General features: G+C 48.8%; 6 protein-coding genes across 11 annotated transcripts in view; 3 read left to right on the plus strand and 3 right to left on the minus strand.

Moving 5' to 3' along the window:
* Positions 1–5,980, minus strand: part of WIPI2 (WD repeat domain, phosphoinositide interacting 2) — a 19,705-nt gene extending 13,725 nt beyond the window's left edge. For both annotated transcript variants that reach the window (XM_065732920.1, XM_065732919.1), the window contains exon 1: positions 5,747–5,980. In XM_065732920.1, coding sequence (XP_065588992.1) covers positions 5,747–5,820 — 74 coding nt within the window. In that variant the 5' untranslated portion in view covers positions 5,821–5,980. The remainder of the gene's footprint in view (positions 1–5,746) is intronic.
* A 2,265-nt stretch (positions 5,981–8,245) lies between these two features.
* Positions 8,246–18,493, plus strand: MMD2 (monocyte to macrophage differentiation associated 2). Its single transcript, XM_065732923.1, has 7 exons — positions 8,246–8,642; positions 15,121–15,202; positions 15,699–15,859; positions 16,058–16,132; positions 16,375–16,476; positions 16,873–16,942; positions 17,265–18,493. The coding sequence occupies exons 1-7, from the start codon at positions 8,596–8,598 to the stop codon at positions 17,466–17,468; spliced, it is 741 nt and encodes a 246-aa protein (XP_065588995.1). The 5' UTR covers positions 8,246–8,595; the 3' UTR covers positions 17,469–18,493.
* A 4,853-nt stretch (positions 18,494–23,346) lies between these two features.
* On the plus strand, positions 23,347–37,373 carry RADIL (Rap associating with DIL domain). 2 transcript variants are annotated; one of them, XM_065732892.1, is made up of 15 exons: positions 23,347–23,488; positions 25,199–25,751; positions 28,891–29,165; positions 30,213–30,872; positions 30,992–31,029; positions 31,691–31,851; positions 32,154–32,266; positions 32,688–32,925; positions 33,746–33,918; positions 33,992–34,142; positions 34,378–34,568; positions 34,832–35,213; positions 35,486–35,625; positions 35,939–36,081; positions 36,321–37,373. In XM_065732892.1, the coding sequence occupies exons 1-15, from the start codon at positions 23,453–23,455 to the stop codon at positions 36,424–36,426; spliced, it is 3,360 nt and encodes a 1,119-aa protein (XP_065588964.1). In that variant the 5' UTR covers positions 23,347–23,452; the 3' UTR covers positions 36,427–37,373. The 2 variants fall into 2 exon arrangements, with proteins under 2 accessions (XP_065588964.1, XP_065588965.1); XM_065732893.1 differs by having other exon boundaries at positions 35,942–36,081.
* Positions 37,374–38,444: 1,071 nt separating this feature from the next.
* Positions 38,445–48,434, minus strand: AP5Z1 (adaptor related protein complex 5 subunit zeta 1). Of its 3 annotated transcripts, XM_065732897.1 has the most exons (18): positions 48,382–48,434; positions 48,172–48,309; positions 47,589–47,775; positions 45,690–45,834; positions 45,156–45,268; positions 44,497–44,665; positions 43,935–44,075; positions 43,530–43,567; positions 43,287–43,449; positions 42,860–43,038; positions 42,208–42,350; positions 41,247–41,396; positions 40,898–41,009; positions 40,410–40,507; positions 40,074–40,206; positions 39,676–39,890; positions 39,179–39,371; positions 38,445–38,639 (listed from the first exon to the last, which is right to left on the minus strand). In XM_065732897.1, the coding sequence occupies exons 1-18, from the start codon at positions 48,420–48,422 to the stop codon at positions 38,445–38,447; spliced, it is 2,553 nt and encodes an 850-aa protein (XP_065588969.1). In that variant the 5' UTR covers positions 48,423–48,434. The 3 variants fall into 3 exon arrangements, with proteins under 3 accessions (XP_065588969.1, XP_065588971.1, XP_065588970.1); XM_065732898.1 differs by lacking the exon at positions 38,445–38,639 and having other exon boundaries at positions 38,665–39,371; XM_065732899.1 differs by lacking the exons at positions 47,589–47,775; positions 48,172–48,309; positions 48,382–48,434 and adding an exon at positions 46,507–46,612.
* Positions 48,435–57,350: 8,916 nt separating this feature from the next.
* On the minus strand, positions 57,351–100,804 carry FOXK1 (forkhead box K1). Of its 2 annotated transcripts, none has more exons than XM_065732909.1 (9): positions 100,428–100,804; positions 78,062–78,259; positions 68,328–68,484; positions 66,948–67,094; positions 65,011–65,204; positions 63,736–63,902; positions 62,731–63,015; positions 60,646–60,870; positions 57,351–58,379 (listed from the first exon to the last, which is right to left on the minus strand). In XM_065732909.1, exons 1-9 carry the CDS (start codon positions 100,802–100,804, stop codon positions 58,159–58,161), a joined length of 1,971 nt encoding a protein of 656 aa, XP_065588981.1. In that variant the 3' UTR covers positions 57,351–58,158. The 2 variants fall into 2 exon arrangements, with proteins under 2 accessions (XP_065588981.1, XP_065588980.1); XM_065732908.1 differs by having other exon boundaries at positions 60,646–60,873.
* Positions 100,805–121,911: 21,107 nt separating this feature from the next.
* Positions 121,912–131,884, plus strand: LOC136046327 (cytochrome P450 3A9-like). Its single transcript, XM_065732861.1, has 13 exons — positions 121,912–122,036; positions 124,575–124,668; positions 124,973–125,025; positions 126,090–126,189; positions 126,688–126,801; positions 127,051–127,139; positions 127,872–128,020; positions 128,508–128,635; positions 129,308–129,392; positions 129,715–129,875; positions 130,285–130,511; positions 130,966–131,128; positions 131,276–131,884. The coding sequence occupies exons 1-13, from the start codon at positions 121,966–121,968 to the stop codon at positions 131,366–131,368; spliced, it is 1,527 nt and encodes a 508-aa protein (XP_065588933.1). The 5' UTR covers positions 121,912–121,965; the 3' UTR covers positions 131,369–131,884.
* The last annotated feature ends 8,864 nt before the right edge of the window (positions 131,885–140,748 follow it).

A 140,748-nucleotide genomic window follows, 5' to 3' on the forward strand; every position in this document is an offset into this window, starting at 1 on the left:
ATAAAGGAGCCACAGGACTCCTTGCAATACAGAAGTAATCCATGTAAGACACAGGTTGAGCTCCTCATTAAAAACTCCATTTTGCCAAAGAGCACGCCAATACTGCTGTATCACTATTTTAATGACAGCATCACTGAAACCAAGGAAGCCCACTTCTCTTGTCCTGCTGACCACCTATACTTCATCTCAGTAAGCCTTAAGCAATGGCTGAAGCGAGTTGCATCCATGCTAGAATCATTCGACTGAGCAGAAGCCAAAAGGAAGCAGCACAGAACAGATCCTGCCATCCATCAGCAACTGCTTTTTGTTATTTCTTTCTGGACCAAGGCCATGATGAAGTCACAGAACATTTGCATACAAAGTCTCAGCTCACGTCAGTAAAATTAAACTCGTTTTGGTATACAATCATAGCTACAAAAACCATCCATTTTGGTTCTGGAAGAGCATTACTGGCTTTGCAGGGCTCTCTTTTAAGTTACCCTTGAATTACCTGCTATGAAACTACTGGAAAAAGGCTTTTTAAATGTAATAAGAGAATCTAGGAGGCTAATTTATACTGTTATCATCATGACTTGAATTCCTCATCTTCCATCACATCAGCATTACGTTTAAGCCCTGAAGACACTCGATAGCTATCGAAATGACCAAATCCCACAAAGCAAAATTACCTCACCTCCTGAAAGAGGGCTGCCACGTGGGAAGAAATATGATCAATAAGCCATTCAACTAGAGCTCAAATGGGCAGCGACCAACACAGCAGTATATCATCAGAAGCTCCTTTTACATTGTGGGTGTTATGCTTTATTACCACCAATTTTCAAAAGCTGATGAGAGACTGGAACTGAAAAAAGATCAATATCCAAAAAGCCACATTTTTTTTCCTCCTTGCATCATGCCACACACAGACATGCTCTTTCAGCCCACTGTGTGCAGCCTCCATCACGAGCCTTATATTGCACACTGAGCTATCTCATCAGCAAGGTTTCTACTCAGTACAAAACTACCTGCATAGCTGTGAATTATGAAACTGTGCTTAGCCACATTTTTTTCCCCCTCCCCAAAGATAATACTGTAGTTTGATCCAAGTCAATGTGAATCTTGAAAGCATTTTCAAGAGCAGCTGTCCTACATAATTAAAACTAAGTTCATCAAGCAACCCAGTGCTTTGAAATACTTCACACACTCCTTTCGAGACACTGATGGTCCCTGTAAGGGCACTCACCTGTGTGGGAAATCAGCTGGGTCAATCTCTGGATATTTTAAAACAAGTTTTTTCAGATGGGTTAGGAATAGGTACAGGTTTTCTTTTGCTCCCTTAATACAGAAGAAAGAAAACCAGTTTTGCCCTTTCCATCATCATAGATGACTTGGGAGTACAAACACGACTTCAGAAGTCATTACTATTTAGAATAACTGGTTAATTAAACCTACTTTCATTATGATACTCGTTATACTAATGTTCCAATTCATTTCAAATCCAAATTTCTAAGGAGAAAAACATTTTGCAAACAAAGGCTTACGATGAAGGGAGGGGAGATCATAAACAATGAAATGGCATACTGACAGAATTACTGGAAAAGCTTACTTGGCTCTGCTCTCACCTCTCTGCTGTCTGCCAAAATCCAGGCTGTAATGCCTTCTAGACACATCCTAATAGAAAGGTCAGCAATGTTGGTATTTTGGTAAATGTTTAATGCAATACACTCAAACAGTTATCAGCAGTACTAAAAACCTATAGATTTTCCCATTGCTCTTGTATTAGAAAAGGTATTACCTCAAAATTAAACTTGCTACAGCCAAAGGAGACCTCCCTTGCCCATCATTTCACATGGGAATAGGCTGGGACAACAGAAGGTTCAGAATCTAAGCACACACTGCTGCTCTCAGGCTGAACTCCTGTGCAAACTCATCACTGCACAACAGCTGCTCTCATCCAGAATCAAGCCCACCTCAGCTTCTGTCTCCTCTGCAGTAACAGCAAGTAGCACAAGTAACTGCTTCTCTCAGCTCTCTCCTCAATGAGAGCTACCTGATCTCCCTCTCCCTCCTTCTTTCCTTTTCCATTTAGCTTTAAAGCCTCCTTAGCATAAATATCTCTCCTGCCCTCAAGAACCACAAGTGACACCTGAACCCAGGAGAAAGAGAGGCAGAGAAGTGAATGCTCAGTGCCCAACCCTCTGTTCTCTTACCACAAGCAGTTCAGGAACAGAATCAAGTGAAAACAGCTTTAATAATACAGAGATTTAATACAGAGATTCCAGCATCACAAGGTAAGGGAATTACAACACAACTTCTTTGAAAAGAAGCAAATTCAGAACTATAAATATTTACTCAGAACATCAAATCAAGGCCATATATTCAGGGAAAAGAGAGAACTTTATCAGCAAGAACATGGACTGATACCTGCCACATGCAACTCCACACATACTGAAGGCAGAGACCTTGCAAATAAGGCTTCCTGATTTTGTCCTTTCTTTAGCACAGTTTTCAAAACAACTGTGACTGTTTTGTTGGCAAGTGTTGTCACTTATCTTTAAAATGCAATTAAAGCTTTTCTGAAGTTTGCTGACTTCTGTTATTTCCTAAGTTACCAATATATAATTTGTAAATAGAACCTGAAGATCATTTAAGTTAAATACAATGTTCTTTCAAAGGCATTTCTCTAGGAACATTTGTGTAGTGATTCACAGCCCGAGAGCATTACCTATCTTATAGGTGCACAAAAACTTTGAGATGCCCACCTGTGCTCTAGGGAGCTGCTTTGGCAGGGAGGTTGGATAAGATGAACTCTAGAGGTCCCTTCCAACCCCTACAATTCTGTGATCTTCAAGTTTTGCTTTAAAAGCTACTCACTTCCACCAAAAGTAGGAATGGATACTGTAAAAATTAAGCTTGTCTCACAAACTCTCACAAGCTTTCAACTTCATAAAGCAAGCATGCCATACAGCAGCTTTCCCAGAGAGAACACAGTGCTCAAGAGCACTTAAATGGGACACTTACTGAGCATGTGTCATTAAAGATTTGCAGCTAATAAAACACAACCCAAGCACCATGACCACTGACAGCCTTCTCCAGCTGAGTTCTAACTTCAGGTCAGTCAGCTTGCTTATCTGCAAGCTGGAGCTGCTGCCTCTTGGTCAAAGAATGCCAGTCAGGCTGAGTTGTGCAATGATTGATTCACAGAGGAAAAGGGCCAGGGCCAAACAAGCATGCTAACATCACCTGCAAATGACCGTCTCTGTGTTTTTATTTAATGAAAACATAATATCAAAGAGAAGCCACAAACCATCTGCTTCTGCTGCTTCATAGGCTGTGTTCCCAGGCAGTTCCAGTCCCTGCCAATAACCCCAAACCCTGATGTAAATAAAGCTTAGGGAAATAAGGAATAAATAAGCAAGACAACCCACGTAACAAAGTAAATGCTATCTCAAGAGACAAGACAGCGACACTACACACAGCATCCAGGAATTAACACTAAAAAACATTAAGACTGAAAAAAACCCAACTAAAATCAAGTTAGAGAAAACACCTCAGGTGCCAGGAACTGGGACAAAGGGAAGGAAGCTGCAGCAACATTTATACTGACAACGTTCCTGTAAGTACCAGCAATCCAGAGTAAAAACCATCTCTAAGCACATCTCTTTCCTACCAGAGGCAGTCATTAATTACCAAACCTTCCACAGAGACTAGAAAAGCACCTGTTCTTACCATCGAGACCTAAGTATCTTTTTCTGATGTGCAGCAATTAGCTCTGCTGCCTCAGTAAGCCAGACAAATGTGAGCATACGTGGAACTGGCACTCTGCTGAAGGCAAAAGCTTTAATGTAAAGACAGTACACTCATGTAATTTATTTCCTGGTTTTATCTGCTGGCAGTTTTTCTAATTATGAAGCACACCTTAAAACATGATGTGAGCTTTGCTGAATGCAAGGATATAAACAAAGCTTTCACATGCTGGCTGAAAAAACTGGGAAACAATAATCTTCTAGATGTCTAGGGGAGCACACCAATAAACCCAGACAGCTGACTTCTTGCTTCTTATTTAAATAAGAAAGTAACAGATATCATAAGGAGAAAAAAATATCTATACAAAAAAAGCAATTAAAACTTTTTAAGAAACTCACAATCACTGACTTGTACTCAGTTGAAGAACTGATAAGAAAGCAACTTGGTTATCTGGGCCACACAGCAAGTCAAATATTTTAGCTAGAAAAAACTCCCAAAGACACTGTTAAGGTTTACTGTTTTATACTTTTACTTAAGTAGATTTCTTCACAGATACTATCAGCATTTTTTTTTTTGCTCACAGCTCAGTGATCTGTAAATATATACAGCTACGATGCAACTGAAAACAGGCAGCTGCTTTAAGGGAGAAGAAATAGTAAAGCTTTTAGATCATCAATCTGGTCAGCACGGCCTACCTCCAAGAACTTATATAATGACCTTCATAAATTAAAACAGAAGCAGGTGACAGATTTTTCCCACTTACAATGACTTGTTTTATCTGGTAACGGGTAAAAAATGGATGGTATCTGAGCACAACACAGCCATGCTTTATATGCACAATGACAGAGCAAACTCTGTACTGTACTTGATGAAAAACAGAAGCCTTTGGTGTGAAACAAGACACTGAATGGATAACAATTTACTTGCAGATGTGTAGGAGACTCTCCCACCACCCAGCCACTTGTAAGTTCTCCTGCCTCAGGTCTGTCCAGCTCTGCTTTCCCCATCTCCACCCCAGAATCCCCAACATAACCTACAAAACCAAAGAGAGAATTTCCTTCATGGATGAGACCCTTCTCCTCAGTCCCGGCAGCCACCATGAGCAATCTTCTCCCCTTCAAAATTTCCACATGCTATAATACACGAGGAAAAGTGTTAAAAGTTACTGTAAGAGAGTCAAGCAAGTTGTTAAAAAAAAAACAACCAACCAACAAACACAACCTCACAACACACACGGCTTACATCCAGTGATGCCAACCTGAAATCATTTCCTCTTACTCACTTCCTAAAATAAAACTCCTCCTTTCACATGCTCTTTTAGCTATTTCCCACCAGTTTCATTTCCTAAGTATTTAAGGCAGTCCTATCCTTCATTAGTGCTCCAACCATCAGCATTTCTTGAAAGATACTGCTCTTCCACGCTCCACATAACATTAATGTCCCCTAATAATCTAACAACACCGCAGCTGTGAGATGCGTAGCATGATCTACCTGACCCTTTCCAGAATCTCAGTCAACTACAGAAGACAAAAGAAAGTTCAAGGACCACAGGAGAGAAGTCATTCTTTCAAGACCAGAAGGCTCATAAGACACCTCACCTAAGGGCATGTCCCTTCACACAGACAGCACGGGAAAATAGGAGCTGGATGGGAAGAAATGCAGCAAACATTTGGGCTACAATCTCCTGGAAGATTTGTGCCATCAAGGAGCACACAGCCCCCTCCTCCCTATCCCCCCTATCCCAAAGGAGGGCTGAAGACCGAGCTGCTCAGAGATAGAGGAAGCAACAAGACCTGGGGGGGGGGGGGGGGGGGGGCAGACTGAAGGTCCCCACGAGAGCTGGGAATGCGACCCTTTCCACCCCCATGAGAGGAACCCAGGCCCCACATCGCGGTGGAGAGGGGAGAGGCTGCGATGAGAGTGCCTGCAGCGGCGGGGGTGGAAGGAGAATCCCCTAAAACACAGGGATCAGGGTCCCATTTCACAGCCTTCTCCCCCCCAGGCCTCCCAGCCCCCTTACGTGTTATCCTGGTTGAAGTTAGCGAAGAGCAGATGGCCGCTGCCGGCGTCTCCGCTCTGCCCGGCCAAGTTCATGGCGGGACAACCCTCAGCCACCCCCGTCCGGCGGGGGGACGCCTCCAGCAAGCAGAGCAACTCAAGCCCGGGGACCCCGGTCCGCTCCACACGCCCGCGGCCTCCTCATCTCCGCCAGCGCCTTGTTTACGCTGCGGGCGGCGGAGAGGCCCCGCGCAGGCGCCGTCCCGCCCCCGCCCCATGATTGCGCATGCTCCGCTCGGCACCGCCCCCCCTCGCGGCCACCGTCCTGCCACCGCGCATGCGCCCAACCCTCGGCGTGGGTGGAGCCGCGCAGGCGCTTGGGTGGTGGCGCCGAACTCGGTTGGGAAAAGCAGGGTTGGGCGGGGGGTGTTCTAAAGCTAAGCAGGGAGCTGGAGGATCGGCGAGTGGATGGGAGACGGCCGGTGGAGCTGGCGGTGTCCCCCCGCTGTCACGTGGTTGTCGCCGGGCTGCGGGGTGTGCCCGAGCTGTGCAGTTCTGCTCCGTGCCGCGGGAGGTCCTCGGGGCTCCGCAAAGGGACCGCGCGGGGAGCGGGGGATGGCAGCGGGGCAGAGTCACGGAGACCCTCATCATGAGCAATCGTCCAGTACAGGCCTTATGCGCTATGCAAAAATGTATTTTCAATAGCGTTTTTTTGTCTTTCTTCCCCCAATATTCTCTGGAAACCAGAAGCATTCGCTGTGTCGTTTATGCCCTTCCTCAGCCTGAGGGGGGTTTGCTTTCAGCTGCCTGTAGCCCTTTGATATTCCGTGCAAGATCTAAGTAGCCAGAAGCAATGCGTTACACAAGATAATTTGCTAATGGGTAGGAAACCTTGATTGAAACTATAGAGCAGCATGCAAAGATGTGTGGGCTCGGGGTACGGGGCTGGAGCCGTTCCCCGGCAGGATCTCATGAGGCTTTGGTTGCCATAACAACTGGAGCCAGGCTTCAAAAATAGTAGCTTATCTTTCATTCCACTTGCCTTTTGCCCTCTGAGACGGATCTATTTCGGGAGCAATGGTTCAATTTAGGTGCCCTCTAGCAGTGCCCACGACTGGGGGCTTCGGGTGGGACAATTTGGCTAAAGGGGATTTAGTGCTGTTATCTCTTCCATCCAAGTCCAGAGAAAGGTGAAGTGAGAAGCAGCATTTGCCAAAGCCTTGTCATCCTCAAGCTGGGAAATGAACTTGGATAAACAAATCCCAAAGCGTAGGAGAAGGCCTGGGAGTGATCTCATTGCATGGCAGCATGAGCCTGTCACCCTCAGCCAGGCTGCCCCACATACACTGGGAAGGTCCCTCTGGAGCTGGGACATATTTATTGCCCTGTCCCCTGCCTGGTCACAGCACTGAGCCCGATGTGTCCCATTGCATGGAACATCCCTGTCCCATGTGTCCCGTGGTGGGGGGGTGAAGCTGCATTTGGAGGGGGTAGTGCAGGGTTAATTCATGCCTTGAATTAGGTAGCACGCAGATGCCCCTCTGCTGCAGGGATTCAGTGGTCGCTTGGATGCCAAAAGGAGCTTCAAGGCATGATTTGGAACTGATGGAAAATGATGTCCTCCAGGAAATTTTTAACTGCTTTGGCTCGGTGGAGCTGTGTGCGATTGATTTTTCCTGGAAACAACCTTACAAATATACCCTGCTCAAGGAGATGTCTGTGGCACGTGGAGATGGTCCCCCTTCCTCCCACCACCCTTGTCACAGCATCAGGAGGGACAGGCTGTGCTGGGGACATTTGTGCTCTCCTTCTCCAGGTACTGCTGTCCCTATGTCCCCTTCCTTGTCCCTCACCCTCTAGACTGAAGGCACCCTTGTTATAGAACCATTAAGGCTGGAGAAGACCTCCAAGATCACCAAGTCCAATCCAACCTGTCTCTGCCATGATACCAAACCGTGTCCCTCAGTGCCACATCTCCATGGTTCTTCATTGCCTCCAGGGATGGTGACCCCACTGCCTCTCTGGCACAGGGTGGGCACACTGCTGGCCAGCTGCTCACGGACCTCGGGTGTGTATCAGCACCTCACCAACCAACCATTGGGACTGGGGGGTGATGGAGGAGATGGGAAGGGATGGAGGTTTCGGATGGAGGCTCGTGGGTCCCCACCCCTGCACACCCCACTGTGACAGCTAGAGCAGACCCATCAGCCCTGTAGGGAGCCATGGGACAGAATGAACAAAATCATTCCAATAAAGTAAATAAAAGTAAAGCCAAAGCTGAGCAGACCCATGGGGAAGGGAGGGGGGGTGAGGTGGGGTGGTTGCTGGAGGGGCAGGCGGGGGCATCCCAAAAGCGACCCTCTGTCACCACCACGCTCGCTGCTCCCTCCATCCCCACCCCGCCCCCCGCTTTAATTACATTTTCAATTCAAATCTGCTGCTATTTGATCTGCCGGGGGTGTGTGTCTATGCGCGGGGGGTATTTTTAGCTGTGCTTAAAGCTGCCTGTGTGGATAAGAGAGATTGTGCAGGTTGCCGCGACCAGGCGGAGCGGGACGGGATTTGTTCCCCCCTCCTCTTCTCCTCCCCATCTTTGCCCATTTGCTGGCTGTGAGCGGGGCTGGCTGCCTCTCCAGCTGCCTCCCATTCGGTCCTTTGTTTTTCCTTGGATTCTTCTCTTGTGCAACAGGGGGGCGAGGCTGCCCTCTGCTTCTCCTCCTTCCCCGGCATTTCAGCCCCGACGGAACCCATGAAGTCGCTGCGGGTCCCCAGGGCATCGCCACCCTTGTGGGGTTCGGGGACTCCTGGGCTCCTCACCCCACACTGAACCGCCCGTGGCCGCGTGCTGGGACGCCCCATGGCACCGCCGCGATGTTGGCGTCCGGAGCCCTGGATTTCCAGAAGACGCGCTACGCCAGGTAAAGCCCTCGGTGCGGTGTCTGCTTTGCTTTGTGCCCCAGCTCCTCGGAACAAACCAGAGCCCACAACGAGAGACCTTCAAAAGGCGCTGAGTGCCTCAAAGCGCAGGGCAGATGCAGGCTGTTCCCCTCACCTGCAGGCACACGTTGTCTTTCGGGGTAAGGATGCCTGTTCCTTTTTGCATCCGTAAGGGATTCAAAGCATTGCTCCATGTAGCAGGGATGGGGTTTGCTGCCATTCAGACCTACCAACCCCATATGCCACCAGCCTAAGGCATGTGGACCAAATAGGTGCTCGAAGTGGTGCTGGGTCTAAGGACTGGTCCTGGATTTCCCCACTGGGTTTTACTCTGCTCTCCTCCTGCTGCTGGGGGACCGGGAGCCCAGCTCTTAGCTGCCACAGACCTACTGCTGGATGCTGACTCCCATGGGGGTTACTGGCTTATGGGGTACCTAAGGGCCATGTAATGCCTGGCCAGGATAGTGGGGATGTCCCAGGACAGACTTTGTCCTCAGCTCCCTGTCTGGACAGAGCCCCATGGGTACTGGAGTCCCTGGGGGTACCAAGGTCTGCTTCTGCCCTGACAAACTCGTGGTGGTGCTGCTAGGGACAGATATTCCTCCAAAAAAGAGACGGAAAAGAAGGATGATGGTGTTCTTGCTCCAAGCAGGAGCATCCCTGATCGCCTTCAATGGGTTGAGATGCAGAGGCTGGCAATGTTGTGCACCTGACCCAAAGCTCCTCCAGAGAACAGAATTTAAACATTTTTTTTTCCCAGCCAGCCTGCAATGGGCCACTGGAAAATGGAGCCAAACCAAGTTCATTGCACCCAGAACAGGGAGAAAACAGTGCATTTGTTCCATGGCAGCTGTGCTTTGGGGGTTGGAAGCAAAGCTGAGCTTCTCCAACACCCCCCAACCCCCCCACGCCCATCTGCTGTCTTGATCTCCCTCAAAATCAGCATCCTTAAAGCTTTCTGTGGTCCTTATGGAAACAGCTTGTTAAATGTGTGTGCTGGAGAGGACATTGCACAAGAATGGGGCTGCAGGGCATGGGAAGGATCAGACCCTTGGGGTATTTTCAATCCATCACTGGGTGCAAGAGTCTGGAAGGGGGGCGGGGTGAGATAAATGCTCCCCCAGCTCTCACCCCATGACATAGTGATGTGGTCACCAGCACGTGATGCTCACCCAGAGCTCCCTATGTCGCCACAAAGATCCTCTTACCCCAGTGCTTAAAAATAGCCAGTCGCTAATCCCTGTCCCCCTGGGCTCCATATAGCAGCTCTTCTCTCCTTATAAACACTCATCCCACATGTCAAAGATACCTGGAAGCTACTCCTTCTCTCATGCCAGGAGCTCCCCCAGCTCCACTGGGCTGTGGGTGATGGGACCAGTGAGAGTGGGAGTTGCAGCAGCGCTGTTCTTCAGGGCATCATCAGCATCTTGCCAGGTCTTCTCAGAGTGTGAAGAACTCTTGGTTCCTTAGAAAATATAGCAGAAAGTTTCCTTTGTGATGGAAAAGCCTGGAACAGCTCCATTTTTAATGTCTTTTATCTAATTTTGAGCGAGGACTGAGAAAGGAGGAACTTGGCCATCAATACACCTGCCAGCAGGAATAAATAAAACACAGCGACCTGTTGGGTGGGAGCTGCAGTGGTTTTAACAGAGATGAAAGCCTGTGGGATCAATGCAGGAGCAACCTGAAAACCACAAGGAGAAAACCCAGGGCTGGAGGGCACTGAGTGCTCTCAGGTGGGCTTTGGGGACAGAGCACTGCACTGGAAAGAAGAAAAGCAAAGGAGGGTGTCCCCATTTCCCATCAGAGCAATGGATCAGGGTGGTCACATCATCCCTGAAACTCATCGGGGCCAGGTCACAGGCCAGTAAGCGATCCCTCCCTCACCTCGTGCTGCTTTGGCTCACTTTTCACTGTGGGCTCTGATGGGTGCCTGTTTGCAACTGCAGTTCAGCTCTGGTCTCCCTGCAGGCACGTAAATGCTTCCCAGAGTTGGGCCATCAGGAACCGTAATTGAAAGGAAATATAATTACAGTGGCTGCATCTGGCCAGGTCCTGCAGCTCCAGAGCAGAGGAGGTGAGGGCACTGCTGGGGCTGCAGTCTGCACTGAATCACCATAATTAAATGGTAGAGGCTCAGGATTTGATTTGCCCACAGAAGAGGCCCCACGTCTCATTGTATATGCTTACCTTGCCCTGGACAGTGAAGCAGCAGCCAGGAGAGTCCTCATGACAAGAGTGTCCATAGGTGCCTGCTCCAGGCTTCCCCTTGTCTGCATGAGGTGCAGAAGGCGAGCATTGCCACAAACACCAGCACCAGGGAATGGAGCAAAAGGTCTGGGGAGAACTTCCTCACTGCACACTTACACACTGAGCAAGGAGACATGGACTGACCCCATCCTGTGCATCTCTGGGAGCCATCAGTGCAGGAGGCAGAGAAAGCACTGGGGTGTTCAGACCTCAAATGCACAAAGATTCAGCCTAGGCAGAGCTATTGCCCTGGGAGCATTTTCCCCGTTTGCTCTGTAAAGAAGCCACAAGCAGCCCTCATTTGCTCCCACACACACAGAGCTGTTTTTCAAGATCTCTGCTTCCTCCGCAGCTTGTATGACAGAGCAGTGAGAAGAGGAATGCTTTTGGCATTGGGATGGCAGCTCAAGACATTGGCTCAGTTTAGGAGCAGTTTGACTCAGATGCTCCCTGAAGTCAGTACTGATAGGACAGAGTGCAGTTGTTGCATCCAGGTGCTTGGAAGGCAGTGAGCACTCACATCATTCTCAGCCTAGCTGTCTGGAAATGGGGACATCCCCCCAAATCACCCATCTCCCTCCTTTGGGAGGGGTCAGGGAAGCAGGTAGGAATTGCTGCGTGGGCAGCAACAGGCCCCATAGGCAGCCAAGCCCCATGCTGTTGGAGAAGGGCAGTCTCTTTGCCAGCTGGGAAATGGATGCACAGTGTCCCTCCTCCAGCTGGTGTTGGATGTCAGCCTGATGTGATTCCTTGGCACAGCTCACCCTGACCCGTTCCGTGAGATAGCAGCCAGAGCAACACGTGGAGCACAAGGCACTGCCCAGCGTGGCTGACTGCTGTACAGGAGACGTGGGCTCTGCAGGACTCAGGAACCCTTTGGAACTTTCTAGGTGAAACCAAACCTTGAACCTCAACACTTTCACATAGTTTTCATAACCTTGAGTCAGGTGGGCTCTGTGTGATGTCTCCTGGTAAGGCCAAATACCATGAACATCAGAGTGCTTGCTTCAGACACCAATGAGCAGAGTGGTCCTGAGTTTCAGGAAAGCTGGGGTCCAAAGCTGTGCTCCTGCACTGTGCTTTGATGCAGATGGTACTGTGTGAAACCATTCCATGTGCTCTCTTGGCTGGTGAAATGGTTCAGCCAGGCAGGACATACGCAGAATCTGTCCCACCAACCTCTGTGCTCAGGCTGATGCAGGCAAGGCAACGAGAAGCATGCCCAATGCCTTTCCCAACAAGCCAGTAGTGAATAAAGGGGAGTTTTCAGCCCTGGAAGCAGTCCTGCCAACAGCCACTGAACACCTGGGAGATCAGAGTTATATTGTGACTAATCAGGGCTCGCCAATACCGAATGAAACGAGAAGTCCCAGCTCAGAAAGTAATTTGGGAAACACTCACCAATCCCATCTGCTATGAATAAACAGCATCTCTGCTGTGTCTGCAGGGTCATGAGTTGCCTCAGAAGAGCTGGAGATGCTGTCCGTATGGAGAGCAGAAAGCTGCCGGAGAGAAAAATAAGTATCCATACCTAGAGGAGCACCATATGTTCTGTAGGAGCACACATGGGAGCGGAGGATCCGAAGGGGCACATGCCTGCGTGGGCAGCTCCACAGATGGCAGTGCCAGGCAGCATCAGCTTCTGCATTTTTGCTTCTCTGTGGAGAATGTAAGCCCCTCTCTGCACCTTCACGTGCAGCACACTGAGCTAATTGTGAGCTGCAAAGGAGCTCAGGGGGATGGAGCCTCTTACAGGGACTGCAGCAGACTGGAGCCTTACCAGATTATGGGACAGAAGCAGAGTGCACACCAAGCCCCAGCTTATAGGGGTGCTGCAGCAGCACATGCGTGAGCACAAGCCCAGGGATCAAACCTGGCATCAGCACAGGGTGTGCTGCCTTCAGCCTCATTAGGACAATCACAGGCCATGCACAGAGAGGGTATGGGGTGGTCTGTCCTGCAGGGCCACATCTGCTCCATCGCTGTCACTGCATGCATCAAGACACACACATGCTCCTGAGCCTTGCTCTACCAAGGAGCACCCAGAAAGGTCTTACCACCGCATCAGCACCCAGCAAAGGCTGCTGCTTTCTCCATCCATCCTCTCTGCAGGATGCCACCATCAGGGTGCAATCCTTTCTCCTAGGGCAAGAGAGACAACAAAGCAGCTCCCACCTGCAAAGGCACTGAACCCTGAGCCAGCTCTGCCCTTTTATAAACCATTCACAGGTGAACCTCACAGCCATCATCAGCTGCTCAGGGTCATTCCCATGACCTGCCAGCACCCAGCACTGACTGTTGGTGGGCAGGGGATGTGCTGGTGGCTGTCACAGCCATGGCAATGTGCCCAGGTCCTTAACGCAGAGATGCCTGAGATGTGGACTGTATACAGTTTGACACAGAGCAGTGTTGGACACTCCTGTGCTCCTCTGTGAGCTGTCCCAAGGAATCATTTAACTGAACCCTGTCTTCACTTTCTTCTCCCCCAGCTCTGGCAAAGTGAGAGCCAGGAAGAGCTGTGTGATTTTTTGAGCTCAGAACTTTGTTTTTGGACAGAAGTCTTAAAAAAAAAATACAAACACAGAGCCCCACAACTACAAAACAAGCAAGAAAAAAAAACCCACAAAAAAACAGAGTGGGAGAAAGAGAAGGAGAAAGGAGCAAGCCTGGGAAGCCGGCTATGTGCTCTGACCCGGCTGCTGGGGACAAGGAGCTCTTTGTTCCTCGGGGCTGAGCCGGGTGCTTGGGCTCTTTTCAGTCTCCCTATCTGGGCAAGGGGCCCAGGGAGGGCAGGCACAGCCCTGGGGCTGCAGCAGTAACCCACATTTGGTCCCCACCAATTCTGGGAGAAAAAAGATTCTGGGTGCCCTGAGGGTCGTGCTAAGCCCCGGGGTCCTCTGCTTCTCATGCACTGTCCCTAGGAAGAGAACAGGCTCATGTTCCCGTCACAGAGGTTTTAAACTTCTCTGTGCCTTTTGGGCTTTGCTGTCACACAGTGCTTGCTGAAATGCTCTGTCCAAAGGGCTGGATGGGGGTGGGCAGGGGCTGTGGGAACTGACCTCCCCTCTCTGCCCCTCACAGCCATCGTTACGGGGTTGGGATGGAGCAGCAGCCAGTGCATGGCTCTGTTAGAAAAAAAAATAAATGCAAGGAAAGGCTGTGTGCATGTTACCCCAGCAACTGAGACGTCACGCGGGACGTCTGGGCCTGCAGCCCCACTGCTCCTGGTTATGAAAAGGGAAAAGAGAAAGAGAAGCAGAAAGCGAGGGGGACGTGGGGACAGTCTCCTGGCAACGTGGGGCAGCAGTGGCCTCCTGCAGTGGGGGATGTGCCTGGGGCATGGGGAGCATGGCCAGCCCTGGAGACCCTGGTGGGATGAGGGGAACTGGGGTCCCCAGGATGGAGGTGGCACCCCTGGGGTGGAGGTGGCAGTCCCAGGGATGTTCTCTTGCATCCTGGCTGTGGGCAGCATTGGTTTCCTTAGGGTATAATTTACATTGCAAGCAACATTCCCTCTATTTGCAGAGTGCACGGAGCTGAACCCCACTGTTTCTCTCCCTTAGGGTCACCCCCAGTCCTGCAGCAAGGTCCTGCTGCCCCAAAGCCCCTGGCTGGGCACAGCTGTGCTGTGAAATGCATTGCAGATGGTGCAGGGCCTGGAGCAAACAGGGTCAGGGAGCAATTGGATCAGCTCCTGCCCCTGCACTCAGCTGTCATGGTCTGCTCCACCACAGAAAGCATCTTTAAAGCACTGATTACTAGGGGCAGACAGGGAAAGATCACAGTTTGCCCATTTCTTATTCCCTTTCTTTTTCCCTTCATCTACGCCCACCCTGTTGGAGCAGGGTGCAGAGCACGGCTGCTTTCAGGGATGCACATTTAATTTGCTCCCAGTACAGCATCACCTATCTGGCAGTGGGCTGCTGGCACAGCTCCTTATTGCTCTGTGTGCATTGATCTGGCAGAGGAAATCAATATGATCCTCCACATGCCAGGAGCAATCTGATACTTCAGACAAAGAGAAACAGAAAGGAAAAAAAAAAGAGAAAAGTTTCCAAGGGAGCATAGCGGGGCTTCCCCAGCTGCAATCAGCACTGGGACGTGTGGTGGCTATGAGGTGGGTGAAGGTGGTACCCAGAGGCACTGCCCTCCAAAAGGACTTTCCCAATTCTCCTGACTCTTGGTGTTTCTCTCCCTGCTCCATTGCAGGTTTATGAATCACCGTGTCCCCTCCAACTGCAGGTATCAGCCTACAGAGTACGAGCATGCAGCCAACTGTGCCACACACGCGGTGAGTCCGTGTCCCCTCCTGGGGTGAGGGACAGTGCCCGGCCCTGGGGGTCACCTAAAAGCATCAGCGATCAACCCTGCAGCCCATGAAGGTCTTGGGATTGGGATGAGCAGCTGTGGCTGGTGCCCCAGGGATGCTCTCCTTCCTGCTCCAGCCCCAGCATGTGATGGCCCTTTAGGATGGCCCTCAGCAGAGCAGGAATATTTGGCAAAAACATGGCTCCCCTAAAAAGAGAATTTTCACACCAGGAGCAGTGGCATGGCTGACCCTATAATGGTGGGAGTGAGTTCCCTGGGGAGCTGTTGGCTCCTGCTCCAAGCCCATGGCATGGCCAAGAGGTGTTGGTCTTCCTCATGCCCTCCTCCTCCTCCCTGCCTCTGCCTGCTTGCCTTCTGAGATATGAAGTGAAAATACACCTGAAACCAAGGGTTGGGACCATAGATCAGCTGCTCAGTGGAAATGCAAGTTGTGACCAGTGGGCTTCTTCTCTTCCCAGTTCTGGATCCTGCCCAGCATCCTTGGCAGCTCCATCCTCTACATCCTCTCTGATGACCGGTGGGAGACCATCTCAGCCTGGATCTATGGCTTTGGGTTGTCCAGCCTCTTCATCGTCTCCACCATCTTCCACACCATCTCTTGGAAGAAGAGGCACCTCAGGTACCAGCTCTGCCTGCTGGGGGCTTGGTCCCATGTTTGTATTTGTAGCACAGCCCAAATCCTCTTGGTCAAAGCTTTTTTCCCGAGCTATGCCAATGGGAAAAAGCATTTTTTTTTCCTTTTATTTTTGCAAATGCATCCATTTTTGCAGAGCACAGTGCCACAGGCTCTGACCCCATCTGTCTGTCCGTCCTGCAGGACTGTGGAGCACTGCTTGCACATGTTCGATAGGATGGTGATCTACTTCTTCATCGCAGCATCGTATGCTCCATGGTGAGTGCCTGGCGTGCCCAGCCCTACCAGAGGGCAAAAACCAGCCCAGAAGTAATGGTCAGGGATCACACTTTTCACTAAAACTTCCCATTCTCTGCATCTCAACCACTTTCGGCTGTTTTGGGTTGGAAGGGCAGCATTTCTCTGGCACCTCCTGCCTGCAGGAGGGCTGTGGTACAGCAGGAGGTTGGGGTGCAGCAAAAGGATTGGGGTCCCCCTCACCACAGCTCTGGGTCTTGCAGGCTGAACCTACGGGAGCTGGGGCCCTGGGCCTCCCACATGCGCTGGATCATCTGGATCATGGCATCTGTCGGCACCGTCTACGTGTTCTTCTTCCATGAACGGTCAGTGCCTTTACCCAGCCCAGGTCTGCCTTCCTTCCCCGAGTGCCCCAATGCAACAGTCAAGCTGCAGGAGGGGCCAAAGGTGGAGACAGACGGACAGGCAGACAGACAGACAGACATGGGGTCCCTGGGCAGCCTCCTGGGCAGGAGGACCACATCCTCACCGCGTACGCTGTGTTTTTAGGAGGCTGCAGCTCTATGGCAGGGACGTGGGAGTGAGGATGCGCTGTCGTGAGAGGGTTCTTCCACAGGGTGGCACCAAATAGAAAGCATAAAGTCCCCAAAGCCTTCCCAGAGCACTCAGACACGAGAACTGCTGTGGTGGCACCTACAGGTGGATGAGATATAAATGTAAAATCCGACCCTGCCTCCAAGCAGCTTCTCCTTTGGCTGCAGGTACAAGCTGGTGGAGCTGGTGTGCTATGTGATCATGGGCTTCTTCCCTGCCTTGGTCATCCTCTCCATGGTAAGCTACACTGGGAAGCACATGGGCTCAGCACAAAGGACATGTCCAGTGGGGCTGGGATGCTCCAGATGGTTGGCATGGTCCACCCCAGAGGCGACTGGTGATGGATGAGGGTATCACCAAAGATGAGATGGTTTGGTTGTGATGCTGGTGCCCTGCAGTTATCATGTGTACTCACGGGCATCTTCAAAGGAGCTGCTCTCCACAATGTTGTGTTGAGAGCAGCCCAGTAAAGCTGCTGGCCATAAGGAAGGTGTGGTGTAGGACAAGGCTCTGACACGTTGCTGGTGGTGACCACGCTGTCCCCGTGCTTTTCTCGCAGCCCAACAGGGATGGCCTCCCGGAGCTGGTGGCCGGGGGGATGTCCTACTGCCTGGGCATGGTCTTCTTCAAAAGTGATGGCCGCATCCCCTTCGCCCACGCCATCTGGCACCTCTTCGTGGCCATTGGAGCTGGCATCCATTACTATGCCATTTGGAGGTACCTCTACACACCTGGTGCTCTGGAGGCCAAGAAGTCCCGATAGACGCCTTAAGGACACTTCACATCAACGGGGACACGGGGATGTGGGAAGGGAGCAGGATGGGGAGCCCGGGTCATGGGCTCACCCCAAAGCCACCCGCTGCTCCCTGCATGATTTTGATTTTACACAGATTTTTCTTATTTAACCTTGAGAACTGTATATTTTTTTAGACGTTTTCATAATAATGTGACTGCCTGAGGGGCTGCGGGCAATAGGGGAACTTCGCTCCCCCTGCTAACCCCAAGCATCCCATGGAGGCCCTGTCCCCACACCCCTTGGCTAGTGACACCCTGGGGACCTGCAGCAAGCACACAGCCATCCCAACCCGCAGGGGCAGAGTGGAGCCCCTTTAAAGAAAACCTGAGTGGAATGCTCATTGGCACCTCTGCTTGGCTCATAAATGGTCAGAAGCCATTTCAGCATCAGCCTTCCCCTCCCATGCTCCTGACAGGAAGGTCCTGAGTCAACAAAGCCTTACATGCCATTGAAACTTGAATCTCTTCCAGTGTTCCCCAGACTCCAGAGCACCAGAAAACCCTTTCTCCAAGCCAGTATTAAGCACACAACTCAGTGTGTTCCCCCTAGACAGGTGCTTGGAGCCCTCCCAGCTGTTTTCTCCTTGGGTCTCTTGGTTCCCTCACTGCTCTTGGTGCTGTCTGACTGCATTTGGGCTGCCCTGACACTGGAGCTTGAAGTGCTCAGGCTAAGCCTTGGTTTCATTGTGCCAGAGAGAGTCCTGGTAGTGGCTCCACACGGCTGTGCCATTTTGCTGCAAATTACCAAAGAGAAGGTGTCCAGATGCTCTTCCCCTCCTGGCATGGTGGCTGTGGTCTCCTTGTAGGCAAAAAAAACCCCTTTTCCATAGGCAGAGGGTTCCAAGAAGGGGCTGTGCCCTGTGTCCCAGCCTGGCACAGAGCTGCTGTGATGTCCCAGTGCAGCCTTCGGGCTGGGGGGGCTCTCGGGGTGATAGGAGGTCTTGGAGACAGGAGCTGATGGACCTGGTGAGGTTTCTGCCATCACATCCCCCAGTTTCCAGCCCTCACTCCTTTGCCCCAAACTTCTCAGCCATGTGGGAGAGTGAGGAAGGAAGAGCTGAGCAGTTTGCAGATGAGCAGTTTATGGAGCAAACTTGGGATCAGCATAGAAGGGCTGAGACTGTGAGCTAACATTTTTGCTGTCTGGCAAGTCACTACTCAATTCCGTGCCTCAGTTTCCCCACCTGTAAATTGAGGGTGCAGACAGAGACCAACCTCACAGGGCACGGTTTGGGTTCTGTGAAGCACGTGAAGGATGGCTGGTCATTCACAGACACTGTGCTCCATCTGTCACTGAGTTTGTCACCATTGGCACACGGTGACTCTGAGCTGAGTGCTCTCGTCCCATGGGGAAGCCACGCCAAGGACCAGCCCCATTGTAACATCCCCTGGCAAAAGCTGCCCATGGGGTTCTGCCCCCAGGCTTTGTCCCACACCTTTAATCTTGGAAGCATGCTGGGGATGTGCAGCCCAGAAGGACCTTTCTGAGGCCACCACAGAGTGCACCAAGGACAGCACCTGTCCCCATGCAACCTCCCCTACACGAGCCCTTTCCTTGTACAGAGAGGCAGGACGCACAACGTGCTATCTGATTGTCAGCCTATTTTGTACTAATTTTAAATGATTCATAATGTCTGTGAAGGCTCTGCCTTTTTAGCATCTTGTATTTTTCACCATCCGTTCTTGGTCAAGCAGTATTTTATATTTAACACAGTACTGGATCGACTTAAAAGCAAACCTAAGGAAGATAACACTAGCAAATGTTGTTTCCTGTGGAGTAGGGTTGAAATAAAAACTCAAGATACCTCACTATTGCCTGCGTGTTAAGTCAGAGTTTCCCAAAACATATGGAAATGAACCCATTTTTGGTCCAGCTTGCCACGAATAGCATCACTCAGCGGCGAGAGCAGTGAGAGCAGCGATGGAGCGCTGAGCACTGACACACCTCGGCGCACAGATGGACCCGGCATCCCCTGAGCTCGGCCCGCTTAGGAAGGGACAAAGTCGCTCAGCTGAGTCGGGACCCCAAAGGGAACATCCCCCCAACCCCCCCCGCGTCACCACCAGCTCCTGCGGGCACACTTCGGACGTTGCCCTCTCCCTCGCATCTCCCCGCTGTCCCCGCGCTCCCCCGGGGCTGTGACGCCGCCAAGCTTGTCCCCAAACCTGACCCCATCACCCACCCGCCCGGGGACGCTGCTCGGGGCGCTGTTGGGGCAGCGGGGGCCGCGGGGGGGCGCCGCGGGGCCGTTCCGTTCCGTTCCGTTCCGCTCCGCCCCGGCCCCGCACGCACCGCTCCGCACCGCACCGCACCGCCGGGGCTGCTCTGGGTGAGTACCTTCCTCGGGGGGTGGGGGGGGCAGCGGGACGGCACGGCGCCTTGCTTCTTTATGAGCATTATTTGTGTTTTATTTCATCAGTATTTTTTTTTTTGGGGGGTGGGGGGGGTCTGGCACCGGCGGGACACCCTACCCCCGTCCCTCCGCACAGACGCGGGCACCTCGCTGGTCTCCGCTGTTGTGACCGGGATGGAGACGCCGGGACCCCGCTGCGATGGGGCAGTTCGGATGCCGCCTTCGGGAGAGGAGGGCAGGCGAGAGTCGAGGCTTGCCTGGTTGCCACTGGAGACCAAACCTGCCCTGCGAGCCGCGCCGGGCACGGGAGGGCTGCACATAGGACGCGGCACCTTGGCACCCTCACCCTAACACACACCCTATGGGACCCCTCTCCCCTTTGAGCCCTCTGTCCCACTGCCTGCCCCCGCGGGATCCATCCCCTGCCTGCCCTTTGGGAACTTTCTCCCTTCACCATGACCTACGGGATCCTGCCCCTGTTGGGGTTGCCCTCGTTGGTGTTGCACACCCATTACTGTGCCTGCTCGCAGATGCTTGGCACCGTGGTGGCATCCCAAAGCCTCGGCAGAGAGTCTGGGGATGCTGCACGTCGTGGCAGGCTGGAGAGGTTTCTTGCTGAGTTATAACTTTAGCACAGAAAACTCAGGGGAGGTTGCTACTTGCTGGGGAAGTGCTTATTTTCTGAGCTCTCCAGGATCAGTTAATTATCACAAGGAAAAAGAATATATTGCTAAGGTCTCATAATTAGGCTGCCTGCTGCGGCTCGGCTGCTTGGAAAGGAATGGAAAGCAAAAGCTCTTTGTGAAATGTTTTTTGGGTGTGCGTGTGAATGGAGCTGCACAGGCAGAAGGCGGTCACTGGGACTTGGTGCACGTTGGTGGCTCGAAAGACCTTCAGAAAGAGGATAAAAATCAAAAGCAAGGAAAAAAAAAAAAAAAAAAAGCCTCCTCCTGCAGGTCCCAAATCACTGTGATCTGGTTGTGAAGGTGTCGTTGCCTTTAGGAACAGGACGGCTGTTAGCTGTCCCGGTGGGGCAGCCCTGGGTTGGGGTCTGAGTGCCATCATGGAGTGGTGCTGCTAATAATAACGCTGTAAGGAGTTTACCCGCGCTGATCCGGCTCTAGACAGCAGTGGGCTGGAGCTGACATTACCAGCCTGGCCCCAGATTAGACAGATAAAAGCTCACACAATAACGAGCCGGGCTGCAAAACAGAGATTGGGTCCTGCGTTTTGGGGAGGGGGTGCAGGGATTCTCCAGGGAGGGTTTGGGCAGCAGCACTGGGCTGCAGGGAGGGGATCTGCAGAGGTTTGCAGGCAGGCAGTGCACGCCAGCACCGGGCTGTTCTCATTTCCTCTGCTCTCTGAGTTCTAATTTGTTCCACATTGCAGTGCTGGGGCGGCCTCTCCCTCCCCACAGCATCCAGGCAGGCTGCAGCCGTTCCCACTGTACTGGGGCTGCAAGTCAGCGTGGTTTCCATTAAAAAACAAAAACAAAACAAAAAAAGCAGGAAAAAAAAAAAAAGAAGATTTTCAAACAGGGCTCTGGGCAAACAGCCTTTCTGAGATGGTCACAGCTGGAACCACACCACACATCCACGCTGCTCACACGTGGGCAGTGCCGTGCAGAGCTGAGCTGGGATGAGCCCTGGGGACATCGCTGCTGATGGCAAAGTGCTGTAATAGCGATGGTGACCTGGTGGCTCCAGGTTGATGGGCCCGATCCTGTCCCCTGGGTGGGAGGAGGGATCTGGTTTGGGCCTGGGCTGATTAAAGACCTCAGCACCAAGAAGACATTCCTGCCACCCGACGTGGCGCGTGGAAAATAGCATCTGATAAGCAGAAGCAGTTCCACCCCCGACTTGCAGAGAGCCTCCTCCCTTGTAATTCAGCTCTGCAAGGCATTTGAGTTAGGCGAGGTGATATTCCTGCAAAAATCTGCACTGTGGTCTTAAAAAAGTCACTCCGGTCCGGTATTTAGAGGTGGCATTACTCAGCATCAAGAAAGCCCACATTAAATATACCCGATCCGTTTGGAAGGCGGTTATCAGAGCAGATCTCACTGCTGGGCACTGCTGCCCACTGCCCTGCCCTCAGTGCTTTGATCGCTTGTTTGAGAGGAGATAAAGTGGTTTTTTGGGAAACCTATGGCTCACACAGAGCACTGTGCTCACAGCTTGGACAAAACTGGGCAAACAAAAAGCATCCCAACGACAGCTGGCCGGGAAAGGGAAACGGTTCTGTGCCCAAAAACAACAAGAGGAGCTTTCTGTGTTATCCTGTCCCTGACGTGCTGGGGTGAGCACAGCCCATGTTCTGCAGGAGCTGCTGGGGCCGTGTGTCTGTCTGCCTTTCTGTGCTGCAGAAATGGGAGTTTTCACAGTAATGAAAATTTAGCCCTGGAAAAACAAACAGAAGGGTCATTTGCAGTATGAGTATGTTGTATCTCATCATAAAATGGCTTTGGTTGGAAGGGACCAGTCCTAGCCCCATGGCATGGCACATTCAGACCTGGATTTGGGCTGAGAGCAGCCAAAAGCAGCTCCCTCAGCGGGCTGGGGGAGGGGTGCAGAAAGCACCCTGCTGCCGGGGATGAGAACAACCCCTGCTCTGCCCACTTCTCATCAGTTCAGCGATTAAAGCACCCAAATACTCTCACAAGGGAGAAAATCCATGGTAGCCAACAGCTCGTTAATTGCACGGAGCAAAACATGACAAGAATCAATGTCTGGCAGCCAAAGCCAGGCACGGTGGTGGAAAGAAGGCATAAATATTAAAGCAGCGGGAGTGATTAATCACAGCAGCCACGGAAGTGTGTGTGAGTGTGTGGGGGGAGGGCAGCCCCTCTCGGTGTTGTGCATCTCAACCTGGTAGAGGGCTCACCCATAGCACAATGCTGGGTTGAGTCGAGCCCATTTCCAGCCCCTAGACAGGGGATTTAATGGGGTGGTACTTTAGTCTTCAATCGCTCTGGGCTCTTTTCTGCAGCCCTCTCTCATGCCCTGCTGTCTCCTTCCAATAACACCCATGAAATCACTCTGCAGGTGCAGCTTCTCCCTCACATGTTTGGTTCCTGCTGGTCTCACTCACGCAGATCCGCACTGAGGAGAGTGAGGAATCACTGCATGGTGGCTCTCCTCAATCTTCAGCAAAACACACCAAGATCCTGGGCCAAGGTCCAGGAGAAATAAATCCTGATGGGCTTATCATTGGGCTGCAGCTGCAGGACCCATTGTGCACCCATGGCTGTCCCCCGGGATGCATGGACTTGGGAAGCAGTTGAGATCAGCAGCAAGCCTGTCACCTTCATCTCCTCTTCACCTTCCCTTTCTGATCCCATTTCTCCTCCTCTCACTCTTCTCTCCCTTGCTGTCTCTGGCTGGATTTCCTCCAGCTCTCCTCCTGCTGAGATGGATCCTGAGCTTGGGGCTGGGCTGGGATATCCCATCCATGGGTGATGGGTATCCTCCCTTTGCCTGACACTGAGGATGCTGCCTCCTTCCTGCAGCATCTGCGAGCAGCCCATGACTGCTCCTCTTCTTCCTCCTACAGATTGGGACCATGTGCACCAGGGGGAGGCCCACACCGAGGAGGAGGACGGATGGAAGGACTGCGAGCATGTGAGAAGGATGGCAAGGTATGGGCAGCAGGAGGAGAGGAATCCTTGGGACATCTGCTTGGTGGAAGCGTGAATGCCAAAGGTGTTTGTCACAGCACTGCAGAAAGAGCACAGAATGAGCTGGCTTGGGTGTGATGTCCCATGAGAGCAGGGAGATGTGCAATCCCCCCAGTCCAGGGGCAGATAGGTGGGCTGGTCCCGATGGGCTCAGCTCACTGCTGCTCCGGGTGCTGAGCAGAAAAGCACCCGAGGGGCTCATCTCAGTCCAGGCTTTGTGTTTTTCCAAGCACTTGCTCTGAGAAAAGCCTCTGCCCCCACTCTCTGCAGGAGCTGTGTCTGATAGAAAGAGCAGGAAAATAGCAGTGCTATAAATACCGAATTGAAAGAGGCAGGGACCCGCCTGCCACGATGGCATGGAGGAGTGACCTCACGGCAGCAGATGTTGCAAGGTTTCCCTCTGTGCTGTGGGTAGTGCAGGGCAGAGGAGATTAAATCTGCCCACCTGACCCAGTGGCTCAGTGGCAAAGCTTTATCTCCTGCGTCCTTGCTCACTGCAGTTCCTGAATGCAGTTGTTGGGGTTTTGGGCAGTGCCTCGTCCTGCTCCCAGGTGGGATCTGCCCCATAGGTGTCATACATTGACACAAAGGGGTGGCCCAGGCAGGAGCAGCCTCTGGCACTGGGGAGCCACAGCTCCAGCCCTGTCCCTGCTCAGTTTCCCCACTCGGAAGAGGGGAGCAGAAGCTGCCCCCCCAGACCCAGCAAGGCTTTTGTGGCAAATGGTTGTGAAGAAGCACAAAGCCAAGCATTTGCACAGACCCAGAGACACTGAGATGTCCCTGGGATCAGAGGGGTGACCGGGGATGCAGCAGCCTGCCAGGATCATCCTTCAGCCATAGCACTCCCTGGTGCCTCAGTTTCCCCATCTGCAGCACTCCAGGCTCTTCTGGCCCTGGGAGGTCCCCTCCCCACAGAAATCCTTTGTGTGCAGCAGTGAGGCTGTTCCCGGTGAGAAGGTGACCTCTTGCATTAGCAGCAGGGATGCTTCTTCTTCCTGAATTAGATGGCAGTGTGGAGGCTGCCCAGGGCTGGCATCACTGCTGACAGTGCTGGGGCTGCTCCGAGCCGGGTCCTGCTGAGCACACACAGCCACCCACATCCCGACCATGCGCTTCTTCCAGCGGAGGTGGACAACAAATGCACAATTCAGGCACTGCAACTGGTGATGCTGCTGTGTGCTTTAACGTCCTCTGCAAACCATCAGCAGCCAAAGGATTTGCCAGAGCAAGGACGTTTATAGAAAGGCCAATTAGAGCCCGTTTTCACCTCGTGCCTCTCAGCGAGCAGAAGCATTTAGCAGCGACCTCAGAGTAATTCAATTTGCGCTCAAGCTTTCTGTTTCACCTCTAAAAAATGGGATTGCTCCACGAACTCGTTAGGGAAAGTGGCTCTGAGGAGCTGGCTCCCACCCAGGCCGAGCTCGGTGAGTCCCACTTTGCTGCTGCCAGGCTCTGATCTCCTCCCAGCTCAGATGAGCGTGTGCTTGGGCAGGAGGTGGAAATTAACCTCTCCAGGACAAATCCATCCTGCAGTATCTGTGGTCTGGAGGAGCTGAACCAGGGGAACCTCCATCCCTCACTGCTGCCCTGTGGGAGCCACAGCATCCCCCCTGCAGCCCATCCCCATCCCACAAGGGGTGGCTCGCCCCTGATCTCCTCTCCCTTCCCCAGCTGCTGCCCGTGACGACGTCCCGCGCGATGTTCTATGGGTCCTCCTGCACCATGTCTCCACCATCCAAGAGCAGACTGAAGCGCCAGAGCCGCCTCTTCTCCCAGGTCCTGTACCGGACGCTGAGCTACAAGGACCGCAGCTCCACCTCCGCCTTCCCAGATGGAGACGACCCATCCGAGCTCTCCACCCAACTTTCAGCCCCCGGCATCCTAAAGATTTTTGGGGGCAACATCTGTGCGGGCACCAACTACAAAAGCGTGCTGGCCACGGGCAGCTCGGGTGCACGGGAGCTGGTGAAGGAGGCCCTGGAGCGATACGGGCTGAGCCAGCTGAACGCCGAGCAGTACGCGCTGTGTGATGTCATCGGGAGGTTCGAGGGACCCGAGAAGCGGTGGCAGATTGAGGGGCTGAGGGTTCTTGGGGACCATGAGAAGCCGCTGCTCATCCAGGACCTGTGGAAGCCCCGGGAGGGATTCTCGCGGCGGTTGGAGCTGCGGCGGAGGGCTGAGGTGGAGGAGATGGCGGCCAGGGATGTGGACACCACCACCGCAGGTCAGGGGCCGGGGGTGATTGGGTTGGGGTGGTGGGGACAGGAGCTGCGTTTTGGCTGCAGTGCTCTTAGGTTATGCTTGGTGCTCCATGGAGGATTTAGGACCCCAGGTGTGATAGGGGATAGCTGGAAAAGAGCTCCAAGATCAACAACCCCATACTGCCCCACCATGACACCAAACCACGTCCCTCAGTGCCTCGTCTGTGGGGCTCTGGGACACTTCCAGGGACAGTGACCCCACCACTCCCCAGGCAGCAGTGCCAGTGTGTGAGTGCTCTTTGGGAGAAGAAATTTGTCCCTGGTATCCAACCCGAGCCTCCCCTGGCACAACTCGAGGCCATTACCTCTCCTCCTTGCGGGTGCAAGGAGCTACTGCCGTGCACCTGGGGGGGTCAGGGATGAGGCACAGAGGTGGGAGCCCCTCTCTTCTCCAGCTGGGATCAGGGAGATGCCAAACGCTTTGGAAGAACGCCAGCCCTAGAAAAAGAAAAAACAGTTTTTAAATAGAAAACAGGGCAAGACCTAAGTGCTAAACTCACAGTCAGGTGTGGCTGCACGTGGTGGGAGAGCCGTGCCACGGCTCTTCAGAGGCTGCCAGCATGAGTCTGAGGTGACATCAGCTTCAGGTGACACCAACCGTTGTTCCCAGCTGGGACAGGAGCAGCAGTACTCACACCTCAACCTGGGCACTGTGGGGAGAGCAGTGCCTTAATTTTTCATGTTTTTATTTTTTATAAACCTTTTCTGCAGGCTTTTCTGAGGCAAAGACCCCCCAGCTGCAGTTATTTATGCTATCTGCTTGACAGATGCTCTGCTTAAACCTCACTTCTGCAGTCCCATTCAGCAGGGCCTGTTCCCATCATCCCCACCCTGTGCTTGTGGCACTGCCCCAAGGACACAGAGCATCTGCTCCCCTCTCTCCAGCAGAACCTCAAAGAGAAACACAGCTCCTGATGATGATGATGCCCTCCTGATGAGGGCAACCACAAGTCCCACCAGCAGGACCACTGTGAGCTGAGCATCAGCTGTGTGCCTGGGGCAGCAGAGCGCTGGCATGGAAAATGCAGCTTCTGTGCAAAAATACAGGGAGATGGGGCTGGTAGCTGCCTGGGAAGAAAGAGGAGCAGGGCTGAGTGGGACACAGAGGGGCAGACCTGTAGGGAAACACCCCCACACAGAGCATCACAACGGGGCACTGCTGCTGAGCTGAAGAAAAGGCCCCACACCCACCAGTGACCTGTTAGCAAATGGCTTAAGAGTTTTATCTGCTCGGTTACCCATTATCCTAATTAGTTTATTAGCTGCTTCCCAGGGGGGAGGGAGGTGTGTGCTCCTGGCACCGCTCCTCAGCAGTGCAGGTGGAGCAGCTCTGTGGGAAATGAGGCTTTGCTCAGCCCTGCTCCCTTTGGGGAGCAACGTGGGGTGGTTGGGGGGCAGAGCACTGTAAACTGAGGTGCACCTTAGCATAACTGCAGCTAAGGAGTGTTCCCTACAGGGGCTGCCCAGCAGTTAGCATCAGAAAGGGCATTTTCCCCAAATTAGAAACAAACCTTTCCTGTGTCCCTTGCAGTTATGTGTGTGCTGACTGATTCATTTCCCAGCCAGGAGCAGGGCATCTCTTCCCTAGGTGAAAAAGGCAGAGCCCGCAGAGATCCCATGCAGCAAAGCCAGCAGGTTTACCCCAGGATGTGTGGCGGGTTTGGGGGCAGCAGCCCGAGTTGGGTGGGATCACCTGGGAGAAAGCACTGCTATGAGGCCGAAGGCAAACCTTGGCTTATGGACAGGCTTTGTCTCGTGCAGGAAAAGAGCTGTGTTTATCTTTCCAGCTCAGCTCTGAGGTTGGGGGGAGCTGGTGACAAGGCCTCTATGGGCAGTGAAAACACAGCTTTTTCCTCCGTGGGTTTCCTATGCAAAGCAAACACAGTACTTACTGCACACAGATAAGGGAGCGGTGATGGTGGGGGAACACTGAGCCCCCCCGGGTGAGGAGCTGCACCAGAGCTGCCCTGTGTCCCCATCTGGGGCCAGGCAGCGGGGTGACATGGGGGCACCCTCAGAGCTCTTCTCCCACACTCGTGGCACCCCCACATTTCACATCTGCAGTGCAGTGTGATGGACCCCACTGCCTTTTGAAGGGGGAGTAGGGAGGGGTCTGTCCCCCTCTTGGCAGTGGCTGTGGGCCATGCTGTGCCCTAATCCCATGGCATGCCAACACCGGGGGCTATTTTTCTCCTCCCTCTCCTGCCTGTCCCAATCATTTTCCCACCAAAGGAGTACTCAGTTTAAAACAAACAAACACAGAAATGTATTTTGGTGCCTGCAGCCCGCTCCTCGCCAAATAAGGCAGACGACAGGTTTGCTGCTGGGCTCTGGCTTACGAATGTCCCTTTAAGCAGCCCCAGGCTCTGTGCACTGCCGTCCCCAAATCCCTCTGGCTGTCCCCAGACCCTCCATTCTGCCACTCTCTAATGCAGAGGTACGAGCACCAACCCTACAACTTCATCCTATCGCTGCTGCAGAGCTACAGCCCGGCTGGCAGCACGGAGAGGGAGGGGGGGGGGGTCCCATAGGAACCCCCTATGGGTTTGGGGACGCTGCTTCCTTAGGGCTCTCCACTCATTCGCTCCGAATCCCATTCATCTTGCAGCCAGCGCTGCTCGGGGGAAGGTGCTGAGCACTGGGTCCTGCGGCTGCTCTGCGGCTCGCAGCTCCCTGCCAGCTTCCCTGGGGGTCCGGGGGGGGGGGGGTTCTCAGCCCCACTCGCTGCCAGAAGGAAGCATCCAGGCTCTTATTTTCTCTCCAGCCCCGCTTTCCTTCGGCAGCGCAGGGGATGCTGTGGATGCGGAGCTCCCCGGCTGCCCCGCGGTCAGTGGGGACATGGCCGTGGGGGGAGGGGGACGGGCTGCGGATCCCTCTTTTTCCTCTCGAGGGGGGGGGGGGGGCACAGAACTCTCAGCTCTTGGGGGGGGGGACATCACCGGAGGGGTGCGCTCCCTTCCCCACCGCAGCGGGATGCGGGATGCGGGATGCGGGATGCGGGATGCGGGATGCGGGATGCGGGATGCGGGATGCGGGATGCGGGATGCGGGATGCTGCCGGTCCAGCAGCGGAGCTGAGCGCGGCGCATCTCTCCCCCCGCAGGCATCAACGCTCAAGCGCGGAAACTGCAGCGGCACCGGGCGCGGGGTGCCATGCGGGTGCTGGCGGGGGCTAAGCGGCTCGGCACCCCCCCGGCCCTGCGGCGCAGCCTCAGCGAGAGCAGCCTGGGCCGCCCCCGGGACGAGGAGCTCCGGCGGCACTGCCCGGCGCTGCCCGGCGGTCTGCGCGGCCCCGAGGAGCGCAGCGGGAGCAGCATGCGGTATTCCCTCTACCACTCCCCGCACCTCCTGCTCCTGCAGGGCTACAGCCAGCAGCATGTAAGCACCGCGCAGCGCTCGCCACCCCGCCAACCTTTCTTTCTTTTTTTATTTTTTATTTCTCTTCCCTTTGCCTTTATTTTTTTTTCTTTGCTTTGCTTATTTTTTTTTTATTATTATCCCTATTTATTATTATTTTCAACGCCACTCTCCTAAAGCCTATAGGGATGGGGAGCTTTGTGCATGGCCGGTGTTTCCTGGGAGAGGGTGGAGGGGGACGAGGGAGTGTTGGGGTGAAAGAGCATCCTTAGGAAAATGAGTTGTGTGGGGTTGGGGTGTGCAATGTGTCCTGCCCGGCTGCGGTGCGGGCTGGGGATGTGGCTGCAGGGCTGGAGGAGAGACGCCCCAGAAGAGCCCCACAGCGTCGTCCCTGCCCCGGTGCAGTGCAGAGCCGGTTCTGCAGGATGCTGCTGAGCGCTGCCCCGTCCCCGTCTGTCTGCCTCGTTACTGCTAGATGTGATTAAGGTGGTACGAGACAGCGCGTCTGGGAGCCTCCTCTCCCCTGCCCAGCAGGCACTGGGAGAACTGGAAAGGACTGGGACAGCTCTTTTGGTTAATGGTTGCTTTGTCCAGGTGGAATATCTGGCTAGTCTGAGATTTCCATTTCTGTCCCAGTGTGACACCAGCGCTGCAGCCCTCCTTTGTCTGCACTAATGCAGACGGGGAAACTGAGGCTGGTGTGCGTTGCTGCAGGTGTGCAGGCAGACAGGGGAAGCCCCCAAACACCAACCTGCTCAGGGAGCATCACCCAGCCCACAGCTGCAGCTGCAAGGAGGGATCCTTCTGCCCAGAGTGGTTACATGCCCAAACTTATGGTGCCCATTTCCCTGCCCCATTTGTTGGGCTCGCTGCTCTGCATGCTTGCAGGAGCAGTGGGGTGCACGCGGGTCCTGGCTGCACTGCCCCATGCTTTTTGTGCCTCACGAGCTCCCTGTCTGTGCAAGTTAAAAATGAAGAGAGAACTGTGGTTCTGCCAAGGCCAAATGTGGGGGTGGCAGAGGGCTGGAGACCCCTCTGACACCGCGTGCCCCCCTCCCCCCCTTGCAGGACAGCCTGGTGTACCTGCTGAACCGCGAGCAGCACACGGTGGGCCAGAGGACTCAGGCGAGCAAACCCAGCATCAGCCTGTCTGCACCAGACATCCTGCCCCTGCACTGCACCATCAGGAGGCTGCGAGCATCGCGGCACCGCTCGGAGGAGAAGTTGGTGCTGGAGCCCATCGCCGGTGCCGGTGTCTCTGTTAACTTCACCGCAGTGACCCGCACGGTTGTGCTGCGGCACGGGGACCTGCTGTCCCTCGGGCTCTACTACCTGCTGCTCTACAAGGACCCCATGAAGGCACAACCGCTGCCGGCACAGACTCTGCTGAGGCTGCGGGCGCTGCACCCTGAGGGTCCCGCTGTATGTGGGACGTGTGGCAGCCTGCTGACAGAGCAGGGGGGACCCAATGCCGACCGACAGAGCCCTGAGCTCGCCGACGGCCCCAGGGCTCCCCGCAGGAGGCTGCAGCTGGAATTTGAGCCGCAGGCTGAGGACGTGCTGCTGCGACGCATCATGACGCTGATCGAGCCGGGGGGAGATGACCACAAGCTGACGCCTGCCTTTCTGCTGTGCCTCTGCATCCAGCACTCGGCCACCAGCTTTCAGCCCGGGGACTTCGGGCAGCTGCTGCTCAAAGCGGCCAAAATGATCCAGAGGACGGTGTGGGTCAGTTGGCATCGGGGGCTGGGGAGAATGGGGACCCCCCCCTCGGCTCCCACCCTGGGCTCTGTGTGCAGCGATGCCTGCAGTCACCATCTGTGCTCTCTCCTTCTCTCCCTGCCCAGGAGCGCACACGGGAGCTGGCTGAGAAGCAATCCCAGCAGTAAGTGCCACCCTCCTCTCTTTGCCCCCAAACTGGGGGAATTCAGCTCAATTCAGCCCAGTTCTTCCTCCCACCCATCTGTGCTCACCCGACCTGCCAGCACAGATGCACACATTTTCCTGCTAAATCCCATGAGTTTGTATCTATCCTCATTTTGCCACTGGCCCCACTGCCAGTCCCAAAGTCCAGGCTCCAAAGCAGCATCTGGAGAAACCATCGATGCTTGCACTGAGTTCTCTTTCAGGGCCAGCTCCCAGCCCTTTGCTACAGCAGGAAAAAGTGGTTCAGCCGTTGAGAAACCTCCCAGCTGCTTTCTATTTGTTTTGCTTTATTTTGGAGCAGCCCAGCGCTGGGCAGGCAGCGTTTAACCACCAGACCTGGCAGCAGCAGCAGCAGCACAGAGCTGCTGGGGAGTTCTGCTCCTCAGCAATTCCTGCAGACGGGTTGGATCAATCACTGGGGTCCCCCATAAAAGTGGTACCAACCTTTGTTGGTATCCTGTCCTGCAGAGCAGGAGCCCTCAGCTTGCCGTTAGCACAGGGCTTTCCTAAATCTCAGCAGTGGGATGCAAAAGCTCTTTGCTGTTTTTTTGGGGTGGTTTCACCCCAAATCCCCCAGCGATGAGCAGGGATGCTGTAACTCCTGCTCTGTCCCTCCCCAGCCAGGACCCCACTGCTCTGTCCTGTTTCACCATTGCGGACCTGCTGCCGGACCTGCAGCACATCCTCTTCTGGATGTCCAACGCCATTGAGGTGCTCTACTTCGTCCAGCAGAAGTCCCCCACCTACATCCAGAGCATGGAGGAGGAGCTGGATGTCAAAGGTAGTGCTGGGGCTGCTCCTCACTCCACAGCCCCTCGACCCCGCTGATCCTTGCCTGCAGGCAGTGCTCAGTGCCCTCGAGATGAAAGGGAAAAATTGGAAAAGGGGAGGAAATCAGCTTCCAAATCTGATTTCGTCCTGTCTGGGGGTGTCACACTGCTGATGCCAACCTGGGAGAGCCAGTAACCTCACGCTGGGGGAATCTGGGGTGTGGTGACCTGCAAGATCTGGGGCTGTTTTGATGCCTGCAGCCAGCAGATGACCCTGCCAGTTTGCTCCTTGATTTCCCCCTCCATCCCATAGGCTCCAAGGAGTCCCTGTTCTCCTCGACCATCACAGCCAGCGAGGAGGCGATGACGGTGCTGGAGGAGGTGATCATGTACACGTTCCAGCAGTGTGTCTATTACATCTCCAAGGTACGCAGTGCTCCGGGGCGCCGCCGCCGGCACGAGCATCCCCAGCAGCCCTGCAGGCGTTGTTCAGGTTCTGCAACACAGAGATGTTTTCCTTCGGGCTGAAGTGCCTCAGTTTTGGGCGCAGCCCAGGAAAAGTATTGGATGACCGCGGTGTGCTTCCCTGCTTGGGAGGAGGTGTTGGGGAGAGCATAATGCTGCGATTCAGGGCACGATGGAAGGCAGCCCCGGGGCTGGAGGGGAACAGAGCGTGCAGTGTGCGGCCGGAGAAAGGCGTCTGTGTGCAGGGATGCTCCGTGCTCGCCTCTCCCTCTGCCCCAGCAGGGATGGGTGTAAGGTGCTGCTCTCCTTCCCAGGCTCCTGCGCAAGCAAATAAAAGAGCTGGGTCCTGCAGTGAGCGCTCAGCTCCTTCTGCCTCCCGCAGTGTCTGTACGTCTCGCTGCCGGCCCTGCTGGAGTGCAACCCCTTCCAGAACGAGAGCCGTGAGAGCTGGTGGGCGGCCCCAGCGCTGCCCGAGGAGCTGCGCCGCGTGGTGCTCATCTACCAGGCAGCACTGGACCTGCTCCGGCAGTACGAGGTGCACCCTGAGATCACCTCCCAGATGTTTGCCTACCTCTTCTTCTTCTCCAACACGCTGCTCTTCAACCAGCTCCTGGATAAGGGTCAGTCGCTGTCCTCCTCCTGCTTGTCCCTCACTGGGCTGATGCTGGGCACAGAGCCTTGGTGACCCCCCGGTCCTTCCCAGTGCCCCCTGGGGAGAAGGGGTTTCGAGCATCGGGAGGTGGGCAGGTCCCACACTGGTATGGAGAGGCCAAGCACAAACCTGGATGCTGAGCCCATGCCTTCACTTTCTCAAGTGCTCCATCCCCAGCATCTCGCTTGGGTCATGTTTCACGGGTTTGGCTTTTGCTGTGCCTGTTTGATTCCGGGCTCTTGTTGATCTGTTCCCAAGCAGAGCTCCTCTGTCCCCACAGGACAGACACAGCTGCTCCCTTCAAGGGTCTCACTTCTAGGAGGGATTGAACCCCAACCCTAAATCCAAACCCATCTCCAACCCCATCCTCATCCCCAACTTCATCTTCAACTCCAACCCCATTCTCATCCTCATCCTCAAACCTGAACCCATCTTCAACCCCAGCCCTATCCTCACCTTCAGTCCCAACCTCATCCCCAACCCTTTTCAGTCTGAAAGCAATTTGCTCCACAGAAAGCTTCTCACTAATGAACCATTGCACCCTGCCTTGTAATTGAGGAGCAGGAATGGTGCTCATTAACCCTAATTATCACAGCAGCCCTGCCAGATGGCAGTCTTCTTGCCCCAGCTGCTATTGGTACCGGGCAGGGTCCAGCCACTGAGTCACGGCCTCTGGGGACATTCATGTGGGGACATCAATCTGGATTTGTTCTGTAGGGCGTCCCTACTCCGGGGTCTCTGGTTGAACATGGGGGGTTCCACTGCCCAACCCATGCTGTGCCCCACAGGCTCCTCCCTTGGCTGCTTCCACTGGTCTCAGGGTGTGAAGCTGCGAGCCAGCGTGCGGCTGCTGCTGGAGTGGCTGCGTGGAGCCGGCTTCGAGCAGCTCTCCCAGCAGTTCTTTGCTAAGCTGGCCAGCGTGGCCAACCTGCTGGCCATGCCCGGCTCCCAGCTGCTGCAGGTGAGGTGCTGCGTTGGGTTTGGGATGGGAGTGATGGGATGGCGTTCACTCCGTTGCACTGTCCCCTGCCCAGATGACGTGGCCGTCCCTGAGAGCCGAGTTCCCAGCGCTGAGCCCCGCACAGCTGCACCGGGTGCTGAGCCAATGCCAGGCAGCGATGGAGGTGGGCAGCGTGGAGGTGTGGCAGCCCTGGGATGAGGACAGCACGGCCGCCTTCCAGCCCGGTGAGCTCCCAGCAATTGCATGCTGCTGTCACCCATGAGGTTTTAGGGACCAACCAAACGGGCAGTGCCCTTCAAACCGTGGGGGTCTTGTAGGTAACGGCGGTCATCATATGGCACTGCTCAGAGGGTGTGGGGACCTTTCTGAGTGCCCTAGTTGCCCCCTGTTGGGGGAGCACAGTGGGGCCTGGGGGGTAGGAGCTGCCTGCCCCGCCATCCCCCTGCCTCTGCCCTGCAGACTCAGTGCTGGAGTCCTTTGACAACCACCCGCCCATCGTGCTGCCCAGCGGGGGCTTCAAGGTGGACCTGGAGGTGGAGATGCTGGATGACAACATCTACCGGCACCTCCTCTACATCCGCCACTTCCTCTGGAGCCTGCAGAGCAAGAGCCCTCACGGCAGCGAGGGGCCGTGCTCAGCCCCTCCAAAGGTCAGGGAGAGTTTCTTCTTAGCGGGAGTGATCAGGTGTTGGAAGGGGGAGTGGTGGGGACTCCATCCCTGGAGGTGTTCCAGAGCCACGTGGATGTGGCACTGAGGGAGGGTTTGGTGTCATGGCGGGGATGGGATGGGGCTCACAGCCACCAGCAGCTCACAAAGTGCTCAGGCTTTGACTGCAGGGTGATTTGTGGGGGCCCCTTATGGGGTGACAGCCAACCACCCAGGTTCCCACAGAGCATTTTTCTCCTTTCTAAGATCGAGCCACCCATCGTGCCAGAAGTGCTGGACGTGAGCCCGAGCCCGGTTATGACCCCGGGGAGCACTGTACCCCCATCAGGCCGCTGTACCCCGGGGGGCTGCACTGACCTGAAGGCAGATGAGCCCCCCCTGCTCACATCAACCACCAACGGGTGCCCCCAGCAGCACCCCAATGGCGAGCAGCAGCTCCAGGAGAAGCTCCAGCAGCTGCAGCTGGGCAGAGGCCCGGCCCCCCCTGCCCCCTCCTGTCTGCTGACACCCCCCACGACCCCCCTGAACTTCGACTCTGCTGGCCCCGAGTCCCCACAGGGCACAACCAAGGGACTGCAGGACCCACGGAGGAATGGGATGAGCTGCACCAAAGGGGGCAGCCCTGAAGGTACTGAGGGCTGACACTGCCCCAGGAGGGTGCAGGAAGGGGGGGCATTGCCTGCGCGGCCACACTGGGTGCCCTTTTCCAGCACACATGGCTCTTGCAGGGATTTTCAGTGCTGGGGGAGGGGAGAGCACGCAGAGCATCTCACCCTGCACCTGTCCCAGCGGGGAAGCACGGCCCTAGGGAGAGCCCAGGTTGGCTTTGGTGGGAATTCCTCATCAGAGCCGACGAGGGGCAGTGCTGGAGCGGTAACCCAGAGGTCTCCCCGCTGGCAGGCTGCTCACCGACCCCCTACGACTTCCCCACGCCGGAGTCCTCCAGCCGCAGCTCGGCCACCGACGACTTCTGCTACGTCTTCGTGGTGGAGCTGGAGAGGGGAGCGCTGGGGCTGGGGATGGGGCTGATCGACGGCTTGGTGAGTGCGCAGCGACGGAGCTGTGCGGGCACTTTGTGGCAGGGAACGCTTTTATGACCAAAGCTGACGGCTGTGCACGGAGCTAAGCAGCTTTGGCTGGGGACAGCGAGGCACGGAGAGCTCCCTCGCAGCTCTCTGCCGCGGGCTCGCTGCTTGCTGAGCCCAGCACGGCTGTCCTGCAGCTGGAGGGGGCCAGCAGGGGGAGGAAAATGACTCCAGCGAGGGCTTTCCTCCTTGCAAAGCCAAGCAGGGCAGCAGGGAGGGAGCACGGGTTTCCTGCGTCCTCCCTGCTCGCTCACCTCCTCCCTCCCAGCAGCACACACCGCTGGGCTCCCCGGGCATCTACATCCGCACGCTGATCGAGGGCAGCCCCGCGGCGGCTGACGGCAGGCTGGCCATCGGGGACCGCATCCTGGCTGTCAACGGCACCAGCCTCATCGGGGCCGATTACCAAAGGTGGGTGGTACCCCGCTGCAGGGCCGGGATGTCAGAGACGGGGAAAGAAACTGCACGGGGGGACAGTGGAAGAGGGAACGGATAGAAAAAGCGTAGGAGCACATTTCGGAGCTGAAGGTGAACCCCGGGTGGCTGCTGCTGTCGTCGGGGGGGATGAAGGAGGTGGACATGTGTGGGTTCAGGATGCGGTCCCTGATCTGCAGACGCAGCACTCACCTCTCCCTGTTGTCGCTCTGCAGTGCTGTGGACCTCATCCGCTCTGGAGGGAAGAAGCTCCGGTTTCTGGTTGCCAAATCAGACATGGAAATAGCCAAAAAAATTGTCTCCAGCTCTGCATCCTCTTAACTCCCGTGGTACAAGGATCTGTCTGCAGGTGCAGCTCTGCTTGGGGCTGACCTGATGGAGCCCCGGGGTGCACGAGGGGGGGGGGGGGGCAGGACTCCACAGCTGCCCTTGATTTGCTTCCCAGCACCTTGCCCTGCTCTGCAGTGGCTGGGAGGACACACCGGGGTGCTGCATGCTTCTCCCCCGTGATCCATTGCCCGGCCTCACCCTACAGCCTTCACCTTACAGCTACACCTACACCCCAGGAGCACCCCTGTTCCTTCAGCCCCTGGCAGAGGGCAGGAAGGCTGCGGGCAGCTCCTCGTCCCCCCCAGCTCATGGCCCCACGTTGCCCTCCTTGCTCTGGCACAGGTGTCCAGGACGGCGTTCCAGTTCTCCTGTTTCACATCTGCAGGTCAGGTTCAAGACGGCACTGGGATTTCAAGGTTGCAGAGCCGGGCCCTGACAGCAGCAGGGCAGGCTGGACAAGAGGCAGAACCAGTGCAGGTGTCCAACTCTGGTGGTAAACACAGCACAAGCACCCAGAGCAGGATCCCCAGCAGGATGCCTTGCCGGGATCCCCGGTGCCATACCTGATGTCAGGTGCCTTTCTGCTGCTGGGCTCCATTCTCACTGCCCCCAGCCCTGCTGCGGGAGGGGACACAGCTTCAGCCAAGGGCTGACACCACCAGCAGTCCCCTGAGGCAGAGCCCTGGAGAATAGAGCTCTCATCCTTGCACAGATTCAGTGCCTGGCTCTGGCACCACGGCCCTGGCAGATCAGTCCCCAGCGCTGGCCCAGCAATGGGGCATCCTAGAGCAGCCAGGTTCACTTTCCCCATGGAGGAGGCATTGGCACTGTGTTTTTTTTACTCCCTCCAGCTCTCCAGGGCCGTTGCAAGGCTGCCCTGTATCCCACCCAGCTCAGAGCATCTCAGAATCGCTGCTGCTGCTGGCCCACCAGGTGATGGGATGCAGCACGGGCTCCCTGTGGAATAAATTCAGGCCTCAGAGTCCCAGCAGCAGCTCTGCAACCCGCTGCCTGCAGCACAGCATGGCAGGGCTGCACTGGCAGCTCCACCGTGTGACTGCTCAGACCCTGCATGCACAGCTTCCAAATCTTCTTCGTGCTTTTAGCAACGTTAAAAGGGATAAACCTGACCTGATTTCCACACATAGAGATATTGAGATCTTGTTTAGCTGAACCCTGTTACAACAGCCTGCCATGAAGCCCCGCATCACACCCTGCACTTAGAGCAGCATGGTCTAAGCTCTGGTAGCAGATCAGATATTACCATGGCATCTCACAACAACAGCTCTCTGAGGATTGTGATGCTAAAAAGAGGACGCTTAACAGGGTTGGCCTTAATTAAACCTCAGATTTTTTCACTGCTATAGTTTGCTTTCTGTGCTCAGTCCTGCAATTGGCAGGAGGGAGATGTCTGAATAATCTGTGCAGGAGAAACACTTCACACCGGATCTGAACGCAGCCTGGCCTGACTTCGTTATGGCAAGATGGACAAAGAGCCTTCACAGAGACAATCAGTGCCTTGCTTCTCTGCTAGGCCACGACCACACCAAGCAGCCTCCAGCAGGGACTGGAAGCAGTGCATCACTCAGCCACTGACTCAGCTCTGCCAGGCGAGTGAGCAGAGGCTCCTGGTGATGCTCTGGTGATTCACTTGACTTCGAATCAGGAGCTAGGCTGATTCCTGAGCCCTATAGGGTGGGAAGGGGGCTGCCCAGAGCCCCCAAGAAATCCGCATGCACGCCGTACTTCCCTCTCTACCCAGGAGCCAGGGCTTTGTGATGGCTTGGTTTGCACTAAACAGAACTGGGGCTGCACTCGGGCTAGCTCCAGTCACACCAGAACAAAATCCCCTGCTCCCCATGGGGTCTGACTCTCCAGGCACACCTGGAGGCAGTGAACAGCCCCACAGCTTTATGTTACAGTGCAGTGAGGTACTGAAACAAACTGTAAACAAACCCTACTATCTACCAGCGTGCACGAGGGGTTGCTTCTCCTGGGACGAGTGGGATTTATTTACTATTCCGTTTGTTAACACTGTACAGCTCAAATATGTATAATAAACTTCTTGTGCAGATAAAGAACACAGCATGGCACCTGCTTGACAGGGGGCAGATGAGAAATGCTCTTGGTGTCAGCAATAAAGTGGATCGATAAATCTCTCTAAGCTGCTGTCTGAAGTTGTCCCTCAGATCGCAGTGTGTTTGCTGTGAAGGTGAGACAAAAGACTGGTGAAGGCTCACAACAGATTTAATGGAGTCACTTCTGCTTTCTCTGCCTCACACAGGCCTGTGCTTGGCAAGCAGAGGCGACAGAAGAATCACGTGTGTAGCCAGGGGAAGGGAGAGAAGAGGATGTGTATCAGCAAAGGGGCTTGAAGGGCTGGCAGGGTGTTAACTCAGGCATTCACTCTCTCATTCACACAAACCCACTGTTATTTTCAATGCATTTTGGCCTGAGAGAGGTAGGACAGGAACAGGAGGTAGAAAAGCAACAGGTGCTACCAGAGAGGTGCACAAACAGGCTGCGATCCAAAGAGCAGCCTCAGCTCTACTTACTCCTGTTTTCTGTTTCATTCACAATCATTTGTTCCTCATTTCCAGTTCAGAGCACTCAGCCCTGAGCGCTGGCTGTGTCAGATCAGTGGAGGCTGGAGCCTCCCACACCCTCAGCCCGGCACGAAGCCGGGAGCTGGCTCCAGGAGTCGGGTCACTATCCTCAGAGCAGCAGGGAGAGTGTCATTCACCTCCTTCTGAAACCGTGTATGGGCCACATCCACAGATGGTGTGAACACAAACTGAGCCACGCTTGGCATTTTTAGCAGGTTCATGAGCTCAGTTGCCCGGGTAAGGATCTCCTCACGGTCCTCCTCGCAGTACACAGAGGTGACAGCAGGGCTCTGCACAAATGTCCTCATCTTGGACAGGAATAAGGACACCCTGAAGGAGAGAATGACACAAGATTCAGCTGGCAGAGCCTTGCACCCAGCAAGGTCACTATGTAAGCATGTGTACCACAAAAGTCTGTTGCAAGCAAACACAAGACACCAATCACCCTTCGTCCTGGTGCACAGGGCATTCGTCAGCACACAAATCCCACTTCCCCAAACTGCCTCCCTACAGTTTGCTTCCTCTGTTCTCTTTCAGTTCCAGGTTCCATCAGTTGCCAAGTTTGATCATGTAACACTGCAAATATCCGTGCTTGCATCCATCAGATCTGCAAATTTCTGCCATCTGTCCTCACCTGGGGATCAAGTCCTGGCTGCGAGCTGCCAGCTTGGTCAGGGCAGTCATAAGGACAGTGATGGCCCGGGGTGCATAGCTGGGGACGTTGGCCTGGGGTCGGAGCTGTGTGACCTCAAACAGCACAGCCTCTAGAGTCTCAAAGAAGCGGGTGATCTGCTCCACGGTGCAGCGCTTGTCGTAGGACACTGACATGTACTCTCCAATAGCCCACACCTGAAGTGAAGGCAGATGTACTCAGGGCAAACAGAAGGAAAAGGGATCTCATCATCATTTATAGGGAATGGCAAATAGGATTACGTAATGCTAGGACAGGGAAGAGGAGGAAAAAAGAAGCTGACCAACAGATTGCACTGCAGCTGAGACGCCCTGTGGCAGAAGCAGGCAGGCGCCACTTACCACGTGGGTGAAGATGGGCTCCTTGTTCTGGATGTTGCTGACAGTTCCTGAGAACTCCAGAAGCTCTTTGGACAGTTCCATAATGAGTGCAGGGCGCAGCTTGCAGAGCATCACCAGCTGTGAGCTCAGCACCCTGCAGCAGGGATGGGAGAGCTCAGACCTCAGCCAAGGCTCTTGTCACCAAACCAAGGAGGTGCTGGCAGCATCCAACCACTAGCACAGCAGCTGCGTGCTCAGGATGGCCACAACTGCAACAGCTCCTGGGCTGTCCTGGGAAGCCAGGCTGCAGCCAGCAGGAGGGCTGAGAGCTTGGCCAGGCCTCCTGTTCTGTCTCACCTATGCACGTCATCTTTAAACGCTGGGATCTCGTAGAGCTGGTCGCTTCTCTGCAGCACCAGCACCACCAGCTGGTTTATCAGAGATGCATCTGCAAACTGAGAAGCAACCCTTGCTTCAGCAACAGCAGTGACTTCCAGCAACCAAAACCCAAACTGATCAGTCAGAGAGCAGTAGGCTGGCACAGACACTGCCTGATGCAGCAGAGCAGTGCATTAAGCAGGTAGCTGGCACTCGTTCCACACTTGCTCACAGCTGGCTGGAAGAACAATGTGAACACTGACAACTGCATCATGGAGCTCTCCTGCTTCTTTGGATGAAGTGGGGAGCCCAGTGCTCTGTCAGCATTACACCATCCCATTCTCCCACTGCTGCAACCCCCCTGCTGAAGTTGCAGTGTGTAACACTCCCCCTTCTGTGACTGCTCTTCATGTCACAAGAAGTCCCAGCAGCGTGTGTGGAAGTCAAACCATCCAAAAAGTGCTTACCTCTGCCACCACACTGAAAAAGAGCTCCAGCAAGACAGGAACGGTGTCTGCACACTGCATGACCCTTGGGCTGCTGGCCAGGGATCCCAGCAGCTGTCGGAGTGGAATCAGCCTGCAGGCAATGAAGAAGCTATTGCTAAAGGTGTGCCCCCAGCTCTCCCTAGTCTTCCCTTCCCTATAGCCCACAAAGCCTTGGAGCACTTGGCAGAACTAATGCAGGGAGGGAAGCTCAAACCCACCTCACCCCGGATGAAAGCAGCTGTGCCTTCCCTAGCAATCCCAGCCCTGCCTCCCAGACCTGGCAGGCAGAAGCAAACCCTCGTGGCAGTCTCCTAAAGCAATTTCCTACCTCTCCTGGGCATCTTCAGAGGAAGATTCGATGCGGAGAAGGTACTGGAATGCACTCCTGTGGAGGGGACTGCGAAAGGCCTCCAGACAGGCAGCTGGCTTCACAGCGGGGTCACAGGCAGCCTTCTCAGAGGATGGGAGAGAGGATGACCTAGAAGGAGGCACACAGAGAATGTGCTGAACTGTGAGAATGGGCCAGGCTGGAATCCTGAGCAATGGAATAACGTATTTGGCACTGAAACAGGGACATTAAGTTGGTCTAATCCAGGCTCACTTGAAGCCAGAGAACCAGAATGCCTGAAGCAGTGAGAAACAGACCCCATCAAGAACTGAGCCCCAAACTCAGGCACAGCTCCAGAATTGCTTCTGTGTATTTTCTGGGGAGAATGACACTCCTACCCCTCAGACACCAAAGCCCAACAACTTCTTGTATCAAGCATGACTTCCTTTCCTGAGCACTCCAAAAAGAGCTTCTAATGTCAGGGAAGAAAAGGAAGAGCTGAAGTACAGCAGTGAGAGCCCTGCTGCAACACTTTCCCATCTCCCTGGACACTCTTCCAGTCCCTAAGGAGATTAGAAAAGATCTTCTGTCTGCCTCCAAAACAAAGCAAAGAGGAGTAAGAGCAGGGAGGGAAGACCCATCAGTCCACATCTCTATGTGGAGGCAGTGGCTGATGGCAGGCACTCCAGCACAAGGCAACAGTCTGGAGCTCGATACAGATGGTGAAATGACAACAATTCCCTGAGCCCCAAAGGCAGTCCAGTACTGAAGTGTAAGAGCTCCCTTTCTGTACAGCACGTTACCAGGAAAATTGGGCTGCTGTCTGAGCAGCTTTGTGTTAACCTGACTGCAGCAAATGCCTCTCACTCCGACAGCAGCAGCCAGAGGGCAGCTGAAGCTCAGGGAAGTGTGTAGTCAACATCAAAACCCTGATAAGCAAGAGAAAGGAAGTTAGCACTACCTCATCTGGACATCCAGAGCTGCTGTCAGACAGGGAAGGTCAAGCAACAGATGGAAGATCTCAATGGCTGTGCCCGCATCCAGCAGAAATGGAAGAATGTCCACAAACTCAGCGATGAGGGGTGGGCTGTTCCATGCCAGAAACTGCAAGAAAGCAGTACAAACTGCTGCTCTATCCCCTGTACTCCACCACAAGGCCAAGACAATTCTCACACTGTGACCAAAAGGGATGGAGAACGGAAAGTCACTTCTGAAAAGCAGAAACAAAGACTAAGAGTTCAGCCAAGAAGTGGGGAGGCTGCTGGTGGCTCAACACACACACTTGGAAGCTGATTTCGTGGTGAGCAATCTGAAATGTTTCAAACTGCTGTGTCCTAACTGTGCACCCTGCATTACCCACTGACAGTAATACTAACCCAGACACCCCTCTCCTGTTAGTGCTAATCAAACTCAGAACCTTCTTTCCACCTCAAACTTGCATTTAATTTTCTAACAGTCCTTCTTACCCATCTCTCTTGTCTGTGCCCTTCCTAGCACTGCCACAGAAGCATAACAGTGTGCTATGAGGTGTGCTGAAAGGCAAACAGAAGGATCGGGAGGCTCAGAAAAGAAGCACAGTAGGCTGACTCCTGTGCTGCTCCAGCAAGCCGTACCTTGAAAAGATTTGGGAAATTTTGCCTGAATATGCTGGAGGTCTCAGTGAAGAGCTGGCTGTTGTCTTTGCAGAACAGGACAAATTCAAAGGCCAGTGATGAGTTGTGGAAGAGCTGAGCTGGGATATCAGTGAATAAGTGCTTGTAGATTGCATCACAGTCCACAGCAGCCATCTCGCCTGGGAGGATACAGCACATTCCTGAGCCCAGCAGCCGTCAACAGGGGCTCCAAGGGATATGGAAAAACTAGGAGTGGGTGTGTTTTTCTAACAGACACAGGACAGTCCAGCTTCTGTCTCTCCAGGAGTGGGATCACGAATCCCCGAGAACAGCCAAGGCTGAATTATGAACTCCAGCAGCCAGCAAACTGCCAGGACAAAAGGCTGTGCTGCAAGTACGCCAGACTAGACTGTGGAGGATGACTTACCATGATTTAGGAAGAACTGGGCAATGGGCAGCAATGCCCTGGCATAAGTGGCATCCCCACTGATCCTGCCATGCAAGATCTTCAGGAACGACGCTGCGCGGTACACGTAGGAGGAGTCCTGCTTGCAGATGATGTCCATGATTGCCACTGCCTCAATGAGACACTGCAGAAGAGCAGAGAGCCAGATCAGAGCGGGAGAAAGTTACAACGTTGAGAGCTTCAGGTCTATCTCTGTGTACTCACAGCTTTCTGCAGGTCTCCATCAGCTTTCTTCAGGGCCTCTGCCAGAGAAAGATGCCTAAGTTAAATCTGGAGTCCAAACAGGAATGTTAACACTGTCAGTATGAGCACTAATCCAGATTTCAGGGCATGTGGGAACACAAACTGATCCAAATCCCAGGCTGGTAAGAATCAAGCTCCACAGCACCCCTACAAATCAAAGTTAGGAGACAGAACAAGGGCACTGTCTCCAAATCCACCCCAACAGCCCAGCTGAAGGATGGCCCATGACATGCACCAGCAGCTGCAGCCAGCCCTGTGCCTCCAGCCTCACTGTGGACTACGAGGGAGTGAGATCCCAGCCCGAAGCAGCAGCAAAGCAGAGATGTTTTAAGAACACTAGCAAGGAGGGCTCATGGCAAGACTCACGGCGGTTGCTCTGCTCAATGAGCCGCTGGCAGTACTCAAAAGCTTTCTCCCGCAGACGCTCCTTTGGGGGAAGCAGGCGACTGGACGTGGATGAGGTTGAGACCACAGACACAACGGACCCGTCCATTTCTGATGTGTCACCTACAGAATAAAGGTTGTCACGTACCAGCTCACATCACAGGCACTGCAGCCCACCTGCTGCTGAGCAACAGAGAGGGAGCTGGTTGTCCCCAGGCATGCTGTGAGGTAAAGGAGGCTGGGACAAAGGGAGCCTTACAGGAATAGTAAGGAATACACCATCTCCCACCACCCACGCCCTCTAACTCAGGGACATGTGGCATTTTGCCTGAAACCAGGGAAAGCTGAATAAATAAAACCTTGCAAAAGGGTCAGAAAGGATCTCCTGATTGATGCTATCTCAGTCCAAGAGCTCTAAACTTTCCGTCTTTGCCCACTTTCCGTCCACTTGCTGGATTTTTGGCACAGCCACTTCATCAACTCACAACACATCCACCCCTTGGGGATGCAAACCCACCCCGCTCTGTAGCCCTTTGATTCATACCCAAATTTGGTGTGTTCACCTCCTTGCCCCCATAGCACAGCAGCCATTTTCGCAGCATGGAGAAGGCCTGCATGTTGAGCCACTGATCCTCTGTGTAGTACTGACCCAGTGAGAGCACCGTGAAGAAGTCTGTGGCAATGGCACCATCCACTTCTGTGACAGGGCCAGGCTGGGAGAAAAGATGGCAGCTGGTAAGGCCCCCAGAGACAGATGAGGTGAAAAGGGAAGGAAAACTCCACTAAGTCCAAGGAGACTAGCAGTCCTTGTTCGTGTGCCCTGTAGGGCCTGCAGGGGGCAGTTATCTTTGTACAGAAAAGCCAGCAGCATTGGATCCTCCTCCCCACCTGCAATACCTCAAACTTTTCCCCTCTCACTCATAAGGTTTTTACCCCAAGGTACATGGCCAACTAAAGATTCTCACCCGAAAACAATTTCATGGGTCAAAGCTCTTTCTCTACAGCAGAACTCCTAAGTTCTGAAGCTATAAACACCCTTACTTTGATTTCCTATGCATCTTGACTACTTACTCCCCAAGAAAGGGACGAAGTACAGCAGGCTGCTGACAGCAGCACTCCCAGATTTATCAGAAGTTGATCATAACAGCAGGCTGCTGACTAGCAAACACCCCTATGAGATAACCACAGCAATCCAACACTGACCTGTCTGGTTCTGGGATTGGAGAAGAAGCCTCCAGAGGGCTGAGCGACTCCTTGCTGAATACTTGCATACCTCAGCCAGTCAGCCATCTTTTTGCTGACCACATTGGTCTGCTCTGTACAAAGAAAATGACAAGTTCATGGCTAGATCAGGCAGAGAAGCAGCTTCTGCAACACACAGCTGCTGCCCTTCAGCTGCCGTTCTGTTTCTCTGTGCACAACAATCTTCAGAATAGCTGTAGTTTCACATTCCTACTGCATCTAGAGACCCATACCTAGGCTAAGGTATGTGTTAATTTCATGCAGATATTTACAGGACAGAGATTCTGTCCCCTGAAAGGAGCCCAGGCAGCTGAAGGCCCAGTCTGGTTTTTAAGTGGTGGAATGTACCTCACCCGAGTTCACTTTCCTTGTGGCAGAGATGTCACTTTTAATAGCAGCTTCCAAGTCCTTCTCCCATCTAAAGCCTTCAGAGACCTCTCTGATCACTATACGGATCAAAGCTGGATGGTAATCTCAGGCCTCCTATGTACCTACCCTCAGTTAGAGCTTCTGGTGACAGGCTGATGACATTTGACAGGATGGGAAGAAGGTATCGAGAACTCTGACCCTCAGGCAATCTTCCTTCCAGGGCTCTTACAACACGCTGTCCCACAGCAGACACCTCAGCCTTCTCTTCTCCCTGAAAAACAAAGCAGAGGTAAAGTGAGGCAGATAATCTCTTAATAGCACTATAGACCAACACCATACAAAACTGCTCCATCAGGCATCAATACCAATGTCAAAGATAAAAACAACTCACAGCACAGGCTGTTTTACCATATTTTACAGAGTTCTCCAGCAATGTGAATTCATAGATCCTGGGAGGGGAGAGTTCTTTGATGGAACAACATGTTTGTGGACAAACATCACCTGAAGTGGGAATCAAAAACTGCAGTGGCTGTCTTCAAATTAAACACTACTTTGATCCATCAATTCTAGAGCAGTGAGTACGAGCATTAACTACTCCCCATGTGGTCAGCTTGCTAGCTGTTAAATTAGAAATTTATGAACAGAAAATGGACTGTTGCAACATGTTAGAGAACTCCCTGTTTAGTCCATATCCTTGCAAGGAGGAAAATAAAGCTGTTACAGCTGTGCTTCTGACATGCCAATGAATCCTTCTGTCCAAAACATTTTTTTTTAACACTAACAGGTGGACACAGCCTTTGGAGAGATTTTTCTTCCCTGTGAATTTCATCATGCCAATACGATCTAAAGCTTCTCTGTTGCTTGGGGTCTTGGACAGCTGTTTGTTGAAGGCAGTGAATAAACACTAATTTCTGACAGTCTCCATCTAATATCAGCTTTGTACCTGATAACTAGAAGCAATTAGGAAACGACAGGCAAGTTCCCAGTGAGAAATGCCACGTCAGAACCTCATCCAGGACTGGTTACTTTCTGTGCCTCTATACCAAACAGATGCAGATAAATTGACCAAAGGAAAGAAAGGTCATATTGAAAAGGAAGTGTAAGGTTTAGGGATCTTTACAGCAAAGGAAAAAAGAAGAGATAACCTCTCCCTGCCCCACAGATACATTGCTGCTGCCTACTGCAAACGTTGGTGCTGCTTACACATGCTACTGACGTGCTCAGAGGAAAATATGACTGGACTAAAATCGATGGCAGGTTTCCAGCTCCTAAAGCAACACCAGAGGCTGTGATTTCTGGTAAGCCAAAAGCTTTATAAGAAGAACATCAGTTTTGGAGAGACAAGTGGGATGGGCAGGCAGGCAGAGAGAAGAAAGATCATTTCCATTAAGAACAGCAACAAATACAGAACACGTTTTTAAAGGCTCTACTGAAGTAGGGCTGCCTCTCACTGCACTTCTCACCACAGAGGTGATTCTGAAATGGCTAAAACAGAATCAGTATCAGTAGCATGGAAAATTGCAAAAGCTTCCTAGCAGTTTTAGTTAGAATCTCAAAAAAATTAGAGCGCAAGGTTCGCCTTTATTCTATAGAAGTGCAAGACAGAAATGTGTGAGATATTTCTAAGCATACAGCGAAACTCAGAATGAAAAGCTTCAGGTGCATTAAGAAAAACGTTTTATCCTTAGCAGACACAGTTAAGAAAAGCAATAAAGGAAGGAAAAAAGCAAGGTGAGGTTTTCAGTTTATTTCCCAGAGAGCCATCAGTGTGGTCAGAACATAAAAAAGAGTTCTCACGTTTTCTTCTCCGTGGAAATCTAGATCTTTAAATCACCATCCAAATTTATATTAAAAGAAAAAGTTGCCTACACAAAACAGACTATTAATGTTCCCTGAGTGAACATGGATTTAACTCTGGTTTCTTCAACTGACTTTCCCTCTCCTTGAGCTCAAGAAACACAGGAGAATCAGAAAACAGATCTGTATTAATAAGGGAAGACACGCCTGCCTTGTGAGGCCGCTCACCTGAGCCAAAAGGACGGAGGACACGAGGCTGAGGAGCTTTGTGTCGTGAATCCCATCGCAGGAGAGCTGCAGCCCATCGCAGGGAGACATCTCCCTCAGGACGGCAGCACACAGCAGCTGGATCTGCTCGGGGCACTTGGGCGAGCACAGCACGGCCTGCAGCAGCTCCACGAGATGAGCATCCAGCCTGCGGGGATGAGCACAGCGGGGCGGAGCAGAGCCGCACGCTTATTATTGCCTGCATGCGGTGCTGGGATCGCCTCCCTTCGCCGCGACTCCGATTAATATCTTAATTATCGATATCCTAATTATCGCCTTCGCTTCTGAATGCTGATCCTCAGCACAGGTCGCCACGGGACACCCGTGACACTCGCCGTGAAAGGCCGGCGGCACTCCGCAACGGGGAAAACGAAACAAACCGGGGTTGAATTAACACCAAACGCAGCGTTTCCAAAACGGGGCGCTCCCTCCCCTCCCCTCCCCTCCCCTCCCCTCCCCTCCCCTCCCCTCCCCTCCCCTCCCCTCCCCTCCCCTCCCCGGCTCACAGGACGCACGCTCCGCCTTCACACAGGCCGGCACTCACCGGCGGGGCCTCTTGCTGGCGGCCAGCACGAGGTGCAGGCGCTGCAGGCAGTCCGCGGCCTCGGGGCCCGGCTCCGGGCCCTGCAGCTGGGCGGCGACGCGGGCGGCGAACCTGTTCAGCTCGTCCTCCTGCACCTCCCTGAGAAGGGCGAGAGGACGTCGGGATCCGGCCCCTCACCCAGCCCGGGGCCGAGCCGTCCCGCTCCGCTACCTGGCCTGCTTCAGGAAGCTCTCGGCCGCCGCCGTGCCCATGCTGCCGGCCGTCCCTGGATGCCGCTCTCCCGGTCCGCGGTCAAAGCGGTCCCCCTGAGGAAAGCGGTCCGCAGCGCCGGGCCCGGGGCGCGCGGCGGCCAAGCGCGAACGTTCCGCCCTAGGGACGTTCCGGAGGGGGGCTCGGGTCGGGGCGGCGAGGAAGGAAGCGCTCTCACGGAGGTGAGGTCCGAGCACTGCGAGAAGGAGTGATGGCAAATTCCGCTTTATTCAGTAGCTGGAGGTTGCACTGCTGTTATTATTCGGCAAGCGGGAGCGAAGCAGCGCCGGGCTGCGTGGTACGAGCGCAGGTCCGGGAGCCCCACCGGGAAGAGCCGCGTTCTGCAAAGAGCAAAGGACGACAGAAACAGCTGCTCAGCGGGCGGTGGGAGGACGGTTCACCCTCAGACGCATCCTCCCGGATTGCTAACCGCCTGGGGCTCTGCTGCAGCCCTCTGCCCGATGGACTCCTCAGCATCGCAGTTCATTCTCAGCGTGCCTCGGCCACCGAAGCGGCAGTTCCCTCTCATCCTCAGAGGCGGCAGCATCCCTGAGCCCAGCTCTCACCCCCAGCACAGGCAGCAGGGAGAGAGGAGCAGCAGAGCTCTGATTTTCCCACAGTGCCTTCTCCTCCAGCTGCGTGCCTGGTGGGCACAGGGATGCCAAAAAATGGCTCCGGGTGAACATTTTTGCTGCACGGTATACTCCTTTTATTTTAAACGCGGAAGCAGATAGCTTTGTGGCAGCTGCGGTTTTGAAAACACTCCTACTATTCAATTTTGGAACTCAGAGTTAGCCAACATAAATCAAGAATTTAAATTCCAGCTGCTTGATGAGAACGAGGAATGACAAAAGTAACTAACTCAGGTACAGTGGGTACAGAAGTAATTTCTGTCACCGTACACATCAGTAACACGATGGTTATAAGTCACAGGCAAAGATCCTGCAGTAGTTTACCTCTGAAGATGACACTGTTTCAGTTCCTGATGAAATGAAAGCTAGAGTTTGAGGAACAGCTGATAACCCCCACGGGGAGCATTACAGATCTCAAACACACGCACAGGCACCTGTGGACTCTGAAACAGAGCGAGGTGTGCAAACATCCTACCTGACCCCATAAAAAGGGGGAAAAAAGGCAAAAATACTCACCCAGCCAAGCTTACCACAGGAAAAAATGCCTTCATGGTCAAAGTGGAACAGCATGCTGCCAAAAATCATTGGCTCTGCATAACCACGAACTTTTGCATCTCGTCTGAAGCCAGCTACAGCTTGCTGAGACAGTGCTGTGTCCACAGGGATCAGTTGCAAGAGAGGTGGAAGGCTCAGCCTGGTTCTGAGCCCCTGCAGTACCACCCTGGGAGCAGCAGGTCTGTCACTGAAAAGCAGCGATTTCAGGGCATGTTCTCTTTCATATATAATTTTATTTCTGGTTATAGAAACAAATGCTAAGAGGAGAAGCAACACTCCCCATCCACATACATCAAATTAAGGTAACAGAACAGTTAAAATAAATGAAAAAAAAAATAGTAGAAATTTAAAACTTTGTTATAGCTTTAAAATATTAACGTTCTCAGTACATTAGAAATCACATTCAGATATCAAATCACTTAAAAAAAGAACAAAACAAAAACATGGCTCCATATTTGAAAAACAACAGCAAAACCCACTGTATTTGATGCAGAAATGCAGGCCCTGCTCCTCGGGTGCTGGCTGTGCTGTCAGCACTTCCCAGGAGCACAGCTGCAGTGCGGCCTGATGAAGGTGATGAACTTCCCCATCCGCTGCCCACAGTGGAGCTTTTCCCCTTGGGATACACACCTTTCTTTTTAAAAAGCACTGATTGTGAAGACAAGTCACAAAAAATACTTTTGATATCAGCAAAGTTTTACGAAACAGAAGAAAACCCAGAACTTCTTGCTGGAGGTGTCTCGGACAGGCAAAACCAGGAACTGAAGTGCAAGCATGGCTTTCACCCCAATCACAATTCCTTAATTTAAGTGCTGAATCCAGGTGAGAGGGGTAAGGCTCCTCGTAACAAAGCCAGTCCTGCTTCTGTTGCAGCACTGAGGTATCCTGGTCCTTGTCCCACTGCAGCCTTCTCACATGCCTTGATGGGAATGCAATCACTGAATGGAGGGAGACTCTGACTGGCTTTTGTTCTTTTTTTCTTTTAAAGAAAGTATTCAGAATCTGACCAGGCCTTCCAGCCTTACCACCCACTGCTCACACAGCTTTTGAATTAGCCCATGACAGCTTCAAATAGTCCTTTGGGTGGTGGTCTGGACAAGGCCATCCCGTTGTGGTACGAATGGCACACATGGAACCCAAGGCTCCCCATCCTGTAAGGCTGTTGTACTTTAAAACCATTCCATTTTCCATAACGTTACAGTTGAACACTTTTTTTTAACATTGCTTTCCATTAAAGAAGATCTCACAAAGAACACTACTCTGATTCTCTATATTTTAAGACCATTTTGGGGGTAGGAATACAGGGAATTTAGGCTTACAGCAATTCCTTGCTGCAGAACCAACCTGCCCACATCCAAGGAACAGCACCACAGCCCAGCAGAGCATCAGCACCTCCTGCACTGGACTTCAAGCAGCAAGGCAGGGAAACAGAAGGAAACATCACTTCTTCCTCTCCAATTAAGTCTCATTTTACTTGAGCTAACAGACATTTCTCCTCAACCCCTAGCTCTATGGAAGGCTCTTGTTACAGATTGCTTACAGTGCATCTGAAACTCAATTTGAGTGGGGAAGAAAGTGAGACTGAACAGTCTGGGATCAAGGGTGCCAAAGTGATACCAGGTGTGTTGCTTAACCCAGCAGCAGACATGGAGCAGTAATCAAATAATAGGAAATAACAGGGGAAGGCTGGTTGTTACAAGGGCTTTTTTTTTTTTCCTTTTCTTCTTCTTTTCTTTCTTTCTACCGAGGAGGAAAGCTGTTTCCTATTCTGGTTCCTCCTTGTAACACCTTCATACTCTGATCTGCCTCAAATATCAAAGCCCAACCACCAGACAGTAAGCAGAAACCGAGGCAAACCATTTGCTCAGGTCTACACACAGGAATTGCTGCTTTGGTAAGAGCTCTTCAGATTAGGAAGCCCAGTATCACGTGCTTTTAAGAATAGTTCTCCCAGCCCCAGGTAGTTCAATGTAGGTCAAAATGCATGTTTCTGAATTCAGCATTCTGGAGTTACACCGGCACTCGAATTTGTCAGGTTAGAGAAAATTTATTCTCTGCAAATAGGGACCTCACATCCCATAAGGAGAAGGAAGTACTGTCCAAGGAGAGAAATCTCACCTTGAAGAAACTGTTTCTCTGTGCACCAGTGATAATTTACCTGCCTGACAGACAGATGGAGGAGTTCCTCAAGCTCACAGCATCCTTGTAGACCCTCCATTAGCTCCCTCTATTAGCAATAAGGTCCCATTACTTATGCAGCAGGAGCATAAAGAACTCCCTGATACCACATCAAGAGATAATTTGAGGAAAGAAAGGCTTCCAGCTTTCATTAGTGCCATTTGGGGATTTTCTTGCCAGAAAAGCAGCACAGATTGGGGGTGTTGAGAGCATGACAAAACCAGGAGCTTCCACACAAGGAAGATGCAAGCACCACACGATCTCATCTGCTCTGCAAGAGGGATGACAGCAATCACCAAAGGAAAGCTGCTTCTGCAGGCTGCCCACATCTGTCACAGAAATAGGTACATCTTTCTTTTCAAATCAGTGCCTGGTGCAGGAATTTATCACCACATGGTATAAAAGTCTGTGTAAAGTACCATTTAAGAGAAAGAAATAGTCACGGACCATTTATATATCTATATTTACACACACACACATTAATAAATATAAAATTTATGCTCACACAGATCTAATTTAATATTCTCTGGAAAAAAAATACTTAAAGAGTCTCTACTTTAGCTGCCACCCATTAATTGTCAGTGGGTTCTTCTATCTTGAGAGCAAAGGGGTAGACTTGGCACAACTTCCCTCTGAAACATAAAGTGACACACAAGGAGAGGACCAGCCAGACCTTCTGAAGGGCTTAACTCAGATTTGGTAAATCAAAAAGGTATCAAAAGAATAAATATCAAATGTGATTAAAAATATGTTCAATTTGTTCAAAATGCCTCGCTCAGTCCGAAGTAAAATGCTCACTGCTCTCTTACTGCCCTGTAAAAGACACCTAACAGAGAAAGCCCACCATCTCAACTAGGAATGCTCCACTGTTGCTTACTACACATGCACAGTCCTGCAAACAACCTGGCCAGCAGTGTGTGCTGATCTAACCCTGTCAGCTATCTGCTGCACAGAGGTGCTCCAGCACAAAGCTACTTTCTGGGCAGGTCCAGACCAACTCACAAGCACTGCTTCAGCCTCATCAGCACCAGGCAGCCAGATGACATTGTAGTGTGATTGCTTTTCCCAGCACAGCTGGCTCCATTGCGAGCTACACTTCATGACAGTAGTGTATGCTACAGTAATAGCAGCTTTGGCACAGTTTTTACCCAGAAGGAAACAAGAAGTTACATGATTGAACCATCTGTCGTATAACTGTAACCTAATGTACAGATTCTCACCAGATGCAGACCTTCAAGCAATTGCATTAAGTTAGGAGCTGGATTAAGGGACTCCAGAGTCAGCAGAAACTACTACAAATATAGGAGAAAAACTCTGGCAGAGAGAAGAAAGGGGAGCTTGACCAAGAGCCTGGCTGACAAGGGAAAAGATCATCAGCTTCAGGATGGCATTTGTAACCTCAAAAGCCCAAAGTAAGGATGAAGCTGTGAAACCACGTCACATTCCTTTAGAGCTTCCTGCTTAATGCCAGAGTCCAACCTACTAGCAGCAGCAGGACTGACAAACCTGCAAGATTTTGCACCAGCACAGAAGCTCAAGGTAAGATCCCACTGGAATGAAATTATCTGACAGAGTGAAGCATGGGTAATTTAAGAAGTGATCGGGATCCCGCAGTACTGCCTCCTGTTCAAAAAGCTGCAAGAACCAATTTGGCACTCTTCCTTAGACAAGATAGTTAAATGTGTACAAACACAACCCAGAGTATTTCCAGCTAAACAGGGCTGTATTTGCAAAATGTAGCCAGCAGGCCAAGGAAAGTGGTTCCTCTTCCACTCCATTCAGCATTTGATTCTGTTTCTGGAGCACTGTGCACAGCTTTGGCCTCACCAGTATACAACAGAGAGGGATCTTCTGTCAGAATTCTACCTTGGAGGCTTGAGCACCTGAAGTACAGAAGAGGCTGAGATAACCAGGCTGCTTCAGCCTTCAGAGGATGCAGCAAAGGAAAGGGAAATCTGGCACCTGAAGACATGGGTAAATCTGGAAGATACAGAGTGAGGCTCTCCTGGGGGGCATGCAGCAACAGGAAAAGAGGCAGTGACACGCAGGGATGCAAAAACCTTTCACCTCAAGGCCAAACGTGAGAGCAGATTTGTGGAACCTCTGTCTAGAGGCAGTCAGAATTCAGCTGGACGTGGCAACAGTGACCTGATCTCATCAGACCTGCTCTGAGCATGAGGCTGTAGCAGAGACATCCAGAGGTCTCTTCCAGCCCAAGTTATTCTGTGCTTCTAGAAAGCTACTAGCCAGCAGCCGAGACAAATCTAGACCTGAGATCTGATCTTCCCTAGCACTGCAGTTTTATGGGATTTATGTTCATCACAGTGATTAAACTATGATTTAGAAGACACAGTTTAAGCCTGAGACACAAGGAAGATGGAAACAAGCAGCCAGTTTGAATTTAGAGATTAAATGCAGTAAGACTGAGGAAACAGCTTTTGATCCTGCAGGAAAGGTCCTGAGCTATTCCTAGATTAGACCCTAGTATTAAAGGCCCCAAACCCAGGTACAGCAGGGAAGTGCTTCTCCTTTCACCCAGTGTCCTGTCACCTACACATTAACGTACATCAGAGCAACACCAAACACCTTGCTAGAAAGCCCTCTTGCTAGCACAGACAAAAGGCCCTAACTTGAACTTACCATCCCTGGCAGTCAGTGAAAAGTGCTCCACATCACTCCATAGGAAGGCTCAGGTCAGTCACTCTCACTTGCTTAGATACAGCTGCCTAACCTTTTGTGCTTTGAGTTGTGTTTTACTGCTGCCATTTCCCTACTGAAAACAGGGGAAAAATGTGGAAGTTAACTGTGAATGTCAGTTCTGAGTACACAAGACAGATGTCTGAAACACGTGCAAAGCAAGTTCATTCCCCCCAGTATCTGGAGCCACACCATGGCACTGATTACAGCAACACTGTGGAGGCATCAGGTATTATTTAACTACTTCTCCCCTCTCATAAAGCTTTCACGTGGTTCTCACAACACTCTCCTAAACAGACTGTGTCCAGCAGTAACATTTCTAAAACACACTACGAAAGTTAACATAGGGTGACCTTTTTCATCGTGCTCTGGAGCCACACGTATCCCAGACGTATTTTCATCCTTGGACAGAACTTAATGCAAGGTGCTGCTCCAGGCAGTGGATAAAAGTGAGTGTATGCTACAAGGGACAGAATTAATGGCACAGGGGAAGAAGGGAAATGGAGAGAATAAGTTGTTGAAAAGAATATATGAGCTAATCATGAACTCCATTTCAGGAGTTCAGCGTGTGCAGCACTGTGTTGTTAGCACTACATCAGATTAAATGATCTCACTGTAAAAAAAGCTTCCTGTATCACAAGAGCCACAGTCAAAACAATAACTAAAGAACTCAGATGGAAAAACAAACCCAAACAACTGCATTCAGCTTTTGCAAACAAAGACAGCAGAAGTTGCTATACACTGACCACAATCGAAGCAAAATTAGTCTGTCAAAGAGGAACAGTGAAGAGAACTCACTTGTTATGAAGCCAATTTGAAAATCCTCCTAGGTCCAAGTCATAGCAGGTTAACTAATGAATGTGCCTTGACCCTTGTTATACAAACAGAGCAGATGCAGTGAAATGCCCTACTCCTCTCCCCACCAAAGCACCCTCAGCAGCAGTGTAACACAGAAATCCCAGCAGGCTGAACCACGAGCTCCAGGCACCTCAGGCAGATGGCAGAACAGATCAGAGAGATTTGCTTGTGGTCAACGTGCACTTAAACCACAAGGCACTGAGAGCCACAAAAGGAAGACGGAGAAAGTATTATTTTGTTCTGAACAGAGGAGGCAAATCTATGGAGTCAACCTGGGGACAGGCTCACGAGGTATCTTTAAATTAGCAGCTGCTTTATGAACACTGCAATTCAGCTTAGATAAGTTTCAATCCCAGTGACACAGAATTTCTAAAAGGAAAGCAGCAATAAAGAAAAATTTTGCCACAAAAATTCGGCAGTTTCAGACAGTGCTCTGCTGGTGCTCATCTTGAGCTGACTCACCTAACATGCTGGAAAATCAAAGACTGCTTCAGGAAAGCTCTCTAGCCTCAGGGCTGTTTCAGAGGTGTGCCTGGATCTAAACAGCATTCATCTGAACGTAATGATTAATCACGGACGAACTGTGCTGCACTCTCACTTGTGCCTTCTTCCTTGAAGCTTGTTTTATCGAATTCTGCCTTGAAAAGGCTACAGAGAACTCAGAGCTGACGTGTGTGCTTTTCCACTCTGCTGCACCTACTCCTCCTGAAAGGAAACATAACAGCTAGAGGTTGGCCTGCTTCAATTACTTTGTGGGCCGGAACAATCCTCCACAAGAATAATTTCAAAGTACTAAAACACAGCCTAGTAACTTGGCACTAAAAGCACACACTTAAATTACAAAGGCCTAGCTGTAGATAAATGAACTGTCCCGAATACTTCTGTGGCCCTGTGACTGTGGACTGTAACCACAAATCACGAGACCACAACATTCTTCCTTGCTTTCAGAAATATTTCTCACAAAACAATTGGCTTGAGAATAAAACACTCTTGGGTTTTATTCAAGTGGTGGGACAGAGCTATTGAATAGGATTTGGCAAACAGAAAAGAAACCTAGAAAGGAACAAGTGATACTAGCTGCTACTGCGTGGATTTTCTCCCCCTCCCCAAATTTGAAAACACATAAATTGCTGTGGTTTAACCTACCAAAGCCATATCCCCATCCCTGTTAAATCACTTTTGCCATTAATTAAGCCATGACATTTGCTAGACTATAGGGTCTCTGCTGTGTTGCCAGAAGACAAAGTAACAGAGGGGATCACACACAAACCCAAACCCAAAAGGTTCAGCTGGAGCCGTGCAGAAGCCGATTCCTTTGCCAATCACAGGTGACACACACGCTCACTTCTCCACTCAGGTCTGCTTTGCTTGAAAGATGTACTACATGAAGAGTCTGGAATACAGTTTAAACAATTCCTCCTTCTGCTGGCCAACTCAAACAGTCTTAACAGTAGGGCAGACAGGAGAGGGAGCTGAAGAATGAAAGGAAGTCTCTGAATTCCATTTTGCAAACTTGTTTAATACCTCCAATGACTCTTAAACATGGAAAATAAAATGTCTCTTTTGCCTTGGTCTCTACACACAGAATTTCTACTAAACACTGTATGAGCTCCGGTGCCTCTCACACCTGCCCTTCATCTTTCTCTCAGGAAAAAAAAGAAAGGAGAATTGCTGCCAGCCTCTTCCACCCATGGGAGGGGGTTTGGGGACAGATTTCTACCCAATTCTGGCCTCCTGAACATCATCCATCTAGCCGAGGATGACACTACCAACCAAGGTGAAGGCAGACCACTTCAGCACCACAGGAGACCAGGCAACATTTTCTTAGGTTTATGGGGACAGTGCCAACATCTTTGATCTGCAGTGCTAATCTGGAGAGCATGATATGTGATCACAAAAAATATCAAATACACATACAACCTCTGAGACACCCTTCCCCACGCCATCCTCAGACATCAAGATACTTGGGATGCGGTCCAAAGCAAGTGATGAATAACTGTAAGAAGTCACTGAAGGTACAAAACCCTTTAATATCTTTACAGGAACCAAATTAACACAGTTCCTCTGTCATCTCATTCTCCCTCAGAGGGAACGGAGAGAAATTGCATCTGGAAATCCAGGAGGTTGAGCTCTGCAACTCTTCCTCCCAAATCTCCTCATAAATAAACATTCATTAATACTCATATTTTTTTCTGTTTTAGAAAAAAATTAATCTGCCTTTTTCTTTAAGCTTGGTACCATGTTTCTTTAATGCTGTTGTTGTGAGATACTGCACCCATTTTTCAGCATTTGACTGCCTTAGCTGGCCTTTTCAAAATGGTCCTACATTTCAAAGCTCTGAGAAGCGCAGTATTAAGGCATAGAAAATGAGGAGTTCTCTTTCCAGGGAGCAGACTGTTATCTGTGTTACATTCCTTTAGATGCTGAACTGCAAGTCACATCCCCTTGGAGCCAAAAGGGGAAAATACAGTTAAAAAAATCCCAGCAGTCATACAATCAGTTGTCTGTATTTTTTTTTTTCGTTGAATCTTTAAAAAACAAAGAAGAAAAAAAGGAAAAAAAGTATCCCATATGTAAAGACAGAACAGAGTTCCAGGTATGGGTGCTTGGGAGGGGTTTTCCATTCTTGTCTTTTTGGCACCTTGTGATTCTAACAGCTGTTGACCTCCCATTTTAAAAAAAACTGACTTAAAAAGAGCTCTTTATTTGCTATATTGAGAGCTGTTACAGTTGTGGTTTGTTTTCTTTGAAAGCTGCTTTAGGGGCTGCTGCCATCCCATGCCCACCCCACACCACTCCAGCTCCTCCCACCGGTTCTTCATTCACTGGTTGCCTGTCCTTGTGGCACTGTAGATGTGATGACTCCAGTTTGGGCTGGGACTGCTCCGCTGGACTCTTCTATCCGGGGTCTTTTGACTTCAGGTTCACTGGAAGAGGCTGCTGCTGTCTCTTCAGTCCCTGTCTCACATACCCGGCTGACTACAACAGGAGTGGACGAGCTGGCCTGGGCTGCAAGAAGCTGCAAAGGATTTGTAAGAGCTGGGAAGTAAAAGAAAAGAGAATCAATGTGGTAAGCAACACAAGTGTTTGTCATTCCAGGAAACAAAACCATCATAGTCAAATGCAACACCTCAGCACATATTCACAACGTAGTGTTCCAAATCATTTTGTAAGGCTTGCTGGCCTCGTCTCTCTCCCTCTCTACAACAATCCCAGTCTTGTGCAAGTTCACCAAACTGGCAATAACCTCTTTAAATGATGAACTTTTCTTCTCCCCCCCAGTCTGTTGTCAAACACAGCATTGCCAGTGAAATATTCATCTCTCCAGAAAAGGAGGATCAGTCCTCTGCCAGAATCACAGCACACCTTCCCTCGGACAGGCAGTTCTCTAGCTGCTTACAACCATACCTTCTTGCAAGCTACAACATGTGTGAGGCATCTCTGATATTGAGGGTTCTCTTTAGCCCATCTGAGACTGCCAAAAATCCAACCAGGGCAGAGCTCATGCAATAAGAACAGTCTGTTGGGACACTAGATTACAATCCAAACATGGACTGTATTGACATCTCCCTCATCAAGGTGGCAGGAAGGCTTTACAGCTTACACCAGACAATCTAATGTGTTCCCACTAGAACTGGAAGCCAAACTTTGGAATTTCTGGTTCCCTATCTTGTATTTCAGCACCAGCTAAAGTCTCCTATCTTCTCATTAATAAAAGCCACGAGAAAAAAAAAAGCCTATTTATGTAGCACTCTTTGTAAAAATGTCTACAATTCCTAGTTTCAGACAAAGAATGTGCTTACACACTGGCTTTGGCACACATCACCACTTGGAAAACAAAACACATGCAGTTTTTGGACTCCGCATCAATAAGAAAAGCAGCCAAAGGGGACTCAGGAGACAGCACATCCTCTGCCCTCCAGACTGATTTGCAAAGGATGGAATAACAGAACATTATGGTGTGCTCATAGCTATGTGCATCAAAAAGAAGCCTTAAGATAAATAAACAAAGGAAACAGAACGAAGGCCCTCAAAGCCCAGCAATTTCTGCCAAGGCATGGGAAGAAGGCTATGTAGAATCAAGAAGATGAAGGAGAGAAATAGGATAAGGATGAGGGCAGTCACCAACTACATTTCAGTGACTGACAAAGTACTTAAGCTTTGCAGCTGAAGAGAAGCTGACTTTGTACAGATAAGTCAAGTGATTCAAGCTCCATTTTGCTCACTACCTATTACCAAAAACCTAAATCTTCAGGTGGAATTGGAATACTTTTAAGATAATGAGAGAGAGCTGGAAAAATAAGTTGCTGAGATTAGAATATCTTAACATAAGTGTAAAATAAAAAGTGACTCTACATTAGACAACATTACTGCAGGGTAGTAAGAACTGTGACCTGCTTTATTTAATAGCTTTGCTGCATGAAAACCTTATCACTATTAATTTCTCATTGCTCCAGTAAGATTCTTGCAATTCAAAGTGCAAGCCACTTTGAATACCCATAGCAGAAAATTCTGTAAAAGATTCCTAGTCTTCCTTAAGGAATTCATCAAAACTTCACCAGTGCCTTTCATTTCCAACTCCCTGTAAGCATCAGCCTGGCCCAGCAGAGGTGCTTAGCATCTCATTGACAGGGGCAGTAAGAAGTCTGGATACCACCACCCTCAGTCATCATCCTTAACCACACAGAATCTGAGGTGCTGAGCAAGCACAAGAAGAGACTGCCAAGACACAGATAGTATGAAATTTAAAAAATCAGGGTTGACAAATGACTATAACACATCCTGAATATGAACAGTCCTGCATTCATTCACCTGATGAAATACATCTTACTTCTCTCAAGCTCTAAGATCCAAAGAAGGGAAAGTATGTTATTTTCTTAATGCTCTATGGAGCCGTATTTCACAGGATCTGAAGAGCACCACTGAAATTTCATTATTTGGTATGCTGAAAGCAAAGGCTATTTGTCAAGAGGAAAACAAATGGAAAAGCAGAGGCTTAATGAAAGAATCACCAACACTTTCAACTAGTAACCCCCAAAACAACAAGCAGCAATACATGCATAGGCAAGGGCAAAGAGACACTGGACTTCTCTAAAACAAAGGCAGGCAGCAAAACTTACCCATCAGAGAGATCTGAGCAAACAGAGGCAGACTGTATCTATCACTGACATTTACAATCGCAGAAGTTGCCAAATTTATAACCTTTGGTACTGAACACGTGGAATAACTTGCATAACTAAGAGGAAGACCTCACGGCTTGACAAGTAAACTGCAGAGCTTGAAGAGCAATCAAAACAAAACCTACCATAAGCACTGCCGGTGATGCTGTTGGTGGGGACGGCATGTTTGCCGTTCTGGGTGACTGCCCGCACGGGGAGCTGATGCTGTCCAATGGTCACTGGAGCTGCCTGCTGAAGGATCGTGACTGTCTGTCCTGGAACACCCTGTGCCATTTGACTGGCAACTGTCTGAATCACACGGCTGGCGGTGGGTATTGTGGCAAATGCGATCGTTGGCTTTTCATCCATGCCTGCTTGGAGAGCAGAACGGACAACAATCATTTACCACCCTGCTGCTTTAGGAGCAGGCTTTCTTCTCATTAATGTTGTAGCAGTAATACATACCCCGGGCTTACAAATGTGTAAATACCTCAGCACCACAAAGTCCCTTGTCTTTGATGTGCCCTGTAACGTTTATAGGGTGGAGATGGAAGGCATTGCTTCACTGGTTTTCAGCTTAGTCACAGTAGTAACATATTTGGGCTCCAAGAAGCTCAGGATTCCTAGAGGCCTAACCCTATGAGAACTGCTTTAGGCAGAATCAGGCTCTCCAGACACATTTTCTGTGTGTTGATTCATACCGTGTAGTCAGCTCTGAGAAGATGATGATTCACTTACCTGCTCACTGCAAGCAGGGACATAAGAACAGGGAGTATCAGTCCCTCTGAAATGCCTTTTTGAAGCTTATCAGAAACCAGGGATGAATATGTGAAAACACTAAGTTCTGTATAATTACCCTATACACATTAAGAACTTTATTTAATGGCATAAGCCTCCAAGCCAAAAATAAGGACTGCAAATTTGACCATTTTTCCTAAAAGGACACCAACTCCCTTATTTGTATGTCTTAGCAACGATATGGACAGCAGCCACTATGAAGTCAGCTACAGGAGATTCAGTTACAGGCCAATTGGCCTGGCTCTCAACACCACACAGCAGCAGAAGTTATTTAAGATCTAAACAATGCCCCAGGCATTGTCTGTAACAGCACACTGTCAGGCCTGCACTTAGGCCAGTTTACAAGCAGGTCTTCCCACAGTCACAAGCTTTTGCCAGCTATGGGAGTATGGGAGGAAACCAGAAGAGAATAAAAAGACAAACTGAAAAATAAATAAGTTAAAAGAGGGCTGAAATCCTGCAGATATAACTTAGGGGGCTGAGTGTTCTCAATCTCACTTCCCAGGACAAGCAGAGGTCAATTCAGTAGGCATATAACAGCCAGTTCAATGGCATCAAAGCAGAGAAGGCAGACAGGAGACACAAACTCAACCCTGTAGGAAGACTTGTCCCATGCTAATATCAGAAGACAACAGGAGTAGAGTTAGAAGGACCATAAGCATTAAGCAGAGACTTGCAGGAAGGATGACAGGAAGTAAGAGAAAATACAAGGAAAGCTTGGAGATTAGGAAGAGACTAGAAAAGGATACCAGTGGAAATAAGATGGACAAATAGGGAAAGAACAAATGACAGCAAGACTAGTGAGTGAAAGAAGGCAGCAGGTGACAGACAGCTGCAATTGTGCTTCAGCAACATGAATGGGATATAGACAGGAATTTCCAGAGAACGTGGATGAAATTAAAACACCATAACCAGTGCTGAAACAAAAAAAAGCCAGTGGTCCTGGTGAAGGAGGCCTTTGCTGTAACTGGTGTTTGAAGGTTGCTTTCATGAGGTACTGCCTGCACTTCCAGAAGTACGTGCTTTCCCCTAGAAAACTGGGCTGGCAGAAAGAAATGCTCTGTCATTTACTGACAAAGCTGTCCTGAAGTTTCAGCCTCCGTCTCATGCCATCAAGCAGCATACATTTCTGTGGCATGCCTGAAGGAATAATGCACAGGCATAATATTGATTTGGGGCTAGCATATTTAAAGTGCTTCATGTTTTTTCAGTCTTCATAGCCTGCTAGATTTGCTCTCCAAAGACGACAAGGGAAAACAGTACTCCTGCTCAATGGTGGAAACATCAGCTGGATGAACCACCCAAATTTAACTAGACAAGCATATTTTATTAAGGACTAAGCACCCAGTGAATGAAACTGATGTCTGATTCTCCCCCACACTCCCAAGCCTACTTGATTTATTAGTGAAGTGGCAAGAGAAGTGACAAGCTACCTCGGTGGTCACCAGCTAAGTCCAACACTGCTCCTGCAGCTTCATGAGCTCCTCCTGCTGTGCCCTGATTTGTGAGGATGTATCCGTTTGCAGAGTTTGCAGAGGAGGTCACAACTCGGACCATTGTAACAGTGGGAGCTTGTTGAACGACGTGAATTGCATGACACGAAGGCTGTTGAGAAGTCACTATTGATGCTGGCATGTATGCAACCGGTTTTGCCACCAGAGTCGATGGCCGAGGAGGAGGAACAGCCATAATCACTGGCTGGGCACTGACTGGAGATCCTAAATGGAAAACAGAAACACACACAAATAGGAGAGGTTAAAAAACAAAAACAACACAAAAAAGCCTCTTCTCACTTTACCCACGCACTTTCTACATCTGCAGTATTTAATCCTTCAACACAGACAGAATGTGACGGTAGGTAAATAAAAGATTTTGAAAATGCCACCTCCAGTTTTCTATTACTAACATACAAAAAACCAAAATTGTCATTTTAGCTCTGTTTTGTGAACAAATACCATGACAAACCCCAAAACATGGGGCTTCATGTAATGAGCTTTGCCTTCCAACCAACTTCAGCAGGAATACCCTATTCACCAGGCCAGTTACGGTACAGCTAACAAACAGGTACCTACTGGGGACTATACTACCAAGGCTCTGACCACAGCACTGCAGAGCTCTGCGTAGGCAAGGTGATCTTATCACAAAGCCTTGAAAATTACTGAGAAGGCTATGCACTACCATGGCTACTGTGCCACGAGTTCCCCAGAGACACGTAGATTATGGTTAGCTCATGTGTTTCTATATCTTCCTTTACCTCCTGCCCCTTCATACAAAGGCTAATAAGAAAAATGATCTGAAGATGCACGTGTCATCAGACTCTAACAAAGTCCAAGACTTAAATCCTCCTATAACAGAGTGATAGGAACATGCCTTCAGTGTTCCCAGTATAGCACTCAGTGCAGTGGAAAGTCACCTGCTGTGAAACAAGAGCTACTCACCAGGTGCACTCTGTGAATACCGATACTCCGGAACTGAGGCTAATTTTGACCCAAAGTCGTGATCATGTGGAATGGGTGAGCCTTCCCTTGACAGGCACTCCGGAGTCTGTAGGCCACTAGAGTGAGGGGACAGCAGGCCAGGGTGAGTAGGGGAGGCTGGAGCACTCCTGGAACACCAGAACACAGTGTTGGCAGGTATAGACGTATTTTGACCACAAGACAGCAGCAGAGACCAAGTGTTGTCTCCAGAAGAGGATCCTCTAAGGAGGAAGATAGCTATTCTCCCACATTACTTACCCACAATAGCCTTGCTGGGAAAAGCTGAAAGGCACACAGTAACCCCACTAACACTCTAGCACCAAATACAGTCAGATTATTACTGGCTGAAGGAAACCAGACCCTTTAAAGTATGGTTACCATTTCAAGATTCTGGTGAGAGAGAAGCTGAATGCGCCTCATGGTCAGATCAGTTTTACAATTTCAGGCCGTTCTCAAAGGATGTCTGTCAGTGTTTGAGAGAGTAGGAGAAAGAAAGATACACCGTAGATGCAAGTGTTTATGGGGGCCAGACACTTAACAGAGCTGTTGCTTACTCCTTCCTCAACCACTCTGTTCCCACCTCTGGTCCTGTGTGGCCACAAGACACACAAGGAACTCAACAGCTCTTTAATGTCAAAGACAGAGCTGCTAACCAGCTGAACATCTCTTCTTGTATTTCTTCCATCTTGATAGAAAAGGATGTGAGGAGGAGAGCTCATGAAAACTGCTCCAGAGAGGGCTGCAACTGCATTGACCCCACAGCGACAGGGCTCAGAGAAAGCTGTCACTGCACACAGCACCTCTCTGCAGCCCCACACTGGCTGGAGCACTTGCACAGAACAGCCCCCACTGCTTAACACAGTCAACATGATGTTCCCTGTAAGAGAGAGTTTTCAATACCACAAAAGTTATTCGCACTGTGATCTAATCCACATATAAACACAGCTTTCCTGAAATTAAAGACTGGCATCTGAAAACATTTACTGTTTTGAATTTCTTTGAAATGATACCAAAGCAAATACGTTATTTGATGCATTTGTAGTCTGGATCTGGCTTTTTTTTTTTTGGGTAAACACAGTCAGAACAATCTTTAGATCATGCCTCAGGACTACTTAACTATATTACCATTCGAAAAGCTATAAGCAGAAGTAAAGTTTGCTCACTGTACTTCAGGAGAAGGTTGTTTGTTTTCTTTGTAATGAGTTTGGCATGGAGATTAGAGGAAGGTGATGTTACCTGGAGGAGAGAGGCCCAAAAGGTGTTCGGAAGCAGGACACTCCTCTTTGCCTTCGTTTTCTAAATGCTTGCTCTACTAGTTTGGCTTCAGAGGCAGGGTCAATCCGCCAAAAGGAGCCCTTTCCAGGTTCCTCCTGGGAGCGTGGGACTTTAATAAAGTAACGGTTCAAGGAGAGGTTGTGCCGAATGGAATTCTGCAGGAAGTACAAGAATGAGGTGATTATTTCACCACGAGGAAGCACGTAATGAAGGCAAACTGATCTTGCCACACAACTTGGAAAAATGAGATCTATGCTGCTCAAAACAGTGCTGAAGATAGAAACAAGACACTTAACTCACAGAGCTTCAAAATCACAGGAGAAATGCAAGAGAAAACCTGGGGAAATTAGTGAGACACAGAGCTCCTACTAACCATACGGAAATGTGGGTTTGCTCAGTACTGTACTATCACTAGAATATACCTGGAGTCAGCAAGTACACTAGCTTTGCTACGGAAAAGAATGAAAGCAGAGCTTTTGCTGAGGCAGGGGGAAAACTGTATAAACCACATCAGAATTCTCTCAAGACAGGCTGTATTCAAGGCAAGAGGAAGACACTGTTTGAGCTTGTGCTAACTGCATGCCTGCAAATGATCACTGGGATGCCCAAACATGCCCTAGAGGACACTGCATCCCTTGGTAACTGTATTGCAGGCCAGACATCTTAGAATAGTTCGTTATTGATGTGGCACTAGTCTAGCACCATAAGATCTCCAGATGTTGGCAGGACTAATTACCCTTGTCATTGACAAAGCCCACTTGAGCAGGTTTAAAGCTGCCTTTTGGGCCAAGGAAAGGCTCAGCAAGCCCAAGCACTCACAAACTAATTTCTCTTCCACTTTCAAAACAAAACAGGAGCTTCTGCAGCAGCCTTAGACAAGTTCTTCACAAGCAAAGCCTTACAGTGGTACTAGTTGGGTAGAAAAAGGCAAATTCACCTTCTACTGAAATGCAGCTGTCCTTAAAGCAGGATGCAGCAACTGCTTCAAGGAACGCAGGTCTGCTGAGCAGGTTAAGGCAGGAAGTGAATTCCACAACTAATTAGAACTGTGGGGAAAAGCCAGGGAGGCAGAATGTATTAATTCCAACTATACTCAAAGTGCACCAAACTGTGCTGCTCCTGCCAGCAGAACACAATGAAATCAGCAGCTGCAAGACTCTTTCCAGCTGCATTGGTGTGTTATATTCAAATGGCAACACCTATTTCAGAGGTGTGATGCCAAGAACAAACCTGAAAGCAGGTGGAGCTGTGGTTTCTGAGACTTTGAAAGCAAACCTCAAGTGAACATTTAAGTTTGATTTAGCATGTGTTAACTACATCCAAGCTCTTCTGTGAAGCTGGTCAGATTTCCTTTCATACCACACGAGCAGCTCTGAGCCTGCGTTTTCCAAGTTCCTATTCTGAGACTCAAACCTTGGAAACTCTGATTTAGGCAACGCAGCAGATAAACTGGGAAAAGCAAACACCTGTGATGATTTAAGGCTGAAATATGATTCAGTAACAGGACTTCAGTGTTAGGCTGGACATCTGTTTGGACAGATCACTCCAGAGGAAAACAAGGTGCAGCATTACACAGGCAACTATCTGGGCAAGAAAGTTACTGATAGAAAAGATATGGAAAAATAAAGAAGAAACAAAAGTGAAAGTCAGGTAATTGGAATTAAAACAGAAAACAGCACACTAGTAACAAACACTACAACATCCTAGAAAGTATTTACAAAAAAAAAAAAACAACAAAAAACACCCACAAACAAACTAGTTAGCTTATGTTAAACAAATTATTTCTGGGAACAGTCAAAGCAGCTCTATTCTCAGTGCCCCAAAACTTTAATAAATGTATTTCAAAGCAGATAAGACCTGACAAATGAGTTTAAAAACTTGTCATATCAAGAACTCACCTGCCAGCCTTTGTCAGCAGTCCTGTAGTATGGATAATGCTTGGTAATGTGAGCATAGATTCCACTTAGTGTTAATTGCCTGTCTGGTGCTGAAGAAATAGCCTGCACAATTAGCTGAGCATAGGAGTAGGGTGGCTTGGACTCATCCTAAGAAAAAATATGAAAGCTCAGTTACTTCCTGCACTAGAGCTCATTGACAACCCAAAGTAACAAAGCACATTTGGCTGTAGTTTCACAGATGCAAAGAGACCACAAGGAGGCAATTAAAAGCATCATCTCTTTCGCTCCCGCTTTCTGCTGCCACCTCCCAGCACAGCATGAGTATTTGTGTACAAACAGAACTAGATGACTAGGCCAGATCAAAGTATCTTGGCATCCTGTACCACCCCCAAGCACACACAAAAAGGCTAACTTTAAACTGGCTCCAATCTCCACTGGATTTGTGATGGGCTTATACTGGCACAAGGAACAGAACAAGGATGAGTAATGGGAAGCAAAGAGTTACAGGGTGCATGGCACATTCACTGCTCTCAGTGTTCGAGCCTTCAACTCCATGCAGCTACAACTAAAACTTTGCTAGGTTTGTGCAAGTATGCTAAACAGCTCTTCTCCCAGCAACAAGCCCAATATGAAACTAAATTCTGTTCCTTCTATCTCCAGCAGGTTTCGTTTCACTCTATGAACGTCAATTCATTTGCCAGATCTCATATTCCTACATTAGTCAATCAAGAACAGCCTTTCTTGTCTCAAGGGAGAACCCAACATACAAGAAGTCATTAGTGAAGAAGTCATAGTGTTGTGCTTCTCCACCCAATCCCAAATAAGGTGGTTTAGAATCCACACCTTTAACTTTGATCTGAAGATCAGCTCACCAAAATGAAATGGTATCAACTTAACTGAGCTGTTTTTTAATGTAAATTCCATTGCTGCTCTCCTCATTTAACACTTGCTTGACAGGCATTTGTGTGCAGTCAGACTTTAAAACAAACATTTCTCACAGCAAGGATCTGGTCTCTCCCCCTGCTCCCCTTTTCCCCAGTTGTGCTTTGCAAAATACCATTAATTAAAAGGAGAAATCAAGACTGAATTTTAATGCTCCACTTTATGGGTTCTTGACTTATCAAAGAAGCAAGATGAAGTATTCTGGCTCAACCCTTTTAATGAACGGCTTGCATACATTTCAGACAGATTTCAGCAAGCAGATTCATCATCTATCACAAATAAGATGCTGCTTTGAAGCTATGGTCTCAAAACCCTGGAGGATAACGCACCCAGCACCCTTATGGCTGGGGCATTCTTAGACCCTTTTAGTTACACTAAGCACTGCCAGGTCATAAGCCTCCCAGAGGGCACTGCTGGGTAAGTAATGTTTCTCTGAACCTTTGGGCTGTCCCCTCCAGATGCATCTGCCTGCTGTTCTGATGCTGCCTTTGCAGCATACTCTGCTGCCAGCTGCAGATCCGAGGTAATGTTGTGAACAAAACGATATCCTGAGGATCCAGCTCCGCGTGGACTGGCCGGGCAAGAGTTGGGTACACTAGAAAGGCAAAAAGGAAGTAAACGTTACTTTATTAACAAGATGCACAATTCTTACTTCCAAGATACCACAAAAATCCCAGGCCACTGAGAAGTGTCACGTACTAGACATGTTTTTGCCCTTAGGGCTTATCCAATGCATAGAATGATGGAAAATAAACAGAAATCACATGTAATCAAAGTCAATACACACACACCTGCACCTTCTACAATCACAAGAAAACACTCTCAAAGCATTTCACAGTTCATCTATACGTGGGACTTAGAAAAACACACTAAATAATTAACGAAATTACTTGGTGGTATAACCTATGAGAACATCATCACACTCCTTATGATGTCAGCAACGTTTATTGGTTTTACTAACAGACACGAGCTATGCACTTCTATTGTATCGTAGCTAAAGCATGCAGCTCAGGCATCTGCCATGAGGGTCCGTGTTGAACAAAAACCACCATCTTCAGAAGAGCAGACATAACACCATGATTAGTGCTCCATGGCAGGAGGCAGCTATTTCTCTGATTCACAAGCACACAAGTACAGCTACCAGCAGGGAGCTGCAATCACTTCTGTACAACGTGAAGACAGCTCATCTCATCAGCTTTGGCAAGCATGGGGAAAAGACACTTAGAGTCTGAGGATTACCACAAGATGGCATTACAGGAACACCTACAGGGGAGGAAAACCATGCTGAAGCTGATAAAAAGCTACAAACAAGTAAAAGGTCACTGTAATTTACAGCACTGTTCAGGCACACAGAAGTAAGTGCTCCAAGATGAGAACTAATCAGAAAGACATCTGGGGATCACACATCTGTGACTGGCAGTGCACAGAGACCAGGAGGAGAGGGATGAGGTGGGAACTTATCACTTTTCCATCTCTCCTCTGTTCTGCGCTGCCCTGCATGGATGGAAAAGCAGAACGGGGTAGCACATGGCTAACTCCCAGGATTACATGCATCTTCTGCATAAGAGCAGAGAAACAATGAACAAAAGAGCAAAACAATACACAGGAGAGATGCACAGCAAAACAAGCAATTCAAACTGGATGAAAAGATGTAAACTGAAGCCCGCTGCTGGCAATCAGAAGGCAGTAGAACTGGCATCAACAATCCTCTTTCCAGGAACTGCCCAACAGCAGGGTGAGCTCTGACACAAAAGCAGTAACTGATACTCACCCTGTAAGGAAAACAGAACACAGTCCGTTCCTCAGTAAGGTGACACTGCCTAAAGAGCATTCCCATGCACATGTGTGGATGGATAGGATATGGTGAGAAACCCTGTGTTTGCTAAATGGGCAACACCTCCAGCACAAAAGCAAGCTGTCAGGGAAAGAATGAGTGTTCCCTAACACAGCCCACTCTGTAAGCTGAGAAGTGCTGCTTTTTGCTGCCATATCTCTGCAAACGGTTGCGATGCTGAACTCAGCACAACCAAGACTGCTTTCTTTTAAAAGTAGATTACAGGACCAAAGTGGGAAGCAAGAAGAAAGAGAAAAGGCAACAAAACATCCCAATCATGACAAATCCCCACAACAGGGAACACAGACTCACCCCTCTTCCAGCCAGAAGTGAGCCATACAAACTACTGCACAGGGCTCAGTAATGCCTCCAGCACCACTGACAGCCCTTCATGTTAATGGGGATTTTATTCAGGAGCAGAGCAGGAGGGAGAGGTTTTCAGGAGGTATAAAGTATATCATATTTATTGATGGGCCCAAACATGAATCTGTCTTTGCAAGAGTTAAAAGCACTTTTTGCCTAGTCCTTAAAGAAGCAGAGAGCTGTTTGTGCAGGAAAATGAACCCAAGTTTGCTCTCCTGTGCTTTAAGCCCACTCTGGAAGTGGATAATGCCCCAGCACAGAAGTTCTCCTGATGCCTCAGTCTACACACACGGAGATGGTGTGAATTTAATTATTCTGCTGTCATTTCTCAAAAGCTTCTCCATGCACACGCTGCTTCTATTGTGAAGATAATTACAAATGAAACTAATTTTCATACGTGAAGCAATGACAAATCAAAAACACAGCAACTCTTTTTATCTTGGTGTTTGGCACACGAGCAATTATTGTAACACACAGACTAAGATGGGAATAGGATGAAACGGTTTGCTGGTTTGCTCTTCATTTGCAGAACTACATGAACAGCAAGCTACAAACAGCAGCTAAAACTTAGGTCAAGGATATGGAAGAGAAGTTCTCCAGTAAATCCACACACTTCAGGGCTGTACAGCCACCCTGCTCACCAGCTCTCTTTTGCTTTTTTAAAACTACTGCAGCTTCAAAATCTGTCCCATGCAGTTCAGATGCAGGAATTTATCCAATTCTTTAATGGAATCAATCAGTAGAGAAAATAGACCCATTTTCACTGTTCAGGTTTGGGCTGCTGAAGCTGACAATGAGCTTTAAGTACAACTTGTTGCTTTAAATAAATAAATATGTGAATTAAAAACCCCTCCCCCTTGCAGGGCTGTCATTCTAATGAGTGCTGACAAAGCCCCTCTAACCAAAGTGCTGTTAACTTTCTGAGACTGACAGCTCCCTGATGAATCAGCCACAGCAGTATCTGAAGACTGGGGAGAAGCATTGTTCTTTCACCACAGCAGGGCACTTTCATCCAGGTAGAGCTGCCTCCTTTCAGTCTGGGTCTGTTATCAATTCAAGAGACATGAGTAGAGAACAACATGAACCTTAAGCCCCTCCATGCAAGGCAGGGTGACATGCTGCTGAGTGTTCAAGCTCTCAGTCAGTCATCAGTGAGCTCTTAAAGGGGAGAAAGGAAAAAAAGAGTTGACAACTGGAAAGACAAGGTGACACAGTCTGCTCCCCCCCCCCCCATACAAACATAGGACAGAAGGAGTAGAGAAACAGTTTTACTAAAAATACCCCCTTTGAGGGTTAAGTTAAAATTAAACCTTAGTGCAGTTGAAAGAAAACAAGCAAACACAATGCAGTGACATCATTTCCCTGGAGTTCCTGGAATTCTGCTCACCACCCAGAGCAGGGGCTGCCCAGGGACACTTGCCTGCACTCATATACATCACAACAAATATGAAGGTGAAAAAAACCCAGCTTTTCCCTACAAATATCTGTTTGTGCTATAGTATATGTGAGGAATGTGGTTACAATTTGCTGGATATTAACATTACATCAATACTTAAAGAGATGGAATCCATTTTGATACTACAGACTTCTGGTGGGAAAGACTACAGCTGGGTACACTCAGTCCTCAGACACCCCCCCCCCCCCCTTACTGCTGTGATCCATGTGCACTGTCCACGCAAACCCTCTTTATCTTATAAACAATATAAACTAATTTGCATTAAGCTTGCACGCTGTGGAAGAGGGCATTTTAGAGAGGAAGCACGTGTTTCTCAGTGGCATATAGCACAACATGTAAACTCACCAGCTGCAATTGCCCAGTCCAATCCCTGTGACACTATGGTTAATGCCCCAAGACTGAGATTCACTGAGGATTCAGTGTCTCAAAACAGTTGCTGCAGGCAGTCACTGGGGCTGAGCTCCCCAAACACCAGAGACCCAGCTTTAGATCAGACTACAGCCACATGCTGAATCACAGTGGTCCCTTGCAGCATGTTTTCCATTTAATACTTAACCTTTGGCTTGTAAGGTCAGAAAGATGAGGGTTGAACAGTCTCTGTGATAAATTCACCCACGTAACAGGCAAGAGTGCCTTTTAAACTCAGGGCTTACAGCTTGCTATTGAGAATATGGCATCTCGTAGCATCATGATTCACTTCTGAATTCTGCCAACAACAACCTACCCTCTGAAGTTCACAACACTCTTTAGCAACTAAAAATGCTTTTAAATATCAGCTACTGGAAATGGACAACTTACCACAATGCTGCTGGAATGCTCCAGATTGGTTTGCTTTAACAGCTGTGTGTATGGTGTGTCCACACAGCATGCTGCTCACTCATCTCATTAAAAACAAACCCAATACAACAGAATCAGAAAAGGTACTGACTGGAGTAAGCAGGATGAATGAGGATAAGGAACTGATTCTAAACACAAGGTAGCATCACCCCATGTTTTCCTACATTACCCCAAAGAGGCAGGATCCTGGGCTAGGTGGGCCAGTCACCTGAACACGTGCAGTGATTTATGCAGAGATCTCCAGGCTGTCTCAGTCTAACAATATTTTACAGACTTGGAGGTGGACAATGTATGGTTAAATGATTTATTTATAGTCATACTACAAGTCTACAAGCAAGCTGGGAACAGAAACACTCCCAAATTCCAGTGCCAACTTCCCCAGAAGGAGAGGCAGTACGAGAATGCAGGAAAACTGCCCTGGTACTTCATTCCATTCTCCCGCAAGAAAGGCATCCGTAGGGCTCAAGACACAGGAACTTAAGTCAGGTGTGTGGATAAAGCACACCCTCCCCGTGACAGAGAGGAACCATCACCTGTGAGTGTGCATGAAGCTGTTCACCTGACTAGGAGGTGCCTTGCTCAAGAGCAGGGAAAGCCTCTTGTGGTTTAGGATATGGCACACAGCAGCCTTTGCAAAATGCCCAAATGCACATTTCAGAAGCAGGTACAGAAGACATAGCAGCGCTAAGAGTAATCACCAATACAAAGATTCCCACCTGAACAAATTTTTTTCCCTTAAGTCCCAATTTACTACAAAGGAAGAATCCCCATTTCTTAACAAGATCTTCTCCAGTCTCCTCCCCAAATGCAAAGGGAAGGCATGCTTTCCTGCACACACAGGCTACAATTAGAGACATGCCACAAATCTTGGCCTGTTCCTATATTCCACTTCAAGCACACAGGATACCAAAAGACAGGATTTTTTCCTCTCCACGTGCACTAGGCAGGAATCAGGTCAAAGTACAGCACTGCAGCTTGCGAAATGAGCACTTCCACCAGACACCAATCAGAACCCAGGGGTGCAACCCCTCTGCTGCTCTCCTTCCCCAGCCCAGCCCCAGAAATGTAACTCAAAGAACAGCAAGTCCTTGCACGCTGTCTGTTTCAAACAGGTTTCAGAAACAATCCCCATTGGTGAGGCTGCCAAAATGAGCTGGATTTTGATGTGAAAGAAGAAATCTGAGAGCTCCTCTGCCTCATGCTGGAAATAAAGCACAACCCAAAGCTGTTGAACAAGTCACAGCGAGAAAGTTAACTATTCACAGAAGTTCAAACCGTTTTCACTTGTCTCTGCTCCAGTGGTCCCCCTTTTAGCAAGGAAGTGAGCTCACTCCAGCTGTGGATTCAGTGCACGTTTAACACCAACACTGAGCAGGGGAAGGGAAAAGGAAGTGCTTGTGTAGCTGTGACATATGCACCCTTTCCTCCAGCACATGGCTTGGCACTGCTCCACCAGCACATGGTCCATTATCTGAAATAAACATGCGTAGGAACTCCCAAGCCTGCTACAGATTGCTGTGTTGCTTCTGTGATGTATATGCAGCATGCTAGATGGCCTGTGGTTGGGAGACGAAGGCGATTAAAAATAATTGCTGTTCTGTCCAACTGTGGGAGGGACCAGAGCCTGAATCCAGGAAGCAATGGATAACAGACAATGCTAAGAGCCTGCAAAAAACCTGCCTTGGAGCTCTTCACTGCTGTAGACAGAAGGAAGGGCCAATCCTCATGCATCCTGTCCCACTGCGTGCATGTAACCATCAAAATCAGAGTTTATCCAGCTCACCTCATGCCTTTAGAGAAATGTGCAAGTTCATATCAAAAATCCAAACGTTCAGAAATGGCGTTGTCATGTAACAGCACACAAGTCTACATGTGCATGTTCCCTCCCACCACCTTACACTCCCATACTGCTTTACAGAATAAAAGCTCAATACATAATTTAACTACTACACACTCTTGGAAAGTAGTTATGACACCACACATGCATAAAAAGCAGCCAATGAATTTAAATGACCTTGTAAAGACCACAGCACACATTGGTGGCTTAGCTGACAGAACTTCAGCTCCTCTGAATAACCCACAAGCAGAGCATGCAGCTGAACTGCCTGCCTAGTAAAAAGGGGAAAGAAAAGCACTAAGGTCGAAAAATGTGCAACTTGTACAACTGTAACAGTTCAGCTGACACCTTCTGTTTTGCTAATCAAACCTATAAAAGAAGTACAGAAGGATGCCAACTGCTTGATCATTACCCATCTCATTCATCCCACTGCAGAGCAGGTATTGACCATTCAAGCAGCACCTGACCACCTACAGCACATTAAGTGCCAACAATTCTCTAAAACAGAACACACACAGATGTACCAGGACCTCACCAGACACTTCTCAAGCAGTACTTCTCACAGGGCTCTTCCTCCTACATGTCAAAGCAGTTTTTTTTTTTTTTTTTTAACTGATGAAGACTGTGTACGTGAACGAGATATCCATGCCCTTCCAGTGCAAAAAGAAGTACAAGACAAAGTGTTCCACCCCACAGCATCCTGGTACAGAGATAAGCCAGCAGAAGGAGCTGCTGTGAAAGTAAATAACGATACTGACCCCGGCAGTGCAGCAGTTCAAATTTCCTTATTGTAGCACTACTTTCTTTTTAAACAGTTCATACATTGCTGCTATTCAGAACAGAGAAGCGTACACAGAGGAATGACTTTGTTTTCACACAGATCAACAACCCTGAAGGGCAGTGCAAGAGAGAGATACTTCTTGGACAGCAGTTACATTATTACTACAGGGCCATTAACACCGACTAGAAGATTAAAAAAACAAACACTGTAAATCTAAACTCCAGCTCAGCATCACTTGGAGGAACAGCAGAACCAGGCAAAGTTCAGGGTTTGCTGCACAGGCAAAGAGCTTCAGGAAAGGGTGTCACCAAAAGAGAGTTTTCCAGATGCAAGTACAGACCCTTTGAGGTGTGCACTGAAAGACAGCCCCTTAACTCCTGAAACTCATTACGAACCTCGGATATATTTCCCAGTGTGCAGAGTTTAGCCAAGTTACACAAGGCTTTCAGAGCCTTGAATCCACTGAGAAGAGATTTATGCCTGAATCCAGGTGCTCTGCCCATTCTTTTGATGTCTAAAGCAGAGAGGCTGCTTCCACTGGGTTCTCACAGCCACAGAAGCCTTTTCCTTTTAGAAAGTGCAAGCTTGTGTTTGTTTTTTTTTTCATTTTATTTTTAAATGGATTTTTGAACTCAGAGCAGGAAGAAATAAGCCATGCCTGTGTGTCAGCTTCACTGAGCGTGCTGGCAGCCAGCATTTTCCCTTAAAGCTGTACAGCAGCATCAAAAACATCTGCAAGCAACTCCTCCTGGAGATAAACTGCCTTGCTAAGGAAACAGTGGAAACATGTCTCCCCAGGAATAAGCAGGAATCTTGCTTTGCAAAGCTGCTGAGGGTGGCAGGTTGGGTTTTGTTTAACTAAAGCTCACTCCCTCTCTAGGCGGTGTGCTTTGCAGAGGGAAAATAAATAGGCTGGAAAAAAACAGAGCAGCTCACAGGGGTGGGGGGGGGGGGAACCTGCAGGGAAGTAAAGCTGCAATGTAAACAGGGAACAGAATGGTGGTCAGGAGGGCAGGACTGGTGCTGGGAGCACAGTGCCTGGTGCAGGAGTGCAGGTACAGCCCTGGCTGCCACGGGTGGAGGCAGGAAGAGGGGCTGGGAGCTGCCTTCCAAAAAGGAAATTTCACCCAGCCAACGATTTCCAAACTGCAATAATTTTCCATGGGCCAATCAGGGAGGAGCAAGGCAAACGCACCAAATTAGGAAAGTAAATACTGCAAGGGGGAGAGGGAGGAGAAGGAGGAGAGCAGAGCCGGTAGAAATGCCTCCAGACACTGTCAGGGAATTGTGTCCCAGGGCTGAACCCCTCCAGCCCTGGGGAAGGAGGCAGAGGACACTGTGTGCCTAAACGAAGACACCAAAAGAGCAGTCTTTTACCCCAAGAGACCGATGGCAGAGCTCACATGAGGTGTTGCACCAACAGTGTTCCCTTTCTGAGAGCCAAGCACCCAAATCATGTCCCAGAGTGTGTGGCTGGAAGGCAACAGAGCTGCGAGACCCCACAGAGGGAGAGGAGAAAGCTGCATGGGTCCAAAAAGGATGTTTACAAACGTGTCGGTCCCTCCTCTGTAAGAGGAACTCAGAAATGAAGAGGAATTTGGCAAGCGAAACCTCAGATGTCTTTTGAGGTTTTCTGAAGCCTTTGCTGGGTTTGCTTCTGCTCAAGACAAACGGATGCGATCATTAATCATCCTCAGTAAACACTCCGTTAGGGGCCGAGCACAATTCAACACCATTTCCACTTTCTCCTTATGCAAAAGAAACATTCTCTAGGAGTCAAATATCAGTTGCAGGCATATGCCAGAGTCAAAGATACAGCCCCTGCGAGTAACAGAAACCACACCACGCTGCACACGATGACTGAATGGAAACTCAACTCCCATATGTTGGCAGAGAAACCATCCCCCCCTCCCCTCCCAGCAACAAGCTTCATCTAAAAAGAGAAGGTTAAATATAAACCCAAAGCAGTGCCTGAACAGAGGGCTGAAACCACAGCCACCTCCAACTCCTTCTTTCTAGAGTATCTGCACTGCACATCTGTGCAGCTCTGCAAGAGGGGGAAAAACCCAAACAAGCAATGCCTCCAGAGCCATGCAAAACCTGCCTGGCTCCATTGTGACACTGAAATCATTCTCAGCCATGTAAATTTGAATACTACTCACTGAATGAGTGCTAGCTGACAGGAGATGTTTGTGTATTGAAGCTTGTTACAAAGCTACGGACATAAAAACAAAGCAAAGCCTGTCACTATTCCCAGGTGCACTCTGATATTCTGAGGCTGCACTTTTAAAACTGTAATACATCATCCTGTATCATGAGCACACCTTACTATATTTAGCAAGTAAGTTTCACTACACTTTAAATAACTGCTTTAATGTTAAATGAGATCACTGTAACAACATATCATCTCTTTGCTGAGAAAGAAGCAGAGAAAATATTCAAACCAGTAACGTGACATTCAGGTTATTTCTCTCACACATTCTCCAATCAGATGATTTACTCAACAGGATACTTGCACAGATGAACACTGAAATTGCTTCAGTCCCTCAGCACGTGGTCAGCATCCTCCCCATTTCCTTCCATTGCCAGGAAAGCACATGCCAATGGCCACCCTTGTCCTCAGCTCCAGATAACACCAACACCACCCAGCAACAACGGAATATTATGGAGATAAAAATAAAACCAGCAGTCCTAACACAGACCATTTGGCTTGCTTTCTTTTCTCCATATATACCAGTAGTTCTTGAGAGATCTCTCTAATTCCATAGCCAAAGATAGACTAACAGCTCTATAACGTGAAACCAATGCTCAAGGGCAGCCCCTCACCCTTTGAGCACTCGAAACAACAAACCCTGAATCCAGGCTATGAAGATTTTAATTGCTCTTCATCATGTTCAGATATTTAACGTGTTATTTTTAATAGGGCACACATCATGCATCAAGAATATCAGATAAGCAGCATAAAGCTGATACAGGCTGGTATGAGAAGAGAGACAGAGCTTCCAGAAAGCCCAAAGGACAATGAAAAGAACCACAGCATCACTGGGGACAATTATCATCTCACCTGATAGTGCCAGTGGGGGATGGGAGGGGGCTGACCACACTGCGGAGATCCGGCTCCGGGATGTGGATCTTCAGAGGCGAAATCTGAGGGTAAAGCGGCCGAAGGGGAGGTGATGAAGCTTCCTCTTTTACTTCTTCTTTGTGGTATAAAGATGTGAACTGGATCTTTATAACCGTGCTAGGGAATCGGAAAGTACACCTGTGCAGGAAAAAATAAAGGAAAGCCATTGTCACACAAAATGCTGAACTTTTTAAATGCTTTCATATGTAATTATTGAATCGTTACTACATTCACAGCACAAAAATCCACCACCCTCTCCATCATCTCTCATCCCAGAGCTCTAGGCAGGAATTGCTCATCCTTCACAAATCACTGCATAGGTATCATTGGGGTTTTAGATGTGAGCTGGAGGTTTGGGCAGACTGAATGACTTCCCCCAAGGCCACGTATCCCATCAATGATTAAGCATGATGCAGAAAGAAAAAGACAAATTCCTGGGCTCCAGCTGTATCGAGGACTAGAAATTTATTAGCTGAGTGTGCATGAAGATAAGTTACTAGAAAGCCTCAAGACCATAAGCAACAGGGAACATTAAGCCATAAAGACCAGAGAGCAACAGGCAGCATCTGGGTGAGACAGCACTACTCCCAACAGCCTCGACATACTGTACAGCCAATACCCATTGTTATCTCTGCAAACAGTGCTGAAGGATCATCCAGCAGAATTCAGATAAAAAACCAGATATTCAGAAGTGCCTCCTTTTAGGCAGTGTGGATCAGAGCTAAGAGACAGAACAGGGCCCTTGCAAGCATACGGGGTCTCATCTCTTCATAAAGATCAATTTCCTAATTGATGCTTAAAAAAAAACAAACAAAAAATTTGCACATCTACATGTGGCTACATCCAGCCTCCAAGAGAAGCTGAGGAAATTCAAAAGGAAACAAGCACTGATGTTTCCCATACTTGAACAGAAAGCTTTCCAATTCACAGTGCCTACAATAGGTTCAGGGCTGTAAAAAAGAGCATGCTGCAATTCTAGTCACTGTGCTTTAATTAGACAATAATGTGCAATCAATAGAAGCCTTCCAGGGATCATTTCACTGATACTAAGGTTAAAGAAGCAGGAAATAAAAAACAGATCTCACCCTGGGAAAGGCCAACAGAGCACAGCAGCCGTGCTGGCCTCCAGCATCATGTCTATAGATGGGAACGGAGGAACTTGGGTGGTGCTGCTCCAGTACTGAGTGCTGGTGTGGGTTGAACATAACTCTTTTCACCAGCACATTATTAGATCCAGAATGGTAACAGAACGAGGAGGTAGGCAAGCAGGCCAGTAGTTGTAACTGCCACATCACAACACAGCTACTGATAGAAATGAAGGGGAACATCCCCACTGCTGCTCTACAAACATAGTCCCTGCTCTCTGTGTCAGGCAATCCAGCTCTGCTATAAGGCAGTGCTCAGAAATCTGCCATGAAAAAGTGCAAAATTACTGTTCTAGCATAGGAAGCTCATTTCCATCTCATCCCAAAGAAGCTGGCTCAGCATTTGGCAGTGTGGAAGCACAATGTTTCGGCTGCATCCAGTGGGAGTTCACATTGCATTTCACTCATTTCAGAGGTCCCACCACCTGTGCTCATTAATACATTAAATGAGAGCATCATTGCCAGCAATGCAGCCTCATCATGTTTATCCAACCCTCCTAAACACTGTTCCCTGCAGACTCCATACACGAGCACAATTCAAAGCAGCAGTAGCCATGCCCTGCAACGTACACCAGCAGCAAACACACACCTACTGAGATGAGCCTGAGTCAGGCCCAGGGAAACACCATGTTGGATTTTAAGCTTTCATTCTGTTGCAGGGATTTGCTTGCAGAAAGAGCGAAGAATATGGCTCAGTACAAAACTTCCTTGTTCCTCAAGTGTTCACTAGGAAAAGCCAAGCTTTCTCTAGGAGGGGGAGGGGGTTCTGTGCTGCAGTGCCAGGTACCCTGCATTCTTCCAACATCTGAGCCCAGGATGGATCAGCCCCTGTGTAACAATGCTCTGTGCAGCCTTGGTCTGCTGCTGATCCCAGCAGGACTCAGTGCAGAGCTCCCAGCAGCTGTGCAGCACTGCCCAAGCCACCAGTCCATGAGCAAAGGCAATCTCCACAAAGTTAACGTTTACTTTCCCTAAATCCTAAGTCAAGCTGAAATCTGAAGCCTGAACTAAGGCAGTAAGCGTGGGCCAAAAGGCTGGCCTGCCTCGCTGTGCTGTTGTTCCTTGAGTCCTCCCAATGTGATTGGATTCAGACACGTGATATACCCACACTGAAATGGGGGAAAAGGAACAGAAGGGCTGGGCTGGCCTGCTGCAATCAATTACTACAGACAGGGTCTGGAGCAGAACTCAGCACACACTGCTACCTGTGAGGCATTTTGCTTGCTAGCATATATGTGGCCACTATGTAAGAACTGTTACAGCACCCACAGCCATGCAGGGAGCAGGGACAGCCTCTACGCTGCCCCTGAGCTGCCTCCATCAGCACATCCACACCAGTGTCAGGGAACTATGGCAGTGAGAAATCAGGGAAGCATGATTTCTGCATCGTGGCAAAGCTTGCTTTTCATTATACTAAGGTTCAATGCAGTTTTAATGAGCTTTTCTAATTGTTCCCTTTATTAACCTCTTTCATTCCACAGAGGATAAACACAAATCGCAGCAGTCCTGTTCAGAAAGAAGGCACAGTGCAGGAGTTAAGCCTGTGGGAGTTATGCATCTACAGAAGATAAGCAGGACAAGGTTGACAGCCCAGACAGAGCTGAGCATGCATTCCTTCAGACTGCTGCATACACTGGAAGTCATTTAGCACAATTTTACTACTTGATCCATGTTGCACGATTCCTATCAAAGACCCATTGCAGTTACTGCTACTGCTTAACATTTCTACCATGAGAAAAGCTCCATCTGGAAGCACACATCAGAACATAAAAGGCATGATGGAGATAACAGTAATTCCAGAGGTGTCTGAGATGCAACTCTGAAGCACCTCAAAAATTCCCAGCTGATCACAGGGGGATAAATGAAAGTGTGTAAAAACCTCTTAGCTGGTTGCAGACAGGCAGCAGCCTGCTTCCACTGCAGCAGTGCAGAGCTCCACAGACAACATATACTGCAGATAGCTGCAGCCTGCAGTGCTTGCCCTATAAAACAGCCTGCTCTACTCAAACACAATTAGATCATGTTATATACATCTTAATTCCTCGTGGGAAGAGCATTCCCATTTCTGTAGGATGTCTTGCAAGGCAATGGATGTATTTGTCTTCAAACCAAGAGCACAAACACACACTCACCAAGTTCCATCAATTGCAAAGAAACATCTCGTGCCTTGTGGGATTAGAGGCAGGAGAAAGTCAAAGAGAATGGATTGCTGGCTCCTTGCTGTGTGCTGGGTGCATGCTATATATACATCCTGCAGACCAAGGGGAGAAAGAGCACACATGGCTGCAGTGATACAAAGGATGTTGCTGCAAGTTTTGCTTTGCTTTCACTAAGACAGAATGTCAGAAGTTTCCTGGCCGTGCTCCTGGTGCTGACATGCAGCACTGCGTTATTGGGCTCCTTCATGTGGCCAACCCATGCCAGCAACCACAAGCATTTCACCTATGTGAGGTCTGAAAATAAAATGCTGGGAAACACCAGGCTTTACGTAAACACCCACCCTAAAGCAGCCCTCACTGAGAACGGGAAAAAACAACAAAAACAACACACCACACCATGACAACCCTGTACCCTATGCAACACCACATAAAAAACCCAGAAATACTCTCCCCCTCCTCAAAGCAGCTTTTACTGATGCAAAGGAAACTGAGATGTGTTTGTCAGAACACAGTACCACCACAAACAGAAGCTGTGGCACGCACTGGTTCCTTTGTTAGAGCACCCTGTGTGCTGCTCAACACCAAATGGCTGCTGCTAAGGCCCATTAATGAAGGCAAGAAAAGGGACTTGGAAGGGAGACAGGAAATTGTGTTGGATTTCTTTTTCCCCTCCACATTTACACTGTAGAAAAGCATTGTGACAAAATAAAAAATATATGTAAATGTGTGTGTATGGATAACACCATTTCAGTTCATTATACAAAAGGCAGTAACCAGAGCAGTAAACTGCAGAGTGCTACGTGAGCTGTCACCCACAAGTCAGTGCCACCTCAGCCTTCACCATGCCACGATGCCTCAAACCTTGCTGTCCTGAGTGCTGTGAGCAGTAAATGCAACAGTAGCACCCCTGCTACAGACAGTGCTGAGATGCAGCTTCAGCAAGAAACACTTTATGAAATGCTTCATTGAAAATAACGCTTCTTGCTATTTGCATCAGACTAGAAAGGCAGGCCTGGGGTTTCATTCACAAAAATGAGCTCACCATAATCCCTTCTCTGTAGCTGCTACTTTTTCCTACTCAACTTGCAGCTCCTGTTACCACACTGCTGACTCTCAATACCTACATCTTTCCCACTGCCACACCACACAAAAGGACACGGCCAAACTGCAAGCATGCGGCTACCTCCAGAGTTGGTGAATCCCTCAGGCTCAAACACAGATAACCAGCACTCTAAGTACAGCAGCAAAAGTTGTGATGAAATTGAACTGTATACTACTGCTAGCTAAAATCTGACCAAAGATTCCCCTCAAAATCCTTTTAAAAGTATTAAAATCCCCCATAACTTCTCAGAAAACAATTTCTTGTTCCTACCAATTGCACATAATACACCCAGAAGAATATCATGTTTATTCCCATGCATCAAGTCCTAAAGACATGCTGAGTTTCTCAGCTCAAGTGAGAATTTGCCTTCAGCCATCTCTGCAAGCAATTACCACTGCCAATTATTGCAAGGGACTCCATTTTACCTGTGGGCAAAGCAGATACATCTCATCCTTTAAGCATAAACATTTTAGGCCATGATCAACACACAGCAGCACACAGAGCAGCCCCTATAGAGATGTGCCCATTAGCTCAAATCACAGCTCCCTTCTGTCATCAATTAAGGGAAGAGCAACGTGCTTGCATCTACAAAAAAGAAGTTTCCAGTAAGTCAAACAAATACACTCCCTATTAATATGATGCTTCCATGCAGTCTGAAATGAGTAGCCTTGGACAATATGAAAGACTTAATGGGAAAGTTTACCCAGTATCAAACTAAATTTGGTTAGAAGGAGGTAAGGGTTTGCTTACTAAACTAACCAGGTATCTGAGCCCCAAAGGTCTGCCCACAGACAGACAGACAAACCATCAAACACAACAAGTACTGCCATCTCACTGACATTTCTTCAGAAGCAAGGTGCTCTAATTGCTGTGAGCACTGCACAACAGCAGAGCTGTGAGTGGCTCCTGGCTGCAGACTGTGCTTTGTGACACTCTTCTGGGACTGTGCAGAGCCAGCCCAATGCTTTGCAGAGCTGCAGCTTTTCCAAAGCCAACCTTGCTGTGGTATCCAGCCTAAAACAAAACCCAACTGTAAAATGCTCTGAATGATTCCTCTCTCCATTTATATTTTAGTTTGTGAAACAAGCAAATTCAGTTTTCTCCATCTTCAGTAAAAATAAGCTAACCCTGTAGTCCCTGATGGGAATAACCCATCAGAAGGACTGAGCTCCAGATGATTACTTTTCTGAAACCAGAGTTGCCTGAAGCAGCAAGGTAGGCAAAAAACGAGAGCAATGAGAGCACCTTCCAATTGAAAGGGAATGACAACGAACGTTTGGAAGGAACGTCACGAAACCATACAACAAGCTCTGTGAAGCTGTCTAAGCTGTCACAGGAGGGTATGCACTACTCAGCCCTCCTTTATAATAAAACAATAAAAATAAAACCATTCGACGTTTCCTGTCCCCCTCCCTGATTTTATACTTTACGTAACACACTGTAAGCAAGACCTGTAAGAATCCTGCTGTACCATCTCCAAACGAACAAGTTAATTGCTCCGAGGCTACAGTAGGAGTTCTGCAAGAGGGAAAACAAATCTGTTTTATTCTCCGAAGTCTAAATACACATCACAGAGCAGGCATGTACCTGTCACCATGGCAATTTAAAGTCATTCTATTTGTTTTCTTTACACATCTCTTTAGGCAGAAGGGCACAGGCAGCAGAGCTGACGGGTTTTTAAGCATGCTTCATTCATTGTGGAGGTTACTGCAGTCCCAAAGTAATGAGATTTCCAGCATTTGCTATTTCTCTTTCAATTGCACTCCTGATCTGACCAGATTTAACACAGAAATCCCATTAAAGCCTAACTCAAAGTCCAGAGAAATATCTGCAATTTTCAGTAAAATCTGTTGCTTTTATGAAGAGATGATTGAAGGGTCTCTGTAAGTCAATGGTGAAGCCCAGAACCCTCTGCTCCCTGATAAAGGCCATGTGGATACTTCAGTGTGTTTGCTCCTCCTGGAATGAAGCAACTCAGTGCAGACACAAGGTGAGGCTGCACTGCAGAGCTCCCTGCAAACACACCTCTACTGCTGCTGAACGAGAAGCTGAAAACCAGTAATGGCAACTTTTAAACATAATCGAAGGAGAATTGAGGCCAGAAAACATGCAGCTTATCTGCAGATAAAATAATGGCCACCAAAAAGATGGAACAAGCCATTGGGATGCTCAGTCTCTGCTACTCAGTAGCACACAGTGTGAGCTTAGATACAGAAAGGCTGGTTCCCAGTTTGGCAGTTACCCTGAGCTTAACACTTGCTCACCTTGCACGCGCCAACACAATCCCTTTATATTTATTTTATATCCATACCATCATGCTGAGCATTGCAAATACACCTATCAAACCACTCAATCTCATGCAGTTTTACTCCAACACCATCTGAACTGCTCTTCTGCTGCAAAAGGCACTTTCTTTCCCCTCTCTGCCATTCTTTCCCTTTAACCATTTCCTCTCAGCATCATCCCTTGCGCCAATAACACCGTACAAACAACTGCTGAACTGATGTAATGCATTTCTCTTTTGGTCAGAGAACCCTGCCAGGCAGCCCAGTGCCTTGGCCTCCCCTTCTGCATGGCAGCACGAGCCCAGCACAAGTGAGGCAGGAAAACGGAGATGGAAATCCCGAGGAGGAAAGAAAGAAGGAAGTACCAGCACAAACAGTGCAGATTTGTGTCAGGTTATTAAGAGCACATAACCAAAGACTCTGATTTAAGCATCACATGATCTAAACTTTGCCTTCTCCTTTCTGAAAAGAAAATGCAATTCATTATGAGAATGATGAACACTCTGCTCTTTACAGGGAAGTCCTCCAGCTATCATGCTGATGCTTTGAGGCTGGAAATTTTCAAAAGATTCTGAAACTGTAAACTCACAACTCTTGAGAGAAGCAAGAACAAGTGAGACAGATGGCTGAGAAAGGACAGTGAATAGAAAAAAAGTTAAGGTTGACACTCATTGCAGATATGGCATTGTGCTTCTTGCTACCACCTACCTGGAACTGCACACACAGTGAAGGATTTGTTCCTTAATGAGAGCTGCCACAGGTCACACTAGGATTTGCCTAATGCTGCATATCATCATACCTGAAATGAGGTTTCATCACAGCCAGACAAGATTTCAAGTGGGCAAGGAAGCGTGTACAGGCAAGATCATCTATTTAAAACAAACACTACCAGCAGCACCAGGCAAAACCACAACTGATGCAGAGCTTTGTCTCTTAGATGCACCAAGCAAAGGAGCTGCAACGAGTGTTTCTATCGAGCTCAATTGCAAGGGCTTCCCTTCATGTACAGGCAGATTCTCCATTCAGGACTTTACCCATCTCCTTTGAAGAACACAGCATTCACAGAAAGTTGGGCCCAACTCTGGGATTCCCATCCCTGCAGCAGCACATCCAGCCACGCACACAAACTCCTTCCCTCCTGCTCCTGCAGACATCCCACCCCACCTGGGGCACTGCACAGCTCAGGGCAGCAGCACACAGAGTGCAGCCAGTCAGGTCTGGGAGAGCACAGCACCCCAGGGCTGAGCAGGAAGGCTTAAAAGGAAGAGATAGCAGGAGCCTAGCCCAGTGAACATCCAAATGCTGCTTTGGTTCACATATATTTTCTTTAAAAGCATGCAGAAAATAGCTTGCTTTTTTTTGTGAGTTCAAACAACTCGATGCTGTCAGGAGAGCTCCCACCGAAGCACCATGCTGTGCAAATTGAAAAAACATCACTTATTCTGCACAGCTTCCCTACAATCTCTTAGAGGCTCTCTACCAAATCTTTTAATTGCTGTCATGGAGCAAACTGACAAAAGGAGCACCGACACTGTCAAAACAATAGCAGCTAATTTTTCAAGTGAGAGCACGCTAAGTTGTTCTACACTGGAGAATAAATAGTAAAGAATCGAGAGCTTTATTTTTGTTATTAAAGAGATGTAAGGAATGTGAAAATATTTATATTTTATTATTTGAAAATTATTCGAGATGCCAAGCACAGCTTTACTTCAAGATTCACAGAATCCCATAACTGAAGATTATCTGGAGTTGGAAGGGAGCCACCATCTCCTGCTCTGCACAGTGCAAAAAAGGAAAAAAACCACTAAGGCAATGCATTTGCCTTGTTTTTTAGTTTGTGTGTGTAATGAAACACCACAACATGGTCCAGAAGTAAATTCAGTAAGAAAAGAAGATATCTTAGGGAAGCAATCTCAGAGATTGCTGAGAAGGGTACATCAATCAGGGAGCAGATGGGTTCCTCCAGAGCCACCACCCTGCCTGGAGAGCTCACCTTATGGATGGGTCTTTTCCAGATCCAACCATCCCCAGCATTGCAGGACAGGTCTCACCGTAAAGCTGCTGACTCCAGCACTGAAAATATCTACCTGAAGCAGCTGCCATCTCCTCCAGAGGGCTATCAGAGCACAAAGGAGGAGGTCTGCAGTTTCAAGACCTGAGCTTTTTGAAACTCCTCAAGCAGAAGCCCCCGTAAGCCAGCTGGGAATGGCTTTTCATGCACTTCAATGCCTGAAAAAAAGCTGACGGGTATTCTCGAAAAAACACCACTGTCACTTCTCTTTGAACTCAGTGGATCACCAGGCAGTCCTCACCTGGCTGGGGATGAACTCACGTACTTAAAAACAAAACAGAAATAACAACTAAATATGAACACTTATATGAAACTTAATCCAAACAAGTGACCATTTGATTGTAAGTATATAGGATGATCTCACAAATCGAGCCTCTGTATTGCCTGAAGAGTATAATTAACAGGCTTTTGTAACAAATCCCATTAAGGCAGATTTTTGGTGCTTGGGTCAGCAACACAGTGAAAGCCCACCACACAGCCAGCCTTGCTAAGCACCCATCATACAACAGCAGTTCCTGGACGCCTAACCATCAGGAACAGAGAAACAAAGAGGTGATGCTATAATTGTACCTCACTCAGTTTCACATTTCAAAACATTGGAGTCAGCTTCAAAATATGCCATTCATTCCAAATGGGCACTGCTGGGCAAGAGCTCGCTATCAGAAGATGAACTCCTCTTCCCCTGCCATTCCCCACAACTGGCTGCAGCTCAGAGCAGAGATGAGCTGCACACAGCCAGCCTGCAGCACCAGGAGGGCTGACTGCCCTGCCAGTGCTAACACGTGGGCATAACAGCCTCACCTGCACCCACAAATACTGGATGTGACATTACACTGATTTAACCGAATCCGTAGTGCTTACAGTCACAGCTGTCTTTTAATCACTTCTGGTGGAAAGCTTTATTTTTGTGTTTAAGGTCTCTGGAAGATGAATTCCAGCCCCATTTTTCCCAGCCACAGGAGCTGCTTTGTTCCTATGTACTCCTCACTGCAAACAACCTCATGTCTCCGAGCAAACTGCTAAGGTACAGCAAACTCCTTTCCTGTGCATGTCACACGGTTGGCCATGTCCTACCACACTCATCAGCTAACATCTCCCATTGATCGTGCCTCCCAGTGCAAAGACAGTAGAGAGAAATAGGCAGCAGCACCACTTTGCAACGAATGAAGGCTTCCCACCAAGGCAGTGGGCTGGCAGCAGCAGCAGACAGCACTTCTGTTTAGATGGGGCTGGCTGCCAGCACCAGAAAGTTTTGCTATCAGCACTGCAGATGACTGATACGATCTTTAACACACAGCAAACATATTATGCTGCTTTGTTGTGTGTGTGGTTGTATACATAAAAATAAGGGGTAGTTAAGGAGCTGTATGTCACACCAGGGCTCTACACACTGCTGCTGCTGCCATCATCACATATCCCAACCTGTAGAAGGCTAGATCCTATCACAGTCATTTCTTCACCAGCCTATAAATATCTGATCTTCAGAGAAAATACAAATTATGTGCAACACTGTGGGGGGAGGGACAACATCTCTTTCATCATCCAGCCTCCTAACTGCAAAAATCCTTTTCCATGTTAGGCTGATCAGGCCAAGGGTACTACCAGTACTGTACTTGAATTTTAAAAAGCCTGAATATTATCAGTATCTGTGAGAGCAAAGTGGCTTTTAGCTTCAACGAAAGGTGGATGGTTTTCACAAATTTACCTCTAACTTTATTATTTCTGAATTCTCATTTAATTTTTTTTTCCCCTATCGAGTGCTCATCTAACAGCCTCGAGCCACTTGCACATCAGCATTACCTTTTAAAGAAGCTTGCGTCCAGAATAAATCTTAAACTTAAAATGTCCATGGGCCATAACCCCACTGGCATGCTTTAAAGCCCTGGATCTTTGAAAGCCTCTACCATGCAGGGACAGCTCACAGTGCTAAAGCAGTAGGGTGTTTGCAGAGCCCCAAGCTCAAGAGAAAGGAGTCCACCAGCAGCATGCACAGTCTCACTTGAGCTTTGGATGCACCCTACACAGAAAGCAGTGCCCACGGGTATCAGTCCTGTGTCACCGTGTCACCGCACAGGAGCCAGTCTGATCCACTGCTGCCAGCAGACACGTGTGCCATGTCATTAACATCACCTGCAGCTGGAAACAAACAGATGACCAGCCAACCACTCCCTCTTCTCAGCCTCCTTTACGCCAATAAATCTCAACCTGCCTGTTTGAGCAATGTTTATGATTAAACAGTTTTGAACATGCTCCAGCACATAAACAAAGGTGAGTAGGAGAAAAGCGAGGAGCCCGAGCTGTGCTGCTGAGCCAGGGAACAGCACTGAGCAGGAAACTGCTGAGGAATGGGATGCAAGCACCTGGCATTCATTGAAACAACCACCACGCAACATTAAAGCACACAGAACTGAGACCACAGGTTTTCAAGGACTAAATGCATTAACATTCTTGCTTCTCTTAAGAAGAAATATATATATAAAAGAAAAACCAAATTGCTGAGAACACCCACTTAGATGTATTAAAAGTAAACTACCATCATTGATCTCATCCCACTGCCATCTCCAATGCAGTCATCTTGATTCCCTTCTGTGCTGCTAATCAAGCTAAAATTAACTCCTCTCCTCCTGCTCATCACACGTGCCAGCAGCAGCACAACCAACACGGGCAGTTCCTCAATGTTCGGGCATCTCCTGGGGACACAAATCCATTTCACAAGGGTTTTGCTCTGACAGCATCAGAGATATCTATCTTGCCCTAGCATTCAGTTTTGAGCTCATCTATTTTAGATTCTCATGCGATTTTTCAATGGAAAAAGAAAAGCCAAAGCAAAAGCTCCCAACCCTATCGGATAACATCCATTAAATGAAGCTAAGTACAGACCAAATTGGCAGAATGACAGAAGCAGGAAAAAAAACACATTCTGAAGATAAATATTCTTCAAATGTGCTTGACAGCAGCCAGAGTTTGTGCAATTAAAAAAAACAAAAAACCAACTGATGCACAGCACGGTGGCAAATCACATTATTTCACTCTCCCCCATACTAACTTCTGTTCCACTGGGTTAACTCCAGTACACCATGAAGGGCAGCATGTATGGCACGGGGCAGGACAGCACCTATTTCTGTTCTGTTGTCACAATCCTGTCCCACCCCCATCCTTCATGTGGTGCTTGCAAACCCTTTGCCATCAGACTTCCATACCAGATGCTATGCCAGGTCTCAGATCAGGAGTGAGTTGTGCTTTTCCCAAGGTCTCAGAAGCATTCTTGTAGGAATACTCAGGTCCCACTAAGCCCCCCAGCCCAACAGCACAGGTCCCAGCCCCGATAGCTGAGGATACCCATTCAATAGCACAGCGCAGCTGCCGTGCCCCTGGAGCACAGCTGCTGCTGGTAAGTGCCCAGAATGACAGCAGTTGGTTTTCTGGGGACATTACAGCCATGGCAAACACTCTACAGCACACATTTGCCCACACGCTGTTTCTGCTACTCCCCATTCATCACAGGCTGAGTTTTCCCCATCCATGACAGCCCTGAAGATAAGAGCAGTCTGGCCTCAATTGTACCACAGCAGAGACCACAAGAAGTGACTCAGCACAGCATGGCCACTACCAGCATCTCTCATTTCTTCCCTGCTTCTGTGAAACTGAAGAGTCCTTCTGAGCAGCCTTCCAAGCCTGATCTTGGTTAAAAATCAGAAAGGTCAACATTCAGTATTTTCTTCCTTCGCACATCTTTGCAGAAACACTCAACTATGTTTCTCCTTCAATCACAAACCACAATTAACACCTACACCGTGCAAAAAAGAAAACAAAACCAAAAACCCCACCAGCACCCCACGCTTCGTGGAAGTTCCCCCCAACAGACTCTACAAAGAGTTGCGATTTCCATAAGAAGCAAGCAGACAGCTCAGCACGCAGTGACACAAGGAACAGGTGGCAGTGCCAGGGCTGGACCCAGCAGCCATATCATTATTCATTTCCATACTTAACACCCAGCATCTTAAAGCTTGGCTCAGTGCTGGGGAATTTCCAGCTTGCCACAGAAAAGTGACCACACAAAGCTCTGTCCTAACCCCTTCTTCTCCCACCCAGCTTCTTCTTTACTGCTATGTGTATTCAAGTATTTCTGTACTCTAAAGAAGGAGACATTAGCCACCTGAAAAGATCAAGATCTCTTAACAACCGCCAAGGAGAGAGGCACTCGTTTCAGCATCTTTGTTGGATCCACTAGAGCAGTTTGATTCTCATGTAAATCTCATTTGCAATGCCATCAACTTGCTTCTAACGGGCCATTCATCACCAGAGAGCTCTCCTTCAAGCAGCCAGCTGGTCTCCTTGAAAGGTCTCCCAAGGCACCGAGGAGACTTGCATCCAAAGCTAAGAGCTACCTACAAACATGAGTGAAGGCTGTGCAAAACAAAATAACCTCGGTAAAGCTCAAAGATCTTAATTCCCACACATATATGCCAGAAAAAAACTTGCGTGGGATGTTGCTAACCTTTGAATTCAATCAGACTCTCAAAGAGGGCTCTAACACAGAGCGTGACTGTGATGTATTTTCCTCCGAGGCTGGATCAGTTCATTTAGAAAGTGATTTGGACAGAGCTAATGTACTATTTATGTACATTATAAAAAATGGCCCATATGGACTCAGACTTTGTAAAATGCTTGCTCCAGTCCGTTCCGCTCCCTCTGAAGACATTTCACAACTCATTCAACGCCCAGCAGAGGAAGCCAGGATTAGTGCTTTAAAAGCTGCTCTGAGGGTAATTTAGATGTTTTAAGAGCTGGCATCTTCTGGACTCAGAGCCAAAGGAGCATTTGGGGCAACACAGCGCATCTCTCACACGTGTCTACAAAGTGACACCCACCTGCAGCCTCCACGATGCTGACATTGAAAGTGGAGGTTAGAAGATCCCAAGCACAACTTAGTAAGACAAAATCTTCCTATTAAAGAAGCAGAAAAGAAATTCATCTTACTGTGATTTTATCTTAAGGCAAAGGTGCGCTGGACTGCCTTGGGACAGAAACCTAGCAGGACACAGCAAAGATAGCAAACAGTGTAAAATATTCCCCAAATTTGAGTATTTTAAATCTTACCAGCTTATAGGAATGTGCTGAGGAATTTCTTTTGTGCAAAGAGCTTAACCAAGTAAAGTGAGAACGACACATACACAGTGACAGTCCACATGTCAGCTGCCTCCACAATGGTGCTATTACCTTTAAATAAGGACATTTGTGAGAGTTAATTTCCCATACTGCTGGCATATCCTAACACTCCTACCTCCTTCACCACTTCCACACAGCATACAGACTAATGGAAACATCCCCATTCGGTGCACGTGTTTTCAAACTCCATGGATTGAAAGACCAGCTTTTTTTGAGGAAGAGCATTCTATAGTTTTTCTGCTACAGATTTCTTTAAAATGAGAATTCTCATGCTTGCAGTACTTCCTGGTGGAGCACAGGATGAAAGTGAAAAGAAACTCAATCACGTGGAAAAGAAGATGCACCCACCTGTGATCAAGATTTTGGAATCACTGTGCTAGAGAAATGTGTTTCCCAGGTTCATTCTGAGGGCTAGCTGGCAGCAAACTGTTGATCTGGAACACAACACTGTAAACAGACCACGTGCAAGTCCCAACTACGTGACTGCACCTATTTCTAGCAGCAGGTTTGCATACACCTCATTTGTAAAAACAAAAAAAAAAACATGTTAGCAACACTCTTATTGAACCAGTGCACGTAAGGAATATACTCCTAAGAACTCCTACACTTGAAGGAAGCATTAGTGCTTGCCTTAATATTCCAATCAGAAGAGCATTAGCAACACACCTTTCCTTTTGAGTTCCTTTGCAGGCATTGCATGGGCAAAGCCACCTTCGTTACTTGTCTCACCTTGCTGAGCTGATAGTTCCACAGCCAAAGGGACAAGACAGAAGGTGGTAAAGCCACCCAATTGCCAGCCTTGTTGACAGCCAACACCCCTGAACACATAGTAGGCAGGCAGCCAACCCAAGGGTCAGCATCTTATGCAAGCCATGAAATAATTCAAAAGAAGATCAATAAATACCTAGCAGTTGGCATATCTCCCACACCAAGAGCTGACAACCGTTTGGGCTACACCTCAAACTGAATATGAAAAGCAAAACCATTTCTGGTCTACCCATCAGGTGGAAGCCAAATTTGCATTGCCTGTCTCATCCTTTTCTCCTCCCACACGCTCTGGAGTTGGAGCATTTCAGAGTCCATGGTTCTTATGCCCTGGAGAGAGGAAAGGCCTTCAGTTGCTCAAGAGCAATTCTTCCAGCAAGTGCCCGAACTGGCTCTGCAGGCAGTCCAGCCATGCTCACTGGTGGCTTCTGTATGTGGCCTTAAGGGAGACGGAGGATTAAACCAGTTTGCGTGGGAAGACTTCCCAAGTCTCTCTTCAAAGTGTCAGGAAGCAGAAAAAAGGGCCTTAGCTACAACAGCATTATTTCAGGGCAGGAGAGGGATGCCTTTTCCCACTGCGCCTATGGCACTCTGGAGAGCTACTTTGTCTCTTCATTCTGTTCTAGGAGACGGAGTGGATTTTCACCTGCACATGGAAAGATACAGACTTACACATCATTTCGAGAGTGTTCTTGTAAGTGATACTGTGCTTCCTTCCATTTATCCTCCTATTCTAATCACCCAGCATGTATAACAACCTAAGGCTGTCCATCTTCTCTCCCTCTGCTAAGGTAGAATTCCCAGTTCATTTCTGCTTTATCTCTCCCCAGCTGTCAACATGTCATCAGGCAACAGGAAAATTACCTCCCCGTATGCCAGAAGGAGGGAGAAAAACACCAAAACAAATTGGAGCCCACACATACACAGCAAGTGACAGCCCAAGAAATTAAGCTCCTTTTTGAATTGCTAAAAATAGACTGGGTAGGGAGAGAAGGGGCTATCAATCAAATCTTACTTAGAGTTGCTGAATATTCAAAGAACAGGCTTCTAACAGAGTGCTCTCCCAAGATTACTTGAAATTTTCATGATAAAAAATGCACGAGGACGAGAAGGAAGGAGAAGAACAAGGAGCAAAATACACCAGACAGAAGTGGATACAGAGTATTAATTAGGCCATTAAGACCCTTAAATGTTTTACTGTCCAATAAAATATGCATTTCATAAAAATTAAGGGTCATGCAAAAGTAATGCACGCATGCATTTCACTGAGCTGCTCTACAGGAACCGAAGATGTAAATCACCAGCAGAAAACACTCACAGACAAGAAGTGAGCAGACATTAGTCAACTGCATCTGCATTAAGGAAACAAAGACTATATTGCTGGAAAGAAATTGTCACTCCTCTACCCACGGGAGACTGGTGCTGCACCTAATCACAAGCAGTCTGCAGGACACTGTAGTGGGGAGACATACAAATACCTGAAAAAAGCTATCCTGTGATAAATACTGGATTGTTCAGTGGAGTGAACAAATGCATTTAGACTATACAGTAATTTGCACTCACAATTAGTCAATTAACCAAATAATCTGGAAGTACGTTAAGATGTCCTTTCACATCACACATTTAAAAGACAGCACTGTTTCAGCCTCTTCACATTACAGATAGGCACAAAATATCCCTCAAAACAATCCTTACTTCTCCAGACCCCCAGCTCCCCTGTTTCTCAGGGTAGATCTGCACACCGCTGCACCAGAGCCTTAACACCTGACCTAAGTCTCCACTCTTAGTGGAAAACCATTCCCACCTTGTCCATCACTATCAGGCTGCATAACCCCCCCCCCCCCTCACACTCCTCCTGTTTATCAGCTCCCTTTAGGTACTGGAATACCACAGTGAAGCTTCCCTGGAGCCTTCTCATCCCCAGGCTGAACAGCCCCAGCACTCAGCCTGTCCCCATTGCAGAGGTGCTCTGAGCATCCCTGTGCCCTCCTCCACACCTGCTCCACCAGCTCCATGTCCTTGTGCTGGGTGGGGTCCCACAGTGGCTCTGTGGGCACCCAACCACCCCCACCCCCTTTTCCCCCAGTGGCAGAGCACAGCTCCCCAGAGCACACCGACACTCGGGCTGCAGGAACTTCAGGCCGCGGCAGACAGGGGCCGGTCACAAGCCTTTATTTGTGCGGCATAAGCGGTGAATTCAAGTAGCTTCCTGTTCTTTACCAACATCCTGTTGCCACATCTACTCCTCCAGGAAACTGCAACACCAAGCAAGAGAATTTGGCATCCCACAGAACAGCCCCGATGACAAATGGCAATCGCAGCAGTTGCTAAGAGCTCGCTTGCAAAGAAAACCACCACATCAATCCCATCATCATTCACAGGCTCAGTTACTCTGTAGAGGACCGCATGGCCCGTTTTCTGAAAGAAAACAAAATAAATGTTCTTTTGATCACAATGCACATGATTTGTTACCTCAAGTCAAAACCGGAACTCCGCAGCGAGGATGTTCGCACCAAAATAACCGAGATGTGAATTACTACACATCTCATGATTTTTTTTCTTCAGTTTCTGTAAAAGCAAAACCTCTCAGACTCATTCATCCCCTGGAGTTCTATATACAGCCACAGCGCTCACTGGAAGAATCCCGCAGTCAGCTGAGCGTGCATGTCATGACCAAGAGGCTGTTAGCACAATGTTCCCCCAGCACAATGTGAATCCACATTGAAGCCTTCAGAGCTGAGGCTCTGCACACGAATGCACGAGGCAAGTGTGGCACGTTCTGCTTAGATCCATCTTTTCATAGTCAACACATCAGTTCAGCCGAACTGAGCCTGGTTTGAAGGAATGCATAAGGGAGCTTTGCATAGTGCTGGTTTATATTCACAGCCTGACTTACAGCACTGCTATTTTTGAATCAACAAATCGAGCGCTGGTTCCATGTAATGAGAAACTTTCCTTAAACATTTAACATAAGCCACGACAAATTGAGTTGCGTAGCTAAGAGTTATTGCTTGACATAAATTCCGTAATTAAAATAAAGTAAGCCTTTATTGCAGTCTTGCTGTGCAACCAAAAACCCGTTTAGTTCTTTGAAATCAGAGCATGAAAAAACGTAAGATAAAGAACAGAGATAGCAAACCTTTCAAGAGTTCCTAGCAGGAGTAAAACCACCATCCACCACAGCAGCAGCACTGCAAACGATGCATTCCCAACAAAGAACCAACACCATGCTGCAAACACAGATTATGCAATGTTTAAGAAGTAGAACTACACAAAGGGTTCTCGGAGTGCTTCAGAAACAACGGGTGCTGTGCTGGGGGTTATGTGGTCAGAGCACTTCCTTGGGGTGCGGACAAGGGGCACGGAGCTGCAGGGTGCATGCTGTGACAGCATCGGCCTCACCACAAGAATGGGGGCTGAGCAGCTCGTGAGGTCATCAGACACTGCATACATCACCACTTTCCTGGAGTATGGCAGATTTACATTAAGCAGTGCCCTGAGTTACAGTCCAGCACTGCTGGAAGGGAACGGAGCAGCACTGAGTTCAGCTCTCTGCTCCTGCTGGGGACAGACCCCAATGGCAGCGACAGCCACACTGCCCCAGTGCGACATGAGCTGTGCACCACCACAGAGATTAACACACGCGTAGGATTTCTCCAGATCAGCACCCTCAGATGTGCTCTCTGAGCACTGGACTATTTATTTATACCAAGTTTTTGTACCTAGGAAAATCCCATTATAAGTAAAGCAGCTTGTTCATAACAAAATGTCACATGCACATTACGTTGCCAGTTTATAATGGGGCCTATACACAGTTATTTTTTTTACATTAATTTTTATTTCAACTCCACATAGCCATGCATCTCCTTCCCATGCATTTTACACTCCAAGAACTACTCCACTCATTTCTTCCATCTCTTAAATTCCAAGAAGAACTTTGGGCTTAAGAACTTCTTTACGCTTATAAATCTCACACTGAAAATATCAATTTACGCTGAGAAACAGAAAGTTTCAGCTCCATTAATGGTTCCACTGCAAAGCCACAGAACAGGCACAAAGGCCACAAGCAAATATTCCATGAAATATTCACAGGCAAGCACCATTTTCCAGCCATTGAGCCCCCAGTTCAGAAAGCTCAAGTGCCATTATCAGGCTACGCTCAATCAACATTTGCAGTTTTTAGTCAATAGGACTTTTGTACTTAGGAGCAGTTGAAAACCTGACCCATAGCTGCTTAAAATTCAGGTTAGCCAGCTCAGCTTCCAGCTTCTGTCTCAGATCCCTCAACTTCTAGGGGCGGAAAATACTTAGGTTCCTTACTGGAAGTCTCCAGCTTGTTACTGTTACTTCTAAAAACAGAGTTCAGTCTGAAGATTTCAAAGAAAAGATTAAAAATCCTGTGTTGAGCTGACGCTGTAAACACTTGATTATATGGTAGGTCTGAAGCAATTATAGTCTTAAATAGGAACAATTACTTGGGGTAATGACTCCCGTGGTATCTTCAGGTTTAACTTGTATCAGTAGTTTAAAAAAGACCACAGCACACCGTACCAATAGCCCGCATGTGTCTAATATGAGTCGAGATATTTCTCCCCAGATTTCCACTAGCATAGCTAAGAAGAGCTTCTAGCAATCTTTAATTTTATTTAAGCACTTAATGTAAGTGCTTCCATGATTTCATCTTGATTTATCTGAACGCTTGCTGCAGTGCGACTCTCACGTTAATTAAACAGATTAAGGGGCACTCGGCTGCACTGCGGCCCTCTGCTCTTCCACCCACTTTGTTTCTAACTGTCATTAACCTCTAGGAAATGCCCTCCTTGTTGGTCATTACTGCTTAATTATACTCCACAGTTATGTCATCACATCTGTGAAATACAATCTTCCATAACACAGCTGCGAAATGCGATCCACCCGCCCAGCAGTGAGATCCTGCTCATAGCAGGTGAGCACACGATGGAGATGGAGGAAGCGGTGCAGAGCTCCTCTCCAAGGCCCTTGGTTCAGAACGGGGAATCTTCAGAATGAAATGGCTCCAACTCATCCTATTTCTCCCGTCCCCGCCTCTCTCAGCAACGCCTTCTGTAAATTTTAGGGATATTTGCTTCCAAACTCAGAAGAGGGTTTACAACACACAAGTTTTGTTAAGAGTGGAATGAGTGGAAACCTCCGAAGTAGAACGGACGAATCCAGGATTTACGTTTTAACAAGTAGCACGAATTACATCTGAAAGATGCTTTTTTTCCTGGAACTCTCTGCTTCCACTCATGATCTCATGATGCACAACCACTCCTTCGCTTGTAACAGCGGAGCACAGCAGCGGCCGCGCTAACACAAAGGAAGTGGGACTTGGCAGATTTTTTGCTATCCTTTATAAACAACAGATAGCAAAAAGAAAGGGGATGGCTATTCAAATGAGCAGCTCTAAGAGATCAGCAGCAAGTGCTCCCACATCACAAGGGCCTCCATTGAAATCACTGAATGGAGTGGCCATTAATTTCTAAAATTGAATACGAACCGTACATTCCACCGACAGATAGAGACGGTGTGGCTGTACCAAACAGGGCTGTAATGTTACCACAAAATAACACTCAGAAAAAAGTACAGCTGGAATTATAAAGTCAGTGCATTAACATTTATTTCTGCTCTTCCCCCTCCTCCCCCCCCCCCCCCTCATATTTTGGCAATATTAGCTGGCTAGCAACAAGCACACAGACAGCTCTGCAGAAAATAAATGGCACTGAGCAGCACTTTGCTAACTCGGTGGGAGTGTGAGGGGCTCAGGGTGCAGCAGGGACAGAGCTGGCTGATGTTCCACACTTGGGGACAGAAGCAAACAGAGTGGTTTGAAGCCTCACTCAATCCTGGTCCAGATTCAAACCCTTGCCTAGCCAGGGGGAGGTGAGAAGTTGTTTACCTGCCTGAAGTAAGGGGGCAAATTCCTTTAGACTGGTGCAAAACGCTTTTCTGCTCCAGAACTCAGAAAGGGAGGGGCACACTGAGTTCTTTTACGTAGCTCAAACAGTGGCCAAGCGAAGAGGATGCCTTACTGTGCAGAGTTCATAACTGCATTAAATGCTTCCCTGTAAAGCAAAGAAGAAAAATTGCTAATCCCACTCCAAAAGTCAAGAGCAAATGGAAGGGGGGGGGATATACAGGCAACCAACTCCCTGCTTGAGAGGGAGCACAATGCTTATCATTAACCAAGTGAAGAAACAGAACGACAGGGAGGGGAGAGCTTGCACAAATAAACCCAGAACCAGAGGGAGCGACGCAACAGAGCTGGCCTGGGCTTTGGGTGGTCTTGTTTTACAAAGCAAGATTAATTAAACAGACACTGAAGGACATCTCTTTCAGAAAATGAAACACGTTACAAACCAAAATGCCTCGGAGAGCGAGCAGCTAGGGAGTTATAACCAAATTACTAAGTACAAAATGAAGCAGCCTGCAGAGGAAATGAGTAATTAAAAAACCCTCCCCTGAGCAACAGGCTGGCAAGAGAGGGATAACTGCAGGACCCTTGTGCTAGAGGTGAGCGGTACCAGAGCCAAGTGCTGCTGGATGGAAACAGATGTTTCATACAAACAGCCAACAGCATCATGGAACAGAATAAAACATCACCTCTGCCCTTACGGAGTGCATCAGCCACAGCCTGTCCAGCACAGCCCAAAGGATGCACGCAGGAATTACATCACCCACTGCCACCACACTGCCACCTCCGGGGCAAAGCTCTGCAGTAGTTGGACAGTGCTCAGCAACCATAAACAATATTTTCAGAGGAAGAACTAGATGAATGGCAACCTCATCGCTCTTTCTGGGCCTTCCCCAAACAAGAAAGCTTATTTAAAATAGGAAGATGTCTCTGCAGCCTTCTCCGCTTTCTAAGCAGAGCAAAGGTACACAGGGCACTGCTCTCCACGGGTTCTGAAGGGCAGCACCATCTCCACTCCATAGAGACTCAACACACAGTTTGTCAAGCCTCAAACACGCACTCAGGCAAAAGCGGTTCCCCCAACTTTTTCCACTAAAACTTTTCCAGGGAAGACAAACCCCGGGCGTAGCCTTCCCTCATTCATTTTCTGGGAATCCCTGAAGGATTGGACAGTTGGACTCCAGCTGGACACCTGCCTGTTGGCAGCAACATGCAGGAGAAGCACCACAGAGGAGGAGCGCCCGACAGCGAGGGGCTCACGTTTCTCGTGGTCCAAGCAGGCGGTGAGCCAGCCCTGATAACACCCTCTGTTATGACCACAAGTAGCTGGAAGGTGACACCCCCTGTGGACGCTGAGACGGATCTGCAGCTGTCCTCGGCAGGAGGACCACCACCTCCAGCACGCACAGCCAGCCTTCCACCATCACCCTCCTCCGCGCCAAGCATCCAACACCTCCTCCACTAGCTGGGGAAGGCCTCGAGGGCCCAACCTCAATCGCAGCCCCTCAGAGGGGAGAGCCACCATCACTCCCGGTGCGGAGGAGGCTCTCTCTGCCCCTCTCAGCTTTGCACGGGCCCGACGGCAGTCTCGCACCGTCCCACTCCAGCCCTCCCCCGGCTCACCGCAGCCCTCTGCCGCCCCCCCCAGCCCAGCCCGACCCGCACCGGCGGCACTCACTGCGGCGGGAGCTGCAGGGCCGGGCCGCCGCGGCGCTGGAAGGCGCCGTCCACGAACACTCCGTTCTTGCCGAGGCAGCGCAGGTAGAAGTGCGGCTCCTGGAAGCTGAGCTGCAGGTGCCGCCGGGAGATGAAGCTGGAGTGGCCCATGTTGACGTCCACCGAACCCTGCGACGAGTTGCGGCCTATGGTGACGGCCGGCTGCCGCATGAGGAACTCGAACTCGCGGCCCTGCAGCCGGGCCAGCACCGGACCGGGGCCGGGCGGAGCGGCCGGGGGCGGCGGCCCGGGAGGGGGCGCGGCGGCGGGGCTGCAGGGCGCCGAGCGCAGCGCCAGCAGAGCCCGCGCCCCGCTGCTGTCCTCCCCGACTTCGGCCATGTTCCCAGGCAGGGAGCGAGCCAGCGTGCCGGCCTCCGGGGCGGAGCCGGCGGGGCGGGAGGGAGGAAGCACGGGGCGGAGCGGGAGCCGAGCCGAGCCCCGCTGCTTTTCCCCAGCTTCTCCCCCCTTCCTCCCTTAGCCCCGCCGGCCGGGCCGGGCCGGGCGCTGCCGCGATTCATAGCGCGGGGCGGGGGCTCGCCGCGCTGCCGTGGGCGCGGCGCCGCCTGCAGGCACCGAGCGGTCACGGCCGGGCCCGGAGCGCCGTTACTCGGGCAGGTGCCGAGGCCCCGGCGCGAGAGCTTCGTTGAGTCGGTTCCGGGGGCCGGCGTGAAGCTGCTGGCAGCCCCATGTCCCAGGCAGCCCTCCCTGCTCGGAGCCCACCTGGCGTTGCTGCTCTGTGCCCCCGCGTGCACCGAGGCACACACAGATTAAAAGCCAGCCTTTGGACACGTTCTTTAGGGTGAGGGGGTGCACGTGTTTAGCTCGCGTCACGTTATTTCATACTTCCTTATATATGTATTTCCAAATAGTTCTATTATCTATCTAATAAAGATCACGGTTCTTTGCAGCAGCAACGTGTGTAAGGATCGTGTATGCACTACTGGTTACGTTATCCGGATTAAAACCCTACAACTCTTCTGCTCAGCCAGGCCACTGCTGCTATGTAGAATCCCAGACAACGACATGGGTTTGAAAATCTTAAGAGAATGAACAGCCATAATTGCTGATTGCTTTGGCTCTGCAGTCCTTAGCAAGGCTGCTCCAGGGCTGAGAGATGGAGAAAAAAATCCCATAACTGGTCAAAAGTGCAGAGCACGTTTCAGATAGAAGGCTGTAATTTAACGTTCTGGAGTCAGCCTAGGACTGTGAGGTTAACATCTCTGTTCCTGGAACATCTCCCCTGAGCTGTTTAATGACTGCTGAGCTGTTGGGACCTGGGTCAAACATCTCACCTGAGACACCAGCTTCAGTGAGGGCATTCTGTGCCACTACTGATGGAGAGGAAGAAAGACCAACGGCACCCAGCTGAACTCTGACATCGCTCCTATGCAGCAGTGCTTGCTCTCAGCAGGACACAGTGTGGCACAGTAAAAGGCTGTGATCTGCAGAGCAGGAGAGGGAAGAAAGGCATCCTCAGAGGTGCATCAGCAAATGCTCATGGCTGGAAAATGTGGCCATCTGGTAGGTGAAAGCGAGCTCACGCCTTTTATCTGTTTGTACTGGGGTGAGGGAACTGCTCCTTGTGCTTGAAAACGGCCCCAGGTGGCAGGTGTACATGTGTGAGCAGGCAAAGTGAAATGGGTGTTGTGTAGGAAGTGCCCAAAGAAGAGAAAGCAGCACTGGAGGGGTGTGGGGTTTAGCACATGGCTGAGGCTCTTCCAGATCCCAGTGCTGAGCCATGTACCCAGAAGGGCCGGGAAGGATCAGTGCTGGGGTGGGGCATCCCAGGGGATGTCAAAGAGTGCTTCCGTGGTTTCATAGGAAAACAGGCTGTGGAGTTGTACCTACAGGAGGTACCTGCAGCCCAGCCCAGCTTCATATGAAACAGGATCGGGTGGAATAAAGAAACAGGGTTGCTTCTAGCTGCTGGGTTGTGCTCAGCAGCCCGTCCTCCTGCAGGATTAATTCCCTGAGCTCACTGCAGAGCCCCAGAGCTCAGCTCTAATCCACCCACAAACAGCACTGAGGGTCCTGCAGACTGGGAGCTGCTCCGCACTCCTCCGATCATCTAATCCTGCTTAAAGTCAAATCTGCAGTCCCAGTGTAAATGCACTCGGAATTGTTTGAATTAAATTAATCTCATTCTGTATGGTTGGATTGACTTTAAAGTGGTTCATTTTCCTCGGCAGGTTTTAGATGGATGTGTCTGCAGGTGTGGCCAAACTTCCTGACTCTACACGTTGCATACCAAAATATACAGGTGGCTGGGAGCCAGAGAGCTGCAGGGAGCTGGGGGAGAAGCAGTGCTGAGAGCTGGCAGAGCCCTGGGGGCAGAGGGGACAACGTGATCCCTGTGTCACCTCCTCAGTGTGTCCAGAAGTTGGTGCCATGCAAGAATTTGCCATCCTGGCCTTCTCATGTGCTCCAAATATGGGGTGCCTATACCCTGCTTATGTGGCCACCTTGTGCCCAGGCAGAAAGAACCTGCTGGGGCAAAATCTTTCATAGAATCATTGAATTAGAGGATCGTAGAGGTTGGAGAAGAAGTCCAAGGTCATCAAGTCCAATCCCAACCCATCCCACCATGACAGCAAATCACATCCCTCAGTGCCACATCCACACGGTTCTGAAACACCTCCAGAGATGGTGACCTCAATGCCTCCCTGGGCAGCACTGCCACTGCATCACCACTCTTTCAGAGATCTATTTCTCCTAATAGCCAACTTGAACGTCCCCTGATGCAACCATCACCTTGCTCCATTGCCTCTGTGCAATAGAACAGCCTTACCAGAACAGGAGAATAAACACCCAAACAAGCATCTGGGGAAGAGGGCAGGGGGAACAGCAGGAACAAACTCAGCACTGTGCAGAGAACGGTGCAGAACCCGGCTTTCCTTTGTCAAATATTTGTTTGGCAGTGTGTCACCACCGACAGCCCTGGTGCAGCGATATACAGCGGGAATCTGCTCCGTGCTATCTGTCGTAAGCAAATGAAGGTAATGGGTTGTTATGGTCACCCAGATACCACTGCACTAGGCAAACAGGGATCTTGCAAAAACAATGATAAAGGGAGACATTTCTATATTTATCTGGTGGATGGCATCTGCTTAAGAACACTTAATTTCTGGAAGTTAAATGCTGCATTTCTCCAGCCCTTCACATGCCCATTCCCCACTGTTGCAGGCTGAATGCACATTTATGAAGTCCCAGTTCTGCAGAGAATCTACCCGACTTCAGCACCACAGGAAATATACCCCCAAACCGAGCAAAACTGAACAGCAGCTTTGGCAGAGAGGAAGATGTGAGCTGCACTCCAGGCATGAGCCACTCACTGTTTTTACCCAGCAGCTTGATAATGTGCTGCTGCTAACAATGAAAGCCAGCCTAGCCCCGACTTGGGGAAGGAGGAGAGCAATGATGGAAAGAAATTATTCCAAGGAAGAGAGGCTCTGTTGCCTCCATGCAAGCCCAGTCCTGAATTTCTCATCCTGATTGGTTCAGGGTGATGCAGCTTCCACTGGCATAAAGCAGGCATCATTAGCAAGAGGGCAGATGCTTCACACACACACCCAAGGGTGAAATACAAAAGGAGAGCACCGTGTTCCCTCCAGTTCAGCTGAAGGAAACAGCTCCCTGCAACCCTTTCCACTTTCCTTTTCCCTCCCCTCAGCCACACAGCAGGCTTTAAATACTTTCATGCTTTCTGTCCAAGCTGATGTGAAGCAGATGGAGGGTGAGCAGCGTGCCTGTAGCTGCAGGGATGCTGTCCCTGCACACCTGCATGCGGGGCAGCCTCACTCCTTCCTCCAGTGGAGTGGGTTTGAATTCCCCTTTTGTGCTTCGGGGAAATCACAGGCTGTGACATGGGAGCAAAGAGATTTGCTCTTACACTCCTCTGTTAGGATTTTCTTTTTAACTGAGCTGATGAAAGGTGTAAAAATAAATAAATAAATACAAATCTGGGCTGTGGGTTTTGTTCGGAAACACATTCAGGTGCATGAGGGCACCTGTGCCATGTGAGAGCACAGTCCTCTGCCCCAGTCCCATTTGTACCTGTTTTCCCAGTCCTGTCGAACAACCTGTGCTGCTGACCCTGATCTGTGCTCCTTTCCAGCAGTATCCCTCTGCCCTGACCTGAGACAGCCCAGACACAGCAGCACGGATCCAACCCACCGCCCGGGGCCAGTGGGAGAAACAGAACCATACAGGCTGATAAGAAAGGTCTGGCAGTGGAGAAAGTGATACATCGATCTGGGGATTCTTTGTTTTCCTGCACTGCTTTCAACCAGCAGAAGGCTGAAGCAAACAACATGGGTGATTCAGGAATATGATGGAAGCACTCACAGTCCCCAAAGCTCCCGGGGATGCCAAACATCATTTTTCCTAGCGCTGATGGGCTGCTGTGCTGGGGTGGTCCTGGTGCTGGGAGATGGGGCTCATTGGGATGCTACATCTTTCTGTCATAATGACTAGTTTTGCATTTCTCATCAGCTGTGCTCCTGTTTACTAAAAGCTCCAGCATGCTGCAAATGTTTCCATCACAGTTTATTTCAGTTTGATTTTTTTTTTCCTTCAAATCACACATATCAGGACTGTATTTTCACAGCAAATTCTCAGAAATACAATAAAGACCCGGGAACATCTGATGCCCAGACTCTGCCTTTCCCTAAGACGTTATGTGATCTGCTCATTTCCAATGCAGATCTGCTGTCACTGCTCTCGAATCCGTGCCAGGCAGTGCCTGATGTACGAGCGCCCGTTTTGGAAAGCCTTGAACAAGACCATTTGTTGTCGAGATAATTTTACAAAACCAATACCATTTCATGGGCTGCACTTAAAATAATTCATAAACTTTACACTGTGATGTGCGATTCAAGCTTTAAACCCACTCAGCTAACTTTCTTTCGATTTGGCTCGCGATTCGGGCCTCACTGAGATATATGACACATGCCAGGTCTGAATTATTTGCCATAGTCCTTTCTGAACGATCCCATTTTCTCACTTCCTGTCGATATGAACAGAGAGAAAAACACAAAACACACAATCTTTTCAACAGCTCAAAACAATGGAACCAATAAATGTAAAATCTGATATCAAACATGACGCTGCTCAGACTGAAAGGATATGGTTTTGGACTTTTATGAGCATCCTTAGCCTATGCTGCCTGTCTGCAGCTGGAATGAGGTCTGTGCGGTGTCCAGAGGGCTGGGAGCAGCTGATCTGAAATCTCTTACTTTACAACCTGCCTGAGAAGCTGGATAGCTGGTAAAGCTGCAGTTTGCCCCGTGTGATTACATAAGCTTTAAGCAGAAAACCCACAGCCTGGAAGCTGGCTGTCCCAAATACAGCAATCCCAGCTGATCCCAGCTGCCTCCTTCTCTCCAGGCACAAACCCACGCAGAGGGTCAGGGTGATGTGGAATAAGCTCTGTGTGGGGAGCACCTGCCCCAGCAGCCCCCACCCTGCATCTTCCCATGCTGGTGTCAGCTCCATCGAGGTCTTCTTTAGCAAATCCCCCTTCCAGCAATACGTAACCTCTTTTTATCAGCTCTCTCTTTTGCAATTTAATTTAATCGCTCATCACCCCACTGGTGAAATGCTGTCCTTCAAAAGGAAAAGAGCAGCACTGGGCGAAGCCATGCTGGAAGGAAAGGAAAGGCTCTGGATTCAGCTGCTCTCACCTAGGCTGCGGCCGTGAGCACCTCAGGTTGGGTTAAAGCACAGAAGGGATGAGGGCATCCAATAGGGAGCAGGGATGAGGGCAGAGGTGCAGTGTGCAGGGCCCAGCATGGTGCTGGGTAAAGTTGGAAGTGCTCTGGTCCAGCAGCTGCACTGCATCCCAAAGAAACTCAAAGTCACCATGACCTGTCCTTGGGCTGTCTCTTTATGGGTTATCCTTGGAGGAGGGACAAGCAAAGGCACCTGTAAAACACTTTTGCTTTCTATGGGCCCTGAGCATCCTTTGGGATCACTGGAGCATCTCAGCAGGGAGCAGATGCTGGGAAGAACCTGATGGACATATCCTGCTCCTTCACAGAGACCTCCACTGAGCAAACCTGGCCTTCAATTACTTCCCAGCACCAACCCCACTCCCCAGTAAAATCCTGCATTACGTTCCTTCGTTTCCCCATTCCACTCTGCCCTTCCCAGCCGGCTGCGTTAGCAGGGTCTGTCTGTGCAATGAGGGCATTTGCTCCAAGTGCTGGAGAGCATGAGATTTACAATCACCGTGCGTCACTCTGAGGGCACACTGTCAACTTTAGAAAAACATCTGCTATAAACAGTTTTACTTACTCACATTACTAATAATACCTTACAGTATTAAAAGTGAAAGGATTTTAAAAATCCAATTTACTTGTCCTTCATCTCAGGCAGTGAAAAAAATCAATGAAATAGTTTTCAAGTTTGTCTAGAGTAATTTTCACTTACCAGTACCCTCATGCTAATATGCTTGCTTTACAGGCAGGAGGGGACATGTTTGTTTGCACCCTGGAAATTGAGAGCAAAAAATAAACCACTCCAAAAACAGGGTTGGGGGGAGGGGGGAATAAATGAGAAGGCACGAAAACATTTCTATTGATTTTTGTTTTGTTATAAATACATGTTCTGCAGAAATGAAAGAGTTGGTGAAAGGAACCGAAGGTCATTCTTCATCAACAAAATAATAATCATGTAAGACTTTAATGACTGAATCTAATTCAGTTTACGTTAGCGAGAGATTGCTGTTATGGAGTAATCGGTGATAAAATTAAAGGTGCTATTTTTCTTTTTAAGGCCAGGATTAAAAGAAAAAGAACGACGCCAGTAAAGGTAATCATTATGGGATGGTTGTGCCTCAGACAAAGTTTGTGTTAAACAAGCTGAAAGATGAAAGTAGGAACTCTGAGAAAAGGAACCCAACCCCAGGGGCTCATTTATTCCCAGGTAACACGTTTGACTGGCGCTAAGGAGGGAGAAAGCAAGGGGCTGTGATCTGACACGGGTTTATGCCCTTTGGTGCCCTTCTCTCAGTGTGACCCAAGGCAGAAGGAGGCATGGGCATCAGCCTTCCTGGAGACTCTGCTGGATGAGCCCTGGCCCCGGTGAGCACAGATGTAAACCCAGCTGGGATGAAGCCCTGGGTCTTCAGCCCCCCGTGCTAAGCCCCAGTCACCACCATGTGGTGTTTAATATTTCCCCCCAGCTCGGCAGAGGTCCATCTGTGTGCCAGCATCTCTGCCTCCTCCATGCTTCTCCTGGAGCTCCTCGCTCAAATTCAGTGTTAGCACAGCGTGCCCCTGGAATAAAGCCTTGTAAAATATTGTTAGGATCACTAGGCAACCGGGAGGCACGATGGGATGGGGGAGCAGCACGCGGACCGTTCTCTTTGTCTCTCCGTGCCAGCAACGCTTTGTCTTTGATTTGCTTTTGGAAGAAGGTTGAGGCACGCTGCTGCCGTGCACATCTGCTCTAACCTCAGGTTAATCAGCTGCATGAGAAATGCACCTAGCCACAGCTTTTCTACAGCAATAAAAGAGAAATGAAGTTTTTACGATCATGAAATTACCCGTATTCCAGCTGCTTGCATCTTCCAAGGGCTCCTCGCACAAGGAGAGGCCACGCTCAGTAGGACCAGGCTTTGTGTGGCCTCAGCCCCTCTGCATGCTGCAGCAGTGCTTGCTGCCGCCCGGCTCGGGCAGAAGGGAAACAAATAAACACACACGATTTATTGGCAGGGTCTAACAGCAGTAATTGGCTATTTACAGACACATACATGGGGACATAAAGAAAATTGAACTTGGCTTGCAAGAACAAGAAGAGGAATTACTGTAGGTGTAAACAGGTGAAGTTTACTGCTAATTTCGTTAGCTAAAATGATAAAGTGCTGCTGGTTCACCTCCTCCTGTCTTCTCTGCTTTGCTCCCCTGCAGCCCAGACGCCGGCCTTGCAGCTATGCCAAGTGTGAGTGCTGTTTCCCAGTGCTCGATTTAGCACTGCAATTCCTGTTACAACAGCCACGCTGCTGAGCACATCGGTCTGCACAGAGCTCGTCTGGGCTGTCTGCTCTCACCAAATCATTTCCAGATGCTACGGATGGCTTTCCTTCCATCTCTGAGCTCTTGGGTGGCTGAAATCCATCATGTGGGCACCTGCAAAAGCTGTCCTGCTCTTTTCCTGTACTAACACTGAGCTTCACCTGCCCCACATCCATACCAGGGTACTCACTGATGGAAGATGTCTCGTTAGCACAGATGGGTGTCCCTGATGGGAGAGCTGAGGGCTTTGGTCCATCTCTTTTCAGTGAGAGCATTCCACAAGAGCACAAGGCTCCTACGAGGGCTGCTCCAAAAGTAATGCTTCCTATTTTATTATGTTGGCCCACCACGTCAGAGGCAGATGTTGATGGGACGGCAGTAGAGGTTGAAGCTTCCCACCAATATTCCATAATGTTTTGTTGCTGTGAGATAGACAGCAGCAGAGTGGCAGTCTGATATGGAAGCGCATATGAAGCAAAGGTGTGTCATTGGATTCCTCCATGTGGAAAACCTGACACTCATTGACTTTCATCAATGCTTGCTGAACATCTACAGAGACTGAACAGTGGATGTGAGCACAGTGAGGCAGTGTGTTTCAGCTGTGACAGCAGCGGGTCACCTCCACTGGTCCAGACGCTTATGAGCATGGCAAGCATGCTCTTGTTCATCACTGATGAAAATATAAAAGGTAATGGTGATGTAGAAAACTATTTTTTTGTAGCTGTGAATTTGCTTTATCCAACAGTGTTACTGTGCTCTTTGTACCTACTGTTGTTTACCATGGAAAAAAAATAGGAGTCGTTATTTTTGGAGTGACCTACAAGATATTCCCACGTGATGCCAACAATGCTCAGCTGGATACTCATTTTCCCAAACAGTTATTGAATATGGGGGAGAGGCTGCTGTTGGGATTGGGCATCCTGCTGCTAAGGGCTCCCAGGTTCCTGCCATCTCTATCCTGACATTCCTGGGTTGGTTCTGGAGTGATGTGAAATGAGGCCAGACTTGGGCTGTCCTTGCTCCATCTTGGGAGCTCCTTCTCCATGTGGCATTGGGAAGAGCTGTTCTTTGGCTATTTTAACTCAAAATGGAAGTGTAAGAGGAATGGGAACCTTAAGAAATGATAATTGCAGGCTTGGAGCCGTGCTGGAGTTAACAAAAGGATGTTTAATACAATTCTCAGATTCTATTTTAGGATCCTTTTAACTTTTCAAATCAAAAAAGAAAAAAAAGAAGAAGGAAGGAACAAAAATCTCCATTGCAGTGCAATTTCTTAAACTCGTTCACACCCCAAAGGTGAATTTCTGTGCATGTGAGGAGTTTGAAGAAAATCCACTCGGCTGTTTTGAAGGTTTCAGAGCATGAAAGCAACATCTGCTTTAAAAATCAAAAATAAAAGAAATTCCCTTTGCTCATCAGTTTCAAAATGGGTTTTGGTTTCACGCCTCTGATTAGGTGTATCTTGAGCTGTCCCCTGGAGAAAGCTGGCCGTTCCTATATTGATTTGGAGAGGATGAAAATGCATTGCAAACAAAAAACGGATGAGGGGCAGGGAAAGAGGAAGGCAGGCAGGTGCAATCCAACCTGGGCCCATCCGTGGCTGTGGCTCCCTACATTCCCCATTTAATTAATTGCATGGAGACATCTCGCAGCCTGCTGCCTCCCGTCAGGGTTTGTCGGGTCCCGGTTTGCTTTTGCTGTTTGCTGTGCTCAGCGCTGCGCTATAGATGGCAGTGCAGGATGCAGATTGCACACCCTGCGTGAAGGATGCGGGCCGCACCTGCAGCTCGTCCCGGGGCTTCGTGCAGATCTGTGCAAAATGTGCTGCATTTCTACCTGGTCCTTTACAACAGCACAACTGCGACCCCATGACCGAATCATTGAGGGCAACAGTGAGGAGGAAGCTCTCTGCGAGTCAACTGCTGCTCTAACAGAGCACGCAGACGCTCAGAATCCACGGGCACGACGTTGCAACTTGGGTGTAGTTTGCTTTTCTAAGGGAACACGAAGTTATTTCTCTGTATGTTCCTCAGTGCAAGGTCAAAACGACAAAAACGCCCTGCTTGTACTGGGTTTGTGCTGCAAGCGAAGGCATGCGCCTTCTCAGCATCCCATCTATATATGTATAAAGACAATAAACCTCCCCAGGTTTCACCACCCGCAGCAGATTTTTCCTGTTTTGTTCTCTCTTTGTACAGCTTCCCAGAGTTCTGGGACCGGAAGGGAGCAAAGAAGCAAAATTCATCTCAGTTCTGCAATAGAAAATGCAGTGCTGGCAGGAACGGAGATGCTACCAGAGAGATCATGGTGGGAGTGCAGAATATCATAAACAATTACAGTGAGATACTTCTGAAAAATCCCTCCAGGTACGCAGCTGCAGCTGTTCTGCTTAAACACCTTTAGAAATCTGGCCCCCAGCCCACTGCTTGAGGTGCTAACAGAAGTCAGAGAACAGCAACATGCAGAGGAAGGCAAATTTCCTTTCCATCAGCGAGACAAAGAGAAAAACCCAACTTTTCTCTACAAACAGGGTTGAGAAAATTGCGAGAAGCAAAGGCTGTGATAGTTTGCACCTATGTGCACGGCAGCTGGGAGCTGTCCTTCCCTTTGCTTGTCGCTGGCACTGGGGCCAGCAGCCTCTTTTGTTCCACCTTCAACAATACACTGTCCTGGGCTACGATGTGGAAAAGCTGCGGCACTTTTCTCTCTCGGGATTTTAATGTTATCTTACACATCAAGAGGATTCAAATGACAAGAATGAATGGCAGTAGCCAACCTCACGGCTTGATATTCTGATGAAATGATGCCCTGGCACATCCATCATGCTGTTTTGCTGTCAAGACAGCTCCCGTCTCTGCAAGATGAGTGTGTTTTTCTTTTACGGTGTTTAAAAAAAAAAAAAAAGCAGGAAAAAAAAAAGAGAAGAGGCAAGTGTCTGTCCTCGAGTCTTACTGCTTCACAAATGTAACTTTGGTACAAGGCACAGCTCCAAACAGAGGACATGGATGTGCTCACCTGGGTGGAAGTCACACCCAAGAGCGGGAGCAAAGCACAGAGGGTGAGTACACAGGAGAGCAGCGTGGTGAGGATATTTGCAAACCACAGAGCTGCACGGTGTGGGGATGCAGATGCTGTGCCAGTTGCCTGGGCAACACTCCCTTCTGCAAGGTGCCCCTTTGTCTTTCCCGAGTTTTAACTAAGGTTCCTCACTCTAAAATGCAGATTCTCCAGGCTGTAAATAAGACTCACCTCCTAATCCCTCTCTCCTGATGCTCTTCCCTCCGATCCTTTCAGTACTTGCTACCAGCAGCGCTGCTGGTGGTTATCAAGACATGAAATGGAGAGCAGCTCCATGGGCATTGCTTGCCTGGGGTGAGACAGGGGGTGCCCAGCATTGAGCACCGATCCCATACTGAGGGATCATCACCTCTCCCCTCATTACTGCTCCTACTGAGCACTGGGTTGCTCCATTTTGCTGCCTTCCCTTTGATGCACAGAGCCTGTGGGGAATAAAGCCCAGTGGGAGACTGCTGACGTGGTTTCTTTCCCATTAGCTTCTTGTATGGGCTGAAAATAAAGACAACGAAGAAGAAAATCTAGGGAAAGTACTTCAAGGTGTGAAGAATTCATATGGCAGGGAAATACAAGGAGTGTTATTGGCTCTGTCCCCCTTGGCTCCAGCCTCAATCGTCTCGCCATGCTGTGTGTTTATCCCTCTATTATTACACGTAACAACAGGGAAATGTTAGCGAGTTCCATGCTAAACCAGCCTGTCCCTGCACCCAGCAAGCAAAGCCCACGCTGGCTCCAGCTCACACTGCCTGGCATCTGATTGCAGCCTAGCAGGGCGTTTCAATACCAATAAACTTCTTGTTTCCATGAGAAGAGCTGTTTCAGTGGCATTCTTTATTGTCTTTTTGGAGCATCCCAGGCCCTGTGTAAAATGGTTCATCCATCCCATAAACAGCAGCTTGGCTTCTCCAAGGGTTTTGTATCTGGGGGATGAGGGGTTCAATAGAAAACTCATCTCTTTACACCCCCCATACCCCCAGGCTGGGGACCACAGGCTGTGAAACTGCTAAGGAAAGCTCTGAACCACACAGCATGGAGCGGGAGGGTTCCCAAGCAGAAAAGCAGCCTGAAACCCAGGGATGGTTTCTCCTGCCCAAATCCCTGTCTAACCCACAACATCATTACTTTTTGTGCAAGTGAGCGAGAACAAACCCCAAACCTCTGCAGCCATGCAGAGCCGGCGTGGAATAAGATTAATGGGAGCTACTGGGAGCCTCATCAGTCCTTGTTCAGGGCTCAGAGATCCTGATCGAAACCTGCTGTGACTCACAGTATGTGCTGGCACCGATTTGACCTCACTGGCATAACGAAGGGCAGATCCCATTCTGAGCCACGCTGTACAACCATCGTGATTGCATTACTGCAGCAGGCTGAAAGGGCAGGGCAAACTCTGTGGACCCTACTGCTAGCAGTGTGTCACTGCAGCCATCGCATCCTCAGGGCAGTGTTGTCCCCCTCCTCAGGGTCTGAGCAATGGGAACAACACTGAGTTCCTCATGAGATGGGTGGGAGCATCCTATGTAGGTGTCCATCCTCTCTGCAAGTGCTGCACTCACACTGCTGAGAGTAATTCTGGGATGGAGACATCCTGAGACCCATCGGTCCTGGGGGAAGAAATGTCTGGAGCTATCTGTGTTTCATCTCCTGGGAACTAAGGAGGGGTTTGCCTCTTCCTCAAGGTCCTGCCAAGTGTGGACCTGCCAATAACCACGAGCACAAGGGAACAGAGGCACTCACAGGAGGAGGTCAGTGTCCAAGCCAAAAACCAACATTTTTTCACTCACGTACACGATCCTGGAATAATCAGACATCTCTCAGAATCAGAGAATATCTCAAACTGGAAGAGTCTCACAAGGATCATTGAGTGTACTGAGTCAAAATCATCTTTTTAACGCCTCATCTAGAGGAGGTGATGGTGCTGGGCTACAGGTTGGTTTTTTGTTGTTGTTGTTTGTTTCATTTTCCTTTGGTAATCTTTGAGATTTTCCATAGTCTTTTTTTTTTTTTTGGTGTGTGTGACAAATCCACTCATAAACATAGAGGCAAAGGCTGTTTTCACACCAATGTTTTCCTTCCTCTGATTCTCATACAGCTTTATTTGTGGGTGGGTGATAATGAGAACTCTGCTGCTATTGATTTTTTTTAAGAAACATATGTAACTTGGAAACACTGCAGATATTGCGTGGACTTTGGAACAAGATAAGAAGAAAAGGTAATCACATTTGCAGCCTCTCCAGCTAATTAATCTGGACAGCAAACTCAAGCTGCTGTTTCAGGCCCTGGAACAAACCGAGTGCCTCCTCTGTATGTTCTTATTTTCTGCAGGAATGTATAAATATCTGATGTAAATCAGCCAGACCCCATTGGGATCTCACTTCTGACGCAATATTTTCATAATGGATAGGAGAACTGCGTCTTAGAGACTGACTGCTGCACAGCGAGAAAACAGAAATATTTGCTTGAATTCTTCTAAAATAACAAATGTTCTCCCTTGCTTGGTATAAACTGGAGACGGAATGAGACAGTTAAACAAGTTGTAAGAGCGTGCTGCAGGGGAGGAAGGATAGAAATCAGGAAAGTGACAGGTCCAGCTTCCCGGTGTCTTGGTTTGGGGAGGAATTTTCCTTTCTGGATGTGCTGGTGCTGTCTCCAGCCCCGCTGCCCTCCTCACCTGGGCTCTGTGGGATCAATGGGATTAAATGAGCACAAATGAGCCGGGAGCTGGGCTCCTTCAGTGCTGCAGGAAGGCAGCATGGAAGCTGGCCCTGGTACATCCATCTCCAGCTCTGTATTGAATCTCAGCTGACAGCATCGATAATGATAACAGATATAGCCAAAGCCACTTCGTGTTTCCTTCAGAGGAGGGCAGGGTCCTCCCCCTGTCTCGCAGACAGACTCAGTGATGCATTGTGGGTGTTTGATAAGCCGCACTACCACAGCCCAGAGACACAAAGAAATATGACCCATCCATTAACCCAGTCCCTTACTGGGCCCTCAGCATCATCTCACCCTCAGGAAACCCTCTGGGCTCTGAGCTCACAAGCACTGAAGGCCATCCCAGGCTTCACCTTTCATTTTACCTGAAACTCACCTGACCAGTTACACCTCTGGGATGCTCCACGCTCATCCTGTGAGTCTATTCTCCAGGCAGAGGCTGGACATCAGCCAGCTCCCCGCACACAGAGCAGAGGGCAGAAATGCTGAGGATGTGGTGGCACATGGCTACGTCTGAACCCCAACGCTACCCTGAAGCTCAGTAGCATAAAGTCAAACCCTGTTAAGAACTCATAGAATCATAAAGGTTAGAGAAACCACTAAGGTCAACTAGTCCAACCATCAACTCATCAACACCATACCACTAAACCACATCACTCCATGCAACATCTGTCATTTCCTTGAGCATCTCCAGGGACGGTGACTCCAGCATTTCCCTGGGCAGCCTGTTCTAACACCTCACCACTCTTTCTGAAAATTATTTCCTAGCATCCAAGGTGAAAGGCCTCAAGAAAACCAATAAATGATGCAGGAAAGTTAGAGTAGCTGGACTTCATTACCTTGTTATCCACATGCACGTCCCAGAAATCCCTCCTGATGCTCCCTCCCTGAAGCCAGCTGTGCCATACTACGGGTGAAGGAGCCCCAATGCTCAGAGGTGCTGAGTTTTTTCCCCCTCTCATACCACTCACATAGAGAGTAGCTCAGGGATGTTTAAGAAATCAAGAGAAATGAACCCAAAAAGAAGAGGGCATCCCATGCATTTGGGCAGCTAAGCAAGGAGGGAGTGATCAGGCTGCACAAAGTGGGGAGGGCAGGGGGTTGGCATGCTCTGCTGTCCCCGTGTCTGTGCTGGTGATGGCAAGCTCTCCGGGGCATCATCGGGTTTTACGGCTGGTGCGCATTATTAGTGCTTCACAAGTAAATAATGTCATATTTCATTGTTTATTGCTGAAAATGCACAGTAAAAAGGCTAAAGCCTGAAAAGTGCAGAAAATAATTTATGTGGGAGGAATGAATTTCCCATCATGTCAAACCGCAGCTGGAATTTATCACAGTGCCCTTCAATTTGGGTCTCTGTCCAACGTTGTTAAAGGTCTTTGTCATGCATTTAGGCCCAGAAATTGAAGATGAACAAAGACCCCTGGCAAACCCCATGGTCCACACACAGATGTGCCCTCTGCGCTGAGCTCTGCATTCCAGAAATAGGGCACAGCCTCATTCCTCACATGGGATCTCAGCCTGTAACTGAGGTGGACTACAGCTGTATGGATTTCTGGGCTGTGTTAGGATTGCAGGATGAAGCCATGGGACTTCAGAACAAGGTTTTGAACTCACCATCCCCACCACTGCTTTTTCCTTGAGAACCTGGTGTGCTCCTGGGCACACGGGCAGCACTGTCAACTGGAGGGAATAATTGTGCTCCAGTGGTGCTATTTCTGTCTGTGCCATTTATATAAATACACATTCATATGCATACTGTCAGATTTGCACCTGAACTCCCAGGCCCAGAACCAGCTTCTTTCCCAAACAAACTTCTCTGCAAATTAAAAGAGCAGTGGTTGGAGCCTCAGGCAGCACGAGTGTCCTTGCTGCTTTGCTCCTCCAAGTACCTAGATCTGTGGCTTTGGGGGGTGGAGATCCCTCATCAGTGGAGCATTACTCATCCCTGCATGCGGCCAGGCAGCCTCCTGTCAGTACGTTGGGTTGGCCAAAAGCTGAAGGGACATCTGACAGCACTGAAGACCAAGAAGCTCAAATCGTAGAACCATAGGATTGTTTGAGTTGGAAGAGACTCTTAAAGGTCATCTAGTCCAACAATAAAAGGCCCCTACTTCGGAGGAATGTCATCTCTGAATTTTTGGCACTGGTTGGAAGGTTTATGATGGGACGCCAGCTCTCCCACACCTCTTGTTGCACATTTCCAGGCTCAGTGATTTGAAATACCATCACACCCAATTGTATCTGGTTAAATATTCAACAAAGTAAATAGCTCGGGCAAATCAGGCAGCAAGGGATGTGTTTACACAGACTGTGATCAGAATCTGTGACACTCCTCAGGACTGGTTCACCTGAGTAATTGAACTTACATAAGTGCTGGGGACTCTGGCCTGGGTGCATAAAGCTCAGCCTAATCTAACACAGGTCCTAAAAAGGACTTCCTGCAGAGTGATCCAAACAACAGCCTGTGCTGCTGATACAACTGCAATGTTTGGCTTTCATATGAGGGGGGGTGGCAAAGCAGCATTTTGGAAACACTTATAATTAGGTGAAATGCATCAAAACCCAGCAATTTTTGTTACTACATACAGTCCTTTCCACAACCTTCATACACAACAGCCCTGACACCCACCACTGCAGCACACTGTGAGAGGCTGCATGGCCCATCAGGGAGCAGTGAAGAAGCAAACCCCATGCTCACATGGCAGAGAGGCCAGTGGCCTGTGGTCCAGAAGTTCATTTCGACAGTGTTATTGTTTTCTTTTTGTGCCAAAGCCTTCAGACTCACAATCCTTGCTGACCAGCACAGTCACAACAGTGGTGGAGCTGACCCTGCAGCCCACGCAGGTCACAACACAGGACGCAGCATTGGTGGCAGGGAAAAAGCAAGAAGGCTTTACATTATCCCTGCTTTAGGAACAATTTTATGCAGCTCTTTGCATGACAAAATCTTTATGCAGTGGGTGAACAATTTGTTCTGTTGCTCTTTAAAAGATCCATCACTTTGAATGAGTCACATGCAGTGATTTCACCGGACTTTGTCATCCCAATGCAGAAGACCTCTTGTGCAATGACTTGCACTGACCCTTCTTGCCATGCCTTTGCCAAAATCATGGTGTAACAGAGCAGCTCTCACATGTAGTGCCCCATCAAGGTACCTCCCCTCCATCTACCAGGGCAGAGCGTGATCTCACACCTGATACTGGACGTACATCTCTCCTAGTTCATATTTGCTCAGGTCTATTGTTGCTTACTTCTGGGGCATAACCTTGTAGTTCAGTTCATCACAGGTAAATAGTCACATATGGAGCTAGCAGAGTATTTATTTCTTAACTCATTTCACAAGGTTAAACTCGGAGAACCTCAAACACACATTTGTATTTGATTGGAAGGGAAATGCAGTGCTTAGAGTTAATTAGCTATCCTGATACGGTATAGCTTTTATAGCTATCATTTCTTAGAATGAGAAGGTATATAATGATATATTATAAAGATTATGAGGGAAGACTGATATGTATCAGAGATATTACTTTAACTGAAAAACATCAGAAAAATGTCCTACTTTCTGTGTTGTTCCAAAGCTCAGTATATGGAACGAAACATCCAGGGGAATTAATTACTTTTTTTGTTGAGGTTTCTTGTGAGCTTTTTAAATCCCAAGGAAATCTACGTACAGGAGGGTATCAGTCATCCACACACAGAACTACATAAAGTACCATTAGAGACCCCTCTAAATACATTGATTTTTTATCCAGCAGCAGTGTATCAATATTTTAACCACTGACAACAAGATGTAGCCTTCATTATGAAGCATTTTCCTTTGGGTAGCTAAACCACCACGTATCAGGGAAAATAAATAGGCTACCTCCCCACAGCTTCTGCCTATGCAGGAAGTGAACTCCTCACACTGCTCTGGCAGAAGAATGCTGATAAGAAATTTAATGTATTACTCCCTTCTCCCACCAGCAGCCATCTTATCTAGTCCCACTTTGCATTATCTGAGCTTCGCTTTTTCACCCCCAAACTGTGATGGGAGAAATCCTGAGCTTTCCAGGCCAGGACTATGCTCATTTCCAGCCCAGCACTTATTCATGGCTGGGCTCTATTCATTTGTCTCTATGCCAAAGACATAATGTGATGAGAGAGCTCTTCTACCTGGCATTTATCTCCCACCAATCCCCTTCCAGCCCAGCTATTACTTCGCCAAACTAAACAAACAAAGCTTTGTGGGGGACCTCTCCAAGGGGTGAGGGATGCCACCAATATGCTGCACTCCCTAATTTGACCCCAGTGAGCTGCTACATTCAGCCAGGGTCTGCTCCAAGCTGGGCACAGAAATGAGTTCCCATCCCTGAAAATCTTATGGGCAGAACTTAGGGTGGGAACTAGGCCCCTGACTTCCTTGAATAAAAGAGTCATTCTTTTCTCCCCTTCCCATCTGGCTGACTTATTCCTTGCATCCTTTTTAGTAGAGATGTTCAGCCAGCTGGGTGTAGAGTCCATTCCTACAAGGCTCTTGGCACACAGCTGGCTGAGAATATTGCCATCTCTGACTTAAAAATGAGTCTTGGCGTGGCCTGCGTTAAAGGCCCAGACCTTCCACCAGTACATTACATGAATTTGTCCTCTTAGTTTATGCTTCCATTTACAGCACACTAAATGAATGCACTTTGCTCAGCCCAAAGTAATTTTGCTCCTAACTGCTCTCCTAGAGTATCTTTAATGAGTTACCAACACAGAAGCTGAACCAGTTCCGTTGCTTGCCAATTTTGGTGTGTCTTCAGAGCAAAAATCTGTCATCTCCCAGATAGGGATTATCTGAGCTCTGCTGCAATCAGTAGCAGTTTCCTGATCTTTATCAAGAGAGGCTGAAATCCTCCATGACAAGATAACTCCCCAGCAATATTTATTTCCCTGGTAGTACCATCAAGTTCCTACTGCAATCAGCCCAACTGAGGAACCAAACCAAACGCCCTAAAGTATCTCAGGAGATGCTTTCATGATCACACTCAAAAGTGAGTTGAACCTAAAGATTCAGGTTCATCCTGACTGGCACTCCTTATTCCCATGCAGTCCTTTCTGTCATCAGCACCAAATGCTACCCACTGTGGGCTTTGTTTTCTTTACGCATTTTATTTATTAATGTTTGCCAATAGCTCTTACTCTTCCTAGTGATTCTTTCTCCTCCACACCTGTGCCCGAGATTTAATTGTTATTCCACAGTGCTTTTCTTACTCTACATCATCTGGTTTCATGTCCTGTGAAAGAGATACATGCTCTCCCATGCTACTGCCCATTCGCCTGTCGTTATTGCACAAGAAAACCCTCTTGCACATGGCACCTTGTTCACAACCTGGATTAGAAGCACCTCTTTCATTACATTGCAAATAAAAACGTGGTGTCATTTTACTTTCCTGAAAGCCATTAATCCATTAATCTGAGCTACTTAGTGGCATTAAAAGTGGAAAAGCAGCTCAGTTCTCCTTGGAATTTACAGCAATGTTTGGCTTTTTAAATCTCTTTCTCTCAGCCCATAGCAACGCTCGTCTCCTCCAATCAGCCAGAATGAGGAGAGATGGGAGTTGGGGCACCGAACACATACCCACAGAGGTTGGGATCAGACTTAGCTGGAGATGATACCAAAAGCCAACATTTCTCCTTCTCTCCAGAGATGGAGAGCAGAGGCCTCTCTCCCCTGTGCTCCCCTCCGAAGGCACCAAGCCACCTCTGAAACACAGCCTGCTCCGAGCATCACCCAGCTCGTGTACCCAGCAGCTAGGGGCAGTGCTGTCTACTGGAGGAGGTACATGGGTTCAACACAAGGTGAGCTGGGAGGTGAGCCAAGCTCTGAACTGGACTTAAAATGTGACACTGAAAGCTGCTCATTACTTCCTGGGTCACTGACTTTCATCTGCCATGGATTAGTCCAAGAACTCTTTTCTGTTAACTTCCTCAAAGAAAGTGTAGTTGTTGTTGTTGGGTGGGTTTTTTTTAAATATTATTGTTTTAGAGGATAAAAAGCCCACCCAGCAGTGGCTGTAAGATCCCAACTCAAAACCAGACACAAGACTCTACCTCTATTGTTTCATTCAAGTTTTTCCAGAGACTATTCTTACCCTTAGGAGATCCACACAGGGCAATGACCAAGGCCTATTTTTAGTGAGAGCAGGGAGCCCTGCAGCAACCCTGTTCTGTGGATAAACGGTATGAAGTGGTTTCCTAACACAGCGAGTGCAGTAAATTCAGATGTCAAGGAGATGACAAAACATGCAAAAGAGAAGGCTGGGAAATCAGTCACTGCTGGGACAAATGCCTGAATGGGAAAGCACCCATGTAACCACATGCACTTGAAACATCTCTGAGTCAAGAGAGGCAAGACTCAGTGTGGGCATATGTAGCAATGGCATGAGCTCATCTGTTTATGCTGAACTGGTGCAGGCTGCTTATTACGAAACAACCTGTTCCTGAAGGTCAGAGCAGGGGTCAGGCAAGGGTAAAATGAGATAGAAATGTTCCTGAGATAAATCAGTGAGTGTCTCTCTGAATGTCCCACGTCACCGCATGAACTGAGATGCACTTACTGGTCAACTCAACATCAATAAGAGCAACATCCTGGAGACAAATCCCTAATATGTACAGTAGCACCCAGCATATTCAGTCAGCCTCTTTCCAACTACAGCAATTCTGTCAACAGGGAGATAGCTGCTCATTCTGATGTTCTGAAAGAAGATCTAAAGTTTCTGCATCACACATCTGCGCAAACCACATTCCTTCTGCACTGATGCTGTGACCACTAACATCAAACAACATCCAAATGGCCAAACTTCCTCACTGTTGCAGTCTCCTCTTATCCCATCCATGCCTCAGGATGCTATTACTCCGTGCCATTCTTATGGGGTAACTGTTACAAAATCAGTGTTTTCCCTTCACTTGAGTCTTTTTGCCAGCCAATGCCAGCAAAGAGGACTTTTCCTGAGCCCCAGGGTGCTGTTTTGGAACTGATGGTGCTTCAACCAAGATCTGCTCATCACCGTGGAAAAACAGCATTTCTCTTACAAGATGCCCAGCAAACAAAGTGGACCTGTAAAGCCTTCATAGTATACTGGAGCAAATGGAGCCATTAGATGCTGACCTACTGCAGAAGAAAGCAGGCAGTAGTTGCTCTTCACAATACATACAGAAATACAGATATTTAAAACAAAATCTTAAGTTCTGCCAAAGTTAATTCAGCTGCCAGAAAAGGTCTTGTCATGCAATGTACCAATAACCTTTTCACTTTTCTTTCCCTTAGCCTTTTGTAAACCGGCTCTGACACTTGCTTTGGGATTTACCTTTTCTATGTAACTTGGTTGTTCTTATTTTAGTGTAGGAGCCCAGGAGCATGGCTCAATAAGAAGTCAGTTATTACTATTACAACAGATAGACTAGCTGAAGTGTTTGGCAATGCATGTTTTGAATAATCTGAATCATAGATACTTCAACCAGGTGTTTATCTGTCAAGTGGACTACAGTTCTGAGATTACTGTATTTGTTACCTTTGTCATTTTACTCCTCCTTCAGGAGACAAGGCCAGCCCCCTGACCATGTGATTGGACACCAAATATTACTTATTGTGAAACACTTCTGGTTCATGCAGTCCTGGGACGGATGGATGGACACATACAGACCGAACTCCAAGCCAACTAGAGAAGAGCCACAATGAACTTTCTTCCTTTCTTCTCTTTTGAGACCTGGATCCTCTTGCTTGTTTTTGTAGCCCTCCTGATAACGTGAGTAAAATATATGGTATTGGTTCTGTGCATCTGACATTTTCCTGTTCTTGCTGCTGTTCATTCTCATGCAAATCATTTGCTGGAGAGCAAGCAGGCAGGTGTGATTTCCAGTCTCTAAAACGGACTGAGAACTAGGATAGGAATCTGAAGACAATATGGATGAGCGATCTTACCTCAAGGATGGAACGTGTGCAGGTACATCTGCGATGTTTTTACTAAGCATCAGGGCAATAATCGAATTATAATGGCATCAAGCTTTTGTTACCATGGGTTGTATTTGTCAGCATGGCTCATTGTGCAGAGAAACAGCTTGAAGAAGGCTGTGCCCCTCCAAGTGGGGTTGCCCTATGGAGGAGAGCAGGTAGTAAACGATCCTACTGACAACCTGCAAAGGTGGAGCAGCAGCAAGGTGCCAGTAGAGAAGCTGTAGGACCAGCTCTCACCCAGTTCCTTCAAGTACCGAGGTGCAACATGCAGGGGCACAGTGCAGAAGTTCATGCGTATGCACCCAGGGGAGCTTCAACCATACCTCTTCCTCCTCAGCCCTTTGCAGGAGGAAGGAAGCAAGCCCAGAGCAAGCTCAGTTTCCTGCTCCTGGCTTTCCAGACAAACCCATCAGGCAGTTCCTGTGGAGGCAGCTGTGCCAGCAAGAAAATGCTGTTGCACACCCAGCTGGTGCTGCTCATTGCTGCAGTGTAGCAGGGCCAGCTGAAAATCCCCCTCTGCTGGGATGCACATCATCTCCCCTGGAAGTCCCTGCTTACAAGACTGGACTGACAAACTTTGTAGCACTGACAAGCCCTTAGGCAGAGACAGCATGTTGCTAGCCATAAACCTTAATGATTAATGTGGTGCACATGAGCACAACCCATTTATCTGCCCTGGCAGTGCTCCAGTTGCAGTGGTTCAGTAAACTCTGAAACTTCTGTCCCTGTTTTTTGAACCCGTTCCTGTGATTTGTAACACTCACAAACTCACTGGGGGCAAACGCTTAAAAAAACCAACCAAACAAACCCAAAAATGAAAACAACAGCCCTCATTATTGACCCAAACCTTCCTATTCCGATAACTCTGACAGTATAGGATCGCTGGCTGCCACACTCCCACCTCCTGCAATTCTGTTGTGGCTAAAAGGGCAAAACCCAGATGTCTGAGCTCTGATAAATATTCAGTGCCCATCAGCAGCAGGAGGCAGCCTTCAGACTTCGTGTCTGTCTGGGACAGTGCTGTCCCAGTTCACACATGAGAAGCAATCAGGCATTTCTGGTTCACCTCCATGGTAAGAAGATGTAATGGTTATTCTCTGGCTTTATAATGAACGGCCCCTTTCAGCCTGACAAAGATTGTGCCACGTTTTAGCCATAAGAGCATTAGATTGCATTTTCCTGGCTGTGTTTCAAGTAGATTAAGCCTCGCCTATGTTCCTATAGCACTGTGGGACTTTACAACTAGCCATGTTCAGCATCCTCTGCTCCTCCTGCAGCCCCAGCTGCCCGTGAGCATTACAAGTGAGGATCCATAAACGAGTTATATTTTGCACTGAATTAACATTTGACAGAAATGTTAAAAACTGACAAACAAAGTGCTGGCAAACATCAGTTCCCTCGTTTTTGTTCACTCTGGACCATAGGATGAGATGATGAGATGATGAGAACCTCTGCTTGGGGCCCCCATGTTCAGCGTAGTAATCATCTCCATCAAAACCCCTCCGTTTCCCCAACATTACAGCAAAGCTGCCCAGGGGCAGAGCTGTGCTGCAGCCATCCCGAGGCCCAAATAGGATCTCTGATAACATCCCTCTGCCAAACCTTTCGCAGCTTTACATCCCTTCTGCAATGAGCCGCTCGCTTGGGGAGCTGCAGCTCCTAACCAAAAGCAAATATTTTGAAGAGCTCTTTCAACACAGCCAAAGACGAGCTTCAAAGGGCTGCAGCCCAGGCCCTCGTTGAGAAACAGAAGGCCCCAAGGTAGAAGTAATAACTTTAGAGCTGCCAAAAAAAGGGTGCTTCAGAGGGAAGAAATCTGCAAAGCCGTCAATAAAACCTAAAGAGAGCACTATCAAGAGGAGAGTTCCTGATGCACCGCTGAGCTAGCATGGGGCTGCGGGGAGGGAAAACAATAAATGAAATTAAAGTGCAGCTTGACAAAAACCCTGTTTGGGACATCTCTTCTGGCATAGCTTTGATTCCCCTTCAATGAAAACATGTGAGCTCGGTGTTCCTCCTCCCAGCTTTCTTTTCTGCCTCTCCTCCAGCTGGCAATGAGCTCCTCTTTTGCATTTTGCTAAAGACCTCGGGGTCCTGTTCCCACCAGAGCCCCCACACTCTTACAAGGCAGCTGCTTTAACCCCACGCCATCTCTCTGAGGGTGCGTGGCAGCAGTGAGCTTTACTGTGTTCGTTTTACCAAGCAATAATCCTTTGGGCCACTTTTATTAAGCTCCTGATTCAACCTCCTCTATGCACAGCCAGGAGGACATTGCTGTAGCCCCAAGGCCATGGTGACGCAGCACTCCATTGTGTTTTCTGCCCCACAGATATGGAACGTGGCCATTTGGGTTATTCAAGAAGCTGGGCATTCCTGGGCCAAGGCCACTGCCTTTCTTTGGGACGTGCCTGGAATACCGCAAGGTAAGTGACTGCAGCCTTCCAGGCTTGAGAAATGCCTGCAGCTGTAGCTGAGCAGATACACAATGATAGGTTATCTCCAAATGCCAAGCTCCAACACACAGGTTGTGCAAAGGCCATACAGGATGAGGGCTTAGGAGCACGCACAAGCATGGTACACATTTATGTGTCCTCTGCAGTGCTACCAGGGAGGGGAGCACCAGAGGCAGCCCTCAGCATCATTATGGAGATACCCCTCCCAGTCACCTATCCCCAACATCATCTCCTCCACTGCACCCTGAATTCAGTTTTAAATTGCTTCCCACAGGGCTTCTTGGACTTTGACGCTGAGTGCTTCCAGAAGTATGGGAAAGTCTGGGGGTGAGTATTTGTACGAGGCAACCATCTTTTCTTCAGCTAAAATCAGAATCTGTACAAAGGGGAGAAAGGAATCCCCGCGGAAAGCTCTCTTTCCCTGCAGCCCTGATGGTCCCAGCTCAGTGAGCACAGTGCTGGTTGGATGCACACGGGGCTCATGTTAAAGCATGGCATGCACAGGGCTGTGCTGCTGTCATTCTGTGTGGAAATTGCTTTGACCCGTACTATAAAGGCTGTTCCAAAGCCGATAACAAAAGGTCCTCACCCCTAAAAAGAATCAATAGCAACACCTCTCTTTATTTAAGGGAGAGCCTAGAACTGGGAACTCAAGTTCCTCTGCTTCCAAACAGAAAAAACACTGCAGGACTTCCCTGTGCTGCTGACCCAGCCCTGAGAGCTTCAGCAGCTATCACTGCTTTACTCCAGGCACCTCCTATGGTTTTTACAGCTGCTGCCATATCTTGGGCTGCAAACATTCTTATCCTCTGCAATGCACCCATTGGCCCCTATAGGAACTTAGAACTTTGAGTCTGAGAAAGATATCTTGGCATGAAAGGGGAAGATGCATGCATCTGCTTAAATCTATATCTGTTCCAAGAGAGCATTCAGAACTGGTAGCTTAAAAAGACAAAAACAAGGCTCAAGTTTTATCTCCAAGGGTATTTCAGTGCTGGCAACCCAAGTCTCCAGACACCAAATTCATGAGACTGGAAGGGGTCGAACAAGTTTCCTTCTAATACTGTAATGTGCTTAAGCATCTGGAAAAACACAGAGAACCAAGGGAGAAAGAGAAGACACTTGCTTCATTTAGTATCTGGTCCTTCGAGGGACTGATCCCTGCTCATTTCCCAGTGAATCTGGAAGGGGACAAGCCCCCTTTGTCATTTAGAACAGATGGGAGATGGCCTTGGAGTCCCATCTCCGAGTTCTACATTTCTGCATTTCGGCATCTGCAGAGCAGCGAGGCTAGTGATGGGAAAGAGTGTGCTTAACACATTTTCTTTCAAAAGACACTGAAAGCTCAACTATTTGGGGTTGTTCACCTGTCTCCTCTCTCCCCCCACCAGGATTTACGACGGCAGGCAGCCTGCGTTGGTTGTCATGGACCCCCAGATCATCAAAACTGTGCTGGTGAAAGAGTGCTACTCCACCTTCACCAACCGCAGGGTAAGAGGGCAGCACTGCCGCGTACCGTGCAGCCCAGAAAACAAAGTGCAGGAGGAGAAAATCACACTAATTGCGTGCGGCAATGCTTCCCAGAGGGGCTGTGACTGCACTGTAGGGATTACTGTAAGCGGCCACTGCATGTCACTGTTCCCCTGCCTCAGAGCCTAGGGACTGCATAGCCAGGCTGCACGCCAGCACTCCAAATACTGCTCACCCCTCTCTCTGTGTACATAGACACACGGAGGAGGAATTTGAGAGGCTGTGTGAACCCAGCTGGGGTGCAGGCTCTGGGCATCACCAGCAGGTGAGGGTGCACACATGCACTCAGGCCCTGGGCGTGTTTGGTTACTTATACTGCGCATGGAGATAGCACATCTATCTTCCTATCTTACTGCAGGAAAGAACGTGATGTATATGCATGCATAGTGTATAGATGCCCAGTCCTGCAAGGAAGCTGCAGACTTTCCTGGGGTTAACACCTTGCCTTCCTCCCTCCAGCGCACGGATCTAGCAGGGGTGCTGAGAAATGCTATCTCATTAGCTGAAGATGATCAGTGGAAAAGGCTCCGTACTCTGCTCTCTCCAACCTTCACCAGTGGGAAGCTAAAGGAGGTAAAACACAGAGGGTGGAGCACACGCTAAATCAGAAAGTCAGGAGATTATTTTCGGGTTAGGATAGTCACGGGGGTCTGATTTCTCTGGCCTGCTTAATTTATGCCTAATGTAAAAAGGAGAAAACAGACATGAAATAAAAACGTAGCAGAGAAAATGCAAATATTCCTGAAAATCCCTGTAGCCCCTGCAAGCCTGCCTTCCAGGACTAAAATGCACTGTGGCATCCATCTCTGGTTTGTGTTGCAGATGTTTCCTACAATGAAGCACTTTGGGGAAATGCTGGTGAAAAATATTCAAAAAAGATTGGAAAAAGACAGCTCTATCCCTGTGAAGGAGTAAGTAGCTGCTGGGAGCAGCAGGCTAAGCAGCAAGACTTCGTAGCAGGTGCTGGAGTTCTTTGGTTACCAGAACACAGATCACTTGCTAGCAAATCCACCCTCTGACACGAGGAGTGGGGCTGGGAATGCTAAGGGGAAAATTGAACTGGGATGTTAGAGAATTCCTGAAGGCAGAGACCCACACAGAGCCTTCTACAGGATATTAGTTGTGGGAAAAATGCTCCAGCCTCACCCTGTGTGCACACACAGGTTCACGATGAGTAAATTCCACAGGAGAATCCACTTTCCCTTGCATCTACACAGGATCTATGCACTGTCTTCTGACTCTGCAGAATGCTGGGGCTGCCATGGGACTCCCAGCCCCACACGCAGCACAGGATGGCACCAGGTCCAACAGGACCAATCCCATGGCATGTTTGGGGCCAGGTGTTACCATCCACCCCCAAGAAGCTAAGATTCTTGGGAGCCCTGCTAACCTGCTCGTGTAGCCACATGCTGTTCAGCATCCCCAGAATACCCCATTTCAAATGCATGAAGGTTTGAAACTCAACAATTTTCTGAAAATCCATCCTTTTTCACCCTACGTGCCTCCCAGATACCATACATCCAACTTCCTTTTCAACCCATGAGGTCTTAACAAGCATTTAGACTGGAATGTGGCATAGGTGCTAGAAAAAAATATATTCACACGGAATAGTTAACCACTATGTCTTCTTCATCTTTTCTCAGCTTCTTTGGAAGCTACAGCATGGACGTAGTCACCAGCACTTCCTTCGGTGTGAACATTGACTCCATGAACAACCCCAAAGACCCCTTTGTCAGAGAGATGCAGAAACTGACCAAGTTTGACTTTTTTGATCCAGTCTTCATCTTGTCATGTAAATGACTTTCTGAAGAAAACTTAATTCAGATGTTGAGCTTAGCAGGCATACCAGATACCAGTGCACCCTATATAGTAACTAACCAGCAGCTGCTTAGTTAACCTCCCTAGCTAACACAGAAGACCTAATGGCTCTTGCCTTGTTGTTTTCTCACTGTTAGCTCCACACTACTACTCCAGGAAGGAGATGGGCAAGAAAACTTATGGTGACAGGTGCCATAGTAAAACGTGGCACATTCTTTGTTCATCTCTTAAAGCAAGATTATATCCAGCTTGGTTACACTCAGTTCACAGGGAGATGGGAGAGGACTGGGTGAAGATAAGCTATCCCAGGAGGAAAGAAACAAAGCTCAGGCAAAGAAGGAAAGGAAGGGAAATAATTTGTCATTAACATGGCGACTTCTTCAGTAGCACAACTTATCTTATATGCAGCAGGGTTTGTTTACGTTATGCAAATTCATTCTCAATATATATATTTTTTTCAGTTGTATGCCCATTCCTTACCCCTCTGATGGCCAAGTTGAATGTAAGCTTTTTTCCCAGCGATGCTGTAGATTTCTTCATGAGGTCTATCAGCAAAATTAAGAAGGATCGTGAAAGGCAGACTCACAAGGTAAGCAGGCATGAACTTGTTATCAATTGTGGCAGCAAATCCCCTTTCCTCACTACACTCATATGAAATATCATCACTTAAGGGTGATGATACCAAAGATGAAACCAAAGTCTGGTAACTCAGCACTGATTCCAAAGCTACTAAATTGTAAACACACTTTTTATGCCTCAGGAAAGGTCTCATTTGAACAGTGCTGGCAGAGAAGCACAGTGGACTTTGTACATCCATGATCTGAGGCGGAATCCAGATAAAGGCAGAATGGGATTAAGTTTGGGTTTGCAAAACTTGTGATAAAACAGCGGACTAAGCCACTAGTCTTCTTTGAAGATTAGGAAGGGGATAAGAGAAAGCAGAGTAAGCAGCACAGGGGCACTGGACAGCAGCGCTGCCTCCTGGGATTGTGCCCTCCCCTTTCGCTTTTCAAATACAGAAAATATTTCCCAGCATTTTTCTCCCTTTGAGAAGTTAGGATCTCTTTTTTGAAATTCCTTTTGAGACATTGTTTTCCTACCCAGCGCCTTCATGGGAAGGGTGGATTGGTTCTGAAATATAATACAAGGGTCATGTTTTACGACAAGGAATTGTGGAGGCACCTTCAGTTTTAGAGCTGTGCTTGGACTGCAAGCCCTCCCCATGGACCTGTCACCAAAGAAATTCTGCTCCTCCTTGCAGGGCAGAGTAGATTTTCTGCAGATGATGATCGAATCTCAGAAATCAGACAGCAACGGGAACAGTGATGTGAAGCACCCATATAAAGGTAACAATGTCCACTTATTGGGGGAGCAGGGTCTGTGGGAGCAAGGAGAACATGGGGAGCCGTTTCCCAGAAAAAGACTCCAAGGATCCCCACTACCCAGCTCCAGACTGGAGTCTGTCCCCTGTTGCCAGCACAAGAAGGTCCCTTGGCAGGGAGGCAGTCATTTCTACCCAGGAAATTATCCAGTTCCTCTCATCAAATGATGTATTCCATATGGAATAGCTATATATGTGTTACCAATAAACCACCATACACCTGCTCCAACCCTCCCCGTGACCATCAGCACCACTTTTCTCATCTCTCCACATCCTTTATCCTCCAGCCTTGAGCGACATAGAGGTCCTGTCACAGGCATTCATCTTCATTTTTGCTGGGTACGAGCCCACCAGTAACACACTTTGTTACCTGGCTTACCAGCTGGCACTGCATCCCGACGTACAGCAGAAGGTGGTGGATGAAATTGATACTGTTCTACCCAACAAGGTAAGGGGATGCCAAACGACAGCCCAAAACCTTCTGTTCCTGATGTCCCCCTAACTCAGTCCGGGCAATGACCTTAGCTTTGAAACATCCTCCCACGGCACACATAAACAAGTCAGCCCTGTAGTGATTTTCCTTTTGCAGCTGAAACCTTGCAGACCAGTGCCCTGCACAAACCTGTTTGCCACACTCTGCACCCACGGATAAATAGATGTGAATTGGTACACATTTCTACCACTCAATGATAGAAAACTCAACCAACAATGCAATTTCTACCTCACGTTTTGTTCTTCTGTGTGTTTGAGACATAGCTGGGGCAGAAGGGGATGGGGACACTGGTTTCAGCACTCGTTTTAGGAAAATCCAGTCCTCATGCCAACATATCTGATCACCTTTGTCCTGTTGCCCTCAGGCTCCACTCACGTACGAAGCGCTGATGCAGTTGGATTACCTTGACATGGCCGTGAACGAAACCCTCCGGCTCTACCCCATCGGAGGACGGCTTGAGAGAACCTGCAAGAAAGATGTGGAAATAAATGGGGTGACCATTCCAAAAGGAACCATTGTTATCATCCCACCTCACACCCTGCACCGCAACCCTGAGTACTGGCCAAACCCAGAGGAGTTCAGACCAGAAAGGTACAAAATTGCAAAACATGTAATGAAAGAGAAGAGAGATCCTGCTGCTTTTTCCTCACATAGTAATTAAGTATTAATCAGATTAGCTTCCTAATGGTGCTCTTCCTATCTTTTCACTAACAATACAAAAGAGAAATTGCAGGCTCATGGGAATGTCATTTTAAGAAGAAAATGAGCTTTGCAGTTAAAGCGGGGCTTCAAGCAATGTAATCTCATTGGGAGAATAATATTGGCACCTCACAAGACCCCGTGTGTGGTCTTTAGGTTTGCTGAAGGAACGTGTGTAGATAGCTACGAGTCCATCTTTGTGTACCTTCATTGCTGAGACAGAATAGCATAAAAATGAGCTAGACTGTGTAGGGTACCAATGAGAGATCTCCAAATAAGTAAAAAGATTTATGTTTTTGCTTTCTTGCTGTCTTCATTTTGTCCCCTAATATGTGCCATTATCCAGGTTCAGTAAGGAAAATAAAGACAACATAGACCCATACACATACTTGCCTTTCGGAGCTGGGCCCAGGAACTGCATTGGGATGCGATTTGCTCTCCTGACTCTGAAAGTTGCCATCACTTCCATATTGCAGCACTTCACCTTCCAGGTCTGCAAGGAAACTCAGGTGAGGAACACAGAGACAATCTCAAATCAGCAAACTGTAACCCCAGGAATCAAGCGGTACCCAACTAATGGCTCAGTTTCCTTCCTTTAATCTCTACTTATTTCATTTCCTACCTTCAAGTACTCTTTTTCCCTTCCTCTGTTGCAGATCCCTCTCAAGCTGCTCTCGCAGGGACTCCTGACACCAGAGAAGCCCATCGTTCTCAAGTTAGTCCCTCGGACCAGCACTGCCAAGGCATAGAACCCAACTGTGCCTCAGTTCTCTGGTGTCTAATGAGCCCTATGCTAACAAAGGGGTTACACACTGCAGGAAAACTCTTCTACGTGTACAGACACAGAAGTGCAACTTCAGCTAATTCTGGAAGCAATTACCACATATTTACCAAATAACACAGCTGTCAGAAACGTAACGTGGATCACTGGGCAGTGACAATATGCAGCCCCCTTCATTTGATTGCAGAAATTGAGAAATAAATACAAATGAGAAGACTCCCTTCTAAGGGGACTTATCCATATGGAAAGAAGGAATTATTGTTGCATCCAAGAGAAATGAGACGTGATGGAAACGCAAATCACTAGACCTGGCTGGGAGGGACGGGTGACTTTCTTCTTGGTGTACTGATGCTTGAAATTTTCTGTGTTATAATTGAGCCGACTGGTGTGAGACTATATCCTAGTTACCAATCCTCTCTTGTGCCATGTGTTAATTAAACTAAAGTGTGTACAAATACTGTCATTAAAAATGTTTGAGAGCTGCTCTGTGTTGTGTATAGCAGCTGATCACTTCCTATTTAAAAACCGTATTCAGCCTCAGCCCTTGAAATTACCCATGTACATTGCTTTCCACTTAATTTAATGAATCTGATCCTTCATTTAATGCGATCAAGCCCTCCCATTTGTACAGTATTTTACAAACACTCCAACTCCCACCTCTCCATCTGATTAAGAGGTTGCCTCCAGTTCAGCCCTGGCCAGACCTAGGCACCATCCCTAGCGCTGTTCAAGAAGCGTTTAGATGAGGTGCTTAAGGACTTAATTTAGTAGTTGGGTAGAGATAGTGATAGGAGGATGGTTGGACTAGATGATCTTGTAGGTCCTTTCCAACCTTATGAACTTATGAACTTATGAACTTATGACCTCCACCGTGCTGGAGCCACAGAGGAGAGATTGCACGTCTGGGAGACAGGGACAGCACTGCAGGAGGACCACTGCTCCTGGGCATGGCTCATACCTGCTGCCTTGCATTGCTCATCATGGGAGCTCAGACTGGTGTGAGCAAACTTAGATCATTCCAGGCCACGTAAACGGGGACTAAATATCAAAAGCCAGGTGAGAGGTTCTCGTGAATCCAATTTTCACGTTATTTTGCCCCAGTGTATTGTGCTGGCTGTGATACCTACAAACCAAGAAGGAAGCAGTGGGAAAGGACTGTGAAAGATATGCAAATAGCTGAAGTTACCCCTTCACTTTCTACTTGCTTCCTTTTCTCCAAAGAATGTTTTCCAATCCACATATCGTGGTGTATAATTTCCTCTCATGCTCACATGTTTTATCTTTAGTCTGCAGCAGACTGAACTGCAACACAATCCAAATGCTACAGTCCAACATAGTACAGATTTATTCAAGAATTAACGTCCTTTTAATGGTGACAGCAATTAACTGTTTGGGAGCAGACAGCCAGCAGCTTGGTGGACTCTTGATCACTGGAAATCCTATAACCAAAGCCATCAGTTCTTCAGAAAGACACAGTAATGTTCCCCAGGCTTTAATTCAAGAGTTAGCAGCTTGTGCCATCCCAAAAGGCAGATAAAACAATTAGAGTGCTCCCTTCTGATGCATCATCTGTGAAAAATTGTTTGGGTTTTGCTATGTACACAGAAAGGCGTGGTTGGAAATGCTGCCAATAGGGCTGCGCTCACTTTAAAGCGTTGCTCATCTCTTAGCGGGGGTTAAAAGCTTGTGGTGAAAGAGCTGAACCTGCAGCAGCCAGCCCTGAGAGTGCCACGTCCCTGCACTGACAGAAGGGTTAAAAATGCTTTTTTTTTTTTTTAATTAAATAGAGAAAAGTAGTGGTAGGTTAAAGTAAACTCAGACTCAGCGAGAAGGAAGGAAAATGGGAGTTGCCATGAAAGCAGCAAGTCACACGTAGGCCAAACAGCTGCTCTGATACAGGAAAGCCATTTTAATGTCTCATGAACCAGAGGAAGCTCACATGCACGGTGCTTGGAGCAAGAAGAGGGTAAGCCAACTGTACCCCAATGCAGTTCCTGCCCAGTACAGGGAAGTCACAGATGTAACCACACACATCACCCTTCCGAGTGTGAAAAACGTGACTAAACTTGTCTGTCTTCAGCCCATCACAACCTGCCAGGGCTATCATAACAGCCCGTTCATGATGGTCAACAAAATCACGGAAATCAGATTTTCTGTGCCATACTTCCATAAAATGGCTTTGCCTACATGGGCTGCCTCCATCCTTCCCACTGCCCTGCTGTCCATCACCACTCATGGCCACCCCCCCCAGCAGGGGACAGGCCAGGAACCTGCCCCTGCTGCAAGCTGCACTGCTGTTGCATTGGTTTCCACACTTTTTGGCTATTTCCTCTTCAAACCAGAGGAACTATTGTTTAAGCCAAAGATCCCCGTCTGCTCTACTTTTGATTGTTTTTACTGATAAATGATGTTTATCGTTTCTGCTGTTCTAGATACCATCATATCTACTCCTTGTTGCTTTTCCCCTCGTGCTGGGAACTTTCCACAGGAGATATATACCCCACGATGTGGGAATTGTTATTGCATCAGTTCTGATGGAGGACAAAAGTGGTTCTTAGGGAGAGATCTGTTACCTTCCCTCGGTTAACTATATCAGAGAAACCATTAACGGTACAGTAACTTGCCTAAATGATGTAATAATTCCAGCTGATTGCAGTGATCAGATGGATTTTATGAAAGCCAAATTTCCCGCTTATAACAAAGGAACATTTCATGTGACTTACCACGGCAGTCATCGGGCATTTCAAAGCCAGACTGAGCCCTGACAGAGAGAAGAATGGCCTGGCTATTACCAAACTAACTGTCCCTAAAGTATTGAAGTCTTTTGCAATTCCATCTCGCCTTTAAAGTGAAAAATGAAACATTTTCAGACATATTTCACCCCAAAGGAGGAATAGGCAGCGTTGCTCCTTTTTCTCCCCTCTGCTGATGATTCAATACATCCTCTATTGATACTCTGCCATCAGACACCTACATGCTAGAAGGCGCACAAAGGAAAAAGCTGACGTGCAGAACACGCCTGGTTGTCACAGTCCTTCCTTCCTCCCTCTGTCTTCCTATTAGTGAGAAGAAACCAGTGTGGGGAATTACCAGGTATGACAGATAGCTTGGAAACGTGGAAAATCTGCAGCTGAATTTATCCTCTGTCATTGCCCTCATCCGCAGTAATGGAGAGAATTAGGCGCACTGAAACCCTCACCACGCGGATACGGAATTTTGAAAACCCTTACTATGGCACAAATGTTGACAGAATATTTTATTTACTGCATCATTAAAGGTTAAAGAGTCTCATTCTCCAGGGGATTCATTTTTTTTTCCAGCTCTTAATATCAATTATAGCTAATTTCAGCTCTACCCTAATGATTACCATAAAATCCGGAGAAAGCTCTGAGCGTTTCTGTTCATTACTTCACTTCTCCTGGATTGCTGGGGCACTGAAGCAGCTTTGCACCACCACGACACAGCTCTACCGGCTGTCCCAGGGCTGTCCACTTATTTGTGCTCCAGAATCAAAGGTGATAGGACTGAAAAACATCACTGGAAAACAGATCACCCTAACCAACCTCCAGCACACAGAACATGGGCTTGCATTAACTTGCCCCAACCTTATCTAACCTTTTCAGAACTTGTCTGCTTCTATCCTAATTTTAAGGTGCTTATTGTTAACAAACGTTAATCTGAGATTGATCTGCTGCCAAAGGTCACAGCAAAAGCCAGAGGGAAGGTGAGGAGTGATACGGATGTTCCCAAGAAGGTCAGATGCTGCCACTCACCACTCTCTGCTGCGGACTGCATTGCTCAGCCCGCCAGCAGCCTTAACAACAGAAGCGAGCAGATGGCTGATGCTCCCAATAATTACAACAGATTTCAACATCAATCAGCAGGATATAAAAACAGAGGCCAAGAAATGAAGGGCGCTGCCCAGGCTCAGGCTGGCTGCTGTGCTCCCACACATCCCACGTGGAGGTTCCACCACACCCAGATCTTGCCCAGGACCCCGCACCACGAGCATCCTTCCAGGCAGGTCCCTAGCACATTGAGATGCCCCCCTGCTGCCCCCTCCTCCTCCCAAATTCATTCAGTCTCTGGGATTCATTTGGCTAGCAATAAGTGAAGCAGCTCTCTTAAGTGGAAGAGCTACCTAATAAACTCATAATGGAAGATATTATTTCTCTTCTTTACATTGCTTTAAAAGTCGGTTGGGAAATGAAAGCCCAGGAGGGTTAGGCGTGCTGGAAACACTCGGCAGGAGATAGGCTTTTCTTCAGGGAGTTCACAGTCTAAATGTTGCCCTAAGAAACAGAATGTGTTGCAAACACAGACAGCTTGTGCTTGTACAGACTTGACAAGCATGGGTGTGTGTGCATATTTATACACACGCACACGTGTGAGTGCAAATATAAACACACCTACATCCACACGTCAGATCACAGCAGGAGACCCGAGGACAAGCCTGTACAGCTGGTGAGAAGGGCAGAGGGCACAATTTTGGCTTTGAGGAGGCTCTCCAGCACCAGGTTTGATGTCCATCCAGGTAGGTTCAAGCACAGCCCCTGGCATGGTCAAAGCTGAGCACAAGGGACAACGTGGCCAGGGCTGGAGGGGACAGCAGGCAGTGCTTGGCTGCCAAGGGCTGCAGGCAGGCTGGTGCATCTGCGGTCAAATCTGTCCTGGGAGAGAAACTTTCTGGAGGCACAAAATTCAAAGAGCCAGAGAAGTCACCTGAGGTATTAGGAGCGTATCTGCTACTTGGCCACAAGTAGGAGAGTAGCTCAGTGCTGGTACTGCAGCACGGTGTGTTACCTGCTCTGCTCCAAGGTGCACAAGTACTTCTCATCAAGTACTGAAAATACTGCCTTAGGTTTGTTTCCAGGTGAGCTGGGCAGTTCAGGCTCACCACTGACCCATAAGCTGAACTGAAGGAGCCTTCCTCCCAGCACTCCTCAGCCATCATTTTCTTGCTGAGCAAAATGCCTGCGTGACAGCAGAAATCTGCTTTAGGAGGGGTGGCAGAACTGAGCAGCTCTCGGCCTCCCCAGGGAAGGAAGCTGATGCTCAGGCACATGTCTGGAAGACAGTTGAAAGAGGCCAAAAGAGGTTTATATGTATTTGAAATATTAAACAGAGTTTAAGAAGTGTGCCTTTCAAGTTTTGGCTGGCAGAGATGGACCTTCCACTCCAACAGCCAAATCTGCAATGGTGCCAATGGCATCCAGGAAAGATCCATCTCAGGGAAGTGCCCACTGCTGTGCTAACCCAGGGCTAGGAACAGCCAGAATGAGGCAACATTAGCATGCACGGTCACAACACCCAGCACACTGCAGCTCCTGCCATTGCTTTGGGTTATTGCAAAACCATGATGGTTTGTGCTGGTTTCTCTGCTGGCAGCAGTTCTAGAGAAATCTTTGGCACTTTGCTGGAAGTTTCAGAGATTTGTTTCCTTCTGAGGTCTGTGTCCCAGGGTGAAAGCTGCCAGACAGGTAACCTCTAGGTCCCTGGGCTTTTCCTGACAAATAGCTGCTGAAGTTGTCATCTATTTGAGTATTCATCTTCCATTTGCAATTTCATTTGCAAACTTTTTTGCAGGGCTTGCTGGACTTCCACCAAAATTGCTTTCAGAAATACAGTGGATGTGAGGGTGACTGTTTCCCAGGCACTCCTTATCACTGCAGCCTTTGAAGTACCCTCAGTCAGATGGGGCACAAGAAGCAATCCCAAAAGCACACCCAGGACTTGGGCTGCCAGGGGGAACACTGCCTAGTCCGTATTTGTCAACATCTGGTGGAAGTCAGCACTGCTAATGCTAAAAATGTTTATTTTGGGGATAAGTGGGATCAGAAAGTTTGTAGCTCGGGTGGTTCCTGGGTTAGTTTCCTGCAACAGGCTGGAAGGGGCTGCAGCTTCACATACACCACATTGTGGGCGTTGTGAATAAGGAGAAAATTCATTAACTCAGTGTCAAAGATCACGCAGAATTTAACAGAATCCTTCACTAAAAGATGCTAAGCATTCCTCAAAGCTCCCGGATTTTTTCCTTGAAGATTTGCAGAGAAATGCGAAGGAGCTGCTCTACTTTTAGTGCCATGCTGTGAGATTAGATGCCATCCTGCTATACATCCTTTTTTATAGCCCACTTCTATTTTTACTCCTGTTACACTGTGGAAGTGTTTGCTAATAATGTATGATAGGATGCTTTGTCATGAAAAAGCCTTGTATCATTTATCTGTTTCTGAAAAGAAATTCTCAGTACAAATCTAATAAGGAAAGAAAAAAAAATCCTATTCTAGCTCCTGTTGGAGGAAAGGGATTGATTTATGGAGAGAGATGAAAAGCACTAAGTATGTATTGCTTGGCAAAATGAGGAATTGTAGAGAACTGTCTTTATGCATTTGAAGGGTGTAAACATCAAAGAGGCAGAAGAGCTATTTAGAGCATTAGGAGGAGGCACATCGAGGAGACAAGAGTTGAAATTAAATGAACATCGTTAACTTAAAAATCATACTTCTGCCTGCAAATCTATTTCCCGGTATTATTACTTGTAGCACTCTGATGAGTATAAATGAAGCTTATAGAAAAAAACATCCAATCTATTTTTCATATCTGATCGAACAGGCCTTACTGTAAAGTTTAGAAAGCCCAGAGCCTGCAGCTATTCCTGAAAACTTGGGAAAGGAGCTGCCTTTAAATTCCCCCTCGCGCAGTCAGCAGTGGGTGTTGATCAGTGGGTTCCTTTCCCTCTGTGCTTTCAGGCTGCACTCGGTCCACTCTGCTTTCTGGGATGGCTCACTGTGCAGGTGGAACAGCTTTCTCCCAGTGGATGGACAGCTTCACCACCACTGATAGCCCTCCCAAGGGGAACGCCAGACCCCATCTCACATTAGTTGTGACAGAGGCAGGGAAGTGGCTTTCAGGGCTCTATCACAACCACCACCAGCAAAGAAGGCAAAGCCCAGGGCACAGCAGGCAACCAGATTGCCAGTCAGAACACAGAGACCACGCAGGCTGGGACTTCCAATCAGAAGCCAAGCATTAAACACAGTATTTCAACAGTGTAAAGTTATTAAAAAGAAATAAATAAAGAGAAATAAAGAAGTTATTAAAGTAACAGGCTTCCCATAATGGACAAGATTTAGAAATAAATGAATGATATTTTAACAAGTAAAAAAAAGTCTATGCAGGCATAACTACGATGCCTGCCAATGACAAAATCTGATTTATATTCCCAGTGTTTCCAGCCCTAAAGCATCACAAGAGCATTGTAATGAAATATGTTCAGAAGTAAGCAGGGAAGGATGAGTTTCTGTGTGTGAGCAGAGCTCTGCTGCTCCTCACGGCCCTGCCTGTGGCAGCAGGGTACCATGCTTGTTCGTGGCCCTAAACATCAGAGCCAACAAGAGTTAGGTGTCTGATGCAGGCACAACACTGCACAAAGCCTGGGTAGGATTCACACAACACAGTGGGCTGGAGAAATACTGTGTTAAACACAGACTCAGTAACAAACCTGGCAGTTTGAATCCTGAAGCAACAAGAAACCTTACCTTGTTAGCAGAAGGACCATCTCATTCAGGCGGCTCCTCGTGGCCATGCAGCACGGTTGTGCTCAGTTGGAGACCCACGCTCCTCCAGCAGAGCTTAGGGAAGGAAGGACAGCACCAAACTGAGCTCCAATGGTCTCCAGGCTTACGGGTGTGGGTGGGAGGCTCAGGTGAAGCTAGTCAGGGCTGGGCAGCTTGATGCTGTCCACAAGGCTCTGGAAAATTCCCCCCAGGCTTTGCTGAGCCTCTTCCACCCTCAGCTGGAGAAAATTTTTACTCAGATGAGACCATTGAGGCTCTGCCTAGCTGGGGTTTGGGTGTCACTAAGTTTGGTGCAGGGGTAGAGAGTCAAACCCATTGCAGAGCATAAATATTGAATCAATGTGATATATTCCACATCTCATCCGCAGAGTGTTTGGATCTGACAGCCTGGATATGGAACTGACAATTCAAAATGAGCACTGAGATAAGCAACCCCAGAAAGCCATTTGTCAGCATAAGAAACAACTCATTAATTGTGAGGGGGTTTGGTATTTTTTTCCACTTACCATCAAGAGGAAAAAATACATACTTATTTTTTTCAGTAACACTTCAGCTTTTTGTTGCATGGGGTGGAGTTCTCATGCTCCAATCCTGTGGCCACCCAATTCCTGCCTTCTCTCACTGCTCTCAGCTCAGCAGTCAGCACAGCAGGACCTGCTCAAAGAAGATGTAAATTGGGTTTCACAGTGAGCAGGTGGGAAGAGCTGGAGCAGAGAGGTGGTTTGGCAGCTGCTCCGCTTGCACAGGATATGAGAGACAGAGGAAAATTCGAGATGGTGAAACAAGAACATCCAACACATTGTCCTTTCACCTCCCATGAACATGGCTGTGCCATTTTCACTGCAGTAGTAACTGGAACAGAAAGGCAGTGACCCAGACAGGGCCAGCACGTGGCTGCAGTGCCCACAGCACAACCACAGCAATCAGCCTGCTCCCGTTTCCCAATGCCATGGGCTTCTGCAGAAGATGCACCATGCCAAGGCATTGGGTATGGGAGGTGGGCCCATCTATTTCAGGAGTGTTTGGCCTGGGGCTGGTGCTATTTGGAATGACACTGGGTGCAGTGACCCGTGGAAGGCATTTGCTCGACACCTGGTTCAGTTTAGGACGCCATGTGCAAACAGTAAAGTCTGTTGCTCTACTGACCAGAACAAGAGCAAAAGCTCTCAGGGCTTACTGTCAGGATTTTCCCATCTCTCAATGAAATGGACCTTTGCTCTCAGAGAACTGTGTCCATTTCACAACACATTTCACTGTCTTGCAAACATACTCCCTTTCCTTCCTCCTTCCCTTGAAAGGGTGAACATGAACACTCTCCCCAGAGCCTCTGAAGTTCTCACGCTCAGTTGTTAGAGCACAGGCATAAAAGAGGTGTGTGGTAGCTTAGGTGTGGTACTCGGCAGAGAAGAGCTGGCAGAAGAGGTGCAGCCTGGCTCGTGCTGATCAGCAGGTCACCGAGATGGCAGTACATCCCACATCACTGATCAAAAACACCCCGCAGGACACACGGTGACACAGCCAGAACAGAGAGCAGGCCATAACTGAAACCATCACCGATGACTGCAGGACAGGGACACAAAGCACAGCATCTCAAGTGCTGCTGAATGACTCACACGGGTGTGCAGGGAGGATGATGAGACAAAGCAAGTTTGTTTCACAGGCTCAGCTTTCCCCACCACCCTGCCTTGAGCTAAGGTTTGCTGTGCTGGCTGGGCTGTGATGCAATGTGTGTTTCCACCAGGAAACGTGTAACACAGATTATGGAAATACA

The sequence above is a fragment of the Cyrtonyx montezumae genome, unplaced genomic scaffold, assembly GCF_038088225.1.
Source record: "Cyrtonyx montezumae isolate F1298 unplaced genomic scaffold, pur_monq_1.0 scaffold_16, whole genome shotgun sequence".
In the NCBI taxonomy this organism is placed as follows: Eukaryota; Metazoa; Chordata; class Aves; order Galliformes; family Odontophoridae; genus Cyrtonyx; species Cyrtonyx montezumae.

Bases quoted from the DNA above. Each gene is read 5' to 3' on its own strand.
- LOC136046327 (XM_065732861.1), top strand. From the start codon at position 121,966: ATGAACTTTCTTCCTTTCTTCTCTTTTGAGACCTGGATCCTCTTGCTT. The intron at 127,140-127,871 runs GTAAGTAGCTGC...ATCTTTTCTCAG, and splicing joins AGCTCTATCCCTGTGAAGGA to CTTCTTTGGAAGCTACAGCA. The intron at 129,393-129,714 runs GTAACAATGTCC...TTTATCCTCCAG, and splicing joins TGTGAAGCACCCATATAAAG to CCTTGAGCGACATAGAGGTC.
- RADIL (XM_065732892.1), top strand. From the start codon at position 23,453: ATGGAAGGACTGCGAGCATGTGAGAAGGATGGCAAG. The intron at 25,752-28,890 runs GTCAGGGGCCGG...CTCCCCCCGCAG, and splicing joins TGTGGACACCACCACCGCAG to GCATCAACGCTCAAGCGCGG. The intron at 35,214-35,485 runs GTACTGAGGGCT...CCCCGCTGGCAG, and splicing joins CAAAGGGGGCAGCCCTGAAG to GCTGCTCACCGACCCCCTAC.
- FOXK1 (XM_065732908.1), bottom strand. From the start codon at position 100,804: ATGGCCGAAGTCGGGGAGGACAGCAGCGGGGCGCGGGCTCTGCTGGCG. The intron at 65,205-66,947 runs GTGAGTTCTTGA...TACTTCCTGCAG, and splicing joins CTGCTGACAAAGGCTGGCAG to AATTCCATTCGGCACAACCT. The intron at 58,380-60,645 runs GTAGGTTTTGTT...TTTACTTCCCAG, and splicing joins CATCACCGGCAGTGCTTATG to CTCTTACAAATCCTTTGCAG.
- MMD2 (XM_065732923.1), top strand. From the start codon at position 8,596: ATGTTGGCGTCCGGAGCCCTGGATTTCCAGAAGACGCGCTACGCCAG. The intron at 8,643-15,120 runs GTAAAGCCCTCG...GCTCCATTGCAG, and splicing joins CAGAAGACGCGCTACGCCAG to GTTTATGAATCACCGTGTCC. The intron at 16,133-16,374 runs GTGAGTGCCTGG...TGGGTCTTGCAG, and splicing joins GCAGCATCGTATGCTCCATG to GCTGAACCTACGGGAGCTGG.
- AP5Z1 (XM_065732897.1), bottom strand. From the start codon at position 48,422: ATGGGCACGGCGGCGGCCGAGAGCTTCCTGAAGCAGGCCAG. The intron at 42,351-42,859 runs GTACGGCTTGCT...GCTTTCTTGCAG, and splicing joins ATTTCCCAAATCTTTTCAAG to TTTCTGGCATGGAACAGCCC. The intron at 41,397-42,207 runs GTAGTGCTAACT...GCCTCCTTCTAG, and splicing joins GCTCTGGATGTCCAGATGAG to GTCATCCTCTCTCCCATCCT.